The 109,887-nt window shown below is 49.8% G+C and overlaps 2 protein-coding genes and 1 pseudogene across 6 annotated transcripts; all 3 read right to left on the minus strand.

Moving 5' to 3' along the window:
* Positions 1–12,404: 12,404 nt before the first annotated feature.
* On the minus strand, positions 12,405–24,173 carry HERPUD1 (homocysteine inducible ER protein with ubiquitin like domain 1). 2 transcript variants are annotated; one of them, XM_003263087.3, is made up of 8 exons: positions 23,846–24,173; positions 20,942–21,019; positions 20,779–20,853; positions 19,439–19,569; positions 16,912–17,034; positions 16,026–16,376; positions 14,040–14,145; positions 12,405–13,161 (listed from the first exon to the last, which is right to left on the minus strand). In XM_003263087.3, exons 1-8 carry the CDS (start codon positions 23,990–23,992, stop codon positions 12,997–12,999), a joined length of 1,176 nt encoding a protein of 391 aa, XP_003263135.1. In that variant the 5' UTR covers positions 23,993–24,173; the 3' UTR covers positions 12,405–12,996. The 2 variants fall into 2 exon arrangements, with proteins under 2 accessions (XP_003263135.1, XP_030652545.1); XM_030796685.1 differs by lacking the exon at positions 12,405–13,161 and having other exon boundaries at positions 14,066–14,145; positions 16,183–16,376.
* Positions 24,174–40,923: 16,750 nt separating this feature from the next.
* On the minus strand, positions 40,924–90,313 carry SLC12A3 (solute carrier family 12 member 3). Of its 4 annotated transcripts, none has more exons than XM_030822970.1 (26): positions 90,009–90,313; positions 88,312–88,455; positions 87,156–87,231; positions 85,719–85,814; positions 85,322–85,461; positions 84,822–84,932; positions 83,069–83,180; positions 82,745–82,875; positions 77,743–77,827; positions 76,684–76,838; positions 76,261–76,368; positions 75,657–75,780; positions 73,433–73,534; positions 71,729–71,884; positions 70,568–70,667; positions 69,458–69,569; positions 69,010–69,150; positions 68,105–68,211; positions 66,100–66,182; positions 64,278–64,355; positions 63,384–63,485; positions 62,019–62,130; positions 56,725–56,811; positions 53,815–53,950; positions 51,870–51,937; positions 40,924–43,501 (listed from the first exon to the last, which is right to left on the minus strand). In XM_030822970.1, exons 1-26 carry the CDS (start codon positions 90,288–90,290, stop codon positions 43,360–43,362), a joined length of 3,090 nt encoding a protein of 1,029 aa, XP_030678830.1. In that variant the 5' UTR covers positions 90,291–90,313; the 3' UTR covers positions 40,924–43,359. The 4 variants fall into 4 exon arrangements, with proteins under 4 accessions (XP_030678830.1, XP_030678835.1, XP_030678821.1 ...); XM_030822975.1 differs by having other exon boundaries at positions 64,305–64,355; positions 88,312–88,458; XM_030822961.1 differs by having other exon boundaries at positions 88,312–88,458.
* LOC115837313 lies at positions 49,349–49,749 on the minus strand (annotated as a pseudogene).
* Positions 90,314–109,887: the final 19,574 nt, after the last annotated feature.

The following is a 109,887-nucleotide window of genomic DNA, read 5'->3' on the forward strand; positions in this document are numbered from 1 at the left end:
TTTTCTATAGCAGCATTTTCTATAGCAGCCAAAAGTGGAAGCAACACAAGTGTTCATCAATGATGAGTGGATAAACAACATGTGATATATCCACACAACGGAATATTATTCATCCATTAAAAGGAAGGGAATTCTGACACACACTACGATGAGGATGAACCTTCAGGACATTATGCCAAGTAAAATGAACCAGTTACAAAAAGACAAATACTGTATGATTCCACTTAAATGAGGTATCTAGAGTAGTCATAATTAAGAGCCAGGAAGTAGAATGGGCAGGGTGCGGTGGCTCAGACCTGTAATCTCAATGCTTTGGGAGGCTGAGGTGGGAGGATTGCTTGAGCCCAGGAATGTAAGTCTGGCTTGGGCCATGCAGCAAAACCCCATCTTTCCAAAAAATAGGTAAATTAGCAGAGTGTGGTGGTGTATGCCTATAGTCTCAGCTACTCAGGAGGCTGAAGTGGGAAGATCCCTTGAGCCCAGGAGTTTGAGGCTACAGTGAGCTGTGATTGCATCACTGCACTCCAGCATGGACAACAGAGGGACACTGCCAGTAATAATAATAATAATAGAATGGAGGTCACCAGAGGCTGGAGGAAGAGAGAACGGGGAGTGAGTTCATATTTAATGGAAATAGAGTTTCAGTTTTTCAAGGTGAAAAGAGTTCTGGAGATGGGTTGTATAATAACGTGAATGTATTAAACGCCACAAAACTGTACACTTAGAATGGCTAAAGTGATCAATTTTATGTTATATATATATTTTACTATAATAAAAAAATCAAAATTAATGCAAAAGGTCTATAATGGACAAAGTATCAGAACCTTAAGTAAACACTGAATCAGTATTACTAATTTTCTCATTTGCTTCCATGTCCAACAAGGCCTGTTGCAGCTCTGTTGCTGAGCCAGTTCCATGGCAGAGCAGGGTGACAGCCTGCTGACCCCAAGTTCTTCCTCTGTCCACTCAGTCATGCCAAAATCACGCCTTCAGAGGATAAGCCCAGAGAGAGGAATCTGTGGCAGAGCTGATCCCAGAACCCAGGTGGAAAATTCCCACCCTAGGTGGGCGTGATGGCTTGTGCTTGTGATCCCAGCACTTTGGGAGGCTGAGGTGGGCAGATCACTTGAGGCCAGGAGTTCCAGACCAGCTTGGCCAACATGGCGAAACCTTGTCTCTACTAAAAATACAAAAATTAGCTAGGCTTGGTGGTGTGTGCCTGTAATCCCAGCTACTGGGGCATCCTGGGTGACAGAGGGAGACTTGGTCTCAAAAAAAAAAAAGAAAAGAAAAATTCCCACCTTACCAATACAGGGATTCCATCCATCTAAGCTTGGCCATATGCATCAAGTATTTAATTAATAGCAAGAACTAGCTAATCAGTTAAGAATTTTGAGATGTGGAGATTATTCTGTATGAATATGAACAGAAGAGGTAAGAAATAATTATTTATTTATTTATTTTGAGACGGAGTCTCCCTCTGTTGCCCAGGCTGGAGTGCAATGGTGTGATCTTGGCTCACTGCAACCTCTGCCTCCCGGGTTCAAGTGATTCTCCTGCCTCAGCCACCTGAGTAGCTGGGATTACAAGTGTGCGTCACCATGTCCAGCTAATCTTTGTATTTTTAGTAGAGATGGGGTTTCACCGTGTTGGCCAGGCTGGTCTCTAACTCCTGACCTCGAGTGATCTGCCCACCTTGTCCTCCCAAAGTGCTGGGATTACAGGTGTGAGCCACCATGCCTGGCAAAGAAATAATTTTAGAAGTCCAGGCAAAGAAATCAGGGGAAGCTTCCTGGAAGAGGTGGCCTTAGAGGGCAAAAGGGAGAATTGGTGAGTGAAAGCAGCCATAGGCCGGTTGGTGGAGCAAAGTTTTGAGAGCCAGTTGAACTAGCAGGGAAGAACCTGGACAAAGCCTGCTTTCCAGACTCTGACTCAGTGGTGTGCTGGTAAAAGTTTAACAACCAGCTCTTGGGGGGCCAGGCAGGAACCCCAATCTGTAGCCTTTGCCAATTTCTTTGCCAATTTATACCACACATATTTATCTCCCACCATGGCCAAATTCAAGCTATGAATGTGATGCCACTGAATGCAGAATTGGTAAGAAATACACAGTAGCACACAATTCTATAGTATAGCCATTTCCACTATATGGATCCAATCAATATCAATAACCACAGAGCATCAATAATAGTATGCTGGACAGTCTCTGAGCCTACTTTGGCTCAGGAGGCTGCCCAATAAAAATAAATAATAATAATAGTGCACTGTAGCAAAGTAATTCACAAGTGATGAGTTTTGAGTGTTAACTTTGTTCACCTCAGCCTCCTAAGTAACTGGGACCACAGGGATGTGCCACCATGCCCGGCTAATTTTGTTTTTATTTTTTGTACAGGGTCTCCCTGGGTCTCCCTGTGTTCCCCAGGCTGATCTCCAATTTCTGGGCTCTAGAGATCTTCCAGCCTTGGTCTCCCAAAGTGCTGAGATTACAAGCGCGAGCCACGGCACCCAGCCTATTATTTTATTTTATTATTTTTAAAGACAGAATCTCCCTCTGTTGCCCAGGCTGGAGTGCAATGGCGTGATCTCAGCCCATTGCAACCTCTGCCTCCTGGGCTCAAGCAATTCTCATGCCTCAGCCTCACGAGTAGCTAGAATTACAGGTGTGAGCCACCACACCTGACTAATGTTTTTGTATTTTTGGTAGAAACAGGATTTTGCTGTGTTGGCTAGGCTGGTCTTGAACTCCTGACCACAAGTGATCCACCGCCTCGGCCTCCCAAAGTGCTGGGATTACAGACGTGAGCCATCACGCCCAGCCTATAATTTTGTTTTTAATAATAACTGTGTTCAGTAATTGGCTCACAAAATTCCTGAAAATTTAACAATTGACTCCCATGAGCAGACCAGGCTTCTCCAGCCCTCCTCGTACTGCATGAGACTGCCTCTTGGAACTTAAGAAGCTCTAAACCTGACATCCCACCAGGGTTTGCGCTGGGACAATGATCTGAGCTCTGTCCTCAAGCATGTGTTTCTCCAGGTCATTGACCTATGGCAGAAATGCCCGGCCCCTCCCTCAGCCCTTGGTTGCAAACAGGAGGCCACAGGCTCCTCACGTCCTTCCAGTCAAGGCGAAAGATCTCTCCTTGCAGCCTAGAGTGAAGCCTTCCTGCCCCAGCTGGCTGACCCCTCATTCTACCTCTTTCTTGAACCTAGAGGCGTCTTGATCCCTGGGCCCCACCTCTGCAGGACAGAGCCAGGATTTCTGGGAGGGGTCATTACAACCATCCCCCATCTCTTAGCCTGGGACTTTCTGCAAAAGAGTTAGGGGAGCAGGCCACAGAGCAATGGCCCACCTCAGGTCACAGCTGCTTTTAATCCCAGCTCCCATCAGGCCTGGGTAGAAGCCCTGCCACCTCAAATCACCGGGCACAAAGTCCCCACACTGGGGCAAATCATAATGTTGGGCCTTTCTTTTGCCCCAGCCTCTCCACCCTAAGTTTATTTTCATCTTGACAGCACCCCATTCCTCCCACCTAATCCCCACATTCATCTTCCCTTCTTCACGATCAACGCTCACTGTCTTAATTTTTTGTATTTTTAGTAGAGATGGGGTTTCACCATCTTGGCCAGGCTGGTCTCGAACTTCAGACTTCGTGATTCCCCTGCCTCAGCCTCCCAAAGTGTTGAGATTACAGGCGTGAGCCATGGCACCTGGCCGCAGAGAGCCTTATGAGGACGTGTGCATGGATATGTGGGCACAGATATGCACGTGTGCACAGATACACACACACCACGTACACACAAGCACCCAGATACACCTGCTTGTGAGACACACACAGGTACACCTGTATGCCCACAGCACTTACCCCAAATATACACACTCAAACATCTTGGTATGCACCTCATTTTTTAAGAGACATTTTCATGGACTATACATTCACAAAGCTTTTAGCATTCAGTGTTTCCTGCAACCTTAATCCTTCAGGAACCACGGTCATGATGCTGTCTTTTCTGCATCTGCCCTAGACTGTTATTTACTTAACCTTTTAAACGGACTGGCTTTTTTACTTATGTGGATTTTAAAGGGGAGCTATATATCCTCACTTTAAATGCAAAATACATTTATCTAATACATTGAAAAATAGCATGCTATTATAATCAAGTGTTTTTGGCTTTGCACGGTGGCTCATGCTTGTAATCGCAGCTACTTTGGGAGGCCAAGGCGTGTGGATTGCTTAACGTCAGGAGTTCGAGACAAGTCTGGTCAACATGGTAAAACCCTGTCTCTACTAAAAATACGAAAATTAGCTAGATGTTGTGGTGGGTGCCTGTAATCCCAGCTACTCAGAAGGCTGAGGCAGGAGAATTACTTGAACCTGGGAGCCAGGGGCTGCAGTGGGCCGAGATTGCACCACTGCACTCCAGCCTGGGCAACAGAGGGTGACTCCATCTCAAAAACAAAAAAAAAAGAAAAGAAAGAAAGAAAAAGAAAAAAAAGTGTTCTTCCACCTAGAATGGTTTTGCACACCCGTCCCTGGGTCCCGTGTGCCACTCTGGGGAAGCACTCCATTATTTCACTCCAGCCTTGTGACCCCTGTGCGGTGGGCAGAGCAGGTTTTATATGTCACAGGGTCTGTTATGATGAGGAAGTGAGAATTCAGTGGGGTGGTGTGACTTCCACCAGGCCCCACGGCTGCAACTCACACCAGCTCTCCTGCCCCACATCTGGTGCCCTTCCCTGGGGACAACCCCTCTGGCCTCATCCCTACAAATCACCTCTCCTTTCAGTCTAATGCCAGCAAGAAGGTTGTCATCAGAAGAGACCATCCGCCTTCCCTGCGGCGTATCCTCCAGTAGCACCTCAAGGTGGCGCCTCCTAGCCAGCCAGGGCCACCGCTCACCCTCCCAGGGCTCCGTGCAGCCCTCCCTGGCCCCGCATCCTCCACCCTGCCCTCTGTCATCAGCCATCCAGTGCTTATTTCCCCACCCACTCTTTGGAACATTCCCGCTGCCTTCATGCTCTGACCTGGGGTCTGCTGCCTTCCCTGCAGTCCTCACTGGGGCTGTTCTTCCTCCCACACGCCTCTTCACTCTTCCCTCATAAAACTCCAGCTCCTTGAAGTACACAACATCAGACTCTGCTGCCCCCGCCCCATGGTGCTGCGGTGGCTCCCATCCCATCTCCACCACATCCTGTTTCTTACTGCGGGTCTCTGGCCCTATGTGTTCTGGCTCCACTTCTGGGCCTGATCGCCGCATCTCCTCTGGGCTCAGCTTCAGACACCTGCCACTGTGCAGGACACACACATACAGGACACACGTACCCGCTCCTGCACCAGGGCCTTTGTCCTTGCAGTTCTTTCTGCTTGGAGGCTCTTCCTCCAATTTTTGCTTGGTTTGCTCCAGCTCATCATTCAGGTGTCACCTCCTCGGAGGCCCTCCCTGACCACCGTTTAACCACTCGTCCTCCTGGTGTCGAAACCACCGCACTCTAAAATGTCCCCTACCACGTTATCCCCTCTCCTTTCCATGCTTTTTATCCTAGCCCTTGTCATTTTATGTCCACTTGTTTCTTTGTAGTCTCTGTTGACCTGCCAGGGTGTAGAGCCCACGAGGACAGGGATCACCTGCAGCAAGTGGGTCCCAGGAGCTAACGGGTGAGTGCTGACAATATGGTACATATGCCTACTCATGTGCTCTCCAGCCAGCTGTGTGCGCACAGATTCGCAGCCTATCCATGTATAGGCACCTACACACTCAGGCACACAGATTCTCACGTACACAATGGGCTTCAGAGGGTCCAACTCTGCAGCTGGGTCAGTGGTGCTGTCCCACCCCACCCTCCGGGTTCCCACACCATTTAAATCTCATCATTTCCACCCTGGAGACATCCTTCCAGATGAAGCCTGCCTCTTCCTGCCAGCCTGCCTGGCCTGCTCCCTGGAGTGGGAAAGCTTTAGGAGGCACAGAGCAAAGCTTCAGGCCCTCCCCAGGGCCACCCCAACCTGCCTTTGCTCTCAGGCAGAGCCAAGTGGAGGGGACCCTGCCAGAACAAATGACACAGCCTGCCTGGAAGCAATTCCCACCTGCACTGGCCAATACACTACACAGGGATAAGGAACTGGACCTCACAACCTCCAGAGCCAGCCCCTGTGTCAGTCAGGGTTCCTCCAGAGAAACAGATCCAATAGTGTATCCATTAACTAACTTCTAGAAATTGTTAATTCATTAACTAACTTCTAGAAATTCGTTAGAAATAAAGACACGATTGTGGGGGCTGGCTAGGCGCGTCTGAAGCTGTAGGGTAGGATGGTGGGCTGGAAACTCAGTCGGAAGCTGAAGCTGCAGGCCATAGACTTAATTGCTCTGTCCTTGGGGAAACCTGAGTTTTGCAATTAAGGTCTTTCAGATAATTAGATGAGACCCATGCAGGTTAATCACATCTGCAGAATACCTTCATAGTAACACCTAGATTCATGGGATTTTTGTTTGTTTTTTGTTTTATGTTTTTTTGAGATGGAGTCTCACTCTATTGCCCAGGCTGGAGTGCAATGGCATGATCTCCACTCACTGCAGCGTCCACCTCCCAGGTTCAAGCGATTCTTCTGCCTCAGCCTCCCGAGTAGCTGGGACTACAGGCACACACCACCACAATAGGCTAATTTTTGTATTTTTGGTAGAGATGGGGTTTCACCATGTTTGCCAGGCTGGTCTCAAACTCCTGACCTCGGGTGATCCGCCTGCCTCAGCCTCCCAAAGTACTGGGATTACAGGCATGAGCCACCAAGCCCGGCCTAGATTCGTGTTTGATTACATAACTGGGCCTAGCCAAGTTCGCACATAAAACTAATCATCGCAGTACTCTCTTTGTCAACCTGGCACCTGTATGCATCTCCTTAAACACTTAATCTCCAGATAAAGACAGTAACAAAGCCATGCTTCCCCCTAACCTGACTCAACCGTCCTGCATACAACAGAAAACACGCCAATCCTTTCCCCAGAGAGGCTGCAACGTCCTTGGGTGATGTTTACTCTTCTGCTTGACATCCTGTCACTTCAATGCTGTGATGATCCATCTTATGTTAGGTGATAAGGGAATGAGAGAGGAAAGAAAACAAAAGATTTTTTTTTTTTTTTTTTTTTTGAGACGGAGTCTTGCTCTGTCACCCAGGCTGGAGTGCAGTGATGGGGTCTCACCTCACTGCAACCTCCACCTTCTGGGTTCAAGCAATTCTCCTGCCTCAGCCTCTTGAGTAGCTGGGATTACAGGTGCCTGACACCGTGCCCGGCTAATTTTTGTATTTTTAGTAGAGATGGGGTTTCACCGTGTTGGCCAGGCTGGTCTCTAACTCCTGACCTCGTGATCCACCTGCTTCAGCCTCCCAAAGTGCTGGGATTACAGGCGTGAGCCACCATGCCTGGCCTAAAGATTTGTTTTATATCTATAATATGTATTAGATATCAGCATACAAGTTTGTATATGAATATATAAATATATTAATAACAAAATAAGGAACAGTGTAGGCCACCTACCTTTTGGTCCATGTTTCAGCCAACCAACCAACCAACCAACCAACCAACCAACCAAGTTAGAGCCCTTTCTAACCCCTCATGCTAAAGCACTGAGTTAAGAATCTCTGCTTAGTGGGCCCATATCATTACGTTCAGCCAGATCCAACACTATGGTCCTTCCGTGATCTCACACCCTTAAAATCTACTCCCATACATGTCTCTTGGATTTGTCCGTATAAATTGGAAAAATCATGCAGTTCTTTTGGTGTGTAGCACACCTCTTCATGGGTCACTGTGTGTACCTTTCTCTCTGGGGTCTGGTGGGACTTGAGTCTAGTTACAGGTCCAGAAAAGAGGGGAGGGCATAGGATCTAAGAAGAATCTGAAGTGCCCTGCAAGACAGCTACCTCAGGGAAGACCATAGGGTTTCTCAAAGGGTTAAGAAATTGTGATGAGGTCAGGCGCGGTGGCTCACACCTGTAATCCCAGCACTTTGGGAGGCCGAGGTGGGTGAATCTCTTGAGGTCAGGAGTTCAAGACCAACCTGGCTATTGGGGTGAAACCGTGTCTCTACTAAAAATACAAAAAAATTAGCTGGGTGTGGTGGTGCGTGCCTGTAGTCCCAGCTACTCTGGAGGCTGAGGCAGGAGAATTGCTTGAACCCAGGAGGCGGAGGTTGCAGTGAGCTGAGATTGCACCACTGTACTCCAGCCTGGGCAACAGCACAAGTCTCTGACACACATAAAAAAAAAGAAAAAGAAAGTGTGATTACGAGGGTAGGGAAATAACACCCACACACTTGCTGCGAATCTGTGTCCACACAGCTGGACCCAGGGAAGGGTAGATGGGCTGTTTCTACTGGCAGGGAACATAACAGAATTTAGGGATTCAATGTACCCAGCTTTACTGGAATCTTCCCTTATGTTCCCATTCCAATTTTCAAGTTGCCCTCACTTTAACTGAAGACGCCCTGCAAGGCTGGAATTTAGGATTTGGATTTGTGACATAATTCAGCCACATGCAAGATGAGACTTTGGGTTTCCTTTTCACGAATCTCAGCCCTGGCCAGGCAGGGTGGCTCACAACTGCAATCCCAGCACTTTGGGAGGTTGAGGCAGGCAGATCACTTGAGCTCAGAAATCTTGACCCTGCAACTACAGGAGATAAGGGTCTCTTCTAAGGAAGTCACAGCAGTTTTTACACAGAGCTTGAGCTGGGAACTTGAAACCCTGAGCTCCTCCTTTTTTTTTTTTCTCCACTTTGTCCAGTGTAGTTGGGAGCAACCAGCCAATTAAATACTCCCTAGTTTGACTACAATGTTCTAAGGGGTGGGGGGGTGTAAAACATAGCCAAGGAGGACAGATGCAGGGGACAATATGGGTGCTGGCTCATGCCTGCACTCTCCCCTGCGTCATGTGGGTGGTGTCTTCTCCCAGTTATGACAGGGGTAACTGGAAGGGATGCACTGCAGGATTTCTGGACCTGACTGGGTGACTTCCACAAGCTCCTCTGAATTCATGCTCAGTCTCCAATCATGGAGGACTATGAGGCTGGGAGTGCTGTGCTTTCAGTGCTTTGCATGGTCAAAAGGGGAGCCCCGGCTCCCCCTTTTCTCCAGTCTCAATCTCCCTACCCTCTTCATACTCATGTGGAATTCTCTTCAGTTCCTCCCACACCGTGTTCCCTCCGCCTTTGCACAGGCAGAGCTCTCTTCCTCTCTTTGCCTGTCACTCCTGCTCACTCTGCAGCCCCTGTGTCGGTGACACACTTCCATTGCTGCGCAGGAGTACTGGGATGGGGCTGTGGATGTTATTTCCCCGTCCTCGAACTCATCACACCTGTCTGCCATCGCTGCTGTACTTGCCACCCACAGCCGACTATAAGACCCAAGAGGGCAGGGGCCACGCCCAACCTATGCCTCATTCTGTCTCCTGGCCCCCACGCCATATTTGGCACATGAGGACTGCTAAAAAAAGTTGTAGAAGAAGCCCATTCCTGAGAGGGAGTATTTCTAGTCTCAGATCTGCCAGTTAGGGGTTTGAGACCTTGGACAGGTCTCCCATCTCTGCAAGCCTCTACAAAATGGGAGAACACCTAGATTGCAGGACTAGCTGATAAGACACAGAGACTATCCTACACACATCCAAGTACTTTGAAAAGGACCAAGTAATTATTACATAAAAACGCCAGGGGACCTGGAGCCTCCCCCTTTGTCAGTCAGCCTGCACACAGGTACGGCCTCTCACCTCCCTCCTGGCCATGTAAAGAGTTATTTATCTCCTAAGACTATACTTTCAGGGATCATTTCTAGGGTTGGTTACCAGAGAAGTTTCTCTGAACTTGCAGAGAACTTGGAGAAGTTTCTCTGAACTGGTAAAAATAAATAAGAAATCATTTATTTATTTATTTTTGAGACAGAATCTCACTCTGACGCCCAGGCTGGAGACCCTCCCAGGTTGAAGCAATTCTCCTCCCTCGGCCTCCCGAGTAGCTGGGATTACAGGCGCCCACCATGATGCCCAGCTAATTTTTGTATTTTTAGTAGAGAAAGGGTTTCGTCATGTTGGCCAGGTTGCTCTCAAACTCTTGACCTCAAGTGATCCGCCTGCCTCGGCCTCCCAAAGTGCTGGTATTACAGGCATGAGCCACCGTGCCTGGCCAAAAATATATTTAAAAAACATTTATCTCCATTGTTTATTGTGTAAAATGTCACATCTAACAAAGTATGTTTGCTATGTAGAATGCCAAAGGAGGTGTTGATTTAGTAACTCGTTACTAAATTTCCCAAAATGAGGCACATGGATAGTCCTAGGTCATTCTCAGGAAGGGAAAGCCCCAGCTTCAGGCATATTAAAGGCCCCAGAAGGCCTGCAGTGAAGAAATCTATGAACTTGGATCAGGCTGAGGGTTCCAAAATGTACTTGGTCATGAAGCTCATTTTTTAGGGGGTGGCAGGGGCAGGGGTAGAGTGTTTCTTCTACAGAGCTAGGATTCAAGAAATTGCACCTTAAAATGCAGACTTAGAAAGCTGCTATAGCCAGAGCTGAAATCTAGGGCTTTTTCAGTCATTTACTTGCTACTTAATAATAAAGGCCCAAACCAATAATTTCCTAAGTATTCAGAGTGGTGTGTGGCCCATGATCATGGCACATTGAGTAGCTATGGTGGAAGCACTGAATTTCTGCCATGTCCCACCTGTCAGCCATCTTAGGCCTTAACTGCTGAGAGTCCTGTTTGCCCCAGTGGGGATGGGGTACCAATCTGAACCCTGGTTAGCTCTGTTCAGGGGCACCTTCCTGGCACTATTTATTTTGGGCCTGTAGAACCCAGAGTTTAAGCCGCAAACTGACATTTCAGAGGGCGAAACCCCTGTTCCTTCAGAAACAGATGGTACCACAGCTGCCTGGGGCCTTGGGCCCCTTGCCAAATGGTGATGGCCTTGCCTCTGAAAAGCAACAGGCTGTTTCCTAAACCAGCAGGACCTCATTCCCAACCATGTGCAGAATCCAGCTGTTTGGCAGGAAGAGCACATCCTGTGGCTGAGCTTTTACTCCTGCTGCCACCCTTCTTTCCTTGAGCTGGAGAGAAGGTGAGTAATTTCATACCTCATCGTTTTTCCCCCATCATTTCATACCTACTCTAGTTACAAGTCATTTCTTCCTTGAAGCAAACTATCTCTTCACAATTTGTGAATATTCATTGCCTTCTGATAGTTCTGTTCTAGAGGCACACAGTTATTTGAAACTTTTTGTTATTTAACTCCTTACAAAAGGAGTTTCAGTTGGCTTTGAAAGCATAACCACACATAAGACATCTTTGTACCTACCCAGCGTCTTGCTATGAGTTGTTTAGTGAATGTTTATCTTATGTAAACAATGTTTCCAATGAGGATTAATTTAAATGACCACAATCATGATAGAAAAGGCTGATTTACTCTGCCAAACAGAACACCTACACATAACATTACTCACGTAAAAATATTTAAAACTTTGCTTTAAAGATTAGTCCCTGGCTGGGTAAGGTGGCTCACATCTGTAATCCCAGCACTTTGGGAGGCCGAGGCGGGCAGATCACCTGAGGTCAGGAGTTCGAGACCAGCCTCACCAACATGGTGAAACCTCGTCTCTACTAAAAATACAAAAAATTAGCCAGACATTGTGGTGGGCGCCTGTAACCCCAGCTACTCGGGAGGCTGAGGCAGGAGAATCGCTTGAACTCAGGAGTTAGAGGTTGCAGCGAGCGGAGATCGCGCCACTGCACTCCAGCCTGGGCAACAGAGCGAGACTCCATCTCAAAACAAAAACAAAAACACCACCAAAAAACAAGAAAAGATTAGTTACCACAGTAGTACTTAAAGGATTAAAATCACAAACATAAACTCAGCTTACAAAAGCATGAAATTTGAGCAGGTGAAACTATTGCAGATTTGCCAAGGTGAAACCACTAACTTTACTAACTTTAAATTTGGGGAATTTAACTTTGATGGGTTCCTATATAAGCCAGCACTGTTTAAATCAGGAAATGGGGGGAAACACAGGTATATTCTTAGTAAATTAAAACTTTCAAGCTGAGTGTGATGCCACATGCCTGTAGTCCCAGCTGCCCGGGTGGCTAAGGCAGGAGGTGGCTTAAGCCAGGAGTCTGGGGCTGTAGCCAGCTACCATCCCACTTGTGAGTAACCAATGTACTCTGGCCCAAGGAACAAAGCGAGACCCCATCTCAAAAACAAAAACACCAACAAAAACTTTCACAGCCTTACCTGAACATTCTTACCAGCACAAACAGTCCTCGTTTGAAAAACAGGCATTCAGGTTGAACACCGGCAACTCAATTGTTGACTATCTAGATACAACAAGTGCAGAGTAAACTGCTAGGATGATAGGAGTCTCTGCCAGGGTCATTCATAGTAAAACTTTATTGAACAGAAAACCCAGCAAAGGTTTTCACCTCCGCAAAGTTCCCCTTAGTTTAAAGTAAAGCACTGCATTTTAAAAAGCAATTATACATAAGTCTTTCCTAGAAAAGTCCTGCTAAAACATGTCTAGCAATTTCATTGATTATATAAAGTAGTACACTTAGTGTAATTTAAACATTCCAACAGGAATCAAATCGTACCAGCAGAACCACTTCTGCATCTATGACTTCTATGTACAAACACACATGCAGACACACACATTTGGAAAAGTTCCTCAAGCATAGACATGCGACACCTAAGGCCTTCTACTTACAGTGCCTATTAAACTACATACAGTATATATTAAAGCTCTTCAGAATAAAGACATGAGAAGCCTTGGGCATTTTTTGTTCACTAACTTGTATCGCGGCTTCATGTTTCTGCTTTTGCTTAATCACAAAAGCATATCATCACCCACACTGTTTTTTAAAAACTCATCATTGCCATGTCCAGGATGAGGCAATCTAGCTGGAGTCAGGTGATCCAGTCCATTCCTGTCAAAGCCTCCAACAGCTACAGCACAAACACCATCAGTTTGCGATGGCTGGGGGACCTTCTGGAAGAAGAGAGGCAAAGAACGTCTTGAAGACAAGCCATGCTGTGCTCATAAATGAGGGGCTGGTCTGCTCGCCATCTAGTACATCCCTGTCTGGAGGGAGGTGGTTGGGGTCTTCAGTTTCAGGATCAGTGCCTTCCTACAGGTAATGAAACAATGAGAAACCAATTAGGGCTGTGATGAACACCAAATAATGTTAGGAAAGGGCAGGGTAAGTCCCTGCCCCCTGCCCCACAGGCACAGCAGCAGGCAGCCAGGACCCCAGGGAATGATGCCCTAGGCTGGATAGGGCTGTTTCTCAGGCTTCCACAGCACAACTGTGTTGATGTTGTCATAGTTTTGACTACTCCTGGCAGCAAATATCAAATAAAACAACTAGATCTGCAACTATTATTATTATTATTATTTTTGAGACAGAGTCTCACTCTGTCACCCAGGCTGGAGTGCAGTGGTGCGATCTTGGCTCACTGCAACCTCCGCCTCCCAAGGTCAAGCCATCCTTCCGCCTCAGCCTCCCTAGCAGCTGAGAATACAGGCACGCCCAACTAATTTTTGTATTTTTAGTAGAGACGGGGTGTCACCATGTTGGCCAGGCTGGTCTTGAACTCCTGACCTCAGGTGATCCACCTGCCTCAGCCTCCCAAAGTGCTGGGATTACAGGCGTGAGCCACCACGCCCAGGCTTCAACTATTATTAAACTAGTAGTTAACCACTTCATACCAGTTCTTATGGTATAACACACTGTTACAGACCACTGAACGCTCAAAATAGTGGGTTTAAAAAAATGTTATTTACTTAAGCCAAAATGCAAATTGCCATGTCAAAAATATGTGATAGAATGTGATGGCACATTCGACGTTTTAAAAATAGCTACTGCTCTAAGAAGAAATGTGAACACATCATGAAATATTTAGCCCAATAAAATGGTAAACCACAAGCTGGAAATCTAAAGGTTAAGGATTTGAGAGCCTGGCATATCACGTCAAGCTCGCCTGGGCTTCATGGGGGGCTCCATACCTGTAAATTATTGTTGGGGTCCTGATTCACAACATCAGGAGGAGGACCATCATTTGGGAAGTTCTGAACCGGCCTCGGTCTAAATGGAAACCACCCAACGTGATGCCTTCAAAGGAAGCACAGAAAAGTCCATCTTAGCTGATGTCACAGTGAGACTAACTCAAGAATCCAAGGCTCCCCACCTCTAATCACAGCAGCACCCTGATAAGCTCACTGCGAGACCCATCTACAGAGGCATTTGATCACACTGTCTCCCAGACAATCTCACCAGTCTGTTAGGTCCTTGAAGGCAGGGACTGTGTTTTATTCATCACTGCACACCCAGCAATATAAACAGCACCTGGCACATTGTATGCACTCAATAAATGCTTATTCATATGAACTAAACCTTACCCTTGAAAACCTGAACAGAGCGGGGAGAATGCATATACCTACAAAGCTGTAATTATATATAACATAATGACAACCTACATTTGGTCATTTAAATATATGATTCGAGAGACTACAGAAAATATTTTATTTGAAGAAACCAATTAAATCCCATCTTAAATATAACAGAATATTAACAATGATTAATTGTGGATATTTGAGTGTTCATTATATTCTAATTATTCCCCTTTTTTATTTTTAAAAACTAAAATAAAAATCCATTTTTACTATAAAGGAAAATTTCTTCTTTTAGTTTCAACCATGAAGACCCATCACTCTAGGCCAGGCTTTCTCAGCTTTGGCACTAGTGACATATTGAGCCAAATATTTACTGTGGGAGTTGTCCTGTGCATTGTAGAAAATTCAGCAGCACTCTTGCTTCCACTAACTAGATGCCAGCAGGACCACTTCCCCTAGATGTGACAACCAAAAATATCTATACATTGCCAAATGTCCCCTGGGGAGAGAGGGTACAAAACCACCCCCGGTTGAGAACTACTGCTCCAGGCCACAGCTAAAACCAAATGTCAAGTATGTGAAGGTTCCCTTGCCTTTCAGGGCCGTGCTAACAGTCACTGCCTAACTTTACCCTGGAAGGCAGCAGTGGCCTGATAAAGGCAAATGTGTTCTCATTCAAAATAAATGCAATTTTCTGTTCCATGCCTCAGTATGGCTACATAATTGTGGTTTGTGAGCCTGGAAGGTAAGGTAGCTTATCTAGAGGACAAGATAATATTCTTATATTAATACAGGATTGATATGTTCTTGGGACCATACAACCAAGCCATGAATTCCTTGTATTGAAAGTGCCAGAATAACATACTATTTATTATGTATTTATTCTAAGACAGGGTCTTGCTCTGTCACCCAGGCTGGAGTGCAGTGGTGCGATCTTGGCTCACTGCAATCTCTGCCTCCCCAGTTCAAGCAATTCTCCTGCCTTAGCCACCCAACTAAATTACAGGCCTGTGCCACCACCCCTGGCTAATTTTTTGTATTTTTAGTAGACAGGGTTTCATCATATTGGCCAGGATGGTCTCGAACTCCTGGCCTCATGTGATCCTCCTGCCTCAGCCTCCCAAAGTGCTGGGATTACAGGCGTGAGCCACTGTGCCCAGCCACAGAATGATATACTATTTAAACACATCTCCTTCTACAATAACTGAGACTGCTCAAAAAAGAGCAAAATCTGGCCAGGCGCAGTGGTAGCTCAGGCCTGTTAATAGCAGCACTTTGGGAGGCCAAGGTGGGCAGATCACTTGAGGTCAGGAGTTCGAGACCACCTGGCCAACATGGCCAAATCCCGTCTCTACTAGAAATATAAAAATTAGCCAGGCATGGTGGCAGGCGCCTGCAATCCCAACTACCCAGTAGGCTGAGGCAGGAGAATCGCTTGAACCCGGGAAGCAGAGATTGCAGTGATCGCGCCATTGTACTCCAGCCTGAATGACAGAGCGAGACTCCATCTCAAAAAGAGACAAAAAACAAAAAAGAGCAAAATCTGCTTAGTGTGAACACAGTGTAGTGTAATTTATATTAGAGAAGCCATCTGCTTACAGGTACATAACGACGGTGGCCCCCATGACCATGAGGAATCTGCTCAGGGAGGAGTAGAAGTAGAGGATACTGAGAAAAACAGAAAATGTAGCTGCTGAATAGGTCCAATCCAACCAATCTCGATTTATTTCATCATCTTCTTCCACAATAGGGCCACCTTGTGCATTCATCCGCAAATTTTGATTGGCTCCAGGATTAACAACCACTTGAGGAGCAGCATTCTGATTGGCAGGCTGGTTTTCAGCTGGAAACTGGTTGTGAATAGGGGCTGGAGCAGGTGCAGAGACCACAGGTATCTCTTGTGCACTTGGTGGTGGAACAAAGGCCCCTGATGCAGCAGTGGCTGCTAAACTAAAATAAAAATGACAGAGGCAGATACCGTTGAGAGCAAAGCACCGTGAAGTCTGTGGCTTATTTACACAGCAGTCTTTTACTGTTAAGAATTTTAAGTAGGTAGATATGCCTTTGATTTTTCTTCAGTTTAGTGAAGAACTTCCTTATTAACTATATCTATAAATGCCTTTTCTAAGAAAAGCCACAAGGTGAATTTCACCTGGAATTAAACATCAAGCCCACTGTAAGATTATGGCACAGTAGCAAATTAAAATCCTCACAAAACTTTGAAGATACCACAAATTGAAAAGAAAGTAACATGTTCTAAATAAAGTCACTAAACTATGTATCAGACAAAAGCACCCTTGTGTCAATACACAAATCAGGTAGCAGCTGTCATTTACACTCTATCCACAGACCAAACAGGGCAGGGCTCTGCAGACTGATGAAAATACACTCATCCCTCCATTCTGAACTTTACAGGTAACATGGATAAAATTCCCCTCAATTCCTGGGAGCCCTGGCCACACCCAGCACACCGGGAAGGACTCACTATTGCATGTAGTACTGTCGTGCATATATCTGCTGGAACCAGGAAAGCTGAAGCCACCCATAGGGTGTGTAACCGGAGAAACCAGGACCTAGGCCTTGGAATGCCTGCTGGGCAGCTTCAGGCCTATACATAGATTTAAAAAAACACTCATTTGGGGTGGGTTGAGTATGAACAAATGAAAACTAAGTTTAAATTAAAATCAAGAATTCAAATCGAAGAGACAGAAGAATGGGTTTTATGGCAGTTACATGGTAAATGACTGTATGATGCACCCATGTACCACAAGCACAGAAGGTACTAAATGACACGGCACTTCTACCGCAGTCCCATCCCACAGGAAAACAACAGCCCTTGCCACCTACTTGCTGAGTGCACAGATATATAAACAACCTTTTTGGGTTAAGTAGATCCCACCTCAGTTTTGACTTGTTGAGTCTCACTGCAGTTCTCAATCCACTGTTCATCTTTTAGAGAGCAGCTCAAAAGCCACATTTCTCCCAGTCTTTCCTGAAGGAAATCTCTCCCATCCTCCCAATGTCCACTTCTTCCTCCACCCTACATCTGAATCTATAGTGAAGTGTGCATGTGGTATCACCTGTGCATGCTTATTGACCACCGGGGGTCCTGTACAGGCTGCTGGATCCACAGCAATCTCATGAAGGAGGTTTTACAAGGGGAACCCAAGTACAGCTCAGGGAAGGCAGGGGTTTTGCACAAGGTCACTAAGCTAGTAAGTAGCAGGGCTGGATTTCAGAGCTGGTCTGATGTCAAAAGCACGCTTTTTTTTTTTTTTGAGATGGAGTCTCGCTCTGTCGCCCAGGCTGGAGTGCAGTGGCGCAATCTCGGCTCACTGCAAGCTCCACCTCCCGGGTTCACGCCATTCTCCTGCCTCAGCCTCCCGAGTAGCTGAGACTACAGGCGCCCGCCACCACGCCCGGCTAATTTTTTGTATTTTTAGTACAGACAGGGTTTCACCGTGGTCTCGATCTCCTGACCTCGGGATCCGCCCGCCTCGGCCTCCCAGCATGCTGGGATTACAGGTGTGAGCCACCGCGCCTGGCCAAATGCACGCTTCTTTAATCAGGCCACACAGCCCTCAACTTCATAGGGCAGGTGTATGTGAGTCATCTTTAGCTTTGTGCTTCTTACACAGTCAATTTCTTCAGTAGCACATCACAAAATCGAAATCATCATAGAATTGCCCAAAGATCAGAAATTGGTTATGTGGTCATTCCTGCCGTTCAACTCATATCCTTAAGCAAAGTTGTATGTACTGGCTGTTCAATAAATATTTGTTAAAGGAAATCAAGTTTAAATATGGTGAGATTCAGAAAGTCAAATATGAGCCTCAATTCTCAAGTTAAGAATAGTTGAATCAGAATAAGGGAAGTAGTTTTAAGTTTTTCTAACCAATAATTTTCTATCCAATAATTATCCAGTTTATATGCTGACAATCTTTTAACTAAATTCCATACACAGAGTATTTCTAAAATAGTATTCCAGTACAAGTAAGCCTTGGTATGATGCTGTTTTTGATCATTTAAGAAAATTACAGTGCATGGAAATAAAATGATAAAGTGCTTTTAAGATTTCTGTTAGATCTGATAATGGCATTCTAGATATACAAGATAACTAAAAGGTTTTCATAGTTATATACTGAAGAATATAGGGATGAAATAACATGATGCCTAGGAATTACTTTTAAACACTTTTTTTTTTTAAAAAAAAGAGAAAGGGTAATAGATGAGGTACGGTAAAACTCTGATTGTTATTTATTAGGCCTGGGTGATGGTGTGGGGATTAATTATCCAGTCCCCACTGTTGTGTATATTTGAAAGTTCCATTAAGGGGGAAAAAAAGAAAAACTCATTCCTAAAACACCTGGCTTTATAAAATATTGTGTATAAAAAGTACTAGAAAAAGGGGGATGGGGAAATGGAGAGTTACAGAATGGCAACTTGTAGTTAACGAATTTTTCCCCAAAAACAAGGTATTCTAAGAGCTATAAAAATCCAAATAACAGAGCATTTAGTTCTGACTTTTGCTCTAAAGAAAAGCTTTAATAGTTATAAAAAAATGGCCAATTTTTCTAGTACCCCCAAGTCTTTGGAAGGACACTTCTTAAACAGTCTCTCCCTTGTTGTCACCCATTGTTACAATAAAGCACAAAAGCCACTCAGCAAAGCAGCTGCACAATGCTTACAACAGCTGTTTTCTCCTGCAGCAGCACTAATTTCCTATCATCACGGCAACCAAGCAGTCAGAACAATGGAAGGATAAAAAGCCTACATTTTCTTTTTTTTTCAATATATGCATTACCTACTTTTTAAATTTGTGTGTACTAAAAGGCTGTGTATTAAGAAAAGTTAAATATATAAGAGCTCTTTAAAGCGAAGCTATTTATAAAGCAAAATTCTTTATGTTTAAAAGTTCTGATTATATACGTGTAAACATACCTTATTCTTAAATTGATGCAAACGAGGACCATTCATGTTGCATAAGCCAAGATCTTTATTATAACACTCACCTTGAGATGTTTTCCCATCCAGGGGAAGAAAGGTTCTGAAGAACTTCCCTTTGCCTTAAACCATCACTTGAGGAATCCTCAGGATACTGTCCCCGATTAGAACCAGCGGGCTGCTCTGTGGATTCAGCCACCTAAATAAGTGTAACATGAACACAGAACAAAGGAGCTGATGCAACTGTCTGAAATCAAGCAAAAGGAATTATTCTGCTGTCAAGGGCTTATGTCTCCTACCTCCTACCTCTGAACGTGACAAAATTAAATAGAAGCAACGTTATGTAAAAAATAGTCTGACATTGATTCAACATAATTTTCAATACATAGATGCTAAAATATTCATATTTTTTTCCTAGAGTACGCTACACTTTCATTAAAATCTTCCAATGAAGTTGTCATTGGTGAGAAAGCTTCCTGATAATGGTGCTAAATTTACACATTGCAGACATCTGACCAACAAGATTTATAAATACAACCCAGCCCACAACTTTCTAAAATAGTATTCCAATATAAGTAAGCCTTGGTATGATACTGTTTTTGATCATTTAAAAAAATTACAGTGCAGGGAAATGAAATGATAAAGTGCTTTTAAGATTTTTGTTAGAACTGATAATGGCAAAATAGGGAATTTCCTATGCTCTGTTCAGATGTTCTAGTAAACATAATGCAAATTTAGAGTGCATCACTACATTAGAATACTAATACCATATATGTGAATAAACACTGTGAAATGAAAAATAAATGGTTTTGTCTGTCATATATAAGTCTTTAGAGCCAGGTCCAGTGGCACATGCCTGTAGTCCCAGCTACTCAGGAGGCTGAGGTGGGAGGATTGCTTGCCTTCAGGAGGTTGAGAAAAGCCTGGGCCACACAGCGAGACCATCTTTTAAAAAAAAAAAAATAAAGATCACTTGATAAAGACTCTGATCTTTTCCTATCCAACTAATCACAATGAAAATTTCCAAAGGAAATACATTCACTTTTGTACTCTTTATAAAAATTAGTGGCCCCTTTGAAGAAACCTGCTATGTGCTAAATTCAATAAAAACCCAATTAGTGTTAGTTCAGTAATCTAGATACACAGTAACCATAGATCAAATCATATCCTAGAAGATAATGCAATATGTAACTCCATTTTTCTACTACAGCCCTAACGGAACAATCTGCTACTATTAACCCATCACTTGTGTTGATAATACAGTTTCTAACTCCTAGGAAAGCAACAAAATATTACTTGGTAATAACACCATACAGTCTCTCAATAAAAGTTTTATCCAACTTCTTTTATTACTCCCCTGGAAGTCTGAATGATACAAATTGTTATCATCATGAAGAGGTAGACACACCTTGGCGTTGATTTCTGACATTTTTGAAGGACTCTTCACGTTGCACACCAGATGCAAAACATGCCGTTTTTCCTGCTAAAAGTAATAAGAAGGTACTTAAGGACCTGAACCTAACCCGGTGAGTGCTTAAAAACATTTAGAAGTTAATGTGTAAGTGATGTACCTTTGGAAGCAAGTCCCTGAGACATTGGTGATCCAACAACAGCTTCCCAGAATAAATTAACCTCTGGTCCTCTGTACGCTGATCATGGAAAGAAAGAGTAACACAGGTCAGCATTTCACCCCCACAAGTTCCTAAACACAGAATAAACTGTTTTATATAAGTAATTTGAATATGTGTGTTTCCCCCCAGCATCACGGGAAAACACTTTCTCAAAAGCCCCATATACAAGACTTCTATTTAGAAAGTGTCTAACTTTAACTGGTCTCTAACATGCAAATAAATACAGAATGGCAAATTATCGGCTGGGCATGGTGGCTCATGCCTGTAATCCAAGCACTATGGGAGGCCAAGGCGGGCGGATCACCTGAAGTCAGGAGTTCGAGACCAGCCTGGCCAACATGGTGAAACCCCATCTCTACTAAAAATGCAAAAATTAGCTGGGCTTGGTGGCTTGTGCCTGTAACCCAAGCTACTCGGGAGGCTGAGGCAGGGGAATCGCTTGAACCATGGAGGCAGAAGTTGCAGTGAGCCAAGATCATGTCACTGCACTCCAGCCTGGGCGACAGAGTGAGACCCTATTCAAAAAAAAAAAAAAAAAAAAAAAAAAAGAATGGCAAATTATCTCCAGTCCAAACTCAACTCCCAGGTAAACTGATTCCTATTACTAAACGCAACAAACAGCAAACAGGGCACCTACAACCAAACTGAGTTTGGTTTCAGAGAAAACTGAGAGTACTCCCAAGGCCAGCCTTAACCACAACCACCTAGCAGTGCCCCAAAATAACGTGAAGCTACTCTAAACTGAAGCCCTCACAGATGACCTCTTGGCAAACAAATGCAGTTATAGAGGAGATGGCGTGTGGGTGACATTATACACAACCACCCTGTAAGATTTAGTATCCCTATTTTAAGGGAGGAAAGTCTGAAAAATTGACTTGTCCAACGTCATCTGCTGCCACAGTGTCACAATTCCAACCCCTCTTCTCCTCCATATCAGTGATTTTAACGCCATAGGGACTGCACACTCTTTTATACAAATCTCATTTTTAAAATCTATTTGAAACTCCTTCTAAACTGTACTTAAAAATAATGGCCTCAAATAATATTAACATATAATCTGCCTATTGGAGATCACTAATGTGTTAATCTACTCTTGCCAGAATAACTGATTATGCAAAACCTGGAATAAAGTGTTCCTGCCAAGTAGCTTGAGATAATTAAAGCAAGCTGTTTAAACAAACAGAACAGCAAAAAGTGCATCTACTTATCCATATACATCAGGACTTTTTGACACTGTGTAACTAAACCAAAATAAATATAATGAATGCTGTGTTCACCGTCTTTCTGACAGGTGAGAACTTTAAAGGTAAATGCTAATATATACACGAATTTGGAAAACAGTACCTTTTGTATATATAGGTCCTGAATTTATTACAGAGTTCAACCCCTAGAAAAGGCTGGAAAACCACAGCTGCCAGTGGTTTTGAATTATTTTCCCCCTTTTAAAGGCCTAACTTGATATTGAGTCTTCACACAGATGACTGATTTGAAAAATATTAAGTAAAGCAAACAACTATTACAAAGTAGGCCTTCTCATATTATGCCATTTTCTACTACAGAAAACAAATCATAAGTATGTTTCAGCCATAATAATTTTTAGACACAAATTTGTATACCTGAGAGGTATTTGTTTACAATCTTAGGTCTTCAGACTGAACAGATGGGAGCGGCATTCCTCACCAAAGGAAGCCCTTAAAAACCCTCCTCCAAAATCCTGCCTTTTGCCATATGATGCAACCATAGGCTACACCTGCTTCACCAATTTGTGTACCCAATAGCCATTCTCATGGCAACACAGCCACCCAGTTTCTTGGAAGCAGCTATGGTGAAACTGAAAAATGGGCCAGGGTGAATTCTAGAGGACATGGAATGCAAGCTTACTAAATAAATATGCAAATTTCAAAAGAACAACTCAGAAGGAAAACTCACTTCTAAAACATTCTTGACCACATGGAACAAAAACAGACACAGGCGCTACCACAAGTTGGAACTCACGACTTCACTATCTTTTCCTGCCCGGATGCCCTCTCCTGTGTGATGAAGAATTATGCTCGTGGGCAGTGAAGAACACTGCTGACACTTACATAATATCAGAGCAGAAAGTAAATACAGGAAGGGCCAGCTTACAGCCTCATCACGTGGTGGCCAGGGCAGGCGGTGCTAAGGGTGATGTTGACAGATGTGTCAACCAAAACAAAGCAAGGAAGTCTTGCTAATAATGGAGAGGCTGCCGTCCTAAAACCAGACTGAAGGCGACTCCTGCCTGCTTCCATTCTCAGTCGCTCTTGGTCAGCAAGTACATGGGGCTCCACCCGGCAATGGCTGCGCGGTCCAGTGCGACAGGGAGGGGCACGGCGGAAGGTGGACAGGGAGGAAAAGAGCCACGTCCTGCTTCTGGGTGTGGGGCCTTCCGTCCACAGTGTCTGGGCGGTCCCCAGGTTTCTCAAGCCACGGCCCCGGGTGGCACCTGCCCGCTCCACTCCCCGCAGAGAGGCTACGTTCAGAAACCTCATTTTGCAGCACGGATGTTTTCTTACTTCTAGCCATTGGATGCAAGCCCAGTTAGGAACACCGAGTTGCCTGGCCGCTGGGGGGAAACAGGCTTGGAGGGTGAAATGACTCGCTCAAGGTCAGGCTGCTGATTACTGACGGCTCCTGGGCAACAGAGGGGCGCCCGCGTCGGCGGGGCAGGGAAGGGGAGACCACAGCCCTGGGGGAGGTGACCGGCCGGGCGATCGCAGCCGTCAGCGGGAGGAGGCCACGGGACAGGGCAGCCGGACGTGGCATCCCCAGCAGAGGGCGGGGGACCACAGCCTAGGGGCGGGAAGTCGGGGCCGCTCTCACCGGACGCTCGGGGTAGACGCGGCTCAGGTGGGCCTTGAGGTGGCCCACGCTCCAGCCGCGGTCGCCACTCAGCTCTAAGTCGCGGTGGCGCTGGTTGGGGCTCTTCACCAGGAGCGTGACGGGCTCGGGTTCGGTCTCGGACTCCATGGCGGCGGCGGTGTCGGGGCTCCGCTGCGCTCCGAGGTGCCAGGCAGGCGGCGTCTCAGCCGCCCGCAATCTCTGCAACGACCGTTCTCGTCTCTGGGGCGCGTGCCCCCACTTCAGGCGCCTTTTATAGGAGCCCCGCGCCTAGCTCTGCGGACACAACGCTCTGTGGCTGCCGCCCATTGGCTGAGGCGGAGGCACTGTCCCAACGTGGCCCAATCGGCATCCGGATCCGGGTGGCAGAGGGCGGACCGAGCACGTGGGCGCGGGCTGATGCAACCCGCCGCCTCTGCGTCACCCAGAGGCGCGGCTGTGCCCCGGGAACCCGGGTTTGGTGGCCATGTTTGGGTGCGCTGCAGGCCGCGCGGGGAGCTTGGTCTGAGACCTGGGAGGCCGCCAGCTCGCGTGGCTGAGGGCGCCCGAGGCAGGGGGTGGGGAGTGGGGTATCCCAGCAGACCCCAGTTTAGCAGTCTCTGCAAATTGTTTCCTCACAAAGCCGCACCCCCACCCTTTTTCACCCCAGGTGCCAGTGCCCACTTCCCCTTTTCCTGGCTCCGGTGGCCCCACGTGGAAACCTACGGGGAAGCCCGCCCTACAGGGGAAGCCTACCCACTCGAACCCTCAAAGAACGGCTGGGCAACCCCGTGTGCAAGACCACCTAGGAGAACTCCACGTGCCCCTAAGAAGGACAACGAAGGAGCGAGGCCAGATCTTCCTGGCTGGGAGGATGGAGGCATCCAGGCAGCTGTTGCCAATTTCCCTGGGCCTCAGACTTGAACGTTTGGGACATCACCCTAATGATGATTGACAAGTCAGCCACAGTCCTGCGCACACTGGAGTCCCCCTTAAAAGGCATCACTTTATAAGATACTCACACATGCACCCGTTAAATGGGGGCTGAGATGAGGAGGGCAGGGTTCTCTGATTCCTGAAGTGGGACCATAAAGGCCTCTTTATTGTAAGCGTTCCCCCCTCCTCCTCCTCTGTAGGAAAAAAAAAAAAAAAAAAAAAGGCTTGAAAACAAAACTGACATTGCCCCGGCCCCCTCCTTGTTCCTACCCTGTAGGGACATCTGTTTTTTCAGGTGTTGTCAGGAGCTTGTCAAGGGCAGGAAGGTAACAGGAGGAGCCTGGTCTGGTTAGTGGGTATATTCATCTGCTGCAGCTGCCATAACAAAGTGCCACAAACTGGATGACTTAAGACAGGGTCCCCAACCCCCCTGGGCCACGGACCACTATGAGTCCCTGGCCTATTAGGAACCAGGCGGCACCACAGGAGGTTAGCCACCAGCGAAGCTTCATCTGTATTTACAGCTGCTCCCTATCGCTGCATTACCACCTGAGTTCAGCCTCCCGTTAGATCAGGGGGCATTAGATTCTCATAGGAGCTGAACCCTATTGTGAACTGTGCACGCGAGGGAACTAGGCTGTGCTCCTTACGAGAATCGAATGCCTGATGATGGGAGGTGGAGCTGAGTTGGTGATCCTAGTGCTGGGAGTGGCTGCAAATACGGATTAACATTAGCAGAGAGGTTTCACTGCACAGAGGCCACCATAAATCAATTGCTTGCAGACTCATATCAAAACACTATCAGTGAGTGGCAAGTGACAAGCTGCATCTGGTGGCAGGCTTTACAATGGCAAGTGTATGTACTTCAGTTGTACAGCTGCATCTGGTGGCCTTAAAAGTATGTTTGAGGCCGGGCAAGGTGGCTCACGCCTGTAATCCCAACATTTTGGGAGGCCGAGGCAGGCAGATCACGAGGTCAGGAGTTCCAGACCAGCATGACCAACATGGTGAAACCCCATCTCTCCTAAAAAATACAAAAAATTAGCCGGGCATGGTGGCATGTGCCTGTAATCCCAGCTACTCAGGAGGCGGAGGCAGGAAAGTTGCTTGAACCCGGGAGGTAGAGGTTGCAGTGAGCCAAGATTGTGCCATCGCACTCCAGCCTGGGCAACAGAGCGAGACTCCGTCTCAAAAAAAAAAAAAACACACACACACAACAACAACAAAAAACAGTATGTTTGAGACAACTTCAAATTTCCACATGTTCTGGATTAAAGTCTAGGCTTTAATCCTGAGATGGCCACAAAAGCACTGAAAACCCTGCTTTCATTTCCAACATCTTTTTTTTTTTTTTTTTTTTTGAGACAGGGTCTCACTCTGTCGCCCAGGCTGAAGTGCAGATTGTGCCAATCTCGGCTCACTGCAACCTCCGCCTCTCTGGCTTAAGCCATTCTTGTGCCTCATGCCTCTGCCTCCCGAGTAGCTATGATTACAAGAGTGCACCACCACACTTGGCTATATATATATTTTTTATTATTTTTAGTAGAGACAGATGGGGTTTTGCTATATTGGCCAGGCTGGTCTTGAACTCCTTGCCTCAAGTGATCCACCTGCCTTGGCCTCCAAAAGTGCTGGGAGTACAGACGTGAGCCTCCACGCGTGGCCTATTGCAACATCCTATCTCTGTGAAGCAGGGTTTTCTGCAATGACAGCAACCAAAATGGGTAGACTTGACATAAGCAACATACTTTGGGTGTCACTGTCTCCTGTCACCCACAGATGAGACCGTCTAGTTGTAGGAAAACAAGCTCAGAGCTCCCACTGATTCTACACCATGGTGAGTAGTATAATTATTTCATTATATATTACAATGTAATAATAATAAAAATAAAGTGCACAATAAATGTAATGTGCTCGAATCATCCTGAAACAATGCCCCTCCCCCACCTCACCTCTGGCCTGTGGAAAAACTGTCTTCCACAAAACTGGTCCCTAGTGTCAAAAATGTTGGGAACTCCTGGCTTAAGAAACAGAAATGTATTGTCTTGGTTCTGGAAACTGGATGTCTGAGATCAAGGTGTCGGCAGGGTTGGTTCCTTCTGAGGCCTCGGGGGAGAATCTTCCAGGCCCCTCTCCTATCCTGGTGGTTTGCTGGCACTTTTTTTTTTTTTTTTTTTTTTTGAGATGGAGTCTCGCTCTGTCGCCCAGGCTGGAGTGCAGTGGCATGATCTCGGCTCACTGCAAGCTCTGCCTCCCGGGTTCACACCATTCTCCTGCCTCAGCCTCCCAAGTAGCTGGGACTACAGGCGCCCGCCACCACGCCTGGCTAATTTTTTTGTATTTTTTTAGTAGGGATGGGGTTTCACTGTTTGCCAGAATGGTCTCAATCTCCTGACCTTGTGATCCGCCCGCCTCGGCCTCCCAGCATGCTGGGATTACAGGCGTGAGCCACCGTGCCTGACCGATTTTTTTTTTTTTTTTTTTTTGAGACAGAGTCTCGCTCTGTTGCACAGGCTGGAGTGCAGTGGCACAATCCTGGCTCATTGCAACCTCCACCTTCCAGGTTCAAGCAATTCTCCTGCCTCAGCCTCCCGAGTAGCTGGGACTACCAGCGCCCACCACCATGCTTGGCTAATTTTTGTATTTTTAGTAGAGGTGGGGTTTCACCACATTGACCAGGCTGGTCTCAAACTCCTGACTTCATGATCCGCCCACCTCGGCCTCCCAAAGTGCTGGGATTACAGGTGTGAGCCACCGCCCCCGGCCTGCTGGCACTCTTTGACGCTCCTTGGCATATAGAAGCATCACCCCAACCTGTCTTCATCTTCTCATGGGTTCTCCTTTTGTAGGTCTCTTCACATCATCTTCCCTGTGTGCATGTCTGGCTCTGTGTCCACATTTCTTTTTTCCATAAGAGTACCAGTCATCGTGGATTGGGACCCACACTAATAACCTCATCTTAACTCCATCATCTGCGAAGGCCCTATTTCCCAATGCTGCCACATTCACAGGTATTGGTGGTTAGGGCTTCAGCATCTCTTTGGAGGACTCAATTCAGCCCACAATAGTCAATCTTAATATAACACACAATACAGGGTGATTTCTTTCTCAGCTGTCTTTATATTAAGATGAGAGGTTCTGCAAGTGGTTTTGGTCGGCTGAGAAGGCTCTGACCTTTTTTTGTTTTTTGAGATGGAGTCTTGCTCTGTTGCCCAGGCTGGAGTGCAGTGGCATGATCTCAGCTCACTGCAAACTCCACCTCCCAGGTTCAAGCAGTTCTCCTGCCTCAGCCTCCCAAGTAGCTGGGATTACAGGTGCCCACCACCACCCCAGCCTAGTTTTTGTATTTTTAGTAGAGACAGGGTTTCACCATGTTGGCCAGGCTGGTCTCGAACTCCTGGCTTCAAATGATCCACCTGCCTCGGCCTCCCAAAGTGCTGGGATTACAGGTGCGAGCCACCACCTGGCCTAACCCTTTTTTCATCAAAGCTGGCTTCCTGGGTGTGGGACCCATGTAGTGGATGGGGCCCCATGCTTCGTTTAATGCTCTGCTATTATCTTTAAATTCTTAATAAATTTTAAACAGAAGCCCTGCATTTTCATTTTGCACTGGGCCCCACAAATTCTGTAGCTTTTCACACATCAGGATGGGAGATGATAACTGATTATGATCTGGTAGTCTTGCAACAAGGGAGAAGCTAACCAGTGGAGCAAGCCCAGGGAAAACCAACATAGGCCTTAAAGGAGGCAGTGAGGCAGGAGGTGACAGCTGCATTGAGAAATCAAATATGCCAGTAGTGTGGTTTCCCCTCACCTGCAGTGACAAGCCTCAGGGCCCCTTAAGACGTTAAGATATCCCTTTCCACTCAGAAGAAAGAAAGTTTAGGAGTGTGATTTTGCATCTTCTTCCCCTAGGGAAAAGGCAATCCAATTTCTGTGATTCTCTCTTGAGTTATCTCCCAGTGAGATAGCTCCTTTTAAAGAAATTTGGGGACAGGAGTGGTGGCTCATGCCTATAATCCCAGCACTTTGGGAGACCAAGGCAAGCAGATAACTTCAGGCCAGGAGTTCGAGACCAGCCTGGCCAATATAGTGAAACATCATCTCTACTAAAAATAGAAAAAAAATAGTCAGGCATGGTGGCGGGCACCTGCAATCCCAGCTACACGGGTGGTTGAGGCAGGAGAATCGCTTGAACCTGGGAGGCGGTGGTTGCAGTGAGCTGAGATCGTGCCACTGAACTCCAGTCTAGGAGACAGAGCGAGACTCAGTCTCAAATTAAAAAAAAAAAAAGAAAAGAGAAATTCGGTGATTCTGCTTATAGCACATTTAGGAAAATGTTAAATTCAGGTCAACAAATGTGCCAGGAATAGAAAGATAAACACAGCATGACCCTATTCTCAATGACTTTACAAGTATAATGAGGATGCTAACAAAAACACAGAAATAAAAGTCTATCCCAAAGTCGAATACATTTCTGAAGGACTTACGATTACATTGAGAGAAGAAGAGAGGGAGTCAGAGAAAACTTGATGGAAGAGGTAGAATTTGAGCTGAATTCTGAAGGATGGGTGAGATTTGAATAAAAGTAATAATGGCAGCAATTATTGACTGAACACCATGGAGTGCCAGTGACTTTATACGCAGAATTTGTATGGGCAGGTAGAGCTCAGTGGTTAAACTCATGGGGCCAGAGCCCAACTGCTTGTTTTCAAACCCAGCTTTTGCCACTTACTATGTGACCTTAAGCAAGTTACTTAACCTCTCTACCTAATTTTCCTCATCTGTAAAATAGGAAAATTAGGAATAATAATAACAGTATCTTCTGTTTCATAGGGTTTTTGTGAGGCTTAAATAGTACAAAGTTGTTAAAGTTCTTGGGACAAACCCAGACATTTACCATGTGCTCAATAAATGTTAGCCATTAATATTTAGAGGACTGGACCGAGTCCAGTACAGTGGTTCCCAAATCTGACTGCAACAAAATCACTCCAGGAACATTTTTTTTTTTTTTTTTTTGAGATGGAGTTTTGCTCTTGTCACCCAGGCTGGAGTGCAGTGGCGTGATCTTGGCTCACTGCAACCTCCGCCTCCTGGGTTCCAGCGATTCTCCTGCCTCGGCCTCCCAAGTAGCTGGGATTACGCCTGCCACCATGCCCAGCTAATTTTTTTTGTATTTTTAATAGAGTCGGGGGTTTCTCCATGTTGGTCAGGCTGGTCTCGAACTCCGACATCAGGTGATCTGCCTGCCTCGGCCTCCCAAAGTGCTGGGATTACAGGCATGAGCCACCGTGCCTGGCCAGGGTATACTTTTAAATAAGAATAATGACCACATCATTATCATTAAGATAATGATAATATCAGATAATAGTGATGGGTAAGACTGGAAAAAAGTCTTGGGGCCAGCTCAGAAAAGACTTTGACTGGTCACCCTTGGGAGTTTGGGCCTTATTTTGTGGACAATGGGAGGTTTTTGAGCAGTAGAAGGGACAGATCAGAATCAGTATGGATCCACGTCATTATGGAGGGGGAGAGACTCAAGGCCAGGAGACTGATCAGTTCATTCAAGAGGAAATGTGGGCCAGGATTAGTGGCTCACGCCTGTAATCCCAGCACTTTGGGAGGCCAAGGCAGGCAGATCACCTGAGGTCAGGAGTTTGAGACCAGCCTGGCCAACATGGTGAAACTCTCGTCTCTACTAAAAATACAAAAATTAGCCGGACATGATGGCAGGTGCCTGTAATCCCAGCTACTTGGGAGGCTGAGACAGGAGAATTGCTTGAACCCCAGGAGGCAGAGGTTGCAGTGAGCCAAGATCACGCCACTGCACTCTAGACTGGGCAACAGAGCAAGACTCCATCTCAAAATATATATATATATATAGGCCGGGCGTGGTGACTCATGCTTGTAATCCCAGCACTTTGGGAGGCCAAGGTGGATGGATCATGAGGTCATGAGATCGAGACCAGCCTGACCAACATGGTGAAACTCCGTCTCTACTAAAAATACAAAAATTAGCTGGGCATGGTGGCACGCGCCTGTAATCCTAGCTACTCAGGAGGCTGAGGCAGGAGAATTGCTTGAACCCCAGAAGCGGAGGTTGCAGTGAGCTAAGATTGCGCCACTGAACTCCAGCCTGGTGACGGAGCAAGACTCCGTCTCAAAAAAAAAAAAGAAAAATAGAAAAAAGAAATAAAGTGGGAGAGAAAGCATGTAAGGGAATGCAAGTTAGTAAGCTGAAGGGAAATCCACAGTGTTCAATGGGATTTCTGGAAACGTGGAAATGAAAGGAACATGGAAACTCTTTAGCTTGACTGTGGTAGTGCTGCAGTGTTGCGGTCTCTCTGCCGTGATCTAATTCACGTTTGCATTCTGAGATGGGGACAGGAATGGAAGAATCAAGGCCTATCTTATTTTACAATCAGGCTGTGAAGGTAGAGAAGGGGCCTTTGCAAAACCCGAGTCAGCAAGAGATCATTGCCAGTACTCAGGTTTTATTTGAAGTAGTCTGGTGTCTTAGGCCCTGCTGAACTTATGTACTTTGTTTTTTGAACTCTTCGTTGTTTTTTTTGTTTTGTTTTGTTTTTGTTTTTGAAGTAATTTAAACTCCAACCAGAATCTGTGCTTTTTATGGTCATTCTGAAGTCCTAATTTGACCACCCACATGAGCCACCTTCTTTAGCCCAGGAAATGGATGTCCTATTCCGTACTCATGAAACCCTTCCCACAGCAACTCTCCTGCCCTTGCTAAGCCAGAAGCAGATTTCCTTCTGTACAAGAAGTAGCCCCCCAAGGCAAATCCTCCCTTAACATTGTGGCCCATGATGGGGAAGTGTTTTTGTTTGAAGGAAGGAGGAATCTCGGACTGTGGTTATCAACTTTTCAGGACTTGGGGCACCCACTTCCATTATTCCACTGTGCAACCTGATTCTTTTTTTTTTTTTTTTTTTTTTTTTTTTGAGATGGAGTCTCGCTCTGTCACCAGGCTAGAGTGCAATGGCATGATCTCGGCTCACTGCAACCTCTGCCACCTGGGTTCAAACAATTCTCCTGCCTCAGCCTCCTGAGTACCTGGGACTACAGGCGTGCGCCACCACGCCCAGCTAATTTTTGTATTTTTAGTAAAGACAGGGTTTCACCATGTTGGCCAGGATGGTCTCGATCTCTTGACCTTGTGATCCACCCGCCTCAGCCCCCCAAAGTGCTGGGATTACAGGCGTGAGCCCCTGCACCCGGCCGCTACCTGATTCTTAAAGGAGTTTGTTATACACAGTTTTTAAATGGAAGAAAATGAAAACTGAGCTAGTTTTTGAGAACCTCAAAGTGTCTCTTGAATAGGAGACACCAGAGAGCAAGATCATTCGAGACTGACAATGGGGGCCAAGCTATGGCAGCAGAACAATGGGTCTGATACTTAAACTCAGCCCTTAGAAAGTTTTACAGTGTACCCAGAGTTGCTAGATAAGTCAATATAGAATTACCAGATGACCCAACAATTCCTCTCCTAGATATCTATCTACCCAAAAGAATTGAAAGCACTTTTCACAAAAATTTGTCCATGAATATTCATAGCAGCATTATTTTTAATAGCACAAAAGGTGGAAACCACCCGAAGGTGCACCAACTGAGTGAATAAGCAAAATACGGTATATCCACTCAATGCAATATTATTCAGCTTTAAACAGGAATGAAGTGCTGATGCATGCTACAACATGGATGAGCCTTGAAAACACGATGCTAAGTGAAAAAGCCAGACACCAAAGGCCACATAAGGCCACATATTGTATCTACTTATATGAAATATCTAGAACAGGCAAATCCATAGAGACAGAAAGCAGATGAATGCTTGCCAGGGGTTAGTGGGGATTTACTGCTTAATGGGTCCAGAATTTCCTTTTGGGGCGATGAGATGGTGATGGTTGCACAACACTGTAAATGTACTAAATACCACTGAATTACACTTTAAGGTAGTTAAGGCCGGGCACAGTGGCTCACACCTGTAATCTCAGCACTTTGGGAGGCCGAGGTGGGCGGATCACCTGAGGTCAGGAGTTGGAGACCAGCTTGGCCAACATGGCGAAACCCCGTCTCTATAGAAAAAAAAAAAATAATACAAAAATTAGCTGGGCCTGGTGGCGTGTGCCTGTAATCCCATCTACTTGGGAGGCTGAGGCACAAGAATCGCTTGAACCTGAGAGGTGGAGGTTGCAGTGAGCTGAGATCTCACCACTGGACTCCAGCCTGGGTGACAGAGTGAGACTTTGTCTCAAAAAAAAATAAAATAGTTAAAATGGTGAATTTTGCGTTATGTCTTTTACCACAATTTTTTAAAGACCTTGGCCTGGCACAGTGGCTCATGCCTATAATCCCAGCACTTTGGGAGGCTGAAGCTGGAGGATCGCTCGAGGCCAGGAGTTCAAGACCAGCCTGGGCGTGAGACCCCGCCTCTCTCTCTGACTTTTTTAAATAAAATAAGAAAAGAAAAAAGAAAGAAAGAGAAGGAAAGAAAGGAAGGAAGGAAGGAAGGAAGGAAGGAAGGAAGGAAGGAAGGAAGGAAAGAAAGAAAGAAAGAAAGAAGGAAAGAAAGAGAAAGAAAGAAAGAAAAAGAAAGAAAGAAAAAGAAAGAGAGAAGGAAAGAAAGAGAAAGAGAGAAAGAAAGAGAAAGAAAGAAAGAAGGAAAGAAAGAAGAAAAAGAAAGAAGGAAAGAAAGAAAGAGAAAGAAAGGAAAGAAAGAAAGAGAAAGAAAGAAAGAAAGGAAAGAAAGAAAGAGAAAGAAAGGAAAGAAAGAAAGAAAGAAAGGAAAGAAAGAGAAAGAAAGGAAAGAAAGAAAGGAAAGAAAGAAAGAAAGAAGGAAAGAAAGAAAGAGAAAGAAAGAAAGGAAAGAAAGAAAGAGAAAGAAAGAAAGAAAGAAAGAACCAACCAACCCTGCTTGGGCTTCCCTGTTCTGAGTGCTACTCCCCAGCCTTTCTTCCAAGAGTGGGAGGAAGGCAAATAAAATCACCTCCACCACACATAGGAAACTTTCACTGATTACTCCAACGAAGGACTTAGATCCTGGAGAGGACGGGTAGATGGGAGGCATCTACCTGATTTGGTTGTCTCTCCAACAGTAAATACTTGCCTTTGCCCTAGAGCATGCCAGGTTTATGGCTCTCCCTGGCTGACCAGGTTTGGACCCAGGACAAACAAGAGTCAGGTGGAGCCCGCCCTCCAGGCTAGCATCTAGGGCAAGGGTCATGGCTGAACTTGGAGGCCCCAGGTAACCTCTAAAGCCCACATTCTTTTTCCCCCATCACAGCTTCCTTCTAAATATTCTGATTGCTGTCCAGCATTTTACTTTAAACAGAAAAGAAAAAAAACATGTGTCTTAAATGTCATGTACCTTTTCATTTTTTTTTTCTTTCCTTTTCTTTTTTTGAGATGGAGCTTCACTCTTGCTGCCCAGGCTGGAATGCAATGGCACAATCTTGGCTCACTGCAATCTCCGCCTCCCAGGTTCAAGTGATTCTCCTGCCTCAGCCTCCCGAGTAGATGGGATTACAGGCACCTGCCATCATGTCCGGCTAATTTTTGTATTTTTAGTAGAGACGGGATTTCACCATGTTGGCCAGGCTGGTCTTGAACTCCTGACCTCGGGTGATCCACCAGCCTTGGCCTCCCAAAGTGCTGGGATTACAGGCATCAGCCACTGTCCCCAGCCTCATGTACCTTTTCTTGTACACAGAATATTCTGTACCCTAAGTAGGATTTTGATCCTGTGTTAGTTTCTTTCTTTCTTCACCCAGCAAAACTCCCACCTTCCCCAAGCTGACTTCAGACTAGACCCAGCACTTCAGCAAAGATGCGTAAGACACCAGAAATAGCCTAGGCAACATTTTTGTTCAAATGGTGGGACTTTTTGATCTCCTCCATGAATTTATTTCTGCTTGCTCAGCCGTTACATTAAGTCCTGGACTTACCCTCCTGTCTTTATTAGCCCATTGCAAACACCTGCACGTATTCCGCCAACTCTTATCTCTGACGTGCCCCAGTTGGCCTTTCCTGCCCTAGGCCCATATCCATCACTGAGATCTCAGGAATTAACCCCTGGGTGTAGTTCTTTGTGTACAGGCTCCAGTCCCCTCCCCGATACGTGCCTTGCCCTAGTACCCCTGACATTAACCAACACTGTCTTTTTCCAGGAAAGGACCCTGAATATCACACCACTGAAGGAGGTTCTTCCCTCCCAGCCCACGTCCTATGTGTGCTTATAAGAGCATACCTGCATCTAATTAGGTGCATATCTTAGCAGCCTTTTCTTTTTTTTTTTTTATCAACTTTTAAGTTCTGGGGTACACGAACAGGTTATGCAGGTTTGTTACGTAGGTAAATGTGTGCCATGGTCGTTTGCTGCAGAGATCATCCCATCACCTGGGTATTTCTTTTTCTTTTTTCTTTTTTTTTTTTTTTTTGTTGTTTTTGTTTGTTTGTTTGTTTGAGATAGGGTCTCACTCTGTCACCAAGGCTGGACTGCAGTGGTGCAATCTCGGTTCACTGCAGCCTCTGCCTTCTGGATTCAAGAGATTCACCTCCCCCAGCCTCCCGAGTAGCTGGGATTACAGGCGCCCACCACCACGCCTGGCTAATTTTTGTATTTTTGGTAGAGATGGGGTTTCACCATGTTGGCCAGGCTGGTCTCAAACTCCTGACCTCAAGCAATCTGCCTGCCTCGGCCTCCCAAAGTACTGGGATTACAGGCATGAGCCACCGCACCCGGCCACCTGGGTATTAAGTCCAGCATCCATTAGCTATTCTTCCCAATGCTCTCCCTCCCCTCACCCCCCTCCCACACTGACAGGCCCCAGTGCGTGTTGTTCCCTCCCACGTGTCCATGTGCTCTCATCATTCAGCTCCCTTTTCTGATCTGAAGGTTTACCTGTCTGCAGGTACAGGTAGTGACCTCCAGGGATTTCTCTCAAGATCTCACTCAGCACCTTTGACAACTGGCTCACAAACTTCCCCTCCACCCCTTGCCCATTTTAACAACTCCAGTGTCCAGCTCACACTCTCAGGATATTTAGCTCACTTCCCTTTATCTTGTCTCCACTTTGCTCTACCACCCATTGGTATGATCCATTCATTCGTCGTTCACTCATTCATTCTGCAAACATTTATTGAGTGTCTACTCTGCCAAGCCCTGTGCTGCACCCTAGGGTAAGAGATGAATCAGATATGTTCACCCTCAAAGCTGACATGCAGTCATTCAGCTGCTTCAGCAGTTAAGATACTGAAATACCCCTGTGCCTGTTGGGTCCATAGCCCCTGCCCCGAGTGCCCTTCAGCTGCCCTGGGCCCTCCTCTGGTCTCCCTCCCATCCAGCAACTAAAAGGTACATCTCAAATCCCACCTTTGTAGACCTCATAGGCAAATGGTGGACACCTTAGAGTCTGGTGTTCCTCCAGAATGTCAAGCTGTGAAGTGCACATGTACTGATCACAAACTTTGTTCTTCTCCATCTCCCCATCTCCCACACCGACTGCATATTCTTCTCTGTTGTTATTGTTGTTTGTTTGTTTTAGAGACAGGGTCTCACTCTGTTGCCCAGGCTGGAGTTCAGTGGTACCATCTCAGCTCACTGCAGCCTTAACCTCCTGGGTTCAAGCCATCTTCCTGCCTCAGCCCCCAAGTAGCTGGGACTACAGGTACATGCCATCATCATGCCTGGCTAATTTTTGCATTTTTAGTAGAGATGGGGTTTTACCATGTTGCCTAGGCTGGTCTAGAACTCCTGACCTCAAGTGATCCACCTACCTTCGCCTCCCAAAGGGCAGAGATTATAGGTGTGAGCTACCGTACCCGGCCCACTGCATGTTTTTGTTGTTGTTTTGCGTTTTTTTGAGACAGAGTCTCACTCTATTGCCCAGGCTAGAGTGCAGTGGCACGATCTTGGCTGACTGCAACCTCTGCCTCCCAGATTCAAGTGATTCTCCTGCCTCAGCCTCCTGAGTAGCTGGGACTACAGGTGGCCACCACCATGCCTGGCTAATTTTTTTTTTTTTTTCCATAGAGACAGGGTTTCACCATGTTGGCCAGGTTGGTCTCAAACTCCTGGCCTTAAGTGATCTGCCTGCCTTGGCCTCTCGAAGTGCTGGGATTACAAGCATGAGGCACCATGCCCAGCCTGCATGTTCTTTTTGTCTTCATGTTACTAGCATTTCAAGTCTTGTCAAGTCTTGCAGCTCACTTCTGGTCTCCCCATCCAACTGGGAGCTCACAGTCATCATTCTTGAATCCCTCCCCCGTGCCTTCTCCTTCCCTCTTTGCTTGGCCAGCCCCATTGTTGGGAAACATGTCACCTGTAATTTCCATGTTTGCTTTCTGACCTGGTGCTCAGGGGCCCTGCCAGGGCAGATCACAAGGGCAAGGGTCCTGAGAGTTTTGCACCCCAGGTCTACCAGACTTCAGCTACACCTTTCCTGCTGTGTGGCAAAAATGTCCCCACGTTTTGTTGATTCATCATTGCTACCTTTTCTGCAGTTATTCTTTTCCTTGCATCTTCAGTCTCTTCCGTCTGACCTATCAATTCACTCAGGTCTCTATTACTCACCCTCACTCTGTAACAGAGACATTTATTGTTCAATGAATATTCATATCTTCCCCCAAATTTCCCAGCACCCTTGCAGTTAGGTGGAGCCGTCTGACTATTTGGCTTTGGCTAATGGGCTTTGAGTGTAAATAAATAACGCCCCTTCTGGGTGGAAGCATTTAAAAGCCAGTGCATGACCCTCCAGCTCTCTTTTGCCTTCTCCAGTGAGCTGGAAGCTACTGGTCAAGGTGGTGGCTTCCCAAGACAGGAGTAATTTTGATCGTTGAGTCCCGATGTGGAGAAGAGGAACCCCGAAGAGCTGCCTGACTGTGGTAGGAATATTTGTAACAGAAACAGAACTTTGTCATGTAAGCCCCTAACATCGAGAGGGCAATTTGTTACTGCAGCATAGCCTAGCATTACCCTAATACACGCCCTACGATAACAACAGTCAAAGCACCTTTCCTTGAGTCTGTTATTCCCTCAGGTTTCCACTGTATTTCCATCAATCTCTCCATTGCTGGCTTACTCAAGTATGAAGTCTCTAAGCAGGGCTGCTGTTTTCTTTTCCTGTCCACAAATTCATTCCTCAATCCCTGGCCCCCTGACCTGCCGCTTTACCGAATTATTTGCTGCAAGGCTCCCAGTGATGCCTCAACCCCAAATTCAACAGCACCTTCAGCGGCTCCAGCCCCTTTGCAGACAGCTACTACGTGGTCGACTCTGAGCTTCTTTGATCCCCTTCTCGGGTGCCTCCTCGGTGATCTGAGTTTTCCTCCTGTCCTTCCAATGCTGTTTTCAAGTCTGCCTCATCACTGACCCTTCTTCATTCTGCCTCCTAAATATAGCCCTTCCCAAGGTCTAGCCCTGTTCTTTCTTTGTACTTTCTCTCTTGATCTCACCCAAGCTATGACTTCCATGTCCCTGACCATGAGCATGACTCCCAGATCTATTTATGGTCACTGCTCTCAAAGAGCTGCAGGCTAACAGGGGAGCACCTTGAGCTCTTCCCAGGCTCCAAGACCACACTTAAAGTACCAAACCCAAATCAATTTGCTTTCTCTTTCCCTTCAGCATTAAGCCTGTTACTCTGCCCTTCATATGACAGGACTGCTACTTCTCCTCCTCCTCTTTCTTTTTTTTTTTTTTGAGATAGAGTCTTTCTCTGTCACCCAGGTTGGAGAGCAGTGGCACAATCACAGCACTGCAGCCTCAACCTCCCAGGCTCAAGTGATCCTCCCACCTCAGCGTCTGGAGTAGCTGAAGCCACAGGTGTGCACCACCACATCCAGCTAATTTTTTTTTTTTTTTTGGGCGGATCACGAGGTCAGGAGATCGAGACCACAGTGAAACCCCATCTCTACTAAAAAATACAAAAAATTAGCCGGGCGTGGTGGCAGGCACCTGTAGTCCCAGCTACTCGGAGAGGCTGAGGCAGGAGAATGGCGTGAACCCGGGAGGCGGAGCTTGCAGTGAGCCGTGATTGCGCCACTGCACTCCAGCCTGGGCGACAGAGCAAGACTCTGTCTCCAAAAAAAAAAAAAAAAGAAAGGGTTTCATCATGTTGCCCAGGCTGGTCTCAAACTTGTAGGCTCAGATGATCGCCCTGCCTTGGCCTCCCAAAGTGTTGGGATTACAGGCATGAGCCACCGTGCCCGGCCGAGTCTTATTTTCCTATGCACACTTCCTTCCCACTCCAGGAAAACTGGCTTGTTTCTTGTTCTCCAGACATGCCCGGGGCAATCCTTACTCTGTCTTTTGCTCAAGCTACCCCTGCTGCCCAGAAATCCTTCTTCCCACCCCAGATCTCATTTCTCTGTTTCTATTGAATCCCACCAATCTCTGGAAACTATTAGGCCAAATAATGATCTAGAGAAACTTGAAATCCTTGGATCCAAAGGCTCACACCACAGGGGAGTAGGAAGTGGTGGGCTGGGAAGGGCAGTGGGTTGGGGGTGACCAAGGAATGTGTACCCCTTTTGTACACCATGTTCCCTATAGACTTTCCTAATCCCCTTGACCTTATGTGTTTGCTCCCTCCTTTGCAAATGTAGAATGTTTTATTTGTAACTTTTATGAGTTAGAATAAAACCACTTGTCCTTTCTTGCTGCTGTCCTTCATCTATCAGACATTTTGCTCTCTGGCCTCTCAGCCAGGTGGTTCTTCTGAGAGTATTTATAGAAACCGTATTTGTGATGGCTCCCTTTTAGGAAGTGGGTGCATATGTTATATTTTTGCTTTCGGTCACAGGATGAAACCTCACTTCAAGTGGGAAATTACCAATGAAGCCAGTGGCTGGGCTTTCCTGCGCCCCATTTCTGTGAACATTCTTGGAGTTGGCAGCATTTTTTCCCTGATATCCTGAGCTGTACACAGCTATGAACCAAACCTGGCTGCTTTGCATGTGCCTGAAGGCCTCCCAGCCAGGCGGTTCTTCTGGAACATTCTAGCTGGTCTCATCCCTGTGAACCCCTCCTCCCCCTCACCACTCTAGACAGTCCAGACAGGGGTCTAGAAGGGAATTCAGTCCACACGGGGACTCTCTATGTGCTAAGGAGGCCCACAGCTTTCTGCCTGGGTAAGCAGAGCCCAGAGAGCCCATTGGGTGAAAAATAGGTGGTACTGCAATTACTTCAAAGCCATAGCAAGTCTGGGCAGGCACTGAGGGAGGATACTAAATCTGGAGGCTGAAATGCTGAGGGCAAAACTGGGAGCTAACTGGGCAGTGGATCCCAGGGGAGAGGAGGGAGGAGCCCCTGCTGGGGTGGCTGCTGGGGCTGAGGCTGGCCCTGGCCCTGATGGTTCCCTCCTCTGCCAGCACAGAGGAAGGGAAGGCTTCATGGATAGTACTTCCTACCGCACAAACTCCTAAATGGGAAGCATTTTGTCATCCAAAGGCAGGGACAGAGAGGCAATGTGGCCCTATATCTGTTATGCTAATAGGCCAAATAATGATCTAGAGAAACTCGAAATCCTTGGATCCAAAGGCTCACACCACAGGGGAGTAGGAAGTGGTGGGCTGGGAAGGGCAGTGGGTTGGGGGTGACCAAGGGATGTGTACCCCTTCCCCTTAACCCCCACCTCCTGATGCAGCCACAATTTTTGTCAACCACTCCTGGGCCAAACCACAGTCACTGTCAGGTCAGCTGGCTGCGGACACCTGTTCTGGTCCAATTCTTCCATTTCATAGACTGGCGGCCTCCCAGAGACGTGAAGGGGCATATCTGAGGTCACACAGCCAGTTTTGGGGAGACATTGAAACTCAAATCCCAGTCACCTGGTGGCCTTGCCATGGCTCCTTCCACTCAACCCGTTACCTCTCTGTGTCAGGCAAGATGGGAAATGCTGGCAGACTTTGATAAAGGCTGAGAAAAATGGTTCCCCGTGAGTCTGCAAATGCATGGAAGAGTATCAAAGGGAAAATAAATGGCTCCTATAAATATTTATGTTGAAATCTGGCACTGTGACCTGCAGAACCAGTAGGGGCTCCGAGAAGAGTTCAACCCAGGGTTGGAAAAACAATAGTTTTTTCAAAACACTCAGCAGAGTTGAAAAACAATGTGTTCCAAAACAAATAAGTTCCGTTGACTGAGTGACCATAGTTTTTATTCATTTCATTGTTTATGGCCTCGCTGTTAAAGCTTTTTTTTTTTTTTACAAAGCTATTATTATTGTTAAAAACATACTATTTCTGACATTGTGAAAAAATTTTTTGACACCCAAACCCAAAACATTCTGTTTTTTGGACCAAGGACTCTTTGAGGTTTGAAGAACCAGAAATTGTTTTCCATGTGGCTCTAGAAAGGCCAGTATTCCCTGATGGATGCTTCCCCTTATTTGGAGTTAAGAATTGTCCCAGGGTCCAGCTCAATGGCTGGGAGGCAGGCCCATCCTCCAGGTCCCTCAGGAGCAGGAGAGCTGTTCCTAGTCAGCTTGGCCAGGCCCTAGTCCCTCGCAGCAAGCCCTGAGGCAGTCAGACGGTGGGGCTTTAGAACAGCCTGGGAGCCCCCAGCCTTCTGGGCTTTGCAGTGGGATGACCTGAGAAATGCTAACATCCTTTGGGTTGTAACTCCAGAAAGGAGACTTCAGATCTCTTTCTAAATTCTGGAAGTCTTTAGTCTCCTTCTGAAGTCTAAAGTGTAGGCACTGTGGCAGTCTTGGAGGAGGCTGACGAAACCCAAAGATATCTGTTCCTTCAGCCACCCCAGTGCCATCGGAAGAAGGCACAGGCAGTTGTACCACCAAACAACTCACCTTTATGCTTCTTGGTTATGTCTAGAGCTGCAAATACCCTCTCACTTTGCCTCACCCACTGGCATTCGATGGCAGTGCTCTTGCACCCTAGCTTTGGGGACTCAAACACTGGGGATGTTCAACCTGAATGCCTTCCGTGAGCCAGGTATAGGTCCTTTCTCCATCTCCCTCGTCCTAGCTTCTTTCCCACCTCCAGCCCCACTCTTAACAGCCCCTCCCTGCCAGGCCCCCTCTGCCGCCTGCTCTTTCCATCTCTTGCAGGTGGCTCCTCCTCCCCTCTCCTTTCACCTGGTCTTGGGCTGGGCTTGTATCTGCTCCTGCCTATCTGTTCCTTGCCAACCTTGCCATCTCTACACCCCTCTCCACATCCTCATTCCTGACATCCTTGTCCTCTGTTCTTAACCATGCCTGAAATCTTACCCTTGCCACTAGACTCCTTCAATCTTGCCCCTTCTTTAAAACTCTTTTTTGACTCTCCTGCCATCAATATCCCTCCTCATGTGTTCTGTCAATCTGCTTTTCTTCCCCGTGAGATGAGCTGGGAAAATGGCAATGACACCCAGCCGTGGCCTTTCCCCAGCTCAGCCGGACTCCCTGTGTGTGGACAAATGCAAGGCACAACAGAAAGGTGGCCATGCCTTTCAAATGTGTGGGTCCCCACCCATGAGTGGATCCCAAAGTCATTGTACTGGATTGCAACCAACAGTGAAAAATAAATAGAACAGAACATGCTGGATGGAGGACGTCCCCCAGGGAAGTGTAAGTATTGTTTTGTGACATTTTTGTTTTGGTCATTTCCATGTGTGTGCGCTGCAAGTCTCAGTGTGAAATATATTTCTTACTGTGTGCTGCAACCAAAAAAGTTTGAAAAGTCCCTCGTCCAAAGAACCAGTGAAGACATCAAAGACCCATTATTGAAAGTGATGGGAGTGAGAAGTGGTTCAAGAAATTTGCCTGGGCCGGGCACAGTGGCTCAGGCCTGTAACCCCAGCACTTTGGGAGACCGAGGCGGGCGGATCACCTGAGGTCAGGAGTTCGAGAACAGCCTGGTCAACATGGTGAAACCCTGTCTCTACTAAAAATACAAAAATTAGCTGGGCGTGATGGCAGGCGCCTGTAATCCCAGCTACTCGGGAGGCTGAGGCAGAAGAAATGCTTGAACCCCGCAGGCGGAGGTTGCAGTGACCTGAGATCGCGCCATTACACCCTAGCCGGGCAACAAGAGAAAAAAACTCCATCTCAAAAATATATATATATATATTTGCCTGGCTGTGGAGGCTCAGAGAGAGACCTGCATTCTTTAGAGAGCCTGTAGGTCCTACAGGTGGGGCTCCCATTCTCCTATTGGAGGAAGTGGGGCATGGTTTAGTTTCTACAGACCCAGGAAGGTCTGTAGAAACTGTCAAGATTCACGCCCAGCATTCGGACTCCAATTTGCATACAAATCAAAGACTGAACTCTTAATTAATGGTCATCAAAATCAAAAGAAATCCTTTAAAAGGAATAGGATCCTTTAGAGAGTTTTCCTTGCAGCTCCATCTGCTATTTCTCTAGCCCATAAAAACAAGGCCCAAAGAATGTGTCCCATGGAAGTGGAGTCCAGCCAGATTTGGAAATCTACCATCTTTTTCGGTGAGATCATCAGATGCTGCCACTTAAAGTGCAACAGAACATGAGTCTCATCCCTGTGGACTAGAGGCAGTCGAGTTCCAACTCATCCCACACACTCAGAGCCGTGGACTGGGATGGCAAAGCCTGGAGTTACTGGCAGTAAAAGGTGAGCACGTTTTCCTGGTTTCCTCGGATCAGGATGACTGGAGGTCTGAGATCCTGGGACAGGGTCTCCAGCCAGGCCATGTACAGCGAGCTGGGGCACTTCCCCTTCCTCCCTATGGGCAAAGTGCTGCAAGGCATGAAAAAGCGGCAGAAGATAGATTACCACGGGGCCTCTCCACACGCCCAGCTCCCGGTTTGTTTTCAGAACAGCGAGTCTGTTTACTGTCCCTCAGAGCTCCTTCCACCCACCCTAAGAATGACCTCCCCACTTTCCGCACAAACATGACCCAGAATGGACCTTCTGCCGTGAAGCGTTTCTAAACAAAGCCATGGCCCACAAGCCCTGTGGGATCTAGTCCTTGCCAAGCCCACGATCTTACCTCCTCCCACCCTCGCCTTGCTCACCCCCGATGCCCTGTGTCTTTCTTTCCATTCCTAAAAAAATGCCAAGCTCGCTCCTGCCTCCAAACTTTGCACTTGACATTCTCCCCACCCACTGGGAAAGGAGCGGCTCCAGCTCTGCACCTGGTCACTTCCTTTGAGTCAGGCAAGTGCACCCACCTCCTTCCCTGATCACTCCTCCAGGGCAGGCCGCCCACGCCTCTTCCTCACATCACCCCACTTTACTGCCTTCAGAGCCCTCCACAGTCCCAACAGCATCTTCTGATTTATGTGCTTGTCTCCCCACATTAGAATGTTCGCTCACAAGCAGGCCAGATCTGTCTTGTTCACCCCCCTTTTCCCAGTACCTAGAACACAGTCTGATACAGTCGGGCTCAGTATATATTTGTTAAGTGGGCGACTCTTCCCTGTCGGGCCACCCGCTTCATGCCAGGCTTGCCTCTCCAGCCCTGTGCCGGCCTGTGGCCACAGCAACGTGATATGTTCCTGTTCATTCATTGTCCAGCTCAGCGTCTTTGTCCTGCCTCCTGCCCTGTGCAGGAGGCCCTGGGAGCAAGACTCCACCGCTGCCTATGGAGAGGCCCCTTGTCTTAACTGTGCAATGCTGCGTGAATAAAAAGATGCCCTGGGAATGCTGTTCAGCCATGTCTTCCAACTATTTCAGGAAGTGACTTTTCTACTATCTGGAGAATTCCAAAAATGCACTGGGATGGCCACAGCTGCCCAGCTCTGGGCTCCAGGAGGGTCTCTGGGCTCCAGCAGTGTCTCACAGGTCCAGCTGGTGCCACGTGAAGTTGGGGCACCAGCACCTTCCGTGGGACTCACTTGAATGTCTGTTTTCCCCAAGTATATCCCCCTGGGGAACGGGCAGGGCCTGCAGCACCGCGCTCCTTCACAGCTGGGAGAACCGGAGCGGGAGGAGGATGCTGGAGCGCTGAGGTCAGAGCCAGGCTCTGGCGTCTGAGTCGTGGCTTTGCCACTTCCTCAGCCAGGTGACCTTTGCAGAGTTTCTCTTCCCTAAAGCAAGAACACAAAAACCTCCCTCGCAGGATGTTTGTGATGCTAAAGCCGGCAAAGCACACGCAGGCGCAGCACAATGCCTGGCACACAGTGAGCGCTCTGTAAGGTCAGCAGCTGTCATCGTCACTTAGTACTACTGACCAGCACGCGACAGCTAAGCCAGCGGCGGCAAAGCTGGAATTCGAACCGAGGTCTTGGCATCTTCCCTCTGCAGCAGCCTCTGCTCACAGCAACTCCAACCTCCTCTGACAAGGGTAACTGGGATCCTAAACAGCTATGTCACACTTGAAGTTCCATCCACAAAGCTTCACCTGGGACAAGCCCTACCCTCCTTTAAAAAGCAATGTCCCGGGCTGGGCGTGGTCATGCCTGTAATCCTAGCACTTTGGGAGGCCAAGGTGGGCAGATCACTTGAGCCCAGGAGTTTGAGACCAGCCTGGGCAACATGGTGAGACCCTGTCTTTACAAAAAATACAAAAATTAGCTGGCATGATGGCACACGCCTGTGGTCCCAGCTCCTCAGGATGCTGAGGCGGGAGGATCATTCGAGCCTGGGAGGTCGAGGCTGCAGTGAGCGTGATTGCGCCACTGCACTGCAGCCTGGACAACAGAGTGACTCTGTCGCAAAAGAAACAAACAAAAAAACGGTCTCAAAAATTAGGGAAGGTGGGTTGGACCAAGTCCATTTCGTTAAGCTATAGTCATCTGAGTTCAAATATTTAGTGACTTTCCAGGAGAAAGGGACATAGGAGTACTGAGACCAAACTCTCCTGACTGAGCAGTTATGCAAGAGGTGGACAACACCATCCAGGAAATAGTACATGATTTCAGTGACTGAATTCAGAAACTTCAAAGGCCACGAGAGAAATGGTGCCTGCACCATGGGGGTGGGGAACATCCATCACCCCTGCAGCAGACTTTCAAGCTTCAGCATGGAGTTCCCTCCCCCAGCAGAGCCTGTCCACCTGTCCGAGGGACAGCTGTCTTTAAAATCACCCCCACCCCCACACCAATCAATGATGTGCTCTATTCCTGCTCACAGGATGTGCATGCCTTGAGCTACTAATCTTCAGAAATAAAGCTGTTCCAGAACAAAGGAACATTTTTTCAGAATTACATCTCTTAGCCACAAAGAAAGGCGACTTCAGATCTTAGATGTGAAAGACAGCCCTGCATCAGAACCACAGTCACAGGCTCCAGATGCAATTCCCACTTCCTGTCTGCAAGACCCTGGCCAAGTTGCTTAACTCCTCTGAAGCTGCTTCCTCATCTCTAAAGTGGGAGTGAGGGGGTGATTATAATAGTTTTGAGGCCAGGCACAGTGGCTCATGCCTGTAATCCCAGCACTTTGGGAGGCCAAGGCAGGTGGATTGCTTGAGCTCAGGAGGTGGAGACCAGCCTGGGCCAACATGGTAAAACCCTGTCTCCATAAAAAAAATACAAAAAACTAGCCAGGCCTGGTGGCATGTGCCTGTAGTCCCAGCTACTCGGGAGGCTGAGGTAGGAGGATTGTTTGAGTCCCGGGAGCTGGGGGTTGCAGTGAGCTGAGGTCTCACTACTGCTCTCTAGCCTGGGTGACAGAGTAAGACCCCGCCCCCAAAACAAAGAAAATTATAGGACCAAAGAGGCCTGAGTCACAGGTTACAAAAAGAGAAAAAACAACAACAACAAAAAAACAAAGAGGTTGCAGTGAGCTGAGATCCTGCCACTGCACTCCAGCCTGGGTGATAGAGTGAGATGCTGTCTTAAAATCAGGGCTTTGCAAATTCATAAGGCCTGATGCCTTGAGTACCATATAGAGGCCCAAGCCATAAAATGCAATGTTGATTATTACTATTTTGATTATTGCTGTTTGGCTTTGAGGAGGGAGTGTTTTTAGAAAAAAAGAGGTCTCTGGGCCCAACAGGAATATGTTGCTAGGCTAGTCAAAGCTTGCTGGGCTCTTTACGAGGCTGGTTTATCAGCTGTGCTCAAACCCGGGGCCATTTGATAACCCACTGATTAGTGAAAAGCAATCAACCAAGTACTGCCTCAGACTGGCTCTAGAAAATGCTCCAAGCACACTCTCCCAAATGCTAGACAATGTGATCTAATCATTTCAACGAGGCTTGGGAGATTTTTTTTTTTTCCCTTCCTCAGAATTTCTGGGCTCCACCCTAGAGCCTGGTCTGGAAGGCACTGAGGAACTTGCATTTTCCACATTTTTTTTTTTTTTTTTGAGATGGAGTCTCGCTCTTATCGCCCAGGTTGGACTGCGGTGCCGTGATCTCGGCTCACTGCAACCTCCGCCTCCCGGGTTCATGCCATTCTCCTACCTCAGCTTCCCCAGTAGCTGGGACTACAGGCACCCGCCACCACGCCCAGCTAATTTTTTGTATTTTTAGTAGAGACGGGGTTTCACCGTGTTAGCCAGGATGATCTCGATCTCCTGACCTCGTAATCCGCCTGCCTCAGCCTCCCGAAGTGCTGGGATTACAGGCGTGAGCCACCGCGCCCAGCCTTGCTAACTCTTTATAATTAGGGAAACTGAGGCTAGAGAGACATGGGGTCTTACCCAAGGCCACACAGTGGGCTAATGGTGTAGACAACATGCGCACATGCCTCTCTGAACAGAGGCAGCACTCGTTAAGCCGTGGTCTGGCACACCCATGCACAACCACCAGGCACCATACCCAAGAAAGAGTCTGGGAGGCATCCCAGGACAAAGCCATTTCCACTGTCTTGCGCTCGGACCCAGCGCTCGCCCTGGACCAACCTTGCCCTAGGAACATTCTCTGCTAGGTGTTGGCAAGAGGTTTGGAGATAAGCCCAGGCCCTTTCCTTATCACTGTTCTCCAGAGAAACATGGGGCACTTTCTTTGTACAAAAAAAAACATGTCCCTAAAGCCCCAGGAAGCATTGTTCTGGGCAGAGCCAGTTTCCTGGGTGTGCAACCAGCACAGTCACATGGGGCCTTCTGCTCAGGAGGGTCCCTTGTTTGTCTAATGCCCTGCTGTCACCGTCTTGACATTCTTCTTCTTTTTTTCTAATGCCTTAAGTCACACAAGAAAATGTTGCAAGTGGCAGTTCAACCCAATTGACTACACTATAAATTATATCACTATCTGCAGCTGGGCACCGTGGCTCACGCCTGTAATCCCAGCACTTTAGGGGAGGCTGAAGTGGGTGGATCACCTGAGGTCAGGAGTTCGAGATCAGCCTGGCCATCATGGTGAAACCCCATCTCTACTAAAAATACAAAAAATTAGCTGGGCGAGATGGTGGTATTCAGGAGGCTGAGGCAGGAGAATCACTTGAACCCAGTGAGCTGAGATCTCACCACTGCACTCCAGCCTGGGCAACAGAGTGACTCTGTCTCAAAAAAAAAAAGTTATACCACTATTTGAGAAATAAATACAATCATTCTTTAAAAAAAGAAAAAATAAAGCACACACTGGCATTAGGGACATTGGGGCATGAGGAATACTGAGTCCCAGGGGCAGACTGACAATGGTCTGCTTCTGGTCTGTTGTTAGACTTCTGTGCTCTTACACTCATCTGCTAAGAAGGGTTTGCACACTGCATAGGATATTAGGAATCATGAAGAATTCTACATGCTCTACTGTCTACTGGCACATAGGAAGTGATTGGGAAGAAGAGAAACTGTAAGTCAGAACCATTTGCTACAGTCTGAATATTCATGTCCCCCCAAAATTCACACATTGAAATCCATATCCCCAGGGTGACGGTTTTAGGAGGTGGGGCCTTTGAGAGATGATGAGGTTATGAGAGTGGAGCCCTATGACCTGTGAATAGGATTAGTGCTCTTATAAAGAGGCCCCAGAGAGCTCCCTGGCTCCCTCTGCCAAGTGAGGACACAGCAAGAAGACCCGTCCATGAGTCAGGAAAGGAGCCCTGCCTCTGACTCTGAATTTACCATGCTTTGATCTAGGACTTCCCAGCCTCTAGAACCATGAGAAATAAATTTCTGTTATTGATAAGCCCAGTCTATGGCATTTTGCTATAGCAGCCTGAATGTTCTAAAACATAATTTCTGAAAACTGCTTTCATGTGTGGAAGTAGCGTTTGAGTATTATCCAAGCACATTTCTAGCTCTGTCATCCAGGCTGGAGTGCAGTGGCATGATCTTGGCTCATGGCAACCTCTGCCTCCCAGGTTCAAGCAATTCTCCTGTCTCAGCCTCCCAAGTAGCTGGGATTACAGGTATGCACCACCATGCCTGGCTAATTTTTTTTGTATTTTTAGTAGAGATGGGGTTTCACCATGTTGGCCAGGCTGGTCTCAAACTCCTGACCTCAAGTGATCCACCCGCCTTGGCCTCCCAAAGTGCTGGGATTATAGGTGTGAGCCACCGTGCCCAGCCCCAAGCACGTTTCTAATTGCCTGAACCACTCTCCTGGTGACAAAATTCCGCTAATTGGCAAAAGCAAAAATTTTACCTCTGTCCTATCAATGAAGAGTAACTGGTGCTGGTGCCTTTTGAATTCTCCTGGGCATCTTTTTTTCTTGTGAGAGTTTTTAGTTTATTAATCTTCTTGTAAAAAATCCACAATGGCCGCAGATAACATCACTACCACCCCTTTACTCCTTTGGCGGTGATCCAATCTCCAGCCCACCTTTTGCCAGCACCAACGTGGCCTTTACAGTCCCCCTAACTTCCTTCATTCTGTTCTTGCGTTCCTTTAATTGCTTTCTTGAGGTCTTTTTCTTCTCATACAGGCCATGTCTTGCAAGTCCATGTTTGGGCTCACTTTTCTTTGCATAATCCAAGGAATCATAAATCACACCAAAGCTATTTGTCTTGCCACCACCAAAATTAGTTCTAAATCCAAATGCAAAGATGATATCCAGTGTGGTCTTGTATATTTTGGCTAGTTGGTCCTGAATTTCTATCTTAGGTACTGTTGCCTTCCCAGCGTGAAGGACATAGATGACCATTTGTTTCCTCTGAAGTAGTCAGTTGGTCATGTCCTTCCTGGTTTGGATACTTACTGATTCATTCAGGATGGCAGTCAATCCTCAGACATCCAGGGAGGAAAAACCCTCATGGACATCTTAAGACAGACTGGAGGTCCAGAAACCTCCAGGTCAGGTCTCCAAACTGGCTGCTTAGCTTCTAGCCTTTGATGAGACCTAGGAGGATGCATATCCTCAAGCTTTATCTGCTTATCTGCTAGAAGCCATTGGCCATTTTCAGTCTGAACCCATTTGCTGTTTTGATCTTCTCAAAGGGGCACTTACACTACATAAAAGAAACATTGCTGGTGCTCTCCTGAAAGAGGGTATTGCAAACACAGCAGTAAGGGATGCATGCAACTTATACAGTACTCAAGCAACAGAAGTAGTGGGAAAATAGTTTGAGTTGCTTTTATCACCCTCAATGGACCACTTGTTCTGAGGTCTCCTCTCATGAATCTAATATCCTTAGATCCTGGCATCTGCAGTCCAGGTCAGATGGTGACAAGTCTGGGAATGGGTTGTATCACCAGAGCTGAAGGATCCCTCCTATCTGAGCACATCTTCCTAGAACAGTGTGTGGTGCTAGGTTTTTAGGGACCTTCTTGCCAAAGAAAGCAAGCTTGATGAGGCACCTGTGGTTGCTCTCCAAGGCAGGATGCATTTTGCAGATTTATGGAAAAGTTCAAACAGGTGAACGTTGAAAAATAATACCCTGAAGTTTCATGCCCACGTCATCATCTGTCTACATCAATGATCAACCTATGATCAGTTGTGTTGAACCCCCACCCCCTCCTCGTTTCCATCACCACAAGATTTTTTAAAAAACAAATTCCATACATCCTATGTGAGAATGTAAGGGAGATTGCTTTGAAAGGGAAGACCACAGACCTTCTTAATATTTTCTGAGCGAGGTGCTCCACATTTTTGTTTTGTCCTGGGCCTTGCAAATTGGGTAGTTGGTCCTGGCTTCAGGATATGAACAAGCAGGTTCCACGGACGTTTCAGCTGTCCTGCAGAACCTGGCATCTGCAGTCCAGGTCAGATGGTGACAGGTCTGGGGGTGGGTTGCATCACCAGAGCTGAAAGATCCCTTCTGTCTGATTCCCAGGTGGTTGGCCCCCAGGAAATGTAGAAGAGGCCAGTTACTTGCCTTGGCAAAGACCCCTTGTCCCCTGAGCTGAGGGCTTGGCTAATCATGTTCTTCTTCTTCTTCCTTTTTTTTTTTTTTTTTTTTTTTTTTGAGACAGAGTTTCGTTCTTGTTGCCTAAGCTGGAGTGAAATGGTGCAACCTCGGCTCACTACAACTTCTGCCTCCCAGGTTCAAGCAATTCTCTTGCCTCAGCCTCCCGAGTAGCTGGGATTACAGGTATGCACCACCATGCCCAGCTAAGTTTGTATTTTTAGTAGAGATGGGGTTTCTCCATGTTGGTCAGGCTGGTCTCGACCTCCCGACCTCAGGGGATCTGCCCACCTCAGCCTCCCAAAGTGCTGGGATTATAGGCGTGAGCCACCTTGCCTGGCCAATCATGTTCTTACAGGCCTCAGAGAGAGCAGAGCCACCCTGAGACCTTCGCTGCTAGCTGTCACCTTCCATCCCACATTCTGCTTGCTCAGCCCTGGCTAACACACCCCAGGGGTGGCTCAGAACTGGATGTGGGTCCAGTAGGAACAGCCAGGGCTAGGGCAGGCCTCTGTTTCTGTTGCTCAGGCTTGGAACCAACATCAGCTGGGAATGGCTGATAGCCAAGGAGAGCCAAGAGATTCCTGAACAACCAGGAGTCGATGTCCTTCTGGAAAGAGCCGGGTTCCCTCTTTGCCAAGTGGAATTTGGTAGGAAAAGGCAGCCAACAGGAAAAAGCAATGGCAAGGGGAGGTCACTGATGCCTGGGACACGTGAGGCCCTCGAGCCCTGCCAGATGGAGCTCAGGTGTGGGGCGGGCTCAGGCCCAGCCACATGCTAAGAATCACCAGGGCTATGTTTATGGGAACTTTGGCCCTTCTGCTTCCCAGGGGAAGGCTTGGGTCCTCCATGGTGCCCCTGCTGAGCCCCTTCCCAGACCTGAGACACCTGACTCTGGACAGACTGGTCCTCCCACCAGCCAGGGACTACTTACATGACGATGAGAGCAGCGTCTCGGGAGTAATCCAGCAGAATCTCATTCAGCCTCACCTGCCGAAGGGACTGGGTGGAAGAAAGCCAAGTGGTCACTTCCCATATCGTCGAGGTCACTCAATCCTTCACCACGTCCATGGCCTCATTAACATTTTCAACTGGATTCATGATTTACTTGTAGACTCTGCTGCCTCATAAATTCTTATAGAGTCTCCTGCCTCCAAGAAGAAGGGGACCCTCAGAGTAATGGAGCACGAAGCTCACCTCCTCCAAGAAGCATTCTGTGGCTTTTCCTTGCCTGACTTTATGACCATAACCAGCAGGATAGAGGGAAGAAAGAACACCTTACTAGGTTCAGATCTCAGCTCTCACATTTCGTAGCAGAGAGAACTTGAGGAAGTCAGGTTGCCTCCCTGACCTTCACCGTCTTCATCTGTAAAATGGGTATGATGATACCTTCTCCAGGGGAATTTGGGGAGGATCAAATGAGACAACCTATGCAAAAGCACCCAGCAGAGGGCCTGGTACACAAAAAATACTCTAGAAAAGACAGGTCGCCCCACTTCTTCTGTAACAGAGTATTGGAAGGTCTTCTTCAGACACGAGGTTTTATTCAGCATTTTCCAAAGAGCCAGATGGCTGCATGGGCCCTTTGGGGCAGGGTCTCGGGGCTGACAGATTAGGGAAGTCCCCAAAACTTGCGTGGGACTGGGTTGGGGGTGGGAGACTCCTTCCAACCCAAGGCCTATCTCAAATTACTCAGAAATGATTGACACTCAGGAGGTGATCGTGGACGGATGCCCTATCCTGGAGACCAGGAGACCGAGGGGAAGGGAGTTAACCTGGGTAAGGGATTCTGGACCTTGCACTGTAGTTATTTGGGACATACAAGTCCTTGTTGTGGGAAGTGTCCTGCACATCGTAGGATGTTTGGCAGCATCGCAGGTCTCTCCTCACTGCCTGACAGTAGCAGCCCCATCCCCGAGTTGCGACAAGCAAAAATGTCTCCAGAGGTTGCCAAATGTCCCCCAGGGGGTAAAATAACTCATGGTGGAGAATGACTGATACTGGGGGGAGAAGTAGGACCCAGCCCCTGCCCCCATCACTCACACTTCTAGAGCCTGCCCCACCTTGACACGGTCACAGCACGGCTACAGGCACACACCCTCTCTTAGCCCTTAGAGTCCTGAAGGTGCTGTCCAGGAAGGGGCACCATGGCTCTGAGCTGTGGCAGGGGTAGGGTCCAGAGGCTAAGCAGGGAAAGTGAGGCAGCTGTGTTGGCCCACAGGACAATTTTTTTTTTTTTTTTTTTTTTTGAGACGGAGTCTCACTCTGTCACCCAGGCTGGAGAGCAATGGCGCGATCTCGGCTCACTGCAACCTCCCCCTCCCAGGTTGAAGCGATTCTCCTGCCTCAGCCTCCCGAGTAGCTAGGATTACAGGTGCCTGCCACCATGTCCAGCTAATTTTTTTTGTATTTTTAGTAGAGATGGGGTCTCACCATGTTGGTCAGGCTGGTCTTGAACTCCTGACCTCAAGTGATCCACCTGCCTCGGCCTCCCAAAGTGCCAGGATTACAGGGTAAGCCACCGCGCACTGCCTAACAGGACTAATTATACCTTGGGTCACCATGAGTCTCAGGAATCTCTTCCACCCAGCATAGAGGAAGTGTGGAGACGAAGGAGGAGGACTCCTAGCAGTCAAGCCCACTGCCAGAGCTCACTCAAGATGGGCAGGAGGACCAGGCTCCCAGGTCAAGGATAGCACTGAGTTCCACAGCCAGGTTACCCATCAGCCTGAGCAACTGTGGCTTGAGGGTACCTCAGGGGCCAGAGCAGAAGGCAGGGTGGAGGACTGAGGGGAGAGCTGGGGGAGCTCAAGACATGCAGGACACCCGTCCCTGACCCAGCGATGTGTCGTGTTTCCCACCCCCACCCCTCTCCACACCTTGACTCTGTTCTTCGTAATCTCCTCATCTGAGATCTTCCAGGGGCAGTCCCGCCGCATCTCGTTGACAGTGGCCTCATCCTTGAAGCCATCATTCAGACGGAAGGGTGCAATCATGTCCTCAAACCTCTTGGTGCTGGGGATGAGAGAGTGGGTTGAGACCGGCTGAGATGATAGCCCCATCTCTAGGGGTGCCAGGTCCCTGCAGGGAGCTGGTGGTGGTGCCACAGCTCCCATTTTCAGGCTGAAACCCATCGGACACTGCCATTTACAAAGTGGCTTCCATGTTGAATTCAGCTCTGATGGCTGGGTCTGGCATCCAACTGAACTTTCACAAGTTGCCTACAACCACTGACCTATGACCCACCGGACCATCCAGCAGGTATTTACAGAGCATGATTCTGTACCAGGCTCTGTGGCTACACAACAGTGACCAAATCAGATTGTGTCCCCAGTCCTCACGGAGCCCACGGTTATAAGCAAGTAGCAAATAAATATGAAGTGGAAGCTTTATGAAGGGACAACCAAGTACTGGGACAAAGAATAATGGGTGAGGAAGGCCCTTCTGGGACCTGAAGGAAGTCTGTCCTTGCAAAACCAGCTATGCACGGGACAGGGGATGCAGAAGCAAACAGAACTGAACATGCAGAGGCCCTGAGGCAGAGCGTGTTTGGCTCATATGAGGAGTAGTGAAGGATCCTGTGTGCTGGGGCAAGGTGAGTGCAGGGAAGGGTGGGAGGAGGTGAGGACAGGCAGGCAGAGAGGGCCCAGTCGGGCGGGGCTTCCTTATCTGCCCCAAGTGAGACCAGAAGCTGCTGGCGGGCCTTTTGTGCAATGTGATTCACATCATTAAAGACAGAGATTTAGGGCGGGGGTCGGGCACGGTGGCTCACGCCTGTAATCCCAGCACTTTGGGAGGCCGAGGTGGGCAGATCACCTGAGGTCAGGAGTTCGAGACCAGCCTGGCCAACATGACGAAACCCTGTCTCTACTAAAAGTACAAAAATTAGCTGGGTATGGTGGCACACACCTGTAATCCCAGCTACTCAGGAGGCTGAGGCAGGAGAATCACTTGAACCCAATATGCGGAGGTTGCAGTGAGCTGAGATGGTACCACTGTACTCCAACCTACCTGGGTGATGGAGTAAGACTGCCTCAAAAAAAAAAAAAAAAAAAAAGAGAGAGAGAGAGAGCGAGATGTAGGGCTGATTGGCATTCAGATGATGCTATCTGCTATCTGATGCCACAAGGATGGATGAGCTCACCTGGGACAGAGTAAAGGGAGAGAAGGGAAGAGGGTCAGGGCCAAACCCCAAGGATGCCAGCAAGGGCGAGTAAGGTTAAGGAGGAAGAACCAGCAGAGGAACTGGAGGAAGGGCCCCTGATGCAGGAGGAAACCAGCGGAGGGGGTGCCTTGGAAGCCAAAAGAAGGAATGGTCTCAAGAAGGATCACTGTCAAGTGCAGCTGAAAGGTGGGGAGAGAGGACTCTGTGGGTGTGGCAACATGGAGGTCACTGATGATGCTGGCAAGAGTGGTCTCAGACAGCGGGGGCAGTGGGTTGGGAGCAGGAAGATTAGGGGAGGGGTCAACAAAGAGTGCAAACATCTTGGAGTCTGGCTCTGCCAAGGAGGAGAGAAATGGTCCAGGAGCTGGAGGCAGATGAAAGGTCAATGGAGGGGATTTTTAAAATAAGATGCTAGGCTGGGTGCAGTGGCTCACGCCTGTAATCTCAGCACTTTGGGAGGCCAAGGTGGGTGGGTCACCTGAGGTCAGGAGTTTGAGACCAGCCTGGCCAACGTGGTGAAACCCCATCTCTACTAAAAATACCAAATTTAGCCGGACACGGTGGTGTGCTCCTGTAATCCCAGCTACTCGGGAGGCTGAGGCAGGAGAATTGCTTGAACCTGGGAAGCAGAGGTTGCAGTGAGCTGGGATTGCACTACTGCACTCCAGCCTGGGTGACAGAGCAAGACTCTATCTCATAAATAAATAAATAAATAAATAAATATCAGATGCTAGATGGGGTCTGTATGTTGCTCCTGCTGTCTCTTCTGCCTGGAAGATCTTCCCGATCTCCTTTTGATCATCAAGGCCAACCTTTCGCAAGGCTTTGCTTTTCCACCAACAGAGACAATCCTACTCTCCTTGGCACCCTGATCTGTCTCTGCAGCATTGCAACTGCCCTTGGCTTCCACCAGCCTGTAGCCATGCTTGGAGGATGGGGCTGCAGATTCCTCATCTCTGCCTCTGCAGCACCAAGCACAGCTCCTAACAAATGGTCAGAGCCAATGTATCCATCACTGTTACATAGCTCCTTTTTGCTTGTGTTGATTTCCTTCCCTGTCCAGACGGGGGACATCCTTATGGCTGGGAGACGTAAGAGAAAAGTTAGGGCTAGGAGGTCAGGAGGAAACATACTTTAGTGAGGAGAGAGTCCTGGAAAACCTCATGCACACTGATTGACAAAATACAAATCCTGTTTGTAAATGTCTAATTTGAAGAAGATGAAGTTATACCATTTGGAAAGCAAACAGTCCCTGCTGAACCTACCATTGGTCATTGCTACAAATTCACACAGGGGTTTGCTTAAAATCTGTGCTCTTGCCGTTGCGTGGAAGGAGGAAGGAAGTTGTTGCCCAGGTCACTCACCTTTTCCCCCCTCCCAGCACCAATGTGTTAACACAATGTCAGGTGCTGCAGCCGCCTTGCCCTGTGGTCCCCTCAGCCCCAGGGAGGGGACATGCCCCGGCCACAGCCACTGCAGAAGTTGTGCCCTCTGACACATCTAGGAAGGGCTTGGAGGAGAGCCCCTTGCTCCTAGTTTACCAAGGAAAAAGGGGACAGCTGGCAGAGGGGTCTCCAGGCACACAGTTGGCCCTTCTGCCTGAAAACCCCAAAACAGAACTTACTGCTCAGCCCGAGGGTTCTGGTTGATGTCAGGGAGGATGTGGACTTCATGGAATCCCAGTCGGAACTTGCTCAGCAGAGAAATGATCCTGGAGGACACATGGAGAGGTTTATTGTTATTACTTTTTCTTGAGACAGAGTCTTGCTCTGTCTCCCAGGCTGGAGTGCAGTGGTGCAATCTCAATTCACTGCAACCTCTGCCTCCCAGGTTCAAGCGATTCTCATGCCCCAGCCTCCCAAGTAGTTGGGATTACAGATGTGTGCCACCACACTTGGCTAATTTTTGTATTTTCGGTAGAGACCGGGTTTCGCCATGTTGGCCTCGGGTGATCCTCCTGCCTCGGCCTCCCAAAGTGCTGGCATTATAGGTGGGAGCCACCATGCCCAGCCTGAGAGTTTTTAAAATGTACTCATTCATTCAACTAATTTTTACTGACCACCTACTGACTACAGAGCAGTCAGAAAAACAGATCAAAGCCTGCCCTTGTAGAACATGGGGGTAGGGGCAGACAGGAAACGAATATCCATAAAATGGTTTAGATGATGACAAGTGAAACAGAAAAGTAATTGACCAGACTTTCCCAAGTATCTGGTGGCCATCTGTGTACTAGCGCACCCCAAATTTTCACAAGTCTACGCATCTGCTTAGGATCTTGTTACCATGCTGATTCTGATTCAGCTGGTCTGGGGTGAGGCCTGGGATTCTGCATTTCTAACACACTCCCAGGGGATGCAATGCTGCTGGTCCACAGACAACACTTTGAGTAACAAAGGTCTAAGGAATAGGAAAGTTGAATAAAGGAAATTCTAGAGTGGCTGAGGAAGCAAAGATAACACACAAGAAACTAGGTACAGAACCAGGAGTAGCAAGACAGACAGCGCTGACTTTGTGTCTAACAGGGAAGGAGAAGCCCACTGTGGTTTGTAGCAGTCAGGGAAGACTTCACAGAGGTGGCAGTCTGGCTGGATGGTGAATGAGGGGTAAGACTGTTACAGGCCAAAGCGGGTGGGGCAGGGGAGGGTCTACACTGAAATTACCCAAGGAGCATTCAAAACAATATACCTGCTGGGTACGGTGGCTCACGCCTGTAATCCCAGCACTTTGGGTGCTGAGATTACACCTGAGAATACACCTGCTGAGGCGGGTGGATCACCTGAGGTCAGGAGTTCGAGACCAGCCTGGCCAACATGACGAAATCCCATTTCTACTAAAAATACAAAAATTAGCCAGGCATGGTGGCACACGCCTATAATTCCAGCTACTCAGGAGGCTGAGGTAGGAGAATTGCTTGAACTCAGGAGGCAGAGCTTGCAGCGAGCTGAGATTGCGCCATTGCACTCCAGCCTGAGGGACAGAGTGAGACTCCATCTCAAAACAAACAAACTAAAAACAATACACCTGGCTGGGCGCGGTGGCTCACACTTGTAATCCCAGCACTGTCAGGAGATCAAGACCATCCTGGCTAACATGGTGAAACCCTGTCTCTACTAAAATACAAAATATTAGCCGGGCGTGGTGATGGGCGCCTGTAGTCCCAGCTACTCGGGAGGCTGAGGCAGGAGAATGGCGTGAATCCAGGAGGCAGAGCTTACAGTGAGCCAACTGCACTCCAGCCTGGGTGACAGAGCAAGACTCCATCTCAAAAAAAAAAAAAAAAAAAAGCCAAAACCAAAACAAACCAACAAAATACACCTGCCTGGGCCCTCCCCCACCCCCTTGCCCACCATTGAGTCAGAACCCCTGGGAAGGACATGGTTTTGGTAATGCCCCAGGTGATTCTGATATGCCAGCCTGGTTAGGGACCACTGGACTGGTTGGTGGGGAACAGTCAAAAGGAGGGAAGGCATCGGGGTGCAGGGGGTGGAACAGGGCAGTGAGGAGCTGGCTGGGATGCATGGAGTGTGCTGGGAGAGAGGATGAAATGGGAGACAAGCCTGGAGGACCAGGCTGGGACCCAGCAGGCAAGCTGCTGCTGGCCCCTGACCTTGGGGAGTGAAATTTTGAAAGCAGAGCCGTGGGCAGATTTGTCTTGGTGTGCAGTAGCAGCAGAGGCTGGCAGGCCTGGGCAGTGCCTAGGCAAGGGCAGCATAGACCTGCCCCAGGATTATGTAGAGAGCAGAGGATGTGGCCCACCAAGGGACAGAGGGAGGCAGAGGAAGGGTTACATAACCTTCCCACCAAGGACATGCTGTCAGCCCAGGCTGCCATAGCCTTGAGCTATACCAAACCTGCTGAACCCAGCTTCTATTCAGAGCCAGGACAGGAAGCAGAGACTGCAGAGCAATCTCATATCTTATTTACTTTTTGGAGATCACAGAGAAGGCAGATGCTGCTTTTCCCAAGCAACACTTTCCTTAGCATTGCTGAAAAGGGGCTTTCCCAGGAGAAAGTTCTTAGTGGGGGGTGAGGACAAAGAGATAGGATTGCCGGGTTTCCCTTAACTCACACTGCGGGTGATAGAGAATGGAGCATGGGAGGCCATCCTGGCATAGGACCGGGTGGTGTAGGCTGGGGGATCCCCTCCTACTCTGACCCTGGGGCATCACAGCCAGGATAGTTGCAGAGGGCACTAGAGACTGGGCAGGGGCTCTTCTCTTTGGCTAATTAATTGGATGACTTTGGGCAAACTGCCCCATCTGTCCGTACCCTCCAGCCAACCTCCAGCCTACCACCTCCCACCTCACCTGAACTTGCTCAAAGCAGCAGCTGCCCAATTCCACCTGCCGATACCTGTCAACTCCACACTTGTGTGCCATCTGCCTTACTATTTACTTCCTTTTCTGTTTAAATCAACTCATATTCCGAATTAGATACTTTTTTTTTTTTTGAGATGGAGTCTTGCTCTGTCGCCCAGGCTGGAGTACAGTGGCACAATCTCAGCTCACTGCAACCTTCGCCTCCCAGGTTTAAGTAATCCTCCTGTCTCAGCCTCCTGAGTAGTTGGGACTGCAGGCACATGCCACCATGCCAAGCTAATTTTTGTATTTTTAGTAGAGGTGGGGTTTCACCATATTGGTCAGGCTGGTTTGGAACTCCTGAACTCAGGTGATTCGCCCGCCTTGGCCTCCCAAAGTGCTGAGATTGCAGGCATAAGCTACCACACCTGGCCCAAACTTAGATACATTTCAAAAGGAAATTTTATATTATGATTTTATTTATTTGTTTAAATTTTATTTTATTTTTATTATTATTAAAAAATAGAGACCGTGTCTGCTGTATCACCCAGGCTGGAGTGCAGTGGTGCAATCATAGCTCGCTGCAGCCTTGATGTGGGCTCAGTAATCCTCCTGCCTCAGCCTCAAGTAGCTAGGACTACAGGCACATGCCACCATTCACAGTTAATTTTTTTAAGTTTTTTGGTAGAGACGGGCTCTCACTATGTTGTCCAGCCTGGTCTCAAACTCTTGGCCTCAAGCAATCCCCTACCTTGGCCTGCTGCCAGAGTGCCAGGATTTACAGGCAGAGCCACTGTGCCCAGCCGACATCACAATTTTAAACAGAAAACCAGCACCTCTTGCCAGGAAGAGGTGTCCAATAAAACCCATGTCAATAAACCAGGGTCAGTAAGTTCTGGCCAGATGCCATTGCCTGCCAAGCCCATGCATCCAGCCTACTTCTCTTGCTCAGGGAGACAAGCACAGGTTACCAAAAGGAAGGACAGGCCAAGGCTAAACCAGGACCTTCTGCAGAATCAGCCCCAGAATTGGAGGAGAATTAAAAGGCACTTCTCACCAAAAGACTCAGTGGCATTTGCTACCTCAATCCCTGGCCACTAAAGTCACCTCTTGTCTCACCAGAGCCTGCATCCCATGTGTTGGGGACATTGCCTTAAAGCAGGGGCCCCTGACCCCCGGGGCTGCCAACAGGTACCAGCCATGGCCTGTTAGGAACCGGGTGCATGGCAGTGAATGCAACTTCATCTGTATTTACAGCCACTCCTCATCACTTGCATTACCATCTGAGCTCTGCCTCCTGTCAGATCAGCAGTGGCATTAGACTCTTAGAGGGCCATGAACCCTCTTGCAGGATCTTAGAGGGCCATGAACCCTCCTGATGATCTGTCACTGTCTCCCATCACTCCCAGATGGAACCATCTAGTTGCAGGAAAACAAGTTCAGAGCTCCTGCTGATTCTACATTATGGTGAGTTGTATAATTTTTTAATTATATATTACCATGTAATCATAATAGAAATAAAGTGCACAATAAATGTAATGAGCTTGATTCATCCCAAAACCGCTACTCTCTCCCCAGCCTGTGGAAAAATTGTCTTCCACGAAACCTGTCCCTGGTGCCAAAAAGGTTGGGGACTGCTGCCCTAAAGGATTCTAGCCCCCACTTCATTTCTCAGGAGGAGGTATATTCTCCATCCTTCATTTCCTTTTTTCAACAAATTATATATATTTACATTTTTTAATATATATAAAATATTTGTAAAAAAATTTAAAATATTGGCTGGGGGCAGTGGCTCACACCTGTAATCCCAGCACTTTGGGAGGCTGAGGTGGGTGGATCACTTGAGGTCAGGAGTTCGAGACCAGCCTAGCCAACATGGCAAAACCCTGTCTCTACTAAAAATACAAAAAAATTATCTGGGCATGGTAGTGCACGCCTCTAATCCCGGTTACTTGGGAGCCTGAGGCAGGAGAATTGCTTGAACCCAGGGGGCGGAGGTTGCAATGAGCCGAGATTGTGTCACTGCACTCCAGCCTGGGTGACAGAGCGAGAATCCATCTCAAAAAAAAAAAAATTAAAACATATAAAAATTTAAAACATAGAGACAGGATTTTGCCACGTCACCCAGGTTGGTCTCGAACTCCTGGACTCCTGGATCCAACTTCCTTGGCCCAGCCCATCCTTCATTTCATACAGGTTCCTCCTGGAGGAGGTTTGTTTTTTGTTTTTCTATCTTTTTTTTCTTTCAATTTTTCTGGTCTTTTTTTTAACTTTAAATTTAAAAAATGGATTCCTTTTCTTTCTTATTTTTATACTTCTTGTTATCCAAACCCAGAGATTTGTGACTTTACAACCTAACTCCCCTCCCTGTCGTGGCAAAGCCTAGGGCATCTGCATTTATTGAGGGGGCAGGAAACCAGAACAACTTCTGGAATGGAGAGAAACCTGCTCCTGCTCCTGCTCCTGCCATGGCCTGGAGAAAGCTGGCCCTGGGCTTTGGGACAATCTCAGAGCCCACCTGGGGGCGGTGGTAGAGGATCCGGGGTGGGGGACAGTCTTGGGTGGAGCTAAGATGGCACTGGTCCCTGCAGTCACCCCCGGGCCAGCCCTCCGCACTTACGCCTTTCTCTCCTGGTCCATCCTGTTAATCTGGCCTCCTACAAACACACGGATCTTGCATTTGCTCCACCTCTTCTTGCGGCCAAGGAGATAGGGAATAAGGAGGGTGAGGCCTGGCGAGGAGAGTCCCCATGAGTCACAACAAGAATACACTCAGGACAGAGCACTATGCAGGTTCCTGCCCCACTCTGCCATTAGCAAACCCCTTCCTCTCCTCGCTGGACCCCAGCTGACCCATCTGTATAATGAACATGCCTGACTAAACCCAAGTTGCACACGGTGCTCTGTGGGGTAGGGTTTATTTGTGCTTGTGCAGCATATTTAAATAAACAAGCTGGCGGCTGGGCGCCATGGCTCATGCCTATAATCCCAGCACTATGGGAGGCCGAGGCGGGAGGATCATCTGAGGTCAGGAGTTCAAGACCAACCTGGCCAGCATGGTAAAACCCTTTCTCTACTAATAACACAAAAAATTAGCTGGGCCTGATGGTGCATGCATGTAATCCCAGCTACTCAGGAGGCTGAGGCAGGAGAATCGCTTGAACCCAGGAGACGGAGGTTGCAGTGAGCCGACATCATGCCACTGCACTTCAGCCTGGGCGACAAAGCGAGACTCCATCTCCAAAACAATAATAAAAAACAAAAGTTGTCATTTAATAATTGAGGAGTTTCACATAAAAACCGAGGTCATTGGCAGTTCTTGAAGAGTGAATATTTGACCAGCATGTGGGAGCCCTCATCCCTCTCTGTTGTCTCTCCACACAAGACCAAGGGCCAGCTGTCACATATCACCTTGTAATCCTCTGTGCCTCAGTTTCCTTATTTATGCAGCAGAGTTAATCATGACAGCTCCTACCTGGGGACTGCGTTAAGTAGGGAATTCCCTGTCAGGCAGGTAGTAAGTGCTCAGACTATTTTGGCAGTTATTAACAGGACTCGTTCCATTGGAGCAAAGACATTTTCTTTCTGTCTGTGACTCTATCAAAGGTAGGAGCAATAAAGCTGAAAGTCACTTTTTTTTTTTTAAATGGGAGAGGGTATATTTCATTGTGAAGTGAAAAATATTCCTCCAGCTTTCCTGGGCACCGCCCATTTCCCCATTTATATCACCTGCTTGTGCCCCTAAGGGCCATCCAGTCAGAAGTTTCCATCTCATGGCGACTTCAGCTCTTCTCTCAAAGCTTCCCATTTTATAACCAAAAAACTAGAGGCCAGACAGAGGGGTCCCTCCAGGCTCCCCTGAGCTCACTGGTGGGCCCAGGAGCCCCTGTCCCCTTTGAGAGCAGGCCAGGAAGGAGAAGGAAGGAAGACCACCACCACCCCGCCCCCGCCGGGCAGGAGGGCTGATCCAAGGGGGACACTGAACCTCCGTCGTCAAAGAGCCAGTAGATGTCTATGGTCTTCTTGCCCTGCTCCGACTGGAAGATGGTGGTGGCCTGCTCTTCCTGCACCAGGGCCTTGGGGTCCACTGCAGGAGGTAGGGGCGGGTCAGAGCAGAGCCAGCTGCCGCGCATCCGGGCAGGCCTGGCCCAGGGCCCCACCAGTGCCCCTTCTGATGTTGAACACGGGTTCTCTGGCAGGTGGAACAGGAACCGAGGCCCAGGATGCTGAGTGCTGTGATGTGCCCCTGCCCTGCTCTCAGCATCTCTCTCCCAGGATTCTGGTGAGTACTGGGGGTGGGGGCAGTCCCAGAGCCCTCTGGGTAGGTAGGGAAGTGCACTCTTCATTCCCTTAAACACCCCCTGCACCCTTCACAAATGCCCACAGCAGCCCTCCCGCCTGCACTGCAGGCCCCCTGTCTCCTGGAGTGATGGTGGGAGAGGATGAAGGAAAATCCCACCCCACCCTGCATGGCTAAAGGGGCCTTGGCAGGGGTGGGACAAGGGCCCCAGAGCCTGCTAGGTGGGTCCCCATGATGCCCTGACCCTGAATTCTCCACCTCCTGGCAATATTTTTTCTTTTTTTTGAGACAAGGTCTCACTCTGTCAACCAGGCTGGCATGTAGTGGTGCGGTCACAGCTCACTGCAGCCTGGAACTCCTGCCTCGGCCCCCCACAGTGCTGGGATTACAGGCGTGAGCCACTGCGCCTGGCTTCTGGCAATCTTTGACATGGCCAAGCCCCTCCAGTTCCCAACTCCAGTTACTCAGGCACCACTGTTACAAGAAAAAAACATCTGTCCTTGACCAAGTTCCCAGGTGGCCCACCCCTAGCTGCCCCACAGGGCGAGAGTGCCCTGAGCTCTGAGTGGGAACACTGACAAGCGCCACAGACTGATGGCCTGGCACCTCTGGCGCTGGCTTCCTTCCCGTCCTCCGCTGGGTCAAACACGGGGTTAACTGCAAAAGAAGAGGCAGCTTTGTTCACAGGCTCTCCTTGTCTGAGGGCACGGTGGGTTCCTCCTTGACAGGGCTCCCTTAATGCTAGGAAGAAAGTCCCGATGCCCCGCCTGGCCTCCATGGCCCTACTGCACCTGGCCCTGGCCTCCCTTTGACCTGCCTCCTGCCCGGCTCCTTACACTCCAGTCGCGCCTGGCCTCCTCTTGCCCCTCAAACAGGCCACGTTCATCCCCACCTTGGGCCGTGGTGGTGGGTGCGCCCTGAGCTGGAACATACTTCCCCTAGCCCTGGCCTCCTCAGCAAAAGGCCCCCTCCTGAGGGAGGCCTTCCCTGGCCACTACGCCCGGCACCCGTTTTCTCCAGACACTTTCACGATCTGAAATGACTTATGGGTCCACTGGGAAGTGTCTGCTTTTCCCTCTGGAGTGTCAGCTTCTCAAAAGCAGAGGATTTTTGGCTTTTGGTGTGCCTGTAACCCCAGCACCAAGAGCAGCGTTGGTCAGGAGTGGAGTTACTGCTCTGTAAATATTGGTGGCGTAAATAGTTATTGACCAGCTGCCGTGTGCCAGGCATGCCCTCAGCAATGGCACAAATGAATGGACCCAGCCCCTGGCTGCAAGAGACACAGACTCCAAGCTCCCAGCCTCTCCAGCACTGCCTCGCATTTGTTGCCATACACGTTGTTGCTTTCACACCTCTAAATATTTCCTTTTTTTTTTTTTTTGAGACAGGGTCTTGCTCTGTCACCCAGGCTGGAGTACAGTGGTGCAATCACGGCTCACTGCAGCCTCAAACTGCTGGATTCAAGCGATCCTCCCACCTCAGCTTCCCAAGTAGCTGGAACTCTAGACACGGTGCCACCACACCTGGTTAATTTTTTATTTTTAGTAGAGACGGGGTCTTGCTATGTTACCCAGGCTGGTCCTGAACTCCTAGACTCAAGTGATCCACCTGCCTCAGCCTCCCAAAGTGCTGGGATTACAGACACAAGCCACCACACCCAGCCTCTCTAAATATTTCTAATTCAGAGTCTGCAGTCATATATGACTTTAAAATGCAAAACACATCCCTACTCAGTGGACCAAAATGCCCGGTTCCCATGGTCATTATGTATTTTCATATTCTGGCATCTTCCTGCAGGCATTTTCCTCTCCCCTCTTTCCTGGTTTTCTATTACATCCTTTTTTTTTTTTTTCATTGAGATGGAGTCTTGCTCTTGTCACCCAGGCTGGAATGCAATGGCACAATCTCGGCTCACTGCAACATCCACCTACCGGGTTCAAGTGATTCTCCTGCCTCAGCCTCCCAAGTAACTGAGATTATAGGTGTGCACCACTCCTACGCCCAGCTAATTTTTGTATTTTTAGTAGTGACAGGGTTTCACCATGTTGGCCAGGCTGGTCTTGAACTCCTGACCTCAGGTGATCCACCCGCCTTGGCCTCCCAAAGTGCTGGGATTACAGGCGTGAGCCACCATGTCCAGCCTATATTAGATCCTTTTGCCCCGACCCGATTGTGATTCGGGGAACTCTGAGTTCCAGTCCTGGCTCTGCCCTAGCTGGGAAGCATGACCTTGAACACGTTGCTTTCTCTTTCTGGGAAACCTGATGGGCTCTAAGGGACCATTAAGAGGTGACTTTCTGTGAGTCTGTAACCTTTTATTTCTTACTCATTTTTCCCTCTGCCATTTAAAAAAAAAAATGGGTTCTAGAACTTTCTGGGAGTGGGTGGGGCATGTACTCACTGTGCGCCTGCATCATCTTGGACACGTTGAGTCCCTCTCGCATCCTCATGACACACACGCCATAGTTGAAATCAAAGGCATCGCTGGAAAGAGAGGAGGAGAGGTACAGCTTCTCCCCCAGCTCCCACCAGGGAGGTGACCTGGCACCCAGGAGACCAGATGTCTAGAGTTGGCTCTGCCTCTTACCACGCCCTTTCTGTTCTCTGGGCCTCAGTTTCCCCATCTGTATCCTGTACAGGCAGAATTGGAGAGTACCCCAGGACTCCTCCAGCTCTACAGTCTGTGGCACCGTGGATCCTGCAGATCTGGTACTCAGGGGAACCAAGTCCTCCCTGTCCTCCTGATACTTTTGGATAATCCCCCACAACTCTGCCCATGGAGGTGGGGATGGTAATTATTACCTCCATTCTATGGATGCAAAAGCTGAGTTTTGGAGAGTAACTTGCCCATGATCACACAGCTAAGGGAGTGAGCAGCTGGGATTAGAATCACATGGCTGAGACTGTGGACCAAAGGACAGACATGCTCATGAGAGGAGCTTTACTCCAGCAATAGGCTGTCTATAAAGATGTCTGGAGGCCGGGCGCAGTGGCTCACGCCTGTAATCCCAGCAGTTTGGGAGGTCAAGGCAGGCAGATCACCTGAGGTCAGGAGTTCGAGACCAGCCTGGCCAACATGGCAAAACCCCGTTTCTACTAAAAAGTACAAAAATTAGCCGGGTGTGGGGGTGGGCACCTGTAATCGCAGCTACTCGGGAGACTGAGGCGAGAGAATGGCTTGAACCTGGGAGGCAGAGGTTGTGGTGAGCCAAGATCGCACCATTGCACTCCAGCCTGGGCAACAGAACGAGACTCTGTCTCAAAAATAAAAATAATAAAATAAAAAAATTAAAGATGTCTGGAAGACTCTTGTTCCAAAGGTGTATGTACTGCCTGATTGACATAGTGCCCAAGAGCCTGCCCATCACTGGGGTTTGGGCCAATGGGCTGCGCACTGCCCTCCCTGGGCTCCTTAGATCACATATCTCCAGGACAAGGACCTTTCAGGCCCTGCTTTTTGAAGGTTTGGAATGTTGGAGCTGGAGGGAGGCTGGAGATCAGGTGTTCTGTCAGTTGCTGCTGTAATTCTGTTAGCACCTGCTGAGAGGATTGCTCCGAGTCCTACAGCTGGTTAACAGCATACCTGCAAGCAGGTCTCAGGGCCCCAACCCTCAGCCTCATGTTGTTCAGTGATACCACACACAACAACATCAACACGGAAAAGCCACTCAGGGAGGCATCTCTGGACCTCACACAGCAAGCACTGATGAAGAGTTTGGAGTCAGCCCTGAAGTCCCCAGGGAGTTCCATCCTCAGGGCCTGGTTTCATTTCCGTGTTCAGGGGCACCGCCTCAGAGCTCTTGAGCTGGCTCCCTGTGCACCTTCTGGAGCCCACAGGGAGGCATGAGGTTCTCACCTAAAAACTCACGTTTGCAGTTACTCTGAAAAATTAAAAGATCTGGCAACACTGGGCCCATATTTCTGCACGGGCACTAGAGCCCATTCTGCATGGACACGAGCCAAGTAGGAGCCACTCTCACTGGGTTGCCACAGTCTCCACTGCTCCCTATCACCCCATGCCTGGCCCACTTCACTCGTGGTGCTACCTGCCTGGCCCCGGCTGGCTTTGGTATCCGTGACTCATAGGTCAGAGACGGGCATCTTCAGCCTCAGCCTGTTTCTTCTTTAACTTTGAGCAAATGGACTCAACTTCTTTTTCAAAGATGGGGTCTTGCTCTTTCGCCTGGGCTGGAGTGCAGCAGTGCAATCTTCGCTCACTGCAGCCTCCAACTCCTGGGCCCAAGTGAGCTTCCTGCCTCAGCCTCCCAGGTAGCTGGGACTACAGATGCCAGCCACTTTGCCCAGCAGGACTCAACTTCTTAAGCACCCACTACTTCTTTTCCACTTCTCAAGGCCCAATGGCCCAAATTAACAGATCCCAAGCCCCTTCCCCTCCCCCGACTCACTGGAGGATGCCAATGTAGTCTTCCACTGTGGCCGGGTGAGCCGACTGCCAGTTCTTTTTGAACCCGACCACCAGAATGTTGGGCTTCATTCTCCCGAGACCTGCGGCCTACCAGGGGATAGGGGTGAGATGGGGAACCCATCAGAGGGGCAGAGTTGGTGATCCACCTGGCCAGAGCCCCAACTTTCTTATGTCTCCAGATGTGCTGATTCTCAAAATATATATATATATGTATATATAATCTTAAAAATTTTTGTTTTGCACAAAACAAAACTTTATTGGGAGAAAGATGACTGATGGGAGGAAATATCTGAATTCCAGAATCCTCGATTCTAGTTCTCGCTTGGTCACCAACACCCTACATCCCTCCCAGGGCCCCCAAGAGTTAGAATTGGCCAAGGTGACACCAGCCCCCACAGGCTTCCAAGTCAGTTTCCCAGGTCCTCGGCATTCCGAGAAAGTGCCCAAAATCAGCACATCTGGAGACATAAGAAAGTTGGGGCTCTGGGCAGGCATGGTGGCTCATGCCTGTAAACCCAGCACTCTGGGGGGCCAAGGCAGGTGGATCACCCAAGGTCAGGAATTTGAGACCAGCCTGGCCAACATGGTGAAACCCTGTCTCTACTAAAAACACAAAAAAATTAGCCGGGTGTGGTGGCAGGTGCCTGCAATCCCAGCTACTCGGGAGGCTGAGGCAGGAATCTGGGAGGCGGAGATTGTTGCAGTGAGCTGAGATTGCACCATTGCACTCCAGCCTGGGTGACTAGCAAAACAAGTCTCAAAAAAAAAAGTTGGGGCTCCTTTTGCACCAAAAGGGGCTTAAGCAAGGGGCCCCCAAGACTTTCTGCCTTCCAGGTTGTGCCACTGAGCCATAAGTCCTGCAGGGGAGCCCCCAGTCCACGGCACCTGCATGAGGATCTGGACGCCTCTGCGGAGGTCCTCGGCAATGACATCCAAGTAGAAGGCCTTGATCTTCCTCTTGTTCAGCCACTTGGTGTGCCCATCAGCGATGAGCTGGAGCTCAGGCATCCTCTGCTTGTGGGGTCCCTGTGGGTGGGAGGGGCAGGGGACATCACCTGCTGCCTTCACCCTCCAGCCTGAGATTCAGCCCCTCTCCTGCCCTGGAGGCCACCCCGGGGGCTTGGCAGCACCCACGGTGCCCTTTTCTTTTGCCCAGATAAGGGAAACACAAGGAGTGGGGGAGGAAGGGAGAGGGAGGGAGCAGAAAAGAATCAGGGCAGCTGGGGGAGAAGCCAACAAGAGGGGCCAGGAAGGGGAGAGAATGGGGTGTGGACGTCACACCCAGGCGACTCCCCCAGGAGTACTGCCCTGCACCCCTCCAGGGGCCACTCACGATGAGCACGTGGCCACAGATCATCAGGCTGAGGTTCCGGGTGAAGGTGCCCACAAAGTCCACCAGGGCCGGGCGGAAGTTGGGGGGCCCCGTGAGCACCAGGCACTGGGGGCTGAGGAGGGAAGGGAAAAGGGCAGGAGCCATCAGGAGAGAGCCCACGGGGGTCTGGGTGCGAAAGGCACCTCCCAGGCTCCCTGAATGGCGGTGTGGCCACCAGCATGACCCTACATGCTTGGGGCCTCGGCTTCCCGCCTGTAAATCCAGGGTGACTTTTGGGGCCCTTCCCGCTCTTTTGGTGACCTCCACACTAGTCTCCCTGGTCCTTCCTGCTCAGGCCACCAAATGCTACCCCCCATGCATGTCCCCTGCCCTGCCTAGCCCAGCACAGTAGGGGAAAGAACCAAGTCTGGGAGTGAGGAAGCCCGTCACTTACAAACTCATCAGTTACCCAGGAAGGTGACTCAGCCTCTGCGTCGAGAGGCAGCAGAGGGCAGTGGTCAAGGGCCACGACCTGAGTCAACTGGAGCCAGACTTAATCGGCCACTCGCCAGCTGTGTGACCTGGGGCCAGTTACTTAACCTCTCTGTGCCTCAGTGTTCTTGTCCATGACTGGGTTAGTAATTTCCTGGACCTCAGCCGGTTCTTGTAGGGCTGTGTAAGGCACTTTGCAAGCACCTGGCTCATAGTAAGCATGACATAAATAGATATTGCCAATAATTATTAGGATCTGGTGGGAAGAGGATGGCAGGTGCATAAACCTCCTCTACAAAGAGGGGAATCAGCTTTGAAGGGTACCCAGGGGAGGTTCATCACCATTGGCTCCGAGGATACTGTGATGGGAGCTGCAGCAACAATCAGCTTGAAAACAAAGCATGTTTCCACTGTGGAAACTGAGGCATGGAGAGGCCCCTTGACTTGCTTGGTCCCCATCAGGATATGTCCACCCCTGTCTCGTGGTGGCTGGGTGGCTCCTCCACCTCTGTTGCCTCTCTGAGTGGAGGCTGCACACACCCTGGGTCTGCCTGGATCAGGTTTCTAGGCTTGGAAACTCCCAGGGTGGAGCCATCACTGGCCCCAGGGTCCCATGTGGGTCCCAGCAGCTCTGCTCACCGGTAGTTCTTGATGTGGTCTTCCACCTCATTGAGGCCCACCGAATAGCTGAGGGCCAGGTTGTAGGAGCCAGCCTGTACCGAGGAGCCCCAATTTACCTCTGGGGGAGCAAGGGAGCAGCGGGGGTGAGAGCAGTGTTAGGAATCGCTAGAAGAAACCAGACACGTGGAGGGACAGAGGCAATGTCGGCCTTCTCTAGGCACCGGGCACCCGTGGGAGCAGGGCCACCTGGGATGGGCAGCCTGCAGGGTGGAGGCCTACGGACCGTGTGGCTGCACGTTGAAAAGTTACACATCAAGGCCAGGCACGGTGGCTCACATCTGTAATCCCAACACTTTGGGAGGCCGAGGTGGGTGAATCACGTGAGGTCAGGAGTTCGAGACCAGCCTGGCCAACATGGTGAAACCTTGTCTCTACTAAAAATACAAAAGTTAGCTGGGTGTGGTAGCATGCACCTGTAATCCCAGCTACTCAGGAGGCTGAGGCGGGAGAATTGCTTGAACCCGGGAGGTGGAGGTTGCAGTGAGCTGAGATTGTGCCGCTGCACTCCAGCCTGGGTGACAGAATGAGACTCTGCCCCCCAGTCCCCCCCAAAAAATTTACACATCAAGCTCCACACGATATCCTCCTGCCTTGCCAAACCTTCATCCCATGGCCTAGAAGCCCAGGTTGAGACTTAGAATCCCAGGCTTTCTCAGAGTCCTGTTTCCTGCCCTCAGGTTGCTGCCACTCCAGGGTCCTTGCCTGCAGCCAAGCAGAGACCTTGCCTGGAGTCCAAGCTTTGTCTGCCTGCCATCCACACAGCCAGCCCTCGGCCACCCCTGAGGCCTAGGTGTGCACAGCAGCCTGCTGGCCCCTCTTTGGGGACAGCCCTAGGGAAGAGGCCGAAGCAGGCCCTGGACGCTCACTCAGGGTCCTTCGGACAGGGGATTCCAGGGTCCTGGGTACCCAGGGATGGCTTAGAAGTCGAGGCATAGGCCCTGAGTGGGGACATCCCTTGGGGTTCCTTGCCACATGGGGAGGGATAAAGAGGAGGGGCAGAGAGGGGCCCTGGACAGCACAGAGCCCGACTCAGGGCCCTCCAACCGGGGCGGAGGGCAGGGCCGCCTGCATGGCTACCCTGGGGGAGGAGGGCCGCGGCCCCGCAGCTGAGATGCACACCTGGCTTCTTGTAGATCACATAGAGCAGGAGGAAGAGCACCACGCCGATGGCGATGAGGGCCGCCCACCAGGTGAGGAGGAACATGATGACCACGGAGATGACAGCCCCAAACAGTGCCGCCCACTTGTTGTAGTATTGGAATGAAGGTCTCCACCCTGGGCCGAGGGCACCAGTCAGCGGGCATGCCTGGCAGTCGAGCCTCTTTCTAGGCCAGAGCTGCTGGGCAGGGCCTGGCAGTAATGCCACAGTGCCCAGAGCTGGGATCCCAGCCTGTACCCACCAGCCATGAGCACCACCTACCCTGCCTCCTGGGGCTGGGTCTACAGGCTCTGGGGCAAACCACACGCCTGCCTCGGCTGGCATTTCACCAGGAGCATCCAGCTCTGGCCAAATACAGCCACAGGACATCCCATGTCAGCAACAGCACCAGCTCCCATGGCGCCAAGGGTGTGAGATGGAGGGGGAAGGACATGATTCTGCCTGGCTCCCCACCAGCAGGCCAGGCCAGGGCAGCCACTAGTGACAGCTGCCTCATGGTGCAACTCCAGGGCCATTACACACATTGGGGTCTATGTAAAAGGTGGCCTGGTAAAAGACAATGGCAATTTGGAGCTGGTTAGAAAAAGTCTTCCTCAGCCAGGCATGCCTGTAATCCCAGCACTTTGGGAGGCTGAGGCGGGCGGATCATGAGGTCAGGAGATCGAGACCATCCTGGCTAACACGCTGAAACCCCATCTCTACTAAAAATACAAAAAATTAGCTGGGTGTGGTGGCGGGCGCCTGTAATCCCAGCTACTGGGGAGGCTGAGGCAGGAGAACGGCATGAACCCGGGAGGCAGAGCTTGCAGTGAGCCGAGATTGTGCAACTGCACTGCAGCCTGGGCAACACAGCCAGACTCCGTCTCAAAAAAAAAAAAAAAGAAAAGAAAAAGTCTTCCTCAAGATTCTTTATTGCCATCTGCCAGAAGTTTTCCATCATAAACATGCAAATGTATGAAATCTATGATATGAATGGTGCCTCCTAGAGTTATGCAGTGTGCAACCTGCAGCACTGTGTGTGACAGCCCTAGCTGTGACTTTGGGCAATTCTCTTTCTCTGAGGAATCAGGCTTCTGATTCCTGTAAAACTGGGGAAGGAAAAGAATGGAAAACCCCTATAGATGGTAAACAATGTATGAATCCTTGTGAAGTGCACACTGTCAGTGCATGAGAAAGGAGAGCCGCTATTATTATTATCATTATTATTATTACTATTATTTGAGACGGAGTCTTGCTCTGTCACCCAGGCTAGAGTGCAATGGCGCGATCTCGGCTCACTGTAACCTCCCCTTTCCCAGTTCAAGTGATTCTCCTGCCTCAGCCTCCCGAATAGCTTGGATTACAGGTGACCGCCACCACACCCAGCTAATTTTTGTATTTTTGTAGAGACAGGGTTTCACCATGTTGGCCGGGCTGGTCACAAACTCCTGACCTCAAGTGATCCACCCACCTCGGCCTCCAGAAAATGCTAGGATTACAGGCATGAGCCACTGCGCCCAGCCGAGAGCTGGTATTATTATATTAATGTTCCCTTTCAGTGGTTTTAAATTGAGAGGTGACCTTGGGCTGCCGACCTCCACCCATGCCTCCCACTCCCCCTCCATGTCCCAGTTCCCCCTACCCCCTGGGTGCCTCCTCCTGAGGTGGGTGAAGGGTTTGCTTACCAGGCGAGTTGGTGATGGAGGCGTGGAAGCAGCTGAAGTTGATGAGGGCATAGGAGCAGAGGAAGAAGTTGGAAATGATGGGGGCTATGGTGTTGAGCTCAGCTTCGGGGACCCAGGGAGAGAGAGGATAGCCTGTTGGGCAACTCTGCCAAGGACTGGTTTGGCACCCTCCTTCCCAGGGTGGGGGACCCCAGACAGGGCACCAAGGCTCAGTCAGTCTCAACCTTCTCATCTGTGAAATGGGTCCACCTCATCTGTGAGATGGGTCCATCCTTTTGTGAAGCGTAAAGGGATGGTGTCTTGTAAACTGTAAGCGCCCAGCTTTTAAGAAAGTGGGGGTCAGTGTGAGAGTAGACCACATCAGGCTATGGGATGACCAAGGGTAGTGGCTGTCACACTGTTTTGACCACAAATTACAGCAAGAAATACTTTTTTTTTTTTTTTTTTTTTTTGAGACAGAGTCTCGCTCTGTCACCCAGGCTAGAGTGCAGTGGAGTGATCTCGGCTCACTGCAACTTCTGCCTCCTGGGCTCAAGCAATTCTCCTGCCTCAGCCTTCCTAGTAGCTTGGATTACAGGCATACACCACCATACCTAGCTAATTTTTGTATTTTTAGTAGAAACAGGGTTTCACCATGTTGGCCAGGCTGGTCTTGAACTCCTGACCTCAAATGATCCGCCTGCCTCAGCCTCCTAAACTGCTGGGATTACAGGTGTGAGCCATTGTGCCCGGCCAGAAATACATTTTGCAATGTGGCCCAGGACACCTAAGGCTGTAACACAGCTCCACCCCACTGGTACCCCAGTGGTAACCCACCCAAGAACTGCTTCCTCTTCCCTGTCTCCCTGTTCCCCTCCCCTGCTACTGCCCCCAGCACCCCAGATAAACTTTTACGTATGAATCCTTGTCTCAGGGCCTGCTTCTGGGGATCCCAAAACACGATGTGCACCAATGTGCCAGGTCCTCTGTCCATGATTTCATGTAATCACCTAAGAACCCTGCCCGGAGCATCTGAGATCATGGTCCTCAGTCTGAAGTCAAGTCAGACCCACCCAGATGAAAGGACATTGAATCTGAATCAGGGTACATTGCAGGGAAATGTGTTTCTGGGCCCCAGTGAGCAGGAAGCAGAGATGGGGCCCGGGGAACATCAAGTCTGACCAGACTTTTCCATCCCTGCCACCTCTTCATGTGGTCCAGGACCCAGTAGTGCCCGGTGTCTGGAAAGCTTACCTTGGGTAATAGTGACTAGGCTATCAGGGCAAATCTCATGGACTGTGATGCCAGCCTGAACAGCATGGGTTCACTGTTGGCAGGAGGGTGCCCACGAGCCCAGGGAGGCTGGCCAGTAATCCACCCCCATCCCACTCCTGCATAGGGAGCAGGGGCCAGGGGACATCATGTTGCAGCATGGCCACCTCTCTCCTCGTGAGTTCTGCCTCCATGGCTAAGTAAATTAGGCAAGTATCGGGCGTGTGCACATGTGAGTATGTGTGCATATGTGAGGGCGTGTGCATATATGAATGCATGTAGGTCTTCCTGCACACGTGGTCACTTCCTGCCCATCTGAGACACACCTGTTAGGCACTATCGCTCCCATTCTGCAGATGAGAAAAATGAGGCTCAGAGAGGTGAAGTAACTTGTCTAAGGTCACACAGCTGGCACATGGCAAAGCCTGGATAGGAAGTTGATCTAATGAACCGATTACCTGGGCTCTTTTCTCTTAAGACATCTACCACCTTGAAGCCCAAGGAGTCTAGAAGCCCTAGGCCTGAGGAACTGGGTTTGTCTAGTTTATATACCTATGAGGATACTGACCAGCCATTGGTATCCCATCCCAAGGAGGGACCAGTCAGCTTGTCCCATGCTCCAAAGGTGTTCTGGGGTTCATTTAGGCCTGGGGAGGGGGATGCTAGCTGCCAGGACACATGAATGCAGACCAGAGGACCAGGTGGGTTCTCTTCTAACAAAGCAGAAGGCTCTGCTGCCTGACATGGTTTGGGAGCCACCCTGCCTGGAGGTGGGAAGGGGAAGGATCACATGGCCCCCCGATGTCTCCTCCCAGGTGGGGCCTCACCCCTCAAGACTTAGCCTCTGAGTGCCCACTAACTGTCGGGCCCGGCAGGGAGATGAGGAGGCAGGAGAAGAGCCCGGCCCCCAACACCCTCATGGCCGGCCAGGGGAACAGGAGGCCAGGCCCTGTGAGCCCTGGCAGAGCCTTACCGATGATGATGAAGGCCACGGCGATGGCGTAGGCCAGCAGGTAGCCACGCACGGGCTCCTTGTTCTTGCCGTAGCCTTTGCCGAAGAAGCCGATCAGTGGGTACAGCTGGTCCTCACAAAGGCACTGCAGCACAGATGCCGCACTCACCCCCAGGCTGGGATCTGCCACTTCCCCTCCCCTGGGGCCACCTGAGCTCCAGCCCCGGCTCAGTGCCCTCTGTGACCTCCCCAACCTGGGTCCTGGTGTCTGTTTCTATTAAACAGGGATGATCACCTCCCTTCACCCTCCCCGCCCTACCATAAAGACAGTAAAAGAGCATGACTGGGGGGTGGATGGCTTCGGGTAGAGCTTGAATGGTGGAGTTGCAGACAGGATGCAGGTGGCACAGGTGGGAGTTTGGGGTGGGGACTGCAGGTGTTCGTCAAGTCGGAGGGGGCTGCTTCCTTCAAGAGTTTGCTGATAGCTCCTTTTCCCTTCTGGCTAGACACCCCACTCTAATGACACCTTCAGGTGTTTGTAGCAGTCACCCAGGGACCTGCCCTATTGTGCCTCTAGCCCAGGCTCCCCACCCCCTGTCATCTCAACCCCGTTCTGCGGCCTCACCTGGAAGACTTTGGCAGCAGAGACAAGGCACGCCAGGGCGGAGGAGAGGGTGGCCCCGAAGATGCCAGCCGTGATCAGGGGCGCAAAGCCTGACACCATGCTCATGGTCTGTGGGGATTTGGGGCTCAGGGACTCCACGGTGGGGGCTCAGCCAGGAGCCCCCATCTGTGGCACCTCATTCCCTACTGCGGGCAGGGGCTGGGTCCTGAGCTTCCATCTGAGTCCACGACCCACCCCTGGAGATCCCATTGTCCACCCACAGGTCGGGACTGGACAGACCTGGGCTCTGAACTCCTCTCTCCTAAGCCTAGGGCCCAACCCCCAAAACTATGTCCCCCCCCACAAACTTCCAGGCCTGCAAGGGGCCCTGCAGCCTCCACCCAGCCCCCACTGCATCTGGTGGGTCAGCCCTCCTGGCGGTACCTGGTAATAGTTGATGAGGCCGTAGCGGCAGCTGTGCTGCTGGGTGCACTCGGTGAAGTTCCAGCCATAGTTGCAGGCCAGCCCCTCGCAGGCACCCCAGCCGGGGCTCACCGTGTCATTCAGGACCCCAGAAGCATCACGCACCACGCAGGAGCCTGAGAGGAGGAAGGAGAGCATGGGGAGGTCTCCCTTCCCTCCTTATTCTGTCCTCTTCCAGCCCCACCTCTGCAGAGGGCGAGGTGCTGCAGATGATGGGAAGCTGTCCCTTCATTATGCAATGATAATGATGACAATGGAGGTTTGCCCGGAGCCATGCTAAGTACTTTACAACAACCTACGAGCAGGCTTACTATTATTTTTGTTATCGTTGCCATTTTACAGAGGCGCAGAGAGCTTAAGTGACCAAGATCACAATGTCCTCCTTAGATCGGAGACCTGGATCTCAAGCCTCAAGTGGCTGTGAGCTGGACCAACTCCCTTGGCCATTTGTGAACAGCTTGCCTCAAACGGGGCCACTGCGGGGAAGTGCACCTGTGAGGATCTCAGTTCAAGGCAGGTGTTAACAGGCCAGGCCTGGGCTCAAAGCCCAGCTCCACCATTCAGTGGCTGTGTGACCCTGGGCAGGTCACTTAACCTCTCTGAGCCCCCATTTTCTCCTTGGTGAAATAGGGAAAATGACAGTGATAGGACTGGAATGCAAAGGGCGGGGCACCTGGGAAGTCAGTTGCTGGTATCATCATCATCATCATCATCATCACTCCTAGATTTGTCCTGTAGGATTTTCACACTCATGAATCTGGGCCTTCAAGGGACCCAAGGAGCCTGGTCTGACCCCGCCATGCCCACTGCCATGAAGATGCTCTGATCATTGCCAAGATACCCCAGAGATAGGTTCAAGGCTTCACATCCTGAGGCCGCCACACCCTCCCAGCCCAGCTCTCCCTGCTGTTAGAGAGTCGAACGCCACCCTCTGATCCCCTCCAGTGGTTGGGGTTTTGGGACACTGCAGGGTAGAAGCCAGGTCCCTCCTCTTCCTGACCGGCTGGGCCGGCCACTTACCAATCGTGGCTGAGATGGCCAGGTAGGAAATGGTCGTCCAGAAAATGGCCATGAGGGTGCCCTTGGGGATGGCTACAGCAGGGTCCTGCAGGAGGGAGGGAGAGAGGGAGGGAGGGCATTAGGCAGCCCCTGGGCCGCCTTCCGGGCCTGTCCTCCTTGTCTAAGGCTGAGGCTGGGGGCAGCAACCTCTGACCTTGGCCCCTCAGAGCCCCCGTTCCAGCACAGAGAGGAAGGAGCCTCATGACTGAGGACCCCCAGAGAGGGATGAACACAACCAAGACCACGGGGCGGATACTCCACCCAAGGCCCTGGGAGATGGAGGCAGAGAGAAGAAATTCAACAGCTCCACGCCTGGGCCACAAAGGGCACTTGGCCAGGGCTTGCTTTGAGGGTGGTGAGGGCAGGGGCAGGGTGGTGAGCTCTGGAGTCGGCCTGCCTGGGTTCAGTTCCAGGCGGCCAGCTGGGCAGGGGGCTGTGTTCCCACACCCCGGCCCCTCATCTGTCAGGGATGTTGGTGAAATAAATTAAGCCACACTGACACCCCAGATCAGGACTCCCCTCCCCGCCAGCCCTCACGGTATGTTCAATCATTATGCACCAATTGATTTGTCTGGTTCCTCAACCATAAATAGGATACACCCCAAACTTTCTCCTTCCATTCTGAGAAATAAATCTCGGCTCGTATTTTCTTGCTTTCTTTTTTTTTTATTTTTTATTTTTATTTATTTTTTTGAGACAGAGTCTTGCTCTGTCACCCAGGTTGGAGTGCGGTGGCAAGATCTTGGCTCACTGCAACCTCCACCTTCCGGGTTCAAGCGATTCTCCTGCCTTAGCCTCCCAAGTAGCTGGGACTACAGGCATGTATCACCACTATAGGCGCCCTAATTTTTGTATTTTTAGGAGAGAAGGGGTTTCACCATGATGGCCAGGCTGGTCTTGAACTCCTGACCTCAAGTGATCCACCCACCTTGGGCTCCCAAAGTGTTGGGATTACAGGCATGAGCCGCCGCGCCTGGCCGCTCGTATTTTCTTAACAGTGATAACAAGCCTCCACGAACACAGCGTGTGTTCCACTCTTCTAGGCACTTTCTCAAATGTAATTTCCTGAGAAGTGGCCTGGGCACCCCTGCTCAGCTGGTGGGGAAGCTGAGTGCAGAGACAGCTGTGAGGAGGACCCAGCTCTGGGCCTGACCACACCAAGGTCCACATCCTCGGGCTCCAAGGACTAATCCTGGGTGCAGCAACACAGGCTGGGATTTTTACAGTAAGTTCAAGACCTGCTCACCCTCCAGACACAGACCCCAACCTGGAGGCAAAGGCCAGGTCTGCCACGGGAAGTCAATTTATAACCACCCCCCAGCCTTCCCTGGGCTGTTCTGCTCACCATCGAGTTAGCAGATGGCACCACAGATTAGGAGCAAGTCAAAGTGTGTCGGGGGCTGCCAGGAGGAGGTGGGAGGGAGGATGTGGCAGGCCTGAGAAAAATGGGAACAGAGATGTAGAGCTGGAGTCTCTGGAGCCCAGGTCTGCTGGGATCTCCAAGCCTTGACCAAGTGCTCTCTGTGACCCAGACGTGGAGCTGTTGAATTTCTTCTCTCTGCCTCGGTCTCCCAGGGCTTTGGGTGGAGTCTCCACCCCAGGGCTCTGTGGGGCCCCTGCAGGCATAGACTTGCCAGCCCTGCCCGGCAAACCTGTTTGACTCAACTGGGCCATGCACATGGGGTCCCCAGCCCCAAAGCCAACAGAACACGCCAGCCTCCCACCCTGCCTCTAGTGGATTGAATAGTGTCCCCCAAAATTCACATCCACCCAGAACCTCAGAATGTGGCCTTATTTGGAAACAGGGTCTTTGCAGATGCAGTTAGTAAAGATAAGGTCATACCGGATTAGGGTGGGCCCCAAATGCAGTGACTGGTGTCCTTACAAGGAAAGGACCCACAGATGAAAGAAGGCCATATGAGACAGAGACAGAGACTGGAGTGATGCAGTTGCCAGCCAAGGAAAGCCACTGTCAGCAGCCACCAGAAATTAGGAAGAGGCAAGGCAGGATTCTCCCCTGGGTTTTCAGGGGGAGCCTGGTCCTGCCGACACCTGGATCCCGGACTTTTAGCCTCCTGAACTGGGAGGGAATATAGGTCTGTGTTTAAGCCACCCAATTTGTGGTGAAAACACAAATACGCCAGCCATCAACCCCCATCCTGCCTCCTGCATCTAGATCTGAGATCTCAGCCCCTGGACGTGCTGGGAAGAGGCAGGCAGAGAAGAGGTGAGCTGGGTAGAGGTGGGCTGAGATGTGGACCTGGATGTGCCTAACTTTGAGAATGTTGCCTGGGGATTTAACAAAGTTAGGCACATCCAGGTCCACATCTCAGCCCACCTCTTCCCTGCTAAGTGCACTGGGAGAAGCCCCTTAACATCCCTGAGCCTCAGTTTCCCCATCTGTGGAATCAGAAAATAACTTGGCAGGTGACAAGTGCCCATAAATGTGAGCTATTGGGGTGGGGGCAGGATTCTGCACAGGGGCATGCCCTGAGGCAGCACAAAACATATTTGTTAGATGATGAAATTGTGATGTAGTTGAGGCCTCTCTGTTTTAGAAATTGGCATTCCGGCTTCTCTGCCACCTGTGTAGTCCTGGGCAGGCCCCCGAACCTCTCTGACCTTGGCTTGCTTGTCTATATCATGGTAAAAATGACAATGATGACAAGAAGCTCTTAGCTCCTGCTCTGACCCAGGCACTATTCTAAGCACTTTACACGAATTAGCACATGGAATCCTCCCCACCACCCTGGAAGGCGGGGGCTGTACTCGTCCCATTTTAGAATTGGGGAAGCTGAGGCCCAGGGAGTTGTAAAGGGACTAGCCCAAAATGTCGCAGTGAGGGCTCCACAAACAGTGGCTTTGCTGCTGAGGATGCTGTCCCACAGGATGGGTGCAGGCCATCCAAGAGCCCCTTAAAGCTTGAGGGCATTTAGGACAGAGTGCAGGCGCGCGGGCCTCACCCAGCTTCGAGACAGCTGACGCCTGCTGGTTTGTAACCTAAAAAGCTTGATGAGGCATCGAGATAAATTCCCAGGCAACGATCTAATGAGGCTCCATGGAATCCAGGCTGTCTGAGTACAGGCCCAACCTCTGCAGGACCTCAGGGCAGGCAGATCAGGCCTCTGCTGGCCATTCCCCAGACAAAGGAGAGGAGCCAAACCAACGGCTGTTCTCCAATTTCCAGGCCCTGCCCAACACTGCCTGGTGCACAGCTGGTTAAAGCCAGGCTGGCTTCATAGTCGACTCCATGTGCAATCCTTTTTTTTGCGGGGGGGTGGTTTGAGACAGAGTTCCGCTCTGTCACCCAGGCTGGAGTGTAGTGGTGCGATCTTGGCTCACTGCAACCTCTGCCTCCCAGGTTCTAGCAATTCTCCTGCCTCAGCCTGCCAAGTAGCTGGAATTACAGGAGCCCACCACCACACCCGGCTAATTTTTATGTTTTTAGTGGAGACTAAAACATAGTTTCATCATGTTGGCCAGGCTGGTCTCGAACTCCTGACCTCAAGTGATACACCTGCTCTGGCCTCCCAAAGTGCTGGGATTACAGGCATGAGCCACTGTGCCTGGCTCGATGCACCGCTCTTAATTTGCTTAAGAAAATGCGTCAAGGAGCACCTTCCAAATAAGACTGGAGGTTTGGGGTAGGGGTTAGCTGTGATTTCCAGCATGGGGCTAGCTCCCCATTCATCACCCCCTCTTGCCTGCCACCTCCTTTGAGCAAAGGCTCCACCAGCTTCTCACCTTTCAAAGCCCAGCTCTGGCGCCTCCTGCACCCAGAAATTCTGCTGGAACCCCTGCCAACATTAGTCTCTCCTTCTCCCTGATGGTACAGCACTTGTGCTACTGCTCAAACCCTGCATTTCACCATGATTCAGTCAACAAACATGTACAGAGCACTTAATATGTGCCAGGCTCTGAGCTGGGAGGGAATAGGGAGATAGATGCAAGTCTCCATTCTCCAGATGCCGGGGCAACAGATACACATTTGGCCCGACATCATTATGCTGGGGAACCATGACTCTGATGGAAGGGGTGGGAGAGATGATAGTTGAAGGAGGTATTTGAAAGAGAAACAGGCCAGGAGCAGTGGCTCACTCCTGTAATCCCAGCACTTTGGGAGGCCCAAGCGAGTGGGTCACCTGAGGTCAGGAGTTTGAGACCAGCCTGGCCAACATAGCAAAACCCCGTCTCTACTAAAAAATACAAATATTAACTGGGCGTGGTGGCAAGCACCTGTAATCCCAGCTACTCAGGAGGCTGAGGCAGGAGAGGCGGAGGTTGCAGTGAGCCAAGATAGTGCCATTGCACTCCAGCCTGGGCAACAAGAGCAAAACTCCATCTCAAAAAAAAAAAAAGAAAGAAAGAAAGAAAGAGAAACAGAACAGACTTTCAGGGTAAAAAAGCAAGCGTATGGAGTTGCAGGTAGAGAGCGCAGCACAGGCAAAGGCATGGAGGAGGGACAAGGTAACATGGGCAAAGCAGTAGAGCCTCAGGGCTGGAGCAGGCTCATGGAAAGGGTGGCACTGGTCAGGGATGAGGCTAGACAGGCAGGCGGGAGCCTTGAATGCCAAGCCAAGAAGCCTGCCTGCAGCAAGGCAGTGGGGAGCCCTGGGAGGATGTCAGCCCAGCAAAGATGTGCATGATCAAGGCTGAGCTCTTAAGGTCACAGCTGGGCCAGTCTTCCCCTAAGGCTGAGAGTTCTGGGAACTAGGGAGGAACCTAGCCATTCTGTGGTATCCCTCAAGCCTAGAATGCAGCTGGTCTTCATAAACAACCTCAGAATGGAATGGAATCAGTTGGATTGGGTTGAACTGAGCTGAGTTGGACTGGACTGGACTTTAGAAGCCCTGCCTCCCAGGTCTCAGTGCCCAGCAGCAGATGCCAGTAGAGCAGGGAGCAGGATTCTGCTCACAGCCCCTGTGGGGTGCCAGGACAGAGGAGAGACAAGTATTCTGCTCACCTTGAGGTCACCGGATATGTTGGCCCCTGCCAGGATGCCTGTGGCCGAGGGGAAGAAGATGGAGAACATTCCGAAGAAGGTGCCATCTGGACCCCGCCAGTCAGGCACCAAGTTTTGGACAAAAATGTCCGCTGGAAAAGCAAGGCCTGATGAGTAAGGCTCACCTGGAGGGCTTGACCCCCCTCGCTGGGACCCACTGGGCAGGCAGCCCCTGACCATGGGATTGGGTAATCTCATCCTCCCAGTGTCCACAGAATGGGCCAGATTCCTGAGTAGAGAGTCCCTGTCCCCAGAGCCATGGTCAGGGCCTCGATCAGCACATACCCCGGTAGCTGAAGAAGCCTTTGGAGGCCTTGTCCTCAGATGGGGGGATCAGCGTCCCCACTAAATAGTTGGCAAAGGAGACCATGATGACAAGGAAGAACAGCACCTGGGCCTGCGGGGGGCGAAGGACCCTAGAGGTCAGATAGTCTGGTTCTACCTCTCTGGGTAGCCCGGCCAGAAAATGATTTGCCCAGGGCCCGTTTCTCCATTATTCACTCACTCATTCATTCAACACCCATTATACAGCAGGATCTGTTCGAGGAGTTGGGAATATAGCAGTGAACAAGACCGCCAAAGCCTCTTGTCTTGGCTGATAAATGAGGATGAATTTAAAGTAAGAAGAGGTTTGGGAGGCCGAGGTGGGCAGATCACCTGAGGTCAGGAGTTTGAGACCAGCCTGGCCAACATGGGGAAACCCTGTCTCTACTAAAAATACAGGCCGGAAACAGTGGCTCAAACCTGTAATCTCAGCACTTTGGGAGACCGAGGCGGGAGGATCACCTGAGGTCAGGAGTTCGAGATCAGCCTGGCCAACACGGTGAAACCCCATCTATACTAAAAATACAAAAATTAGCCAGGCATGGTGGTGGGTGTCTGTAATCCCAGCTACTTGGGAGGCTGAAGCAGGAGAATTACTTGAGACCAGGAGGCAGAGGTTGCAGTGAGCCGAGATCACGCCTCTGCACCCCAGCCTAGGTGACAGAACGAGACTCCATCTCAAAAATAAATAAATAAACAAACAAACAAATAAATAAATAAATAAATAAAGAACAGGGAGTGTGATGGGGACTGGGTGGAGCTCATTTAGCAGGATGACCTGGGAAGGTGTCACCAGAGAGAAGGTGTTTAGCAGACACCTTAAGTGGGAGAACGAACAAGCCAGAGAACTGTCCAGGGAATTCAGCTCAGGGCATCCGAGGAAGAGTGAGGAGGCCACCCTCTGACAGCTGCAGGTCAGAGAATGCGGGGAGAGGACAGGCTGCAGGGGCCAGGTCCTTCCCTGCCTGTAGGGCCTGTCCGGCTGAGTCTGCCAGCAGGATCCATGATTCAGTTGAAAGCCATACCTCCCCAGGCTCCCTTGCAGCCGTGCGTGACAGCGATAGTGCAACTTCCGGATGGTGCCATAAAGAGAAACAGAAAAGGGAATTCCCTCCCTTTCATTTCCCCCTTCTTTGCTTTCCCTCTGACTGGAGGGGATGGGGGCACGGTGGACCAGGTGGACAAAGGCCATGGCGCAGGGATGGAGGGAGCACAAGACGGAAGGAGTCTGGGTGCCCGGCCCCCTGGAGCCACCATGCCTACCCTGGGCCATGTGGACCTAGGTTGTCACACAAAAGAGATACAAAGCAGCAGGGCACGGTGGCTCACACCTGTAATCCCAACACTTTGGGAGGCCAAGGCAGGCAGATCACTTGAGGTCAGGAGTTTGAGACCAGCCTGACCAACATGGTGAAACCCCGTCTCTACAAACAATACAAAAATTAGCCAGGTGTGGTGGCAGGTGACTGTAATCCCAGCTACTCAGGAGGCTGAGGCAGGAGAATCACTTGAACCCAGGAGGTGGAGGTTGCAGTGAGCCGAGATGGTACCATTGCACTCCAGCACGGACATCGAGCAAGATTCTGTCTCAAAAAAAAAAAGAGAGAAAAGAAAAGAAAAAGAAAAGGCAGAGGACCAGGGAGGGCCCAGGCCAGGCGACCCTCGCTTCTCCACGTGACCACCTCCACGTCCCCCTCCTCCATGGCCTCCTCACCTTGGACTCCCACTCCATGCCGGCCAGGGAGATGGCTAGCAGCACAGTGACCGAGACCACGCCGATGATGCGGATGTCGTTAATGGGGTCCACAATGGGTGCCCCATACTCCTGGGGAGGGAAAATGGGTCAGGCTGCAAGCCACCCTCTGAACTCCCCATCCCCCAGACTCTGCCCACCTAGGAGGCACCTCCTGTGGGGTGCACTCTGCTGGGACGATGTTAACTCAAGCACCACCGCTGCCATCGAGTCCCCAAAGCAGCTGCTGCATGGGCCTGGACAGTGTGGCCCTAAAGGCCACACACACCCCCAAAGGGGACTTGTGGGAAAGGAACGGCCTTTATTTGATGAGATTGTCACTCTCATCCACAGTGATCAGGCTGTGATTCCTGATGGGTGAAATCAGGCAGAGCAGCAGGAGGGCCCAGCCCACATGGGGCGGAGGAGAGTGCAGTGGGCTGCCCAGATCCCTCTACCCAGGGTCCAGCCCCCAGCCTCACCTGGAGCAGGTCCCGCACAGTCTCTGCAAAGCCCACAGTGTGCATGGCCACACCCACGGCATTGGCGAAAGCAAAAATGAGGCCGATGGAGCCCCCAAGCTCTGGGCCCAGACTCCGGGAGATGAGGAAGTAGGTGCCACCTGTCAGGGCAGAGTCGGGAACCATGAAACCAGATGAGTCGGTTTGCTGGGGTGGACTCAGAGCAAGCAGAGGCCACAGGACCCACGGGGCAGGAGATAGCTGAGGCCATCTCATGGTGTAGACAGCCTGCCTAGAGCCCTCTCCTGGAACCACAGGAGTGGCTGGGTGTCCCATTGGGTTGGGGAAGTTGGGAGTTCTGTTCCCAGGATTAGGAGCCCACGAGAGGAGGGCCTTGGTGGGAAGGGGGATGGCCCACCTGACTTGACCTTGCCATTGGTGGAGATAGCCGAGATGGAGAGGCCTGTGATGGAGGTCACCGTGACCGACAGCAGGATGATGATCCAGGTCAGGACTGCAGGGGGCACCCAAAGCTTAGGCAGGGCATTTCCCGGGGGAGGAGCCCCAGTTTGCCTACTCATTCACCATGTGACCTACGTTCATCTCCCTTCTCTGAGCTTCAGTTTTCTCATCTGAAAAATGGGTCTCTGTCACCTTGGGAGGCCGAGGAGGGCAGATCACAAGGTCAGGAGTTCAAGACCAGCCTGGCCAACATGGTGAAACCCCGTCTCTACTAAAAATACAAAAATTAGCCGGGCATACTGGCACGTGCCTGTAGTCCCAGCTACTTGGGAGGCTGAGGCAGGAGAATAGCTTGAACCCAGGAGGCAGAGGTTGCAGTGAGCCGAGACCACGCCACTGCACTCCAGCCTGGGTGACAGAGTGAGACTTTGTCTCAAAAAAAAAAAAAAAAAAGGGTCTCTGTCTACCTCCTGCCATACTCTGAATAGCCAGGGAGCCTTTGAGCCAGCATTTATTGGATTGTTAGGTATGGAGGGGAAGCTACCCTCGTTTAATAATAAAAAATAAAGTAGCAGTTACCACTCCGTGATCACCTCTAGGAGCCAGATCTGTGCTGTGTTTTTACTTGCATCCTGTAAACCCCACAACAGCTCCATGAGGTAGGTTCTGTTATCATCCTCATTTTCCTAATGAGGAGGAATCCAAGGCTCAGAGAGGTTAAGAAACTCGCCCAAAGTCACATAGCAGGCTACAGAGCTAGCATCTGAGTCCTGTTCTGTCCAGAGTGCAGCTTTCTTTTTTTTTTTTTTTTTTTTTTGAGATGGAGTTTCACACTCTGTCACCCAGGCTGGAATGCAGTGGCATGATCTTGGCTCACTGCAACCTCTGCCTCCCAGGTTCAAGCAATTCTCTGACTCAGCCTCCTGAGTAGCTAGGATTACAGTCAACTGCCAACCATGCCTGGCTAATTTTTTTATATTTTTAGTAGAGACAGGGTTTCACCATGTTGGCCAGGCTGGTCTTGAACTCCTGACCTCGTGATCCACCCGCCTCGGCCTCCCAAAGTGCTGGGATTACAGCCTCCCAAAGCGTGAGCCACCATGCCTGGCCAGAGTGCAGCTTTCTAACCTGCAAGATTTGAGGTAGAAATGGGCTCTGAGAGGTTAACTGGCTTACTGAGGGCAAACAGCCCTTAGGCCTTCTGACCCCATGTCCAGCGTGCCTCTGCCACACCACCCCGACCCCTGTCACTGCAGGGGCCCGAGACTGAACCAGGGAGGAGAAGGCCTGGCCCTTTGGTCTCTGCAGCTTAAATTTAATGCTGCAACCTTGGGGCTTGGGAAGAACAGGATTTAGGCAGGCCCTCCCTCCTCTTCCCCAGGGGGACACTCACCGATGCCTGCCTGGGCCGTAATCCAGGGCAGCCGCAGGTAGAGGATCACGCCCCAAATGTTGAGCATGCAACGAATCTGGGAGGACAGGGGGGTCAGAGGCCACCTGGGTGGACACCCAAAGGCCAAATGACAAGTCTCTGTCCCTTACTATGGCAGGGTATCGAGCACCTAGGCCCTGGGGACACCTGGGTCCCTTCTTCACCCACTTCAGTAGGTTCCCAGTCTGGTTCTATGGGGCAAGAGGGTGAGAGTCACCCAGAGACCCACCTATCCCTCCCACCTATTTTCCCTCCCTCCTGTTGAGGCCTGACGCTGGGCTACGAGCACTGTTCCCCCTCACTGTATCCATCCCAAGCCCAGGATCCTGTGTCTGCCAGCCCCGACCATGGCCCCAGTGGTCAGCAGTTGATCCAGAGCCTGGCATTTACAGGGAGCTCAGCAAATGCCAGGTGAGCCAGCGCCCCATGTACAAGCAGATATCAGAGCTCAGGTGGCTGTGACTTCAGCTTCCAAATTTAAAGCAAAGCCAGAGGCCAAGATGGAGGCTGAAGCTTCTAGGTGGGAGGGGCTGGTGTGGTCGCTGTCCGCACTGAGTTGCAGGGCCTTTCCCGGCTCTGGCAACACAGCCCGGGAGGGAGATCCCAGCTCTGAATATGAGCATCTGGGGGTCGGGGAGGGCTCGTGGTTCAGATGGAGAAACGGAGGCACAGCCAGTTGGCAGCGTTAAGATCAGAATCCCAGCCTCCTGCCTCCCAGAGCAGGGCTAAAGCCTTCTACATCCCATAAGATCCCCTCTGTAAAGTCCCATAATGTCTCCAAAGCCATGTGTACTTGATTCTCTGCTGTCTGGAAACTTAATCCTGCTCTACACTACAGCAAACCTTTTCCTTCCCTTCATGGAGGAGAAAAACACATTTACCGATGTGTGTGTTTAGTGCAGCCCCCTGGTGGCTTTTTAGGGAAACACAGTTTCTTCTAATTACTCCCCGGCAGGCATTAATCTATTGTCCATTGATCTATTAACTCACTGAATTCATTGGACAGAATGGGAAACTGAAGCCCCACCAGGGCCTGAGAGTCAGAGCTGAGCCTGGATGGAGCTCTGCCAGCCCACCTCCATTTCTGGACATCACGCACCATCCACACCCCACTCACCATCACCCCCTTGACCCAGCCGAAGCGCACAGGCTCCTCAGGGTTCTTCTCGCTGCTGGTGCCTGCCTCGTCCTCCACCAGCCCATCAGTCATCTCGTGGCTGGGCCGGCTGTCAAAGGCCAGGGCATGCAGGTGTCTGCCTTCCTGCTGGCAGTCCAGAGACCACAAGTCAGGCAGGTAGGGGTGCTAGGGACAGCGTCTCTGCATCCAGCCCACTGACCTGCACCACTGCGCCCCATACCGAGCACCCCCCGACCCCTCAACCCACTGGGTGTTGAGCTGCTTGAGAGGCTTTTAAAATGCTCCCTAGGCCAGGAGCAGTGGCTCACACCTGTAGTCCCAGCACTTTGGGAGGCCAAGGTGGGTGGATTGCTTGAGCTCAGGAGTTCAAGACCTGCCTGGGCAACAAGGTAAAACCCTGTCTCTACTAAGAAATACAAAAATTAGCTGGGCATGGTGGCGTGCACCTGTAGTCCCAGCTACTCGAGAGGCTGACATAGGAAGATCTCTTGAAGCCAGGAGGTGGAGGTTGCAGTGATCCAAGATCAGATGACACAGGAGACTCGGAGTCCTGGGCGCTCCTGCTCATAACACCTCCTCCCGCTGGGAGAGCAGTGGCCTTAGATGTGATTAGGCAGTTGCCCAGCCTTGTAACAAGGGACAGGATTATTATCACCCTGGAGAGGTGAAAGCTTGTCCAAGGCCACATAGTCGGTCCCTGGAGGGCTGGGTCTTGAAACCAGGCCTCTACCTCTGGGGCACTGGGAGGTCTCCTGGTTTGTGCCCCAAGTGACTGATGCCCTCCTCTGGGGCTTTCTTCCTGGCACTTCATCTCAGTATGGAGCCAAGGGCCATGTCTTGGTTTGCTCTGGGGTGGGGAAAAGTCCTGCGAACTTAGTAAGTCTTAGCCTCAGAATCAAGAACAATTCTGGGCTGGGTGTGGTGGCTGATGCCTGTAATTCCAGCATGTTGGGAGGCCAAGGTGGGTGGATCCTTTGAGGTCAGGAGTTCAAGACCAGCCTGGCCAACACGGCAAAACCCTGTCTCTACTAAAAATACAAAAATTAGCTGGGTGTGGTGGTGCGCTCCTGTAATCCCAGCTACTCGGGAGGCTGAGGCAGGAGAATCACTTGAACCCAGGAGGCGGAGGTTGCAGTGAGCCGAGATCACACCACTGCACTCCAGCCTGGGCGACAGAGCCAGACTCCGTCTCAGAAAAAAGAAAAAAGAAAAATAAAAGAGAAGAAAAAAGAACAATTAGGCCCAATTATCATACGGGAAAAGTGAGGCCAGGCAGGGATTATGACAATCCACCTTCCAGCCCTCCACTCTTCACAGTCCAGCCTCCCAGGCAGCAAACCCAGCGAGCCCCCTCTCTGAGGTGAACCTTCCCAGGCCCTTCTTTCCCTGTCTCTTTCAGGGGTGTGCACCTGCTTGCATGCTTCTACTGACTGGAAGCTCATTATCTCTCTAGGCCTCCCACTCTAGCTTTGGGTTGCTAGTGATTGGCTAATATACATTCCAACATGTGCCCAGATTTCTGCAGCTCCACTATTTCACTGGGGCCTCTCAACCCAGGAAGAAGATGCTCCTCCATCCCCAAGGCACAGATGATAGAACTGAGGCTCAGAGAGGTTAGGTAGCTGGGTCGAGGTCACACAGCAAGGAAGTGGCCAGTCTTCTGAAACAGCACTTACCTTGAGGAAAGAGTGCAGGTCAGCCAGTGTGGGCCGGACCTTCCGGGGCTCACCAGGCTGGGTGCTGTTGGCATAGTGCTCGTATGCTGGCACCACATCGATCGTGTTGTAGCCAAAGGTACGCATGCAGAAGGTGCTGCCGTGGGTCAGGTGGCTGGGGTGGCTGCTGTCATAGGCAGCTGGTGGAGAGGGCTCATCACTGCTCAGCAGTGTGCTGATGGTGAAGCGCCCACTGCACAAAGTGGCGTCCCCAGGTGTCTCTGTTGTGGGCAGTTCTGCCATTGTCGCCTGGGTGTCCAGGGAGGGGCCAGGGTCGGCAAGGACACACAGGGTGGTTTTATAGGCTGCGTCTGCACTGGAGAGGAGGCAGGGCGGTTGGCCTAAACCGCCCGTGGCTGGTGAGCAGGGTCCCCGGACAGGGCAGGAGGCAGAACACCATTTGATTGTGGAGATAGGGGACCCGCCTTGGATCTGGAGGGCTGGGCTGGCCCAAAGCCAGCCACTCCCTGAGTCCTGGAGTGGCTCTTCTGAGTCTGGGGGCAGCAGAGATCTTCAGCCAGGACCCAAGAAGGAGTTGTCAGAGAGGACCCTGAGGAGCCCTATAAGGGATCCTAGAAATAGCCTGGTGGCCTTGTAGCAGGACGAGCCGCAGACAAAACTCCTCAGACACCGAGTTAAAGAAGGAAGGGGTTTATCCGGCCTGGGGGCATTGGCAAGACTCCTGTCTCAAGAGCCGAGCTCCCCGAGTGAGCAATTCCTGTCCCTTTTAAGGGCTCACAACTCTAAGGGGGTGCGTGTGAGAGGGTCGTGATTGATTGAGCAAGCAAGGGGTACGTGACTGGGGGCTGCATGCACCGGTAATTAGATCGGAACAAAACAGGACAGGGATTTTCACAGTGCATTTCTATAAAATGTCTGTAATCTAAAGATAACATAACCGATTAGGTCAGGGGTCGATCTTTAACTACCAGGCCCAGGGTGTGGCCCTGGGCTGTCTGCTTGTGGATTTCATTTCTGCCTTTTAATTTTTACTTTTTCTTTCTTTGGAGGCAGAAATTGGGCATAAGACAATATGAGGGGTGGTCTCCTCCATTAGCCTGAGGGGTCCTACTCTATGAAAGTTCAAAAACCTCTCATATTAGTATTTGGTTTTAAAAAATTTATTTAGTATTGGGAGGCTGAGGTGGATGGATCACCAGCCTGGCCAACATGGTGAAACCCCGTCTCTACTAAAAATACAAAAATTAGCCAGGCATGGTGGCGGGCACTTGTAGTCCCAGCTACTTGGGAGGCTGAGGCAGGAGAATTGCTTGAACCCAGGAGGCAGAGGTTGCAGTGAGCCCAGATCGCGCCATTGTACTCCAGCCTGGGCGACAGAGCGAGACTCTGTCTCAAAAAAAAAATATGTATATATTTAGTAGTTTTGAATAGATGAATTATATAATTTTTTTTTTTTTTGAGACAGGCTCTTGCTCTGTCACCCAGGCTGGAGTGCAGTGGCACAATCACAGCTCACTGAAGCCTCAACCACCAGAGCTCAAGAATCCTCCCACCTCAGCCTCCCAAGTAGCTGGGGCCACAGGCATACACCATCATGTTTGGCTAATTTGTTTTTACTTTTTGTAGAGATGGGGTCTCAAGTCACCCCAACCACCTGACCCTGGTTGCCCAGGCTGGTCTCAAACTCCTGGACTCAAGTGAGTCTCCTACCTCAGCCTCCCACCTCCCAAAGTGTTGGGATTGCAGGCGTGAGCCACTGCGCTTAGCTGGTATAACATTTAAAAAGATGTATATATATATATACACACACACACACACAGACAGACTCACACACACACACAAGTTAGTCTCTCTAGCTCCAACCTGTCTCCCAATGTCTATGTGTCCCTCCAGAGACATCTACAAGCAACTCCAAACCAGAGCTCAGCAGGTCAGAATTGTAATCCATATCCACCAACAGACTGACAAGCCCTGGGGCTTGGGACCAGCCAGTGGCCTCCAAGGCCCCTAGGCATCACCCAAAGTGTGGGCCATGTTTCCCTGGGCTCTACCTGCAGGGCCACTGGGTTATAAAGCTTGGGGAGCCAGCGCCTTTCCTGGCTCCTGAAGCCATCCCAGACAAGGCACCCCAGCTCCCATAGGGGCAGTCACCCTATCAGTGCTGGACCAGATCAGGACCCGATTTTGCCAGCACTCTGAGGCCACACCTTGAATGCAGGTAGCAATGGGAGCAGCACTCTTGTTACCAGAGGTGCCTACGCCATTGCAGGGAGGCAGTGGTTGAAATTTGAGCTGTCAGGGGATGAAAGAGGTGAGTTAGGGTCTGGAGAGATGAGTTAGTGGGCACACACTTGATACGTCACCGGAAATGGAGGGCGTATTTTCCCAGCTGTTGTAAGGGTTCTCAGTGTCAGCCCCTACGGTGCTGGCCTCACCTGTTGTCACCTTTCCTCCAAGAGGCCAGCATTCAATGATTGATGGATGTGGGTATAAAGAGCTGACACCCTGCCCCAGCTGAGGCTTTGGGTATACACCGAAGCTCACTTCTCCCTCTGCCCAGCCCTGCTTCCTTCCCTTCTACCCACTAGTACTGACCACAAGAGGCTCCCTGTTGAATGCCCTGCACACACTCCCCTATCTTGGAGTCTGCTACTCAGGAGTGGGATGATCTAGCAGCTGACCAGAAAATCACTGATCTCTTTGTCACCTCTGCTGAGTTTTCCATCTTGCAGCCATTTACCCAACAAACTTTTACTGACCATCCACCATGCCATAGGTGGCGATAGGAGCCAAGGACACACATGGTGGGCGCTGCGCCTGTGCTCACGCTGCTGCTGAGTTCATTCGGGAAATCAGCGTGGAAACAGATCAGCCCAGCTGTGTAGTGAGGGTAGCAATGGGAGAGATGTCCCTGGAGGAGGGTCAGGGTACGGACAACCAGGGAAGGCTTCCAGAAGAGGGGACCCCTGACCTGACTCTTAGAGAATAAGTTGCTCTTCCTGGAGGCAGGGGATAGAAAGGCTATCATCGCCAGCTCTAGACATCTGAGCTTGGCTTATGCTCTAGCTCTGGTCATCCTTGGGAGGGACATGGAGGGACACACTTCCTCTCCCTCCCTAGCCCTGCCTCTCAGGCTTGGGCTCACAGAGTTCACACAGGTCCCCCAGAGGACTGGCTCCATGGTGCTCGAAATCCTTAGGGCTCCATGACCCCCAACAGCAAGTCAGCACTGGATGATTGAGAACTCACAGGAAGGCCTGGCTGGCTCACTCTGTCCCTCTTGCTAACCTCTTACTCCTCGTCCAGAGGTGCTGGGGACAGGTGTACCCACCCAGCTGTAGGGCCAGGCAGAAGGGGTAGATGAAATGCTCAGCCTGTGTTAGGGCAGCAAACACTGTTGGGGAATCCACCTCCAAGATGAGGGTCTAGGAGTCCCACAAAATCATGGATAAGTTTTCATACGTCAGTGCACTTTTCTAGGGAGGAGACAGAAATTTCATCCACCTTGTTAGACTCACAAGGGCAGGGATCTGGCCTTGTTTTGTTCAGTGATAATCCCAAGCAACAAAACAGTACAGAGTGGGTATTCAACAAATGCTTATTGAATTATGAATGGGACGCAGAAGCAAAGAGGGCAAAGGGTGGTTCCATGGAAATCCTTGGCTGACAGAATGACCCCAAGCGAGGCTGATGAAAGTGGCCACTCCACAGGCCCTCCCAGCTCAGCATTCAGCATCTAGTTTCGCATCTAGAGGTGAGCTGAGGATAACAGGACCTCAATGACAAACCCCAAAGGTTACGATCACTGTGCACTTTTTTTTTTTTTTGCAAAGCTTATACATTTACCATATGTGTTAATTTTTAAATCTTCTCAGGGCACCTCTTAATGACCCACAGGCCTCCCTACCCACTTCCCTGGATTCCCAGCCCCTCGTCAGAGAGGCATCTGCCAGTGGGGCTGAAGGCTTGAGGGCCCCACCCTGGCTTTGTTAGGGGAGAGGATTTGTAGAGGCCTCTCACTGCTCATTCCCTCCCATTGGGCCCTCGGGGCAGATCTTATCACTGCTCTCCCTCTTAAACTGCCATTTGACTGGCGAAAATCACAGCTGCCCTTTATCTGCTCACACCATTCCTACACACCCTGTCCCTGGGCAGCTGTGGAAAATTCTTGATTAAGATCTCACACAGGAAGGAGCCTGAAGGGGCCTGGGCTGGTTTCCAGCAGCGCTGTGGTCCTGGGCAGAGTGAGGGGCCCCGACTGTGCTTGCCGAGGGTGACCTTGGGCAAGTCACTTGCTCCTCCCTCCAGAAAACCCTGGCCTGGTCAGCTCCAAAGTCCCTTTCTGCTCTGGAGGGGGACATTTGCTGCTTCAAGAAACCTCTTCTGCCCCTCTGCCTCTCTATGGGGTAAGAGAGGGTTTTAGCAGGTCCCCTTGAAGGACTCATCAATAGGACATGCTGAGAGACTGTCAGACACCTTGTCCCAAAGCACAGACCCCCAGGAAGGGGAAGCCTGCATTTGGATGGAATTTAATCAATTTCAGACATGTTTACAGAAGCACTCTTTTTGATGGTCGGTGGGGACACAGTGCTAGGTCACACACAGTCCCTACCTTTCAGGACTCTGGCTTCCAGGAGAATCCAATGGGCCAGGCCTTTCTGATCTGAGATTCTATGTACCTGGAGCAAAGCCCTTGATTTGGCTGCAGAGTCTCAGTTCTGGCCATTTCTGTATGACTTTGAGCATGAAACTGACCTGGGTGAACATCAGCTTTGCAGCAGCAAAATGGAAATGACACTTCTACCAGGCATCCCTCGCCCCTGGCTGAGTGCAGTGGGCCCCTCGGATCTCCTGGCTCTCAGACAGAACAGGAGCAGTGAAGAAACTGAAACTTTCAGCAGTCAGGAAACCAGAGATGCGGAAACCCCAGAGAAGCAGAAACCCCAGATGCAGGTCCTGAAATGGTGAGGACAGAAGGCCCTGCTGCAACCTCAGAATCTCAGGGCCTCCTGTCTTTGCAGCTACAGAGGCAACTCAGCATTTATTGTGCTCCTCCTGTGTACCAAGCACTGGACCTCACAGCCTAAACTGGCAGACAGACCAGCAAGGAGATCATTCAACTGGCCAGCAGAGGAGGAAGGCTGTCCAGAGGAAAGAGAGGGGAGAGGGGAAGGGAGGTGTGTGGGTGAGGATGGAGGGGAAATGAGGACAGGGGAGAGGACGGAAAGGAGCTCAGGAGGGGTGTGGTCAGTGCAGGGGGAGAGGCAGTGGGACTGAGGCCCACATAGTGCTGTGGGGTGGGGAAAGGAGGGAAGAAATAGTGGGAGATGAGGCTAAAAGGGATCCAATTGTTTCTTCATTCCACTGCGTTTATTGAGTGCCCACTGCATACCACGCCCTGTGCTAGGCAAGGGAGGCACCACAGGGAACAAGACAGAGACCCTGCCCTCCTAGAGCTCACATTCTAATGGGAGAGACAGTAAATAAGCAATCATTATAATACATTTAGTGATAAGTGCTGTTAAGAAAACAAAGTTTTTTTTCTTAGGAAGGGTACATTAGGCCTCTTTGAGAAATTTGAGCCAAGCTCCAACAATGAGAAGGAGCCACCCACATGTGAGCAGGTATGAGCACAGGGGTTGCAGATGAGAGCAAAGCATGTGCAAAGGCCCTGTGGCAGGACTGTGGTGTGGGCTTCGAGACTGGTAAGAAGACCTGTGCGGCTGGAGCAGAGGGACCAAGGAGTTGGCATTCGAGACATGTAAAAGGGAACATCCAGCCTTATAGGCCAGGGTTAGAAGTGTCCTATTCTATTCTACAACGGTCAGGTTTATTTTTACAAGCTTATTTTGGCTGTTGTTTGGAGAATGGGCTGAGGGAGAAGGGCTAGGTAAGACTAGTCAGTGGGCATGGTGGCTCACACCTGTAATCCCAGGACTTTGGGAGGCTGAGGCAAGCAGATCACCTGAAGTCAGGAGTTCAAGACCAGCCTGACCAACACAATGAAACCCCATCTCTACAAAAATACAAACATTAGCTGGGCATGATGGCGGGTGCTTGCAATCCCAGCTACCCGGGAGGCTGAGGTGGGACAATTGCTTGAACCCGGGAGGCGGAGGTTGCAGTGGGCTGAGATCTCCCCATTGCACTCCAGCCTGGGCGACAGAGTAAGACACCATCTCAAAAAAAAAAAAAAAAACAAGCTAGTCAGGGGCCATTGCAGGTACAGGACAGTGATGGCCAGACTTAGGGAACAGCTGTGGGATGGCAGGATGGTGAGAAGGGTTGGGAGGTGAGATAGATTCTGAAGGCAGAGCCAACAGAACCAGCATGTGGATTTGTGTGGGGCAGGGTTCAAAGGAAGGAGGGACCCGGGAGAGCTCCATGGGGGAAATTATTGTAGTGTTTCCAAGTAGAGAACCCTGATGGGAAGGCCTTGAAGGCCAGGGTAAGAAGACTGGCCTTTGTCCTGGGGTCTCAGGCCCCATCTGTTTCTGAAAAGCTGGCCCAGGCAGCAGTGGTGTGGTGAACGGTGCAAGGCAGAAAGAAATGGGGCCAGGGAGGGCCAGGCGAAGGCTATGGCAACAGTCAGGCTGGAACAGACAATGACCCTGGCTATGAGTTCCAGGGCCCACCCTTGACTACTCACAGACTTTGGCATCACACTGGAACCTCTAACAAATGCTGATTCCAGGGCCCCACCCTGGAGATTCTGTGGACCTGGGCAAGAGGAGGTGAGGGGCAGACATCAGAGTTTTTTGAAAGCTGCCAGGTGATTCTGAGGAGCAGTCTGGGCTGAGATCCAGTGAGCTACAGAGGACAAGCTTTCATACACAGACTCCCACCCCAACCCCATCCCCAGGTCCTTGCGTCCGGCCCGGTCCCACGAGGCTCGCCTGGAGAGGATGGGTATGATGCAACCCTGGTGTCGTGAAATAGCCGGGTAAGAGGATGCGCTGCTCGTCGGCCTGATTCACAACACCAGCTGCAGCAACGATACCAGAACTCCGCCGGCTTCCTCCTCTGGGCTGTGACTCCTCCGGTTTTGAGACAGTGATGAACCCATACAACATCTTCCCCAACCAATGGCTGCCCCAGGCCAGTATGGCACCAGGGCCCGGGGGTGCATATGGTGGAATATGGGTCCCTGCCCGCAAGGGGCTCACAGACTTGATGTTCATGGGGAAAAGGGGAACAGACATAAAACAAACCTGCACAATGCAGGGGGTGCAGAGAAACAATGGAGGTACTGAGCACTGGGAAGGCCTGGGAAGCCAGAGGCTGGACTGCAACCTCTCCAGCAACCAGGACCGAGAAATTGAGCCTTGAGGACGGGTGCAGGGGCTCACACCTGTAATCCCAGCACTTTGGGAGGCTGAGGCGGGTGGATCACGAGGTCAGGAGATCAAGACCAGCCTGGCCAAGATGGTGAAACCTCGTCTCTACTAAAAATACCAAAATTAGCCAGGCGCAGTGGCAGATACCTGTAATGCCAGCTACTCGGGAGGCTGAGGCAGGAGATAGCGTCGCTGCACTCCAGCCTGGGCGACAGAGTGAGACTTCGTCTCAAAAAAAAAAAAAGAAAGAAATTGAGCCTTGAGGAGCACACAGGTGTGTCTATTGCAGTCCTGGTCCTCTACCTGGACAATGTTATAGCAGTTGGACACTAAGGTACTTGAAACTATCGATAGCTAAAGCAAAAAAGGAAACATACATGATGAGTTAAGACATTTTCATTGTTAAAGGAAGGACTCCCAGCCAGGTGTGGTGGCTCATGCGTGTAATCCCAGCACTTTGGGAGGCTGAGGTGGGATGATTGCTTGAGCCCAGGAGTTCAAGACCAGCCTGAGCAACATAGAGAGATCCCGTCTCTACAAAAAAATTTTAAAAATTAGCCAGGCATGTGTTGCATACCTGTGGTTCCAGCTACTTGGGAGGCTAAAGTGGGAAGATCACTTGAGCCCAGGAGGTTGAGGCTGCAGTGAACTATTTGCCTGGCTCCAGTCTGAGATTTTGTCTCAAAAAAAAAAAAAAAAAAAAGAAAGGAGTACTCCTAGTTCCTTTTTCTTCATGGACAGACTTAAAAAAAAAACAAAACAAAACCCTATTTAGCCAACATTCATTCCACACTTTTAGATATTAATAATGCATTAATCACAATCTGGCTATTTTGAAGGACACACAGAAGGATAAGGCACGGTCATCGTCCTCAGGAGCATACAGTTCATCAGAGGAGGTAAAGCCAACACATAGCCACAAGCCGAGGCAGGAAGACATAAATCCCTGGATAAAATGCTACACGTGTTCAGAGAGAGGATGATTTCCTCTGGCTTGTACCAGGGTATAGTGAGGTAGATGACACAGAAAGCAAAAAGATAAGCAATTATTTAAGGACAAAGTCCAATGTTAGCCTGGAGCTTCGTGGCAGCCAAGGCAGAAAGCACAGTCATGATCAGTAGTCACTACCTGATGAAAGAGTGAGATTTACTTTCTTCCCTTCTTCCTCTTCTCGTTAAAAATAAATAAATAAATAAATAAACAAACGAACAAATAAATCCCCATCAACTCTTTATCTGTCCATGCAGGTTTAGCTGGTGCTCAACTCTGCTGCATCAACATGAACTGGAGCAGTAATTCTAATAAAAATTCAGTCCTGTAATAACAGACACAAGCATATGTTCCTCCACCCTGATGACTCTGCCAATGTGCTCTCCAAGAAACCAAGGACTCGAACCCATTGTCTTCATTATCTTTGACCTTTTTCTGAGACAGGGTCTCACTCTGTCAGCCAGGCTGGAGTGCAGTGGCACGATTACAGCCCACCACAGCCTCACCTCCCAGGCTCAAGCAATCCTTCCATCTCAGCCTCCCAAGTAGCTGGGACTACAGGCTGTGACTACACTACACCCAACTAATTTTTTAAACATTTTTTGTAGAGACAGGGTCTTGTTGCCCAGGCTAGTTTCAAACTCCTGAGCTCAAGTTATCCACCTGCCTTGGCCTCCCAAAGTGCTGGGATTACAGGCGTGAGCCACCGTGCCTGGCCAGCCTTTCATTTTCAAATTTCATTGGAAACCTTTTCTTTTTTTCTTGAAAGCAATAGGGGAAACATGATCATTCTGTTCCATTTTGAATTCCACAGGTAGACTTCTAATCAGAACACTCTTCAATGGATATTTTTGGAGTCTAGGGGCCTATGACTTGCTCCTGTGACCAGAACCAGGAGGCCTAGAATCTCAGAGCTGCTTTCGAAAGCTAAGCTCCCCGACCCACTCCCTCAAGCCAGGCCCAGTCCAGGGAGTGAGGAAGGATGTGAGCTGAGAGGCCTGGCTGAGATTTGTACAGCCTACTTTCTGACCTGGTGCTTTTAGGTCACCGTTTGTCAAATGCAGATAATTCTACCCAGCCATGGGTTTTCTGATGATATTAAGAGGGGATCTGTGAAAGCAGCATTTTGGAGGACATTAATAATGCTCTGCAAATGTAAACTTTTTGGTTTTTTTGGTTCTAGCCCGTAAGCTACCAGAAAAGAAAGGTGGGAGAAAACGCACTCATCCTCTACTTGTTTAAGGCAGTGCTCTTTGGTAAGGGCAGCTGCTACATGTTTTTGTTTGTTGGTTTGTTTTTAATTTTTAAAAGTTGAGGCAGAGGGAGGAGTGGGAAGAGGAGCAGCTCAGGTCCAAAAGCAGAAACACAGAGAGTTGGCTTTTAGAGTCATCAGAGCCCAGGCCTTGACAGGTATTGCATGCATGTAAAAGCAGACAACGTTCAGCGTCCTAGAAGCTCAGTGTCCAGAGGCTCTCCAACATCATCTGGTTGACTCTCCGCCAGATACCTCAAATAAGCGGCTGACTTCCTTACCATCCCCCAGCAGAGCTCTAAATGATCTTCTGCCAGTGGTCACCCAGCACCCCAGGGTTCAGATGCAAGAAGACACTGGGGCTTGCCTCCAACGGGAGTCTGCACTCCAGGCTGGGGCTACGGTGGACATTCGTGCTCTGGCTCGGTGCAGGTCCTGCAGGGTATGGAGCCCCACAGCGGGAAGTTTGAGGGGTGGTCTGGAGAACAGAAGTCAGCTCCTTACGCCAAAGGAGCTTGCAGTTAGCGACAGCACTGTGCACTGAAGAGGCTCAGGACAAGCCCATTCAGGGCACGTGCCTGCCAGTGGTGAATGCAGGAAGGCCAGGGGCAGCCGGACACTGGGAAAGAGCATCTTTGATCAGAGTCCCTGGGCTCCAACCAGAGCTATCAAGTGCTCATTCACTTGTGATCTCCTGAAAAATGTGCCCCCTGAGCCCCTCACACACAATGATGCTCTTTAATGTGTGTGGTTTTTTTTTTTTTTTTTGAGAGGGAGTCTCACTCTCTTGCCCAGGCTGGAGTGCAGTGGTGCAATCTCGGCTCACTGCAACCTCCGAAGCCATTCTCCTGTCTCAGCCTCCCGAGTAGCTGAGATTACAGGCAGGCGCCACCACGTCCAGCTAATTTTTTTGTATTTTGGTAGAGACGACGTTTCACCATTTGGCCAGGCTGGTCTCGATCTCCTGACCTCAAGTGATCCACCTGCCTAGGCCTCCCAAAGTGCTGGGATTACAGGCGTGAGCCACCGCGCCCGGCTTCTGATGCCATTTTTAATGGTTAACTTCCCAACATTAAAAACCATGTTGGACAGCTAGGCTGGCTTTGACCTTGATGGGTATAGAGTTGGCAAGCTGACCCAATGGGACTTGGGGTGGTGCATGATTTTCCCTAACCAGATAGAATTTGTATCTTCCTATTTAGTACATCTCAGACATTGTATGAAAATCTGTGCTGGGGGTGGGGTTTGGGGGATTTCCACATTTAGAAAGATCCACAGGCTTACTTCATCACTCCCTGCTTCAGTCATAGCAATGGTTCCTGACCCTAGCAGGGCATGAAAATCACTTGGGGAACTTCTAAAAAACAAGAATCAGTGCCTCGGTCCCTCCCCAGGCCAGTTAAGTGGGAAGCTCAGAGGGCACGGGCTAGGAAATCAGTAGCGGCAAGGACTCCTTGGGTGATTCTAAGATGAAGCCAGGGCTGTGAATTGCAGGGCTGGCGCTGTGAGCTAGAGGAAAGACGACATTAACTAAGGCTGTGTGCAGCACAGAATCTGGCTCTTCCTGATAAAGGGATTGCTGATCTCAAGCTTTTTTTTAAAAGTTATCTTTCATGTTGTAAAAGGCTTTTAAAGAGCTTTTTCTCTCCTGGTTAGACACAGGAATACATAAACTGGCTACCAGCCCTTTTGTGCTGGATTCATTGCCCAAAGACAACAGGTAACCTTATAATTATTGGTTTGCACAGAAAGTGTGTGCCCCCAAGTCAGACCACCCCTGACTCATCTCTCTACCTCATGGGCCACATACACCCCAGGTGCCCTCCATACCTGCCATATACTTACCTCTTGAACAAGGGAGATGCCCTAGTCAGGCTTCTGCTTAGCCAGGGAAGGGATGAACATGAGGCCTGGGACCTCTGGCAGGCCCCTCAACTCACCTGAGTCCTGCTGTTTCTCCTGCTTCAGGGTCATAGGAGAGATTAACAGCTGCACGACACCGCTGGGGCATATGAAGCAGGCCAGCTGCAGCCAGGCCGAGGGTCCCTGCATCCTGGGCTAGCAGGATGGCCACACTCACACAGTGTTCTCCCATCCCTGTAAGTCTGAATCCTGGTCACTTGCAGACAGCTCCAGAATCTTTCCCCTTCATATGGCCCTTCCTTGTGGCATTTTTTTTTTTTTTTTTTTTTTTTGACACAGGGTCTTGCTCTGTCACAGGGGCTGCTGAAGTGCAGTGGCTCAATCTTGGCTCACTGCAGCCTTGAACTCTGTCTCCTGGGTTCAAGCTATCTCCTGCTTCAGCCTCCCAAGTAGCTGGGACTACAGGCTCATGCCACTACACCTGGCTAACTTTTGTATACATATATATATATATATTTAATAAAGACAGGGTTTCACCATGTTGCCCAAGCTGGTCTCAAACTCCTGGGCTCAAGTGATCCCCCTGCCCCAGCCACCAAAATGTTGGGATTACAGGTGTGAGCCACCATGCCAGGCCCCTTGTGGCATTTCTTAAGGCTTATTTATGGTGTGTCTGTGTGCACATGTACATAACCTGCTTCTCTCTTTTCCCCAACCACACAGTGAACCTCAGAAAGCAGGGATTGTACCTTAGTCTCAGAAATCACCCCATAGTGGGCCGGGCACGGTGGCTCACGCCTAGAATCCCAGTACTCTGGGATGCTGAGGCTGGCAGATCACTTGAGTCCAGGAGTTCGAGACCAGCCTGGGTAATATGGCAAAACCTCGTCTCTACAAAAAATACATAAAAATTAGCTGGATGTGGTGGCACGTGCCGGTAGTCCCAGCTACTCAGAGGATTGAGGTGGGAGGATAGCTTGAGCCCCTGAGGTGGAGGTTGCAGTGAGCTAAGATCGTGCCACTGTACTCCAACCTAGGTGACAGAGTGGGAGCCTGCCTCAAGGGCCATGGTGGATGCTAAATGGATGACTGAAGCTCTTGAGTCAGCCTGGAAAGAGAGACCCTTATAGGAAGAGGCCCCTTATTGTCTCTCACCCCAGTAAGAAGGAAGCTCCTTGAGGGCAGAGATCTTGATTCAGTTCACCATTGTGACCCTGTGCCTAGAACAATGCCTGGCACAGGGTAGACTCTTAAACATTTGTTGAACTGCATTCTCCACTTGGCAGTTCCTAAACAGGAACCGCAAGTTGAACTTGACATGTCAATGTCTTTCCCCATTAGCAAATTTTGGCTCATCAATGTTGACCTAATTTTGTCTCTTACCAAAAAAAAAAAAAAAAAAAAAAAAAAGGCATCCCTGAGGTGGGAGTCATTGATTTGACCTGCACCCATGTGCAGGCCCTGTTGTGAAGGACAGAAGCCGAGTGGTGGAGGACACGCCTACAACCTTGGAGACCATCTCCACAAGGCAGGGAGCTGGGTGGCCACAATGATCGTTTATTTATGGAGAGCCCCCTGTGCGACAGGCAACAGGTTTTAACTTCCTCTTCCCAGTGGCCTGATGGAATAGAAACTGGCATGCCTGCTTCCTACAAGAGCAAACTGGTTCAGAGCAATGGAAGGACTCGCAGCTCCCAAGCTCTGAAGCCTTGTGGTGCAGGGTGGCTGCCTGGCCAGGACTTGCTCCCTCCGGCCAGGACACAGTCATTCCATGTTCCTTACCTTTCCCTCTTCCCATCCTCCGCCTTCCGCTGTTGGGAAGACCCTTACATGCAGAATTTAGTTTTCAAAGAAGTCTGACATTCTTGTGCTTTCTGATGCTACTGGCAGCTGCCAGCCACCAGAGGGCCACATCTTAAACGTCTGTTTTTGAAGAAAAAAGTGCTCTATTTGGTTTGGTTCGAATTTTCCTAAAAATTCAAGCCAGCTGCTCCGTCAAGCTGATCAGAGACCCACCCTGAGCGTGGTAGGGTCAGTGGTGTGGTGGGGGTGATGCCTCTAGACTGGTGCTATGGGAAGGAGACATTTGGGAAAACTGAGGAAAAAGAATTTCCAGCCAACCTCTCCAATGAAAATGTCTCTCCCCGCAATAGCACTCCCAGCAGGCAGCTTCCCCAGCTTCTGGGGCCTCACTTCCCACCATCAGTCCTCATATTTCTCTGTGGCTGTTTGCTTCTCAGGGCTTGTATGCAAACCTGGCCGTTTCCAGGAACAGCTGAGGTGCCATTCACGTTGGGGGAACAATGGCCTTAACTTTGTCTTCTTCCCTTGCCATCTGGGTGGCATTCTAATGGTTTTAACTGAGGACTCAGAAAGAATCTTCACCCCACTGAAAAGTCTATAGCTCTTAAGAAACCTGAGGCCAGGCGTGGTGGCTCAAGCATGTAATCCCAGCACTTTGGGAGGCCGAGGTGGGCGGATCACCTGAGGTTGGGCGTTCGAGACCAGCGTGACCAACATGGAGAAACCCCGTCTCTACTAAAAATACAAAATTAGCTGGACATGGTGGCGCATGCCTGTAATCCCAGCTACTTGGGAGGCTAGGGCAGGAGAATCGCTTGAACCGAGGAGGCAGAGGTTGCGGTGAGCTGAGATTGCACCATTGCATTCCAGCCTGGGCAACAAGAACAAAACTCTGTCTCAAAAAAAAAAAAAAAAAAAAAAGAAACCCAAATAAACAGGCCACCCTTACCCCCAGAGGCCCTCTCTCCATCCACTCCCAGCCCCTGACAGTCTCCCTCCACAGCCACAGGCTGCCAGCCCCAGCTCCAGGAGGTGCTGTGCCGTCCCACAGGAGGCCATTAAACCAGCTGATGGGGTCTGAGGCCCAGATTCCCAGGTGACTCATCAGGAAATGGCCTCCCAGATGCCAGCACAAGCTGAGGGCCCCAGGCAAAGGTGAGGGGCTGAAACTCTTTTGTGGAGCCCCTTCAGGGATCGCACACGGGTGTGGAGCCCCTTCAGGGATAGCACACTGGGCCACTGGGCAGCTGACCCACATCACTTCAGAGCTCCTGTTAGGGCAGGTCCCCAGGTGGAGAGATATGAACACCCTACCTCCTTAGCCATCTGCACATCCTTGAGCAGAATCCCATGACCCAGATCCTAAAACACCTGCCCTGGTCAAAAGCACAGGCAGCTACTGTCTAAGAGAGCAGGAGACATCTGTCCCAAGGTCAGGCCCAAGCCTCTTCTGCCACCCCACCAAAACATGGCCCCCAAATTCCGGCTCCCCTTCCCCAAGGCCAATAAGTGGCTTTCAACCCCCATTTAAAATGCTTTCCACTGAAGGTCTAAAATAAGGGGTTATAGATCTTAGCTGTTCCTAGCCCCAGAATGCATGCCGCATGCTGGGTTTATCACCAGAATGCTTCTGACTTACTGTCCCACCACACCTGCAGCCAGAATCTGACCTTTCCCCCCAGAATTCTGAAGTTCAGGGGGAGAAAGCACAAATTCAGAGCTGGGATGGGAGTCCTGTACTTACAGAGACCTCTGGGGACTTCGCAGACCCAGGGACTGGATAGGCCTTAGGAGCCTTCTTTGCAGGGAGTGGAGAAGGGGCCTGGCTCATTAACCCCCGAGGCCAGGTAGAGGCACTTCTGTCACCTTCTGAGGAGCCCCCAGGCTGTGCCTCAGCTAAAGATATTCCCAGGAAAGGCCTAAGAGAGGTTCCTGCTCCACTGAAGGACTGAACAAAGGGGGCACATGGCACTCTGGGAGAACATTCCAGAAATTTACTGGCTACAGACAGGGGTGGTGGTGAAGGAACCATCCTAAACAGAGTAAATGCAGAAGTTACTGTACAGAAAGGAACATGCAGAACACATCCACCAACGCTCTCCCACCCTCTCCCTTCTCCCACAAGCACCACACAGAGTGACTCGAGAAAAGCAGAAAAGAAAAAAAGGAAAATAATCAGTCAACTGAAAAACGCAAAGAATTCTCCCCCACTGAGTTTCTAACACAAGTTACCGATCAAGTGAGAAAAGGCTGTACTTTGGCTCTTTCCTTTCTTTCTAAAATATACAGTATTTGAAATTCCTGGTTGAGAAACACACCGTAGATGACAGCCACTGAGGTCAACTGGGGCCCACATTATCCCGCTCAGCTGCCTGCCTAGCTCTTCAAAACTGCGTATCTCACTGTCATTTCCGATGCCCACACAAGCACAAACAATGCACAAAATCAGGGTAATCCAATTCCACTAGAGAGCTCCCAGCAGCCCGAGGCAGGCCTGAAGGTCTCTGGGCAGCAAGTACCAGCAGAGGCAAGCCCAGATAGGGCAGCCACATAGAACTGGGACATACTTACACTAGGAACTTCTTCACTGTTTATCCAAAATGCAAACTTAATTGAGTGTCCTATATTTTTATTTGCTAAGTCTGACCCAGATGAAGGGGCCTTACCTGCAGGCCATAAAGCCCTGGGTACCACCTGAAAGCCTGCCTAGGCCAGGTCTGCTGAGGCCACCAAAGCATATGTTCTGATGCTGAAGTCCCCTCTGGGATCGCTGGCTCCCCACTTCCTGCTCAAACAGAAGCCAGTGTCTGGGGCAAACTTTTTTGCCCTCCCCATCCCCAAGAAATAGAAGCTCAAGGGCAAAGGCAGCCGGGCGTACAGAGTGTGCTAGCGCAGAGCTGGGTTTCTGCCAGCACCCCCTCCCTTTTTCTTTTTAAAGATCTGGCCTTCATTATTCACAGTACATCAAATTTCCACCCCCTTCTCAATGTTTCCCTGCTGCTGTGCAGCTCTGCAAGTTTCTGTCTTTGAAGGAACAGCCCTGAGTCTCATCTGATCCTGGGAGACATTATTCTCCTCCACCTTCTTTCAGACTGAATGCCTATTAAGGGCCCCCATGGTGAATCACGGAGTCTGAATCTAGGCACATGGAGCTGATCCAGAGGATGTGGGGAGGAGCTTGGCACAGGAGGACAAAGCAAAGCATCTGCTCATTCAAATATCTGCTGAGCAATCTACTGTGGGCCAGATACCCCAGAGAGGGCACACAGGAGAAGCATACTTCAAAAACCAAGGTTAGGACAGGAAAATATCCTCTTTCCCTGGGTTAGCAACTTAGAACCACGAGTACTTCACTTAGGTGATCCTGGCCAAAAGAGGAAAAAAAGCGAGCCTACTTTTAAAGAATTATGCACAACTCTGGGAACAAATCAGTGCTTGATTTACCTCAGATATTCCAGCTGCCTAGCACGGCCCAGCACACAAAGAGGTTTTGAAATGATCTGCTGAAATGGAACCTTGGCTGATAAATACATCTGGCCTATCTAGCCAATCACAAGTTATGTGCGTAACAAGGCAAAAAAGCAGCACAGACCACTTGAAATCTGTTTTCAGAACACTTTAGTAATTTTTAACTTTTTTCCTTTTCAGTTGGAAACAAGTGGCAGAAAGACAGATTTATTTCCTTCCTGTCTCTGCCCTGTGAGGGATACCAATATATATTATGGAATTGTCAGAAGATGACGGAAGATGGGATGACTTCTGGATTCAGCGTAGGATAAAGAATGGGGGATATTTTCTTCCACAGTTTAGACAACTCCTGTTTAATGAGATGCTGACTTCTTCCTGGTATTTCTGAGATGCAGGAACAAAAGCCCAATTCTGATATAAAACGCACATTTCCATCAAGAATTTTATATGTAACACTTTCTCCCAATTTGCTGACACAGGGCTCAATTCCTCTCCCAGCTGACGGAGGCTAAGGGAGAGTTTGCAGTCAGTGTGGGGACTGCGAAGACTTTGGCAGGCCTGGGGCAACCCGCCAGCCCAGGGCTTCATTTTCTGACTCAGCATTCAGCATGCTCAAGTCACTTCCTGAGTGGCATGCTGGAAATTTGGCAAGTGATGTGAATTACCTAATTAACTAGACAAGGGTTCTGGTGCCTAATAGAGAAAAAGGATAGTAGAGATCCAGTCTAAAGCAGGAAGGCGTTGGCAGAGCTGCATATAATTGCTAAATTTAGTATTAAGGGCTCTGGCTAGGTGCAGGCAAGGGTAAAAATTCAAAGAGAGAAAAATCACCCTCAGGTTTTTTTCGGTCAGCAAATGCTGGACACTGCGGAAAAGTCTAGTTCTTTGCTTTAAAGTTGCCTATTCTAAGATTTAAATGATGTATCAAAAGAGTTAACAGTGGCTGCCAAATTGTCCTTAAAAGGCTCTAATTAGACTGTAAGTTCGAGGAGGACAGGAGCTGGGTCTGCATCCTGGCCCCAGTGTAAATGGGCACTTCCTGCTCTTTGATGAGCCCGCCCAGCTCATGAGTGATAAAGGAAGGCATCTGCTGTGGCAGAGCTCACCAGTTTCGCTTCAGTTTTCCCTCTGAAGTTGGGGAGTCAAGAGTTTTTTGTTGTTGTTGTTAAGCCAAAAGAAGAGAATCTGTGAAATTAAATCTCCAGGCCTCTGAAAAGGATCCAGATCAAGTCAGTACTTTCCTTTGAGTGTTTCAGTGAGTTTATTATGAGCCATTCTGAGACAGGAACAAACCCTGACAGTCTCCAAGTGCCCCCAATTTCACTAGAAAGATCGAAATCTCACATCTAGAAGACAAGATGCCTAGTGCCACTTTCTCTTAGTTTCTCTGGGTAAATAGTGAAATCCTGGCCCAACATCTAAGGAAAGAGTTAGTTCTCTGAAAAAGTGAGCTGAAGATGAGTTTTTAAGCTAATAACCTGTCACAGGGTCATGACTTCTGGGCATAAGCTGTAATCATGGGTACATGACAACCTAATGTTGTGGCCTTGCAAATTCAGCCGGTTTCTCATCTCTGCACAATTCTAGAGGCCTGTGCTCAATCACAGAATCAGCTTGTAGGACAAGAACTGGGATTTGCTCCATCCGAGGCCTGGCCCTTCTGGTATGAACCTACTTATCTTCTTTCTCCTACAAATGTCTCTCTCAGCAAGTCCTCAACTGCCAACCAGTGACCACTTTTCTCCCAACTCACAGCTCCCCTAGCAGAGCAGCTCAAGGTCTGGCTGCTTTTCTCTCCCTTCTCATTTTAGGACTCATCTACAGGTCAAAGAACCTCATCCCCTGGATGCAGGGCTGGTGTGCAGTTCTCTCTGGGACAAGTAGAACTGCATGATGCAAGGAAAGGCAAATCCACGATTCTCATGGGATAGTGAAGAGGTAAGCCAGGAGCAAAGACGTATTTAAACAACTTGAGCCTTCTCATTTGTGGCACTGTTATATTTCTATCTGCAAGTAAAATCTAGTATTAGAAAAACAAAGCGCTAAGTCGCACTTTATAAGAAGTCCACAGAGTACTCTTATTTTTATTTTTGAGTCACAGTCTCACTCCATCGCCTAGGCTGGAGTGTAGCGGCATAATCTCGGCTTACTGCAACCTCCGCCTCTTGGGTTCAAGTGATTCTCCTGCCTCAGCCTCCCGAGTAGCTGGGATTACAGGCGCCTGCCACCACGCCCAGCTAATTTTTGTATTTTTAGTAGAGACGGGGTTTCCCCATGTTGGCCAGACTGGTCTCAAACCCCTGACCTCAAGCGAACCGCCTGCCTTGGCCTCCCAAAGTGCTGGGGTTACAGGCGTGAGCCACTGCACTTGGCCAGAGTACTCCTTTTTTATTTTTTTGAGATGGAGTATCACTCTTTCACCCAGGCTGGAGGGCAGTGGCATAAATCTCGGCTCACTGCAACCTTCGCCTCCCGGGTTCAAGCAATTCTCCTGTCTCAGCTTTCTGTGTAGCTGGGATTACAGGTGCCCGCCACCATGCCTAGCTAATTTTTGTATTTTTAGTAGAGGCGGGATGTCACAATGTTGGCCAGGCTGGTCTTGAACTCCTGATCTCAGGTGATCGATCCACCTGCCTTAGCCTCCCAAAGTGCCAGGATTACAGGTGTGAGCCACCCCACCCAGCCAGGAGTACTCTTTTTTAAAAAGCATTATTAAATCATTTGATTAGCTTAAATCAGCACATATAAGCAGGGCACAACTTGCTAAATCAAGGCCCCTGCAGGGCTCATGTTTCAAGACTTTCTAGTAAAGCTCAATTGAAGACAGTCCTCCAGGGTGACAAGATGGGACTAGAGGAGGAAGGCAGAACACAGCTCCACTGACCCTCAGGCCTCATCCTTCCTGGAACATGGAATCCTACCGATACGCACCAGTTGGTTCCATTATCTACAGATTATTTCTTCCCAAAAGAAAAGGTAACAATTAACAACTGGGGGACAGTGGGGATGACCACACCCTGTGACAAGACAGAAACTTCTCCCTACAAGCAAAGGCACCTTTGGGGATCCTTTGGCGATCTTAACATTCCGCTGGGAAAGAGACTACCTCAGGGAGCTGTCCATCAAACCAGCAGAGCAGACCGCTGCCCAGTGCCTCAAGGCTCC

Source organism: Nomascus leucogenys, chromosome 2 (genome assembly GCF_006542625.1).
Source record: "Nomascus leucogenys isolate Asia chromosome 2, Asia_NLE_v1, whole genome shotgun sequence".
NCBI lineage: Eukaryota > Metazoa > Chordata > Mammalia > Primates > Hylobatidae > Nomascus > Nomascus leucogenys.

Bases quoted from the DNA above. Each gene is read 5' to 3' on its own strand.
- HERPUD1 (XM_003263087.3), bottom strand. From the start codon at position 23,992: ATGGAGTCCGAGACCGAACCCGAGCCCGTCACGCTCCTGGTGAAGAGC. The intron at 21,020-23,845 runs GTGAGAGCGGCC...TTCCATGATCAG, and splicing joins GCGTCTACCCCGAGCGTCCG to CGTACAGAGGACCAGAGGTT. The intron at 16,377-16,911 runs GTGAGTCCTTCC...TTTTTATTTTAG, and splicing joins CGACAGTACTACATGCAATA to TTTAGCAGCCACTGCTGCAT.
- SLC12A3 (XM_030822961.1), bottom strand. From the start codon at position 90,290: ATGGCAGAACTGCCCACAACAGAGACACCTGGGGACGCCACTTTGTGC. The intron at 88,459-90,008 runs GTAAGTGCTGTT...CTGGACTGCCAG, and splicing joins ACCTGCACTCTTTCCTCAAG to CAGGAAGGCAGACACCTGCA. The intron at 64,356-66,099 runs GTGAGTACATGC...CTTCTTTTGCAG, and splicing joins CAAGATGATGCAGGCGCACA to TTAACCCCGTGTTTGACCCA.